The 137,588-nt window shown below is 48.7% G+C and overlaps 6 long non-coding RNA genes and 1 other non-coding gene across 7 annotated transcripts; 3 read left to right on the forward strand and 4 right to left on the reverse strand.

Moving 5' to 3' along the window:
• The first annotated feature begins 31,246 nt into the window (after positions 1-31,246).
• Gm51682 lies at positions 31,247-37,057 on the forward strand. Its single transcript, XR_003948179.1, has 2 exons — positions 31,247-31,549; positions 36,002-37,057. It is a non-coding gene; the product is annotated as a predicted gene, 51682 (long non-coding RNA).
• Positions 33,022-67,604, reverse strand: B930092H01Rik (RIKEN cDNA B930092H01 gene). The gene is made up of 5 exons (NR_045334.1): positions 67,563-67,604; positions 66,489-66,554; positions 59,734-59,807; positions 36,882-37,001; positions 33,022-35,397 (listed from the first exon to the last, which is right to left on the reverse strand). It is a non-coding gene; the product is annotated as an RIKEN cDNA B930092H01 gene (long non-coding RNA).
• Gm51681 lies at positions 57,324-59,244 on the forward strand. The gene is made up of 3 exons (XR_003948178.1): positions 57,324-57,516; positions 57,819-58,052; positions 58,232-59,244. It is a non-coding gene; the product is annotated as a predicted gene, 51681 (long non-coding RNA).
• An 18,475-nt stretch (positions 67,605-86,079) lies between the features above and the next one.
• Gm34264 lies at positions 86,080-102,408 on the reverse strand. The gene is made up of 3 exons (XR_379514.2): positions 102,298-102,408; positions 101,603-101,825; positions 86,080-86,102 (listed from the first exon to the last, which is right to left on the reverse strand). It is a non-coding gene; the product is annotated as a predicted gene, 34264 (long non-coding RNA).
• Positions 87,565-88,520, reverse strand: Gm51683. The gene is made up of 2 exons (XR_003948180.1): positions 88,431-88,520; positions 87,565-87,739 (listed from the first exon to the last, which is right to left on the reverse strand). It is a non-coding gene; the product is annotated as a predicted gene, 51683 (long non-coding RNA).
• On the reverse strand, positions 95,299-95,346 carry LOC115487266. Its single transcript, XR_003948451.1, has one exon. It is a non-coding gene; the product is annotated as a small nucleolar RNA SNORD56 (small nucleolar RNA).
• Positions 102,409-113,277: 10,869 nt separating the features above from the next.
• Positions 113,278-122,523, forward strand: Gm39349. Its single transcript, XR_870815.2, has 5 exons — positions 113,278-113,554; positions 115,643-115,744; positions 117,381-118,852; positions 121,114-121,228; positions 121,970-122,523. It is a non-coding gene; the product is annotated as a predicted gene, 39349 (long non-coding RNA).
• The last annotated feature ends 15,065 nt before the right edge of the window (positions 122,524-137,588 follow it).

Consider the following 137,588-nt stretch of genomic DNA (forward strand, 5'->3'; position numbering starts at 1 on the left):
ACTAAAAAACCAGGCCTCCTGCTACCTTGGGCTTTAAAGGTGGCAAGGTGAAGCATCAACAGACCTCAGGCTGTGCCTTTCTGGTGACAGTTGGCTGAGGTTGGGGATGAATTAGAACAACCATGACACCTCAGACTCAGAGACACAGTGCCTACAAGCCCCTTTTGGGAAGAGCACTGATCATAAGAGTCCAGACCAGCAGGAAATGGTTACCCCAAGACCTCACTACACAGCTCTGCTACGTGGCCATGGCAGCAGTAGTGATATTTACTGAGTACTTGCTGAATGTCAAGTGCTATCTAAGTACCTAGCTCTTGCAGTCCTTGAAAACACATTATGAATTTGGAGCTGGAGAAGGACAGTTGAATAGCTCACCTGGGACTACCCAGCTCAGAAAGGCAGAGCCATGACTTGAGTTCTGACTCCAGAGCCCTGAGCGGCTTTAGAACATGAATTCACAGTTGTTTCTCCCCCCCCCCCCCCCCCCCGCCTCTAAAAGATGAGCCCTAGGTAGACCAGAGTGCCAGGTTTGCGGTTAGTGGTTACGTTTGCCACTCTGTTTTGTTTCCTGTTAGCCATGGAACCCTGGGCTGTTTGTTAGCCTCTCTGACCTTCAGTTTTCTCACCTCCGAGAGAGGGCAATAAGGACAATCTGCAGGAAGTTTGTGTGGACAGTGAAGTTGTGGGGGCCTGGCAAGTGCTTGGGACGTAAAGGACTAGATTCAAGTCAAGCTTCCACTTCTGTGAGGGGCACTCTTGCTAGGCATCATATAGATCACCTACGCTGGGTCCCCCTGAAACCAACTTCTGATGTATTCGGGATAGGGACATTGGATATATTTGCCATCCTGAATACAAATATCTATTCGTGAGTCCCCAAAACCACACTTTTCCAGCCCTCTCTCCTCTGCCTTCCCAGTTCCCTAGAACAAAGGATCTAAGGCCTTGTCTAAATAGAACCCCAGCATGGCCCCATCTAGTGGTTGGATGGTCTATTCTCCCGAATGGTGATCTTGTGAGCAGGGGGTGTTAAGTCAGGCCAGTGCTACCACTTGAGAGACATTTGGCAATGCATAGACAGTTTTGGTTGTCAGAACTGAATGGGGAGAAAGGATGTTCTCCGGGCATTTGCTGGGTGGAAGCTAAGGACATTGTTGAGGATGCCGCAAGGGACAGTCTGACCCCACACAACAAGGAATCACCTGGATTCGGGATGGCAAGTCACCATGCTTGCAGAGCAAGCATGCTACTCCCTGAGTTGTCTCCTCAGTCCCTGTCTGTGCCTTCTTTGGCCAGCTTCTGTCCCTCTTTCTCTCCCTGAGCCTAGACCTCTCCATCCTCTGTGTGATCAAAGACCTGGGAAGCCCTGTAGTACCTAGCAGAGAGCCAGGCCTGGCAGGTTTACTGTGATGTCCTCAGTAGGTTTTGCTGAGAAGTGATGACATTTGTCAAGTGGGAGCCCAGGTCTGCAGGGAAAAGGGGGAGGGGAGGAGAGCTCCCTGCCACTGCCAGGCTGGCTGAATGGTCTTGACAAGCAGGAGGGGCTACTGAGAAGACCCATCGTCCTCTGCACTTTAAAAGGCCAGCGCCCCTCCCGGAATCTCTCCTTGGAGACCTGCTAAAATAATACATTTAGACCTGCCAGCCCCAATCGCTTCCGTCTGTCAGGCTCCCTGTAAATAGCACTTCTTAGCCGAGCCAGGGAAAATACGATTCCAAGCAGCATGGGGGCAATCATACATCAATCGAAGAAAAACATTTTCCCCTTCCTTTCCACCAGCCCCCATAATTGCATTTTAAAACCATTCCTGTGTTTCTGGGAGACACCACGGTACCTGTTGCTTTTTAACTCGGAGCCGAGAGGCGCGGCAGAATGAGGCTAAACACAGCAAAGTTATTTTGATTTATTTTCCAACGTTGGAATCGGGAGCTTGCTGCGGGATTCAGCTGCGGGAAGACGAGCTGATGAAAATGTATTTCTTCCTATCGTTACTCTTTTAAATAGATGGGAGTTTTATTCTTGCTTTTTTTTTTTTTTTTTTTGCCACTTTGCTGTGCTAGACTGAGCTTTATGACACCCTGGCATGCTGGCACCGGCTTCTGGGTGGCAGCATTAACTGTTCTGTCCTTTGGTTTGCTGCCTGGCCAGCAGCGTGCCCTTTGGTATCCCTGTTCACAAAGCGGACAGCTGAAGTCGGAAGGGGTAAGTGGCACCCATTCCCTCAGAAACTGGGTGGATGGCCCCCTTCTTGGTCCTGAGAGCCTCTGTATATTTTGATGGGGACCTTGGAGGCCATGCTCCCAATAGAGCTGCTTGCCAGCCCAGGCTCAAGGGTTGCCATGGAGACATTGTTCCGAACAAGTCTGTTCTAGTTCGCTTTCTGTTGCTGTGGTAAAACACTGACCCAAAGCAACTTGGGGGAGGAAAGGTTTTATTTGGTTTCCACTTCCAGGTCACAGTTCATCATCCAGGAAGAGGGCAGGAATCCCAAGCAGGAACCATGGAGCAGTGCTGCTGCTGATTGCTGGCTTGCTTTCTGTCTTGATCTCAGCTAGCTTTCTAATATAGCCCAGGCCCACCTGCCTACACGGTGCCCCCACCGAGGATACCCACCAGACATCAAATCACCATTGAAGATAACCTCTCACGGACACGGCCTCAGGCCAATCGGACACAAGCCTTCCATTGAGGTCCCTTCTTCCCAGGTGCCAACGTGTCAAATCAACAGTAAAGACTAGCCAGGACAGTAGGTAATGGCAGGTGTGTGCTGGACCCAAAGCTCTGGCTGCCAACTTTCCACTCATGCACGCTATGGCCCGGGAGCTCTGAGATACTAGAGTCAGAGGTCTAAAGTAGCAAGACAGGGTGTCAGGATGGCCCTGTAAGTACATCTGTCTCTTTTCGGTGTGACTTTCAGCCCTGATGATGCATAGGTCCCCGATGCCTGTAGCATTTCCTGCAGGGTATGAGGAGGAGTAGACAAGGTAACCCAGGGAATAGTTTACAACCGCGCTCAGATCTAAAGCACAGTAAAGTTAACATGGTTTACTGCTTATTCCCTCTGAGGCACAGAGAGGGCATGAACAATGGATAAGGACCAGGGGGTCCTGACTGCTAGTTAAGTGCCCTTTTCTTCGTACCATGTAACTAGACAAATTCTTACTTGTTCTGGTCCCAAACCCTAGAAGCACCCTCATCTCTGGTCTTCCACAAACATGCTGTAGCCCCCAAGCCTGGCTTATACAACACACAGGAGCTGTCTGGGCACCCGGGCTCTCTCTGGGCTTGCTCTCTGACGTTGGCTGCTATCACGGAGGACCATGGTTCTCACTGTTTACTTCTCTTTTTTTCTTCCTTTTTTCTTTTCTTTTCTTTTCTTTCTTTTTTTTTTTTGTTTTTTTTTTTTTTTGTTTGTTTGTTTTTTCAAGACAGGGTTTCTCTGTGTAGCCCTGGCTTTCCTGGAACTCACTTTGTAGACCAGGCTGGCCTGGAACTCAGAAATCTGCCTGCCTCTGCCTCCCGAGTGTTGGGATTAAAGGCGTGCGCCACCACGCCCAGCATCACTGTTTACTTCTTTGTTTCTATATGTCTATGTTCTTGCTAGTGTGGATGTGTGTGTGCCGGTGGAGGCCAGAGGTCCTCATTGTGTTTTCCTTGATGGTTCTTCACCTTAATTTTTTTGAGACAAGGGTTCTCATGGAACCTGGAGCTTGCTGATTCAGCCGGAGAGGTTAGCCAGTGAGATACAGGGATCCTCCTGGCTCTTCCCTCCCCAGTGCTGTGATTACACATCACTGCCACGCTCTAATGATGGGCTTTTTACCTGGGTGGTGCTGACGACCTAAACTTGGGTCCTCCCTCCTTCAAGGCAGGCCTTCACTGACTTCCCTTCATCCTTCCTGGATCTTGGCCTGGCCTCTCCTCAGATCTGTTTATACATTAGACAACAGAGAGGGGAAAGGCCACTCTGGGACAGCCAGTGACGGATGGAAACATCGAGAAGCTGCCTTCCCCCTTGGGACATAGATGCTGTGAACACACATACTTACAAGCATGCACACACACACACACACACACACACACACACACACAAGCACTCATGCACACACACCGTGCACACAGTGTCTGGACCTGTCAGCCTAGGCCCAAGCAGGCGGATGGCTGTCCATTTGGCATGGGTTTTGAGAGGCTTTGGGAATTCAATCTCAGATTTGGAAAGGACTCAGCTAAAGTATGAATATGGCTTCAGGGAAACAGTGCCCCCAAATCTCCTGGCACTAGGACCCCCTGCCAGCTATCCTCTCCCGATGACATTGTTCCCAGCCTCTCCGTCTCCTTATCTGCCAAATGCAGAAAATAATCCCACTGTGACAAAGTCCCAGGAGGACCAAACAGGATCCAGCACAGCAAACATTCAATTACCAGTCCCACAAACACAAGGGGTTGCTACACACACACACACACACACACACACACACACACACACACACATATATACACACACACACACAGAGCAGGATGAGCCTGGCCGTGGAAGAGAGACCAGGATGTGTCCCAGTGAGGAAGGATGTGTCAACAAGGATTGTGTTAGCCACACAGGTTTCAGAGCACAGTCGGAGGCCAGAATGTGCCACTGTCCTTAACAGCCACCTAGGGTGGGACTCACTGAATCATGTGATTGTCAACCTTGGTTGTCAGCTTGATTGGATCCAGGTTCTTCTAAGAAACGTACCTCTGATCAGAAACCAGCTCATGCTGGAGCATTTCCTGGACAGAGTAACCGAATAGGAAAAGACCTCTCTGTGCGGTAGGCAGAAACACCCCACTCCACTGTGGAGAAGCCAGAGATACACGAGGCCTGAGGGGAAGCGGCTGCTTTTTGCCTGGCTGCCTTCCTCCTTGCTTGTAAGTGCTTCTACTACATTGATGCCACGGCATCTGCCATCCTTCCTGACATCAGCATCAACTTCTCTGACCTTCATTCCAGTGTGGGCTAAAGAACCATGTCTCTCAGGAGTCCTCCAGGCCCTCAGTGGCAGACTGGGACAGCTAAGGCATCCGATGTTATAGACTGAGCAGTTACTGATTCTCGGCCTCTCCAGTGTGAGATCCCTGTTGCCGGACTGCCCTACCCACATTATGTGAGCCAGTTTAATGTGCTCCATTTGTGACATTTATTAATTCTCTCAATTCTCTGTCTTTAGAGAACCCTAAGTCTCATCCTTCTTCAGATGAGTCTCAGGGACCCAGGGAGGTTAAAGAACCAGCTGATAATCAGTCACCTAGCTGGGGACAAATGAACAAAAGAGCAGTCTCTTTCAGGATCCACCACCCACATGAGTTCAAGGCTCTTGGGCGCATGTAAATCAAGATGGAAATTGGCAGACATGAATCCATATAACTCACTGTGATACCTTAGGAAGTCCCAAGCCTGGTGAGACTAAGCCCCACTATCATGGCTGCCTCATGAGTTACTGGGGAAAGAGCTCCATCTTTAAACCGAGTCTACAACTACACACTGCCATCATAATTGTTACAGCAAGCCAATGGCAAGTGGTTCAGACATAATGTAAAACCCCTGTAATCACAGCTCTTCGAGGCTGAGGTAGAAGGATGGAGGGTTTGAGGGCTGGGCTGCAGAATCGGATCCTGTATTTTAAAGTAGGGTAAAGGTGACTTCAATGAAGGGCTGCATCTTGACCTACCCAGGACACAGGGGAGCCCTGGAGGTTATATCAGGATCTCAGGGTGGCCCTGTTAGGAGGCAGTGCCAGTCTCCTTTCCTGTTGTATTGACAGTGAGTCTCTTCCTCAGACTATGTGGCTGGGGCTCACAGCTTGAACCTGCTCTGTCCTAGGTGAAACTCTACAAACCTTCTTTAGCCTGTGTTGACCAGTGGGGGGAAGCTAGAAAAGCCACTAGGTAGCTGAGGAAAATTGAGGTTGTCACTGAAGCCCCTACTACCCTCTGAGGAAAGTGGCGTTCTGCTTAGATTAATCGGACCAGAGAAGGCATGGGACAGAGGTGACCATGTGCATCAGAGATGGCTGGAGTTAGTAAGATGTGAGGTAGGGAGAGGGAAGAGAGAGCTGGACCAGAAGGATGTCTGGTGATGATGGGTGTGAACAGTACAGACGCTGGACAGTGAGGAGCCACCTGCAGGCATTTGAATGAGCAGAAAGGAAGGGCAACTTCCTGCCCAAGTTGGCTGTTTTGCTGTCCTAGAAAGGGGATAGAGATGGAGGTCAGGCAGGCTCCCTCCACAGATGTGGCCCTGTGTCCTCCCCCCTCAGGAAAACTCCTGGATGTGGCTTGTGTGGTCTGTCTTTCAGCAGCAGATGAAAACTGCTTTAGGCAGCCCTTCCTGAGGTCACTGCCACAATGACCCAGAGGAGAGACACTATTGCAAATGAACTCAGTAGGAGTGGGTGAGAAGGCTCCATTTTCCAGGCTACAGAGTAGAGTCATAGGCAGGTGGGCAAAGACTTGGGGCAATTCTGGAATGTCAATGTGCAGCCCCCTCACCTGAACAGAGCAAAGATCTGTCCTCAGAGCCTGATTCTCATGGTGGCATGGCCTCCCATGTGCCACGTGACCTGGGCAAGTGACTTCCTCCTGAGCTGGATTTCCTCCCCAAAGACGAAAGAGTGCACACGACCTGGCTCATCGAGGCCACATGATATAGAAACCACGCCCAATCTACCTAGTTCCTCAGACATTTTTTTAAAGAGTCTGGTGTTGGCCAGGCTGATCTTGAGCTTGACATGGAACTTCGGATAGTCTTGAGCTTCGGATCCTCCTGCTTCCATCCTCCCTATTAAAGCTGGCTGGGTCCTTTCCTGGGACCCCACTGATCACCGTTACTGCTGTCCCGAGTGCTAGGATTGCAGGCTGAACCACTGTGCCTGCCAGGGCATCGTGCACAAGCAAGCCCTCTGCTCCATAAGCTATAGCCACAGCCCCTCCTCCTGCTTTGCAAATCTCTCTTGACCAAAGATGCCGAGCACAGACCCATACCAGACTCAGGCTGCTTAGTGGGCTCTTCTCTTACCCATGAGAGGTTCCAGGGAGTTCTGACAAGGGTTTGGAGGGTGGTGATCCCTCCTGAACCCCAACCCACCTTTTGGTACTTTGTGGCTGAGGTTGTGACCAAACACCACATTCATAACACCTCTCCTGTCTTCTGAGGAGAAAGAGCCAGGATGGCATCCATGTGACAGGAAGTGAAGAAAGTGACAGCCAGGATGGCATCCGAGTGACAGGAAGTGAAGAAAGAGAAAGAAGCCAGGCCTGGTTCTCCGTGCAGCCTGAGGAATGTCTCTCTCTAAGAAACTCAACTGCTCCTCTTTCCACTGGGTCTGAGCAGCCCCCTCCCCAGCCCCATATCCCATCTTAAACCACAGCCTGACCCTCTGAAGTGTACCTGTCTAGCTAGGAGCAGGTGCATCTACAAATCTGCCACACAGAGCCTTTCTGTTCTCCTGACTTCACAGGCAAAACCATTGACATTCAGAGTTGGGGTAGGACTTGCCTCTTGGCGCTCAGATGAGAACATCTTAGGATTGCAAGTCTGCTTGGCCTCTTCCAACTCCACCTACCAAACTGAATGTCTTTAAACCAGGCTGTGCCACCCAGCCACACCCAGCCAACAGGGAAATGTAGACAATCTGGCCAAATCTGAACCTACAGCTGCTGGCATAGCTGGAAACCTTCCTAAGCCTGTATCTGTGACCTCTACAAAGCTAGGGCCCCTCACCCTGGTGTGTCCCTGTACTGGGACCATTGATGATTAGTTACCGTGAATATGTGTGTTAAGCACAGAAAGTGCAGCATGCTGAACAAAAAGTGAGAAGGCATGAAGACAGGTAGTGAGGACCAAGGCTGGGGATGCACCTCAGCTGATGGAGCCCTTGCCTCAGATGCGTGAGGCCCTGGGCTTGGTGCCCAGCACCACGTAAACTGTGGAGTGATGGTGCACACCTTTAACCCTGTCTTGGAGACAAGTAGATCAAAAGTTCAAGGTCACCCCTGAGGACATAGGGAGTTTGAAGCTAGCCTGAACCATATAAGACCCTGTCTAAATCAACTGATCAGTTAATTAATCAATCTGTAAGTCAACCAATCAATTGGTCAGTCAGTCAGTACAAGCAAGCCTCTTTGCCTGTGCTGTCCTCACTGTCCACTCTAGGTGGACACTAGAGCACTGGGCACTCTAGGTGACTTTTAGAGGCATCACTCTTACCTGCCCACTCGGTGAAATTCTCCGGGCACTGTGCTGCTGTCTGTCTCATTTACAAATCATGGCAAGGGTGTCTGTGTCCACACACCTGTGAGAATATTCTTTTCCTCTCCCTTCACACAAATGGTAATGTGTCAAAAAACACAGTCACACAGCACATATCAAACGGTCCACATCTCCGACAGTTGTCTCCCGAAAGAATAGTGGAGCTTTAAATTTCCTGTCACCTGGAATCGTCAAAGCCATCCTAAGGTTGAACACAGTACATTCCTCACAAGTGTGTGACAATGCTAATGTGACTAAGCTGTCCCACCACCAGTCCTGTGTAATTACAGCACATGCAACTATGAACAGTCTCTAAGAATTAATAATAACAGCAATCTTATTGCCAACAAACAAATATATATATATATATATATATATATATATACACTTACATATATATATATAATCCATAGTTTTTATCATTGTTTCCATTTTTAATGGGGTAGGGAGCATGATGTACCATGGTATAGGTCTAGAGGACAACTTCTAGGAATCAGTTCTTTCTTCCTTTCCACCATGGGTGTCCCTGGGATGGAACCCAGGGCGCCAGGCTTAGCAGCAGACACCTTTTCTGGCTGAGCCAGTTTGCCAGCCCTTTTATAATTATTTTGAAATATCTTCCTACTTTAAAAAAATGCTTTTACAAAATAGTAAGTCACACTATGCCAGCAACAGCCTCACACATCCTGTTTTCTAGCGTCTCTTGATTGACTTGTGTGAGCACATTCTATGGTGTTTATACAATAGCTGTCTCATGATGCTGTTCTCCGAACACAGCCCCATCACTAAGCAACCCGTGGCTGCAGGACTTGCTGTTGCCTTATAGGACTGGATAGATGATGTTCTTTGTAAAAGAGAAACTGGCTTTTATTATTATTATTATTATTATTATTATTATTATTATTATTATTGAGTGTGTAAACAGATGCATGTGCACATATGTGGGGGTGTGTGTAGAAGCTGGAGGGAAACTTTGATGTCATTCTTCAAGCAGTGACCTTTTTGTTCTTTTTGCAAACAAGGTCTCTCCCTGGCCTCGAACTTACCAAGTAGGCTAGGCCGACGGTCCACAGAGGTCCAGGGACCTGTGTGGTTCCATCTCACCAGCACCAGAATCTTAAGCATGAGCCAACAATCACAGATTTTTGTTTTGGTTTTGTCATTTTGCATGAGGATTCTGGGAATTGAACTCAGCTCCCCGTGTTTGCAAGGCAAGCACTTTACCACACGGCTATCTTCCCAGCCCTTAAAATGATTTGAAACAACAATAATCTGTGTTTGGTATGGTCTTGTGAGTTCATTAGGCACTGCTGGGAAGGCTCCCACTCTGTGATGTCAGAGAGGTCCTCTGTGCAGGCCCCTTTGCTCATGGTTGTGTAGAATCCCATGGCAGGTACCCTGCTGGCGATTTATTCAGTCCCCTGCTGCGGCAAAAGGCAAGCTTTTGCTTACTTTCATAAATACCGCTGCTGGGAGCAGTGCCAAGCACACGTCCCCCATTTAGCTGTGTGACATGGTCCGACAGCAGGATGTGCTGGGCCTCAGGGAAGGGCACATGCAGCCTGAGCAGATGTTGCCCAGTGGCTCTCCCCAGAGGTGCCCCTGCCTCCCACTCCTGCCCACCCTCCTGCCAGCCAGCCGCTGTGCCCCACACCCTCAGCCCCAGAGTGCTGCCGTGCCTTTGATCTTTCTCAATCTGATGCTTGAAAGAGGGTCTCTTATTGAAGTTTTAATTTGCATTTCTTTTATGAGTAAGGCTGAGTAACTTTTCATAGGTTTGAGGGCCATTTATATACTCTTTCGAAAGCTGTCTTCCTATATCGGGCCCATTTTTTAATTGGCTTGTTGGCTTTTTCTTGTTGCTAGGCAAAAAGCCTGTACACTGAAGGAATGAATCCTGTCTCTGTGGCAGCAACGGCGGGTTTTCTTCTCCTCTGTCATGTGTTGTAATTTGGGTCACACATTCCTTTTGCACCCTTCTTTAAACTTCAAAGGCTCATGGCTGGGGAGAGACTCAGCGGGTAGGGCGCTCGCTGTGCAATTCTGGAGACCTGAGTTTGAATCCTCTGCACCCACATAAAAGCTAAGGGTGGCTGTGTACACCCGTAATTCCAGGGCTGGAGTCAGGGTTGGGGGAGCAGAGACAAGAGAATGGCTGGGATTTGCTGGCTGCCAGTCTAGCTCCAGGTCCAGTGAGAGATGGTGTCTCAAGAGATTAACGTTGGGAGTGACAGAGTGAGACATTAGACATCCTCCTCTGGTCTCAGTGCTTGTGCATGAGTGTGACACATGCACACACACACACAAACACACACACACACACACACACACACACACACACACACACACACTCACACACAAGTTCAAAATCTTTGGGGAAGAAAAATAAGACCCCGGAGGCTTTCCCAGTTGTTTCCTTCACTATAAATTTGGCAGGGTCTCTGTGGAGCTCAGAAATCCTTCTATTTCCCTCATCTGAGATTGGGGGGGGGGTCTATGAGAGATGAGACCCTGATGCTCCACAGTGATGAGAGAACATGGGGAGAGTGAGTTAGGACAGGAGCAGGGGCCAGGAAGAGGAAGTGATAGGTAAAGACAAACAAGCCAAAGCTCTGTGGCCATCAAGCACTGCTCATGCCTGGTGGTCCAGAGTGCCTACTAAGCTTCGAAGGACACTGAATAGCCATGCTGTGACAAGGGAAACCTATGTCCCATCTCAGCTAGAGTCTAGCAGATGTGGTGCCTCTGGCTTCCAGCAACCCCTGATCCATAAACCCCTGATCAGTCAGGTGGCTCAGGGAGGCTTCCTAGGATCTGGCCAGCACAACAACAGACCCAGACATCACCCCACATGTGAATGCAGTAGTGAGGGGCTCAAGAGACTAGGCAGAGGACACAGGCAAAAAGACAGCAGCAACAAGGGAACCAGGGACTCCAGGGTCTCTGTGCAATTGTTTTGCAATTGTGCCAGAATGGCCAAAGAGAAAGGCTAGTGAATAACAAGCTCTCATGTTCACAGAGTCTTCAGTGCCTGCAGCTCTGCACACACTTGGCCATCACCCTGTGCACATGCTCTGTTCTTTCTCCTCAGCAACTCCATGTGCGAGCACTAGTGCCCAGTAAAAAACCAGCATCATTCAGCGAAACGTCCAGCCCAAGTCCAGAGAGAGAACTCTCAGCAGAGGACGCCTGTCTCTGTCTTCCCTGCTTCTGTATTACTGAGCCTCCCATTCCAGGCTGGTCCTTCCTGCATCCTTACCTCACCTCTCGGCTTAGAGCTGGTCCCCAGTCTCCACTCAGCTATTTGTCATGTGAAGCCAAGAAAAGTCTGCTTTCCCAGAACCTCTGACGGGGGAGGCACAGCATCTCTCTGGACTGGAGCTGAAACCCCTGCTGCTAACTCCCAGAGGCCCCCTGGCCAATCTAGTCCATTCTAGCCAAGAAAGGAATGGGACTATAGAACATTTGTCACTCAGAGATACTCCACACTCTAAAAGTGGTGATGCCCCTTCCCTGGGAAGCTGATGGACCTCAATTGTACCCCTCACTGGGGCACTTCATTGTGGCTTCACTGTGAGATTTAGGACAGTGGACAAAAGGTAGGTCTCAATCAACTGTCACTTGGCCACCTAACAGCCACTAAAAACTATTTGATGAATGAATGAATGAATGAATGAATGAATGAATGAGAAAAACAAGAACTTAAGTACTTTGATACCAACCACATCTGAACTGCCAATATGCAAGATGACAGGGTTTACTGATGTCCTTTATCTTATAAAGCAAAGTAGTCCCCATGACAGATGCAACCGGGTGGCACTCTGAACAAGGTATTTATTTGCATTGCATGCCCAAGAAAGGAGGCTTGGCTTCAGGAGTGCTGAGCCTGCAGGTGGCTGTGCAAGAACAAGAGCAGCTTGGGCTCAGCTCTGTGCTCTGTCCAGTGCCTGTGCACAGCTTTTCCGTGACTGGAGTGAGCAGATGCCTCGGTAGAGCTGGTGGCTGGTGACTTATGCCCCAGAGCTAGCGTCTCCTTCCAGTTCAATTCTCTTTGGATGCCCTATGGGAGAAGGGCAGGTGAGAAGAGGAGGGTCCTGCTGGAGAGTGTAGCCAATAAGGAAGGCTTTTGAGCAACAAACTGGTTTCCTGGAACCTGGGTTCGTGCATCCACTCGGGTCACCCTCTGCATCTCTGTGATACATTCTCTCTCCAGCTTCAGTGAATCATCAGCCTGGCCAACAGGATTCAAGGGTCATCTTTTCTGGAAGCTATCTCTGGGAAAGGCCAGCCCTGACCAGTTTTCTTCTTGGAACACAAGAGCTGCCATCTGCCACCCTGTGTCTCTCCCTAGACACCAGTCACATCAGTAGCTGGTGACCTGTCCCCCACCCTGCTCAGCACTGAAGGCTCCCCCTGAGTCTCTTGGATTAATTTGAATTGACTGCGTTGAATTGAATTGACTTGAATCTAATTGAAGTGAATAGAACTGAATGGCAGATTACAGGCTCCATCAGAGCCTACAGACATACAGTTTTGAGGGCTGGTCCACCAAAGTGAAGGATGATTTTGAGCTCCTGTTTCCATTTTCTCCTCGAGGCAGTGGGTAACTGGGAAACTGGAGGGGATTAGCAGGGAGAGAGGGAGAGGAGAGACAAAGGGGCTCAAAGATGACTCCCAGCACCCCTTACCCTGCCTTGTCTTTTGATTTGAGTGTCCGAACTCCCCATTTCCTCATTCCTGGAGGCTCCACGGGAAGCTGTGTGAGCCCTTTCCTCAGCCTGAATGCAGTGTCAATGTGGGCGCTGGTCCATCCTGGCTGAGTGCTAGGTCAGGATGCTCTGAACCACAGAACAGTGTGACCTCTGCCTCCCCTTTTCCCTCCATGACCAATGCACCCGAAACTCTGTCAATCACACACACACACACACACACACACACACACACACACACACACCCTGTCAGCTCCTTTAGCTCAGCTCTGTCCCTGCCACCTGAGCCTGTCCTTTCCTGGTATAAGTACAGCGGCCTTCTAATTTCCCTCCACACACTCCCTGAGGCCCCTGGTGGTCTGTTCTCCACCTGCTGCCTGAACCATGGTGCTGGAATAAAGCAGGTCAGATCGTATTAGCAGCCGTGGCCTTACAAGCTAACAGTCATTTCTCATTACTTGGGAGTTGAAGGCCCAGGTCCCTAGTGCCAGATTAGTTTCTTCTGCCCTGACCAGAACATTTGCATGTGCTGGGTCCCAAATCTAGAGTAGTCTTTCTTCTCCCTTCCTACAGTCAACCCTTCTTCATCCTCCAGTCCATGCTCTGAACGTCAAGGAGACCTACCTTGACCTACCTGACTATACCAGCCTCATCCCTGTCCCCTTGTGCTGGCAAATAAAACACCTGCCATTCACGATGCCAGTCGAGCTAGAGTTACACATTTACTGGTGTGCCCATGACGTCCATAGACTGTAAGGTAGGAAGGGGTTCTGCTCTGATTCACTACCCTATTGTCAGGAATCAGCCCTGTGTCTAACACAGCAGGGGCTCAGTGAGGAAAGAATGAATGAATTCATAAATGAGAAAAGAATGAGTGGGTAAATGAAGGAGTGAATTCAAGCAAGCAGAGAGGCCCTAGATCCTAACCCATGTTCTGTCTCCAGCAGTCGGGGTCCCAGATGTAGTTAGACTGGTCTTCCTCTCTCTGAGACAGCATCCTCTCTCCCTCCCCTGGGTCCCTACCTTATAACTCACTGCTCTCATCCCCACATTCAATTAAATTCCACCACCCCTGGCAAAACTTAGCTTATGTTAAGGTCCAAGAAACAGACACCAAGAGAGGCTGGAAGGAGACGTCGAAGCTTCTCTTCAACTAAGACTCACAACCAGCTCAATTCCACATAGCCCAGAAGTTTCTGGTAGCTGGCTCTCAAACAATAAAACTATATATTCTGGATATATTTCCAGAAATAGAGCCTAGCCCCCTCACGGTATGTTGTGTGTGAGGGGGAGAGGGAGGGGGGATACTCAGTAACTTCCAAGCACACACGATGGGGTGGGTCCCCAGCTATGCACAGCCACAGCATGGACTAAGTGGCATCCCCAGGAACCCTCACTCACTCCAGGAGGGTCCATCATCCTAGCTTACAAAAGGGAATTTAAGAACTAACAAAGCCAGAGAAGGGAAGCCAGCTTGGAGGCAGCTTAAAGGAGAATCCTCTGCAGCCTCTGCAGCCTCTGCAGCCTCTGCAGCCTCTGCAGCCTCTGAGGCCCGCCCCTGTGATATCAAAGACAACAACCGGGTCAGTCCCCATGGTGACGCAAGAGACTAAGTCTCTTGCTTTAACCATCAGTTCATGAGTCCCCAGAGCCCCACAACAGTGCTGAGGGACACATTGGCACATGACCTGCTCAGTGACACAGTAGCCAGACCCCTTCTTTCCACCCCACAATAAGCAACGACACTGAGGACAAAGAGGGCAACAGACTTGCACTGGCAAATAAATAACCTATTAGGGGCAGGCGAGACCAGGAAGAGATCCTGCCTCAAATAACAGGCGGGTAGTGTTCATGGGGAATGACACTCAAGGTTTCCCTCTGTCCTACACATACATATATGTCCGTCTGCAAACGATACATATGCACTCACACCCACAGAGCATACACAATCCTGGTAGTTATTATTACTGTTTACATAGAACACGTGAGCCCTTTAAATGGTCCCCCTCCCAGAAAGCTGTGTGTTTTCTGAGCACTAGAGATAGCAGCAGGGTCTCTAGGTGAGGGCAAGGTGACTGTCCCCCCCCCCCCCACTCTAAGTGGCTCAGGAACAAACAGGAGCTAGGAGAAGCCTGCTGCCCCCACCCCCACCCCCACACTGTGGTATGAATCCATTTGGCCATCTTTTAAGATGAGGCCTAAGCAAGCTCAAGGCCAAAGCTGTCATGGTCTTGGATCTTGGGAGCAATGGGCAGCTCCTTTAGGCCCAGTGAAACGCCTGGTTTGCAATTGAATTGGCAGTGACTAACACGGCATAACAGCTACAGTAAAACAGATCATGGGAAATGTAATGGCCCATGGTCAGCAATCACTGAATTATTTATGTCATTCTTTCTTCTTCAGAGCTCTCTCCCTCTCATTCTTCCCCCAGCACTGCAGCCCTCGTCTGGCCGTCTGCAGACTGCTGAATAACAGAAGCACAAAGAGACCACCGAGACCCAAGAGCACAGAGACTGGAGGTTTCTGAGTAGCCATGGTGGAGGGGGTAGAGGTGGGGCTGATGGCTTCATTTTCTCGGCTGCCAAATTAAGGGCTCTCTCCGCTGAACTGACAACAACTTAAGCTTGCGTTGCTTTTCTGGTTCATTGAGGATCTCCACGTTCTTACGCCTGTCAGGTAAGAATGATGTGACCCTCCTTCCCAGGTTCCAGCAAATACACTGGGAGTTAAATTGTAAATAGCTGGAGCCAGAGCCAAAGCCAAAGCCAACAAAACAAAACAAAACACCCCACATGCATACACATGAGAACAACTTGCATTTCTGTAGTGTGGCCCTTCCCAGCATCCCTGACAGCATCAGGGAGAAAATGGAGGATACCACAGAGAAACGGGACTCGGTCTGTCCTGCAGTATACATTTTTGTCATGCACATGTCTCAGATGCAGCTGATACCCAGGAGTGTGGTTTTCCAAACCATAGGTCCTGCTGGCTGATAGACGAGTTTCCCACACACTACTTGGAATGGCTATGCAATGGTAGCCAGACCCAGAGATGCCCCAGGACTGGAAGTCATTCCCACACATCTCTGTGTCTCCTCAGGGACAGTTGCATTGTCTTGGCTCCTTACACAGTGCTCAGTCGCTGCAACTTTGACCCTCATTTCATAATTCAGAAACCTAAATCCCCCTCACACTTCCTCTTAGTAAGTTGCTTTCACTTCCTTTTCTTAAAAAAGCAATTTCATATACTTACCATAATTTTATTACTTATTAGAAATTTTAACATGTCCTTAAATACCAACATCATTATTATTGTTATATTACTACTATTGTTCTTTTTTTTTTAATTAATTAGCGACTTTAATTTTACGTGTATGCGTGCCTGAGCACGTGCACATTCATTGCTTGTCTGCAGGTGTCCACTGAGGCAGGAATAGGGCAATAGATGTCCTGGTTAAGGGCGACTGACTGTGAGGCTCTGGTGTTGGGGGCTGGGAATCAAATCCGAGCCTTGGAGAGAACAACAGCAAATACTCTTAACCACTGAGCCCTCTCACCAGCCCTTAATGTTTGCTTTTGTTAGTAGTCACTCTAACTGTAACGCTGTATGAATCCCTGGTTCTGTATCTCCATTACACACACACACACACACACACACACACACACACACACTTGCAATCCTCCCCTATCAGCTTCCCAAGTGCTATGACTTTAGGCATGTGCCACCATGCCTGGCTAGATCTATTACTCTATTATTATCTATAAATATGAAGTTTAGATGAATTTAAAGATTTGGGAGAGTTTATAGACCAATTGATTAAATAAATAAATAAATAAATAAATAAATAAATAAATAAATAAATAACCAGCCCCCGAAAATGAATGAAGAAAGGGTTTTATCGCCATAAAAACAAAAGCAGCTCAGAATGGCAGGCAAAAGGAACAAGAAGGTGATAAAAGGTTTTTAGAAAACTGGGACTATTGACACACACCTTGAATCCCAGCACTCAAAAGTCAGAGGCAGGTTGATCTCTGAGTTCCAGGCCAGCCAGGTCTACAGAGTTTCAGACAGCCAGGGCTACACAGAGAAACCCTGTCTTGAGAAAAAGAAAAGAAAAAAAAAAATTGAGAGAGTTTTTTTTTTTTAGAAATTAAATTTTTGTTGGCTAAAATGAAAAGCATCATAAAAGACCTGGAAGGGAAGGAAGGATCAGTCAAGTCGACGGGGTAGCTCAGAACACACATTAAATGTTGACGTGGTCTCCTGAAAGGGGGAAGACAAAAAAAAAAAAAAAAAAAAAAAAGATGAAGTAAATCTCAGAAATCCAGCGCCCAACTGACTGAGTACTGGCTGGGAAACCGAAGCCTTTGAAGAGGACTCATCACACAATAAAGAAATTTCCCCTGTGCTGAAGACAGGGAGGGATTTTCCAGTTAAAGGTGACTACCGTATTATCAAACTCTTTTGGTTTCATCTGACAGAAACCCAACTGCAAGGGTTCAAAGAAAGAAAGTAATACATTGGTTAATCCAGCTTTGGTTCAGAGACCAACCGTGGAAATCCCCTTTCCCTCCCTCTTCCCTTCCCTCCCTCCCTCTACACCTCCCTTCCTCCATCCCTCCCTCCCTCCCTTCCTCCCCCCTCTCTCTACACCTCCTTCCCTCCCTCCTTCCCTCCCTCCAACCCACCCTCCAGCCCTCCCTCCGTTCCACTCTTTCTGCCTCCTCTCCCTCTTTTCCTCTTCCCCTCTTCTCTCTCTCCACTCCTTCCCTCTCTCGCCCTAACTAGCCTGTCCTATCTCTCCAGGTTGGCTCCCCAGGCAGGCTCTCTGTTATGGTGGCTAAGAGTCTCTACCACTTCCAACTTCACCTCATCCTTGTACCTAGACTCCTCTGACTCCAGAAGAGGAAGAATATAGTCTTGTTTCTCGGCACTATGATCACTGCTCAAAGACGTTCTCTAATTGGCTTTGTTCTGGTCAGTGTTTCCCTCTCTGCACCTTCTCAGGCTGGAGAGATACAGCATTCAGATGGCTACCCTGGGGCAGGGAGAGAGAAAGGACTCCTTAACACCACAATGAGTGTGCTAGGGAAAGTTCCCCCAGTTCCCAAGGGAAAGGAAGGCAAGCTAAGGCAAAAAGCAATAGCTGCCTCCAGTTTTCTCTGAATTGAACAGGTGTAAAGCAAAGAAGACACACACTTAATGGACCAGGAAGATTCTTGGACTCTACCAAGCAGCGGGAAGTCTTAAAACTTCTCAAGGAAAAAAAATAAGGTAGCTAAAAAGAAAGCACAATCAAAGTAGCCTTTGGGACCTGGGGAGATGGCTCTGTCAGAAAGGTGCTGACTGGGCAAATGTTTGACCCTTAAAACCCACATTTAGAAAGCCGTGCATGACGATGTGTGCCTGTAATCCTAGCCCTGGAGAGAAGGAGATATGAGGATCATTGGGACTTACTGGTCAGCCACTCCAGCAAATCCGCAAACGCAGAGTTCATGAGAAATTCTCTTTTCAAAAAAAATAATAATAATGTACACAATGATTATGGAAGACATCTAACATTGACTTCTGCCCTCCACATGTGTAGACACCTATGTGCAGTCACACCAGTGTGAGCATCACTTTGGGTTTGTTGGTTAGTTTAGCTTGGTTTTTCAAAACAGGGTTTCTCAGTGTAACCCTGGCTGTCTTAGAACTGGCCCTGTAGACCAGGCTGTCCTTGAACTCAGAGATTCTCCTGCCTTTTCCTCCTAAGTGCTGGGATTAAAGGAATGCACCACCACTACCCTGTGAGCCTCTCTTACACACACACACACACACACACACACACACACACACACACACACACACACACACACATACACACACAGGTAGGAGGAACCAGCCACTGATTTCATACGCAGTAGAGCTTGCTGGAAGGCAGCACAGCAATGACTACAGTATTTGGAAGAGAAATCACTTAGAGTCTCATATTGAAGTTCAAGGGTCTATTCTCTTCACTGTGACTGGTTGTGTTGATTTCTATATTAATCACTATTGATTGCAAGTAGAAGGTTTTCTGATGAGAGTTGAGATATATTTAATCTATGGGTAAAATGGCAAGTAACTAGGAGTTGTTTTAATATAGAATAATGTCATTAAGGCCTTGACATATGGCCTATGACCTGTCTTGGGTTGATAATGGTGCCAGATATGGGTTGCATCTTATGAAACAGGACTTAAATCCAATCATAAAGTGATTGGTTACTCCCATACTGTTCATGCCACTATTACACTGGTGAGCATTTCTTACCAGGGCAGTTACTATTATAGCTCTCCCGGTTTACTACCAAGGAAGACTGATGTTTGTTTCTCTCCTCTGGTAGTGTTTAAAGCATCTTCTGGCACTACGAAAGCTAACCAGTGGAGATGAAACCTTCAAGTGAGTCCCAGGATAAGGGATGAGGGGCATGAATCTGAGGAGACTTGGGAGAAGGCGAAATATGATCAAAACACATTATGTGGAATACTCAAATAATCATTGTTAAAATGAGAAAATAATAAGTACAAGGGCCCAGTGAAGATGGTTTTAGAAATCCTGGGCCTCGGGGTTACTTCTTTCACATCTCTACCATGTTGGATATATTTCCTGAAAGAAATCCTTCAGGACATGTACTGACAGGATGAAAACCAACTCCAGAAAAGAGAAAGAATCAAAAACCTTTACAGTTAACCCAAAAGAACAATGAAAGGGAATACCAGGAGATGCTGTGCAGATGCCATAGTAGACAGTTAGCGCCAATTAAAGCAAGAGATCATAGGACCCAATAAAGGAGACATGGAGGAGAAAATAGGGACACCCAAAACCTTGTAAGAAGCTGGACTATAAAAGAAAACCATGAAAGTCCCTGAGCATCGAGGAAAGAGCAGGTCAGGAAGTCCCTGGAGAAACCCTGGGCACTCAAGGAAAGTCACTTTTAGGGGAGAAGATGGTTCAGAGGGTATAAGTACCCAGCACGAAACCTGACAACCTGAGTTTGATTCCTGGGAACCACACAGCAGAGGGACTCTCACAAGTTGTGGGAATCCAGATGCCTTCTCAGGCCACAGAGCCAATTCCTCGGCCTCAGGTAAAGTAGGAGAAAACAAAGGGGACTTGGAATTCCAACATCACTCTTGGGTTTTCATTGAGAACAGATGGAAAGTGCTTCCCCAGGCTAGCTCAGTTCCTTTTGAAAGTAATTGATACTCCAATATTGTTCCTGATGGATTATCCTGATAGTGGGTTTAGCTTGCCATAGCATTTTATTCAGGATATATACAGTCTATCCTTCTGCCTTATAAGTTCTGTATCTGAGTATTCAGCTAACCAAAATCCAAAATATTCAGAGTGGGGCTGGAGAGAAGGCTCAGCAGTTAAGAGTGTTGCTGTTCTTGCAGAGGGCTTGAGTCAAGTGTGGACCTGTAATCCCAGTATTGAGGAATGGAAGGAAGATGTCCAAAAGTCCAAGCCATCCCTTGCTACTACATAGCAAGGTTGAGGCTAGCCTGGGCTATATGAGACTATGTATATAGGAGGATATGTATAGACTGTATGTAAAGATAACATCGCTCTATATAAAGAACTTAAATATCCTTGGACTTTGGTATCCAAGGGAGTCTCAAAGCAAACTCTATGCAGATAACACAAAAGAAAGGCATGTGGATAAATTAGTCTCTTTATTTCTCTCGGGATAAGTTATATTTTGTTTTAATGTGAAATTACTGAGTCCTCCCTTAACAAACAACTACTTCAATACACACAACATAAAACATCATGACTTTAATGTCTTACTTCCTTCAAAGTTAAGAATAGAAACTGTACAAAGACTCTTATTTTGAAAAGGGAAATCCAGGTTTGCCTGTTCTTCATCTCCAACCTCAGTTTCTTGTTATTCTACTATTGTCCAGGGGGAGCTGAGTGCAGGCACCTTTGTCCCTAATTATCATCTCTAAACAATAGATTTTAAGAATAGTGACAGATGTACCTCTCTGTGATGTTTTTATGAATTTTCCCATTTTCTACCATAAACTCCATCATCCTTGCTGCAAGAATAAGGACAGAATAGAGGAAAATGAAGGCGTGGCTACCCACTCTGCTGTTGGCACCACTAGGACCTATGTGTTTTTTAAGTGAGAGGTTTATTTATTTATATTGTATGTGTATGGGTATCTCACCTGCGTGCGTGCCAGTGCCCCATGTATGTGCAGTGTTCTCTGCACAGATGATACCCTTGAACTGAAGTTACAGATGATTGGGCACCAAATGGGTACAAAAGCAAGTGTTATTAACCACTGATCCATCTCTCCAGCTCCTCTCTAGTGCGTATTTTATAATCAAAACATCAAAAGCTAAGTATTAGTCTTACCGTGGGTGTGAATTGGGAAACAGTAAGCATCAGTAGGAAACAGAGCACAGGAGCTGATGTTACAAGGATGAGGAAGGCACCATGTTTATTTATTTTCATTCTAGGTTGTACCTGTATGATGGTCATATAGTACTTCTATAATTTAGAACACTTGTATATGTACATGTATCCACATGTGTTTACATGTGTGTGTGTGTGTTGTGTATGTGGTATGTGTGTGTTGTGTTGTGGTGTGTGTGTGTATGTATGTGTGGTATGGTGTGTCTGTGTATGTGGCGTGTAGTATGTGTATGTATGTGGTATGTGTGTATATATGTGGTGAGTGGTGTGTGTATATATGTGTGGTGTGTGTTTATGTGGTATATATGTATACATGTGTAGTGTGTGTGTGTTTAGTCAAAATCAATGTAAGGTGTATTCCTCTATCATCCTCTAACTTATTTTTTGAGACAGGGTGTGCTGGCTAGTTTTATGTCAATCTGATACAAGCTAAAGTCACCTGAAGGAGGGACCCTCAATGAAGAAAATCTCTCCATAAGAGCAGCCTATAGGCAAGCTTGTAGGACATTTTATATATATATGGTTTTTTGAGACAGGGTTTCTCTGTGTAGCCCTGGCTGTCCTGGAACTCACTCTGTAGACCAGGTTGGCCTCAAACTCAGAAATCTGCCTGCCTCTGCCTCTAATATATATTTTTAAAACATATTTTTTCTATTTTTTGAGGTTACAATATAATTACATCATTTCCCTTCCCCTAAGCAAAAGAAACTTCTAGAAGGAGAAGCTAAGCCGTGGTAGAGAGAGAACATCTGGGATCAGGAAGATTTGGCAGAGTGAAACAATGGGAGAAAGACCCCAGTGTGGTTGGGGGGGGTGCACCTATGTATGTGACATAAAGTGGAATCGCTGTAGGCCTAAGTCAGGCATAGAGGCCGGAGACAGGGGAAGAGAGCCACCACCCAATCAGACAGGCAGTCAGCATTGGGAGCCAAGGATACAAGTCAAGGGGGTATCCATCTGGGTGGGGTTGCTCATGGTGCACTGTCTTTCAAGAGCTAAACAGGTGGTGCCTTCTCTGTCTTCTCGGCTTTCTAGGCCTTCTTGCCTCAGTTGAGGGTCTATGGCCATTCCTGGTTCATGGGCCAAACATCTTTATTGGTAGCCTTTTCTGTCAAGATGAAGGTACTCAACTATGTTCTAGACCTCCTCTTTGGAAAGCCTACAGATGTTTATAGCCAGTGTTCAAGTTCAAGCCCACTGCCCCTCCTTGCTCCCGGCTTTCAGCTCCCTTCTCAGTGTACATGGCCTCTGTCCACTCCACTGAACGAGCCAGAAAGCAGCTCCACCTTCCATATTTCCTCTCTCTGCCTCCCCATCAATCATCAGGGGCTACCCCTGGCTCAATGGCTCTTCCTTAGGCACAAGAACCTAGTTCCTCCCCTCCCACTGTCACCATAGCAGCCCAGTCTTCCTAATGGCCTTGGCACTGTCCCAACCCCATGTCTATGGCTGACCACATTCTCTCCAGTCTCCTCTCCCCACACACAAGTACAATAGTTCTGATATTCTCCTCGCAGTTCAAAGGCTTCTCCCCTTACTGCATTAACTAAGGACAGAGCTCCTATGATCAAGCCGGTCAGCCCTTCTGCCCTCTGCCCTCATCTCCATCATTTCCCAGCAGCCAGAAGTTCATCCACAGTAAATGTACATGAACTTTGCGGGTGCTCACTCATCTCCAATCTCACTATGGAACTGATCCCTTTGGCTGACAAAGTCACTCACTCCTCTCTTCTCATGACTTAACCAGCAGAGCACAGCATGCTTTTCTCAAGCAACAAGCTTCCTGCCCAGCTCCACTGTCTAACTTAGGGTTTCTGTTGCTGTGAACAGACACCATAGCCAAGGCAACTCTTATAAGGACAACTATTGTCCTTTATTTAATTTATTATTTTTAAATTAATTTATTATTAATTTTATTTATTTAATTGGTACTGGCTTACAGGCTCGGAGGTTCAGTCCATTATCATCAAGGCAGGAACATGGCAGCATCCAGGCAGACACGGTGCAGAAAGAGCTGAGAGTTCTACATCTTCATCTAAAGGCTGCTAGGAGAAGACTGGCTCCCACGTGGTTAGGAGGAGGGTCTCATTGCCCACCCCCACAGTGACACACTTCATCCAACAAGGCCACACCTACTCCCACCAAATTACAGGTAATAATGTCACTCCCTGGGCCAAACATATTCAAACCACCACATTCACCCATTGTATTGTTAAATGATTGCCTCCTTAGTTGCTCTTGATTTAGCCCTGGTCTTTTCTGAAAGACAGTCCTGGTTGGTCAAGGTGATTGAGAACTTACACTTGAGAGTTCTCCTTGGATAAGGCTCACAATGGCCTCCTCCTTACATACTACCTGAAGTCAGGAGTTTAGCTCCTACTCTAGTCCTCTCCAGCCCCTGGCACCTCCTGGAGAAGCCTTTTGTAAATCCTCCTCTCTGGATTACATCTGGGGCTCTCTCCCCCTCCCCACACCCCAGTCCTCTAACAGAACCACTTAATTACCACCAGGGAGACAGAAGTTCATTCACTCAGGGAACTCAGCTGAGAAACTGGGGCCTGGGATTAGAGTCTGTGTCACCTGATCCCGAGGCCTTTCCATTGAATCCCTGTCCCAGTTCCGCCTTTGATTCTCAGCTCTCTGCCTCTCCCGGCTTTTTTTCCAGCAACATGCCTCAGACTGGCTGAATCCTGAATGGCATTGCCTCCTTTGTCATCTGTACTGTATTGTGCAGTGTCACCTACCTTCAGCAGCTTGCTTCCCTGATGCTCCGGGATGAGAATGCCTTTAAGCCCCCATCAGTCTCTCTTCTCAGTGGCCTGTAATTCTGATTGCTTGTCTGTAAGTTCTTGAGACCCAACCCTTGGCCCACAGCTCAAGGGACTCTCAGGACATATGTATAAAATGCATGGATGAATAAATGCTGTAAATTCAGTGCCCCACCTCCATTTTCTTCCTAGTCAGCTGGACCTGCATGAAACAGTCCAGCAGATGCCCTGCTCTCTGGAAGTCAATCATGTATGAGTGACTCTGATAATTAGAGCCAGCCCCTTGCCTAAGACTTTCTAGCTCCCTGCCTTGAACCTCAGATGAACCAAACTCTATAAGAGTCTAGCAGTTTCTGTGTAGATTTTCATGTCTTTGTTCTTGCCATCATTTATCTACCCATCGAACACAGTCCACCCACCTGACCTCATCTATTCAGATCATCTATGTATTCACCCACCCATCCATCTGAGCACATGTCTCATCCAACAGACTTTTCTTGTATGCCAGGCTTTTTGTTCCTACCATCTCTGTGGCTCTCACATCCCCTGAAGAGTCCTCTGCAGCTGGCCAGAGAGTCATCCCTCTACCTCCCATCACTCCCAGAGAGGAAATGAAATATAGACTTCAAAGTCTTTACAAGGGGGATAGAACATAGCAAGAAGCCTACGATAACTATTATTGTAGAAGGGACTGAGTTGGTATTAAGCATGGTAGTGCAGGCCTGCCATCCCAGTACTTACTTAGAAGCCGAGCAGGATTGTGAGAATGGGGCCAGCCTGGCCTACAAAGCAAGGCCTTATCTCAACAAAATAAATAAATACATACATACATACACACACACACACACACACACACACACACACACACACACACATACATACATACATACATACATAAATGGTTTAAATTCCAAATCAAAATCAAACGAGACTCCTGAGTTTACTGAATGCTTTGTAAATGGCAGACACTTAATCGTCCTGAGTCAGGCTGGGCGACACGAAGGAAGATGGCCGTCTCTCAGAGCCGCACAAAGGGGCAAAAGTTTGTCTTTTTATCTTGTTCAGCAAAAAGATCAGAATTGTCAGAATAGAACTGGGGAGATGTAAAAGCAATTAATCAGGCCCCTGCCTCAGTGCTTAGCGCTCTTGCTCGACTTCTCTAGCTTAGCTTCCCCATCTTTCTTAGCTGAGAAGGCGAAGGAAGCAGCAGGTTTCTGAGACATTTTTTTGCTAATGGGCTGAAATATTACACCCATAATTATAGCCTAGCTGGGTTTTTTTTCTTCTTGCTCATTTTGTTTAGCATGGCAAACAGTGTATCTGATTACAGCCATTCATGTCTTCCTTAAGAAATGGGCTTTATCATACACGGCAGACGGGATCAGCCTACTCTGGGGAAATTGTCCAGGTTGAGGAAACCCTCTGCGGGCCTCTGAAGGGAAGTGGTGGGTGGCGGGGTGCTTCCTCTTAGTGTAGAGGAAGGCAGGCCAGGGAGGATGAAAGTGCAGCCTGTTCCCTTCTCTCCCTCCGCTGTCTCTGCTGACACAGGCCCTGTCCCCTTCTGCTCCTACCTCTGGCCCTTGTAAGATGTCCTCCTCTTTCTCTTCCCCTTGGAGCCTCACAATGGGAGTGTGGTGTGCTGGCTGACCCCACACGGCTTTACAAGATATCAAACATGGCAGAAACAGTTTGTGCCCGCACAGACTCTGTCTAGCTATAAAGACAAGGAATTATAATTACAATAAAATTAAGAAATTATAATTACAATAAAATTAAGATTATATAATTTCATGTCGTGATGTTACCGAACTTGAAGTCACAGTCTGTACCCCAAGGAGTCAGCTTCTGCCACCTCTCCTCAAGAAGAAATGAAACAAGTTAATAGAAAAGAATGCAGAAAAAAATGAGATTTGTTGAAATGTTCCCACTTTGGGAAGAGGAACAAAGAGCTCCAGAGTCTCACTCAAGTTTCAGTTGAGTGAAATGAGTCTGATGATCAACTGGAGGGCTACAGGTGTCTCTTCAGAATATATTCATTTCTGCCAGGCCAGTTACAATGACCTATGCATTAATAAGTAATAAGAATGAATAAACCAATAATAGCAGTAAGTATGAAATCACCTTTCCAACAAGGTTTATCCTGACCACCCTACTTAAAATTACACCCCCAGGCCTGGTATGGTGCCACACACGTTCTCATCTGGGAAGCGGAGGTAAGAGGATTAAGAGTTTGATGCCACCCAGACTGGAGCATTCTCCTAGCAGAGAGGGATTCTTCTCAAAACTAACTGACAAATATAAAGAGGGTACCCCCCATCAGTGATAATCACCCCCAAACTGCTGTATGGAAGCCATGTCACCTTGTAGAGTAGATATAATTTACTTAATGTATCCATTATCTGTCTCCTCCTCCCTGCTCCCTCCATAAAGAAGAAGAGTGTTGTCAGCGGCATTGGCTTTAGACACTGATATATCCTGTAGAGCAGCTAGGGGAACAGTTGACCTCCAAGGACTTGTGACAACATGGGAAAACATTTGAATGGTCACAACTGGAAGGACGTTGCCTGCAGCATCTGGTAAATAGAGGTCACTGATGCTGCTTGGCCTCCCACAATGCACTTCTCAGAACCATCCTTCCCAAATGCCCAAGGTCAGGACTCCCTGCAGTAGTGTGTGAGAGCATGTAGTAAGGGCTTCTAATTCACAAAGGTGACCTCAGAAAGCCCCTGTGAGAGGAGGGCCTGCTGTTGGAACTGGGTGCTGCTGTGGAATGCCACAGAAGGCAGTCTGACGTTATCCCATGTGATGTGGGAAAGCACGGGGTCAGATTTGAATGAGAACTTCTACTTTGAAGGAGCTCTGGTTCCCATTCAGGAAAACTTAGGGACTAGAGTGGAAGCAACATCCCTAGGAATGAGATGAGACAGTGGATCCTGCTGGAAACACAGTAGCTGAGCTGGGGACCAGAAAAACAAGGTGGGACATGGGCCAGCTGGGGGAGATGTCTGTAAGATAGAGTCACATAACTTGCCAGAGGATTTGGGGTTGAAATGGGATGACTCTCTGATTTGGAGAAGAAAAACAGGGAGGAAGGGAAAGAGGGAAGGGGGAAAGGAAATAAAGAAGTAACTAGGAACAGTCCATTGTTCCGTTTGGTGGTTAGTCTTGAATGCCAATGGTTGGAACTAGAATCACCATGGAAAGAAAAGGCCATCAGAGTGTTTCCAGAAAGGGTTAACTAAGTGTCTTAGCTACCCTTCTATTGCTGATAAGAGTCAACATAACCAAGGCAATTTAGAAAAGAAGGCATTTAATTGGGGCTGGCTTACAGTTTCAGAGGGTGAATCCTTGACCATTATGGCTGGGAGCATGACAGCAAGCAGGCAGGCATGTAGCTGGAGCAGTAGCTGATCAATCACATATGACCTACAAGCATAAAGCTGAGAGAACTCAATAAGATGGGTTGGGCTTTTGAGACGTCAAAGCCCACCCCTTCCCCTTCCATTGACACACCTCCTCCATCAAAGCCACCCATCCTTCCCAAGCACTTTCACCAACTGGTTATCAAGCATTCAAGCATACAAACCTATGGGGGCTGTTCTCATGCAAAACACTACACTGAGGAGCGAAGACCTAGCTTGGGCTTCGGGCCAGGAGAAAGGAACTGAGATCCAGCATCTCTCTCTGTCTCTCTCTGTCTCTCTCTGTCTCTCTCTCTCTGTCTCTCTCTCTCTGTCTCTCTCTCTCTGTCTCTCTCTGTCTCTCTCTCTGTCTCTCTCTCTCTGTCTGTCTCTCTGTCTGTCTCTCTGTCTCTCTCTCTCTGTCTCTCTCTCTCTGTCTCTCTCTCTCTGTCTGCCTCTCTCTCTGTCTCTCTCTCTCTCTCTCTGTCTCTCTCTGTCTCTCTCTGTCTCTCTCTCTCTCTGTCTCTCTCTCTGTCTCTCTCTCTGTCTCTCTCTGTCTGTCTCTCTGTCTGTCTCTCTGTCTCTCTCTCTCTGTCTCTCTCTCTGTCTCTCTCTCTCTCTGTCTCTCTCTCTGTCTCTCTCTGTCCCTCTCTGTCTCTCTCTCTCTCTCTGTCTCTCTCTCTGTCTCTCTCTCTGTCTCTCTCTCTCTGTCTGTCTCTCTCTCTCGTCTCTCTCTCGTCTCTCTCTCTCGTCGTCTCTCTCTCTCTGTCGTCTCTCTGTCTGTCTCTCTGTCTCTCTCTCTCGTCTCTCTCTCTCTGTCTCTCTCTCTCTGTCTCTCTCTCTGTCTCTCTCTCTGTCTGTCTCTCTCTCTCTGTCTGTCTCTCTCTCTCTGTCTGTCTCTCTGTCTGTCTCTCTGTCTGTCTCTCTGTCTGTCTCTCTGTCTCTCTCTCTCTGTCTCTCTCTCTCTGTCTCTCTCTGTCTGCCTCTCTCTCTGTCTCTCTCTCTCTGTCTCTCTCTGTCTGCCTCTCTCTCTGTCTCTCTCTCTCTGTCTGTCTCTCTCTCTCTCTGTGTCTCTCTCCTTCCTTACTGCTGATACAATGGAACCAGGCCACCTTATTCCCACCATGGCCTTTGGGCACTCTGGAATTGTGAGCCACCACGAAGCCTCCCTCCCTTAGGTTGCCTCTTGTCAGATCACAACAGTGAGGAGTGTGTGAGGCACACAAAGAGGATGATCTGGACTGCAGTGTAACCTCGGTCTACTGCTCTTTCCACATCACAATGGCGCCTTGCAGACCAGCTGGAATTCCACTTCTTTCATCCTCCAACAGTGTGAAAGACACGAGGACCTTCTGTGTAGAGTCTGTTGGGGGGGTATAATAGAAGAAACCTAGCCCTTCCTTCAGGAACTTAATCCCTAGGGCAGGAGACAATTCAGTAAACAAGCAGAACAGAAGATGAACTATAAACACCTCAACCGACACTAAAATAACACACTATAGAAAGCAGGAGCAAAGAGAGCTGAAGCCACTGGGATTATGTAATCTGACTGTGAGGGACTGATGGTCAAGAAGATATTTAGCAGACCCAAAGTTCTGAGACAGGAACTCATCTGATTCTGGAGATGGAGAAATTGCAGGTTCCCAGGGACCCTGGAAATATATGAATGGGACAAGTATCCACGAATCAAATGCATATGTGCCCCCATCCCTCAGTATACCTGAATTGTACCAAGGAAAAGACACCCAGCACAGTCTCCAAGAAAGAACTCAGCAGAGTACGTTCCTAGCATTCACAAAGGGTTGATTTCTATGATGCTCACTTACCCAAAGACGTGGATTCAGCTTTCAGTTGTGTTGGTGAGCATCTGTGATGGGAAACTTATGCTAAGGAGGTATGACCCTCCTGTCAATGCTGGTGACAACACTGACGACTGGTTCTACCTAAATGATGACATCCGTGGTGCATCTACAGATTCTGCCATCTGAAACAGTTAGAAGATAGTGATGAATTTCATGTGGCTGTAATGAAATATTCTCACAAGAGACTGGAGGGGTGGCTCAGTGGTTAAGAGCACTGACTGTTCTTGCAGAGGACATGGGTTCTGTTCCCAGCACCCAGGTCAAGCAACTCATAACAGACTGTGTCTCTCGCTCCTGGAGGATCTGATCTGATTCTTCTGGCCTCCATGGGTACTGCAGGCACATGGTACATATAGATAGGCATACATACACATACAAGGAAGTAAAAATGTTCAAGGAATTTAGAAATAGTATCCTGACAGAATCACCTTAAGGGAGAAAGTCTTTATTCCCTATGACAATTCCAGGTCACAGTCCAACATGGTGGGCATGTCACCACAGCAGAAACTTGAAGCTATATCCACCAGCAAGAGCAGAGGGCAGCAAACTAATAACACATGTGTTCTAGTACTCAGCTCTCTTTTTCCTTCTCATTCAGACTATGAAATGGCTCTGCCCACATTCAAGATGCATCTTCCCATCTCAACTAGAGTAAGAAAATCTCTCACAGACATGTCCATAGCCAATTCAATGGTCCAGTCCATTCTAGATTGCTTAACTTGACAGTTAAAGCCAACTGTTACTATGTTATTGGTGTGGACCAAATTCTAAGACTGCAAATTTGCTAGTGACAATTATGGTGTCAGAATTAGTAGTTACTGTCAAGAAAATGCTGTGGGTAGCACTGGTCTCCTGTCACTTGGTCTAGGAGCACACAGGCTCATTTCTGAGCTGTGCCCATCCCTAGAAACCCTAGAAACCCACTGCTCTCCTGATGGCAGTGACGATGACCAGACTGCTCACCATTAATGATGGTGTTCATATTTAAATAGCTTCAGTTCTAATGTTGTTGACACTGGTGATGCCAACATTAGCAATGGTGATGATATCTTAGTGTTTTGAAGATGCTACACTGTACAGGGAGATGAATCAGCTGATAACTGCCAAGCATGTGGACCTGAATTTAGAGCCCAGCATCTATATAAAAGCAGGTGTAGAGGCAAGGGTCTGTAGGACCAGTACTGGGGAAGTGGAGACACATGGATCCCTGTGGCCCATTGTATGGCCAACCAAGATGAATCAACACACTCTAGGTCTGTTAGAGAAACTGTCTAAAAAAAAAAAAGGCAGAAAGAATTAAGGAGGCACCTGATGTTGACCTCTGGCCTCCTTGTGCACACACACATGTGCACAAGCATCCACAACATACATGCACACACAGAGAGACAGAGACAGAGAGAGAAAGAACGAGACTCCATTGTGCATCTTGGTGACACCTTTGTAGATGAAAATAGTCATGCTCACACTAGGGACAGCTATCATCTGTGATTCAGTACTGATGATAAATAGCACTGTGATTGAAAGCCTTCTCTAGAAACAGATGTGAGTCTGAATCCAAAGCCAGGCACTGACTATGATGTGGCTTCCAAAAAGTTACTTAGCCGCTTTGAACCTCAGTTACCTCGTTTATTAAATGTGAACAATTGGAATGGCGCCAATCTCTTAGGATGGCAGAGAGAGGGTTAAATAACATCCAGCCCCAGAAACACTGGAATCCGCAGAACATACCGTGAAATTAACAGTGCGCTGATGGGGAGGGCAAGATGCTCTTGGAGATAACGGCGCTGATGATTCTCTTGATGATGCAATTAAAGACCGTTTATTAGCTATATGACCTCAGTGATTGTGATAAAGCTATTGATAGTGAGAGCCGTGATTACAATTATGATCAATGACAACAGTGTGGTAGAGTATTAAAAGTACATCAAACAGCAAGGGGCTCAATTTTCAGCCCTGCCTCCTCTATCCTCTGTAACCTTGGCCACATCACAGCGCTGAAGGCTAGAAGGCCACGTGGAACTTACCTAATCCACTTCCTCAATTGACAGATGAGGCAATTCTGGTCCAGAGAGATGAGGTAAGTGGCCAAACTCCCTAATCTGTCCCTTTTCCTCCTCAGTCTCTCAGATGGATTCTTGTGCTGTTCTTATGCTGTTCTCTCTCTCTCTCTCTCTCTCTCTCTCTCTCTCTCTCTCTCTGTGTGTGTGTGTGTGTGTGTGTGTGTGTGTGTGTGTGTGTATGCATGAGCACATATAGATGTGTGTATGTGTATGTGTGTGCCTATGCGTGTACAAGTGCGTGCACACATCTTCTGGGCATTTTCTCAGAACCAGATCGCTGATTTGCAAAGAGCCATTTTGTGGGAAGTCAGGCCCTGGGTGTTCTTCAGCAATCTTTCTCTTCTCCTCAGACAAGCCCGGGGTTAAGACTGGCTGCTGATTGGCTGTGGCCAGACAAGGAGTTGAAATGGGTAATATTTGCCTAGTTTTTAATGTCTGGTGTCTACAGTCTGCACGTCCATCATTCTATTATATTGATGACAGGCAGGCCCGAGCCACAGAGAAGAAACAAATTACCTAATAAATCACGGCCCCAGGATCTAAAGTGGACAGTGTTATTAGACTAAGGGAGAGAGGGATGCTAAGCGATAGGTAGGGCTGCCCATGAAAATGGTCCAAGCAGGGACTCATCTGTCTATTTCTCCATAAATAATTATACACCACTGATATGCATCTGAGACAGAACCATGATATGTTATTATTAACTAAACAGTGGGAGGGAGAGCGTGGCAGGCAGGAGAGGGAGAGAGTGCAGAGAAATGCAGCATCCTGCATGATACCCAGCATTGGCAATGACAGGTGGGGATGTGATGACCTAACTCTGAAATTTGAAGGTCTAGCACCCTCATTCTGGGAAGATTCAGGAAAAAAAAAACTTGAGAAGAATAAAGAAGGGAGGGTAGGACTAACACATGCTAGGTTCCTATGACACTCTAGAGCAAAGGTTTAGTTCAGTTATCCCTTGATCCACAAGGGCCATAAAATGAGAGGCCATATGCACAGCAGTTAGGAACACAAACTGGGAGCCTTACTCCCTGTCTTTTAAAATCCCAGGGTTATGCTGTTCCGGACAAGTTACTAAAGCACTCTGGGTCTCTACTTCCTACTCTGTAGACTGCATAAATCACGATGCACGTGTCCCTTCCAGTTGCAGCAAGGAGGGACAGGCAAAGCTCTTATCAGGGTGCCTGGAGCTGGCAAATTGATACATGATAGGCACAGGCTCAATACGCCAGCAGTCCTTTCTGAAAGTGGAAAGATCAAGGTGCCAGGGAAGGACCACGCCCAAGGGCATATAGGAAGAAAATAAAGTGATATTTAAATCTGTGTCAGAATAACTCTGAAATCCATTCCATCCCCTACCAAAGGGTGGGCAAAACCTAAATAATAAGAGGAACTGTCTTAGGCTTTGTGGACCAGTCCCTTTTGCATCCACATAGTTTATAGCTTGAAAGCAGCCACACAAGACATAGGAAAGAGCCAAGCCACCGTGTCTATAAAACTTTATTTGTAGATACAGGCAGCAGGCAGGATTTGATAGGAGTTTTCAAAGAAATCTACCCTAACACCTCTGACAGCTTGCCTAAATGACCTGATGCTCCAAAAGGCCATTTTCAAACACCTGGAACGTGTCACCCAGATGCCCCTGCAGACACAGTTCACAAAGGTCACTGCCTCTCTGGGCTTGGGAGCTCCTGCAGGTTAGATGGACTATGTGGGAGGAGCCTGGAGGAAGTTGTGTTCTCAGGCAGCAGAGCCAGGAAGCAGTCCCTGCCCCAGCAATCCTCTGTGGGCTTTGCCTAGAAACCCATGACAATCCTTTGTGGGCTATTAATAAGCAACTTGAGCCCACAATCACCCAGTGCTTAGCTTCCTGGCTTTAATTTCCATGGAGGCTGGAGAAACAGCTGCTAAGGAGTTTCCCTCCAGACAATAGCAGCAAACATCCCTCACCCCTGCAGACATCTCTAAGCAGCGGCTGGCTCTGCCCCATCTCCTTAAGCTCTCACACACTCAGACACAGGGGACCGCTCTATGCCTTTCGGAGTTGAAAGGGATGGGCACAGCTCAGAAATGAGCCTGTGTGCTCCTAGACCAAGGGACAGCAGCCCTGGGCTCACCACAGCCTATTCAAGAGAGCTTCTCTAGAAAGTTCTGGGGCGTGGTCTCCTGGTTTCTTACCACCCACAGCTCCCCCACCTCTTGACCTTCCTGACCCTTCTGTTCAGAGGTAACAACCAGCCCCCTCCCCCACGTGACTCCATCCTGCCTCCACACCGTGGCGCTCCTCCAGGAAGATAATGAGTACTTACTAGGTTTCATCATCAGAGCCCATATTTGCCAGGCAGATAATTTAGAACTTCAGCAGAGTGAAATTGCCTTTGGTTCAGCCTCAGTGACTGGAGGGCTCCTGGCTGTTAGGAAACCTCATCCTGCTGTGTTCCTTGCTGTGGGGACGGTACTGGGTTAGGGGGGTGGGAGACTTGTGTATTCAATTCGGCCCACTAATTAAAAAAAAAAAATCACAAAGAAAAACAAATAAACGTAATAGAAAACCTAAGCTGTAGTTTGATACTGAGTACCTATCTGCCTTGGTATCAGCAGACTGTGGGGTGAGTCCCACACTCACAGCTCCCCGCTAGCTATGAATGAACCTTGGGCAGGTTCACTCCTGTATGAATTTCCAACCCTTCCTGTCCCATGGGAGGACTTGGCTCCTTCTCAGTCTTCCTACCTGCATAGCCTGAGTCCTTGAAAGCCTGAAGATGAGCACTTGGACAATCAGACAAGGAGGGACAGAGATGAGCTTAGTCAGTCAAGTATTTGCCTTGCATGTAGTGACCAGGGCCATGAAAAGGCCAGGTGTGGTGGTGAGCACTTCACAATCCCAGCACTGGAGAGGCAGAGACAGTCAGAACTCTCTGCCTGGCCAGCAGTTCAACAGACAGGTCCCATATCAGTAAAAGGTAGCCAGGCACGGTGGTGGCACTGGCCTTTAGTCCCAGCACTCAGGAGGCAGAGGTGGGCAGAGCTCTGAGTCTGAGGCCAGCCTGGTCTGCAGAGTGAGTAGCGGAACAGCCAGGGCTACCCAGACAAACTTACCCCCCCAAATGACAATAAGATAAAATAAACAAACAAATTAAGCTTGGTAGGTGCACATACATACCTGAACAGCTACACATGCACACACAAAACTCAACAAGATAATAAAATTGTTTGTGGTTTAATAAATTGAATATAGAGTTTGCTATCCATCGGAAATGGGTTCAAATTCTGTTTCCCCACAAGTCCTTTTGTTATGTGTTCTGTGGTCAGACATGGGCCTTTGGAGGGGGTGTGAGGACTGAAAACAGATGTCTTGCCCTACAAAGCCTTCAAGTGGCCCTTCAATCGTAACACAGAAGTCAAGAGCAAGAACCTGGTTTGCTAGGATCCAGAGTCAGGAGCCTTGAACTGGAGTCAAAGAAATGGCATTACCAAGTGGGTCCTGTCTGTTCTTCAATCCCCTCCCCCGCCATCCATCAAATTCCTGGGCATCCATGATAAGACAGGCCCTTGACCAAGAGCCTGGGAAACAGCTGTGGCTGTGTTCTTGCCCTTAGACAGGCAAGAAACGAGTCTAACCAGTATTGTTGACACCAGAAAAAAAGTCTGTTCCAAGACAGTGGGGCCCAGAAGAGGGAGGGGCTGTGTGGTGGGGTTGGAGAGAGGCCACTGAGTAATACACATGGCTTCAGCAGCGGTGGGCACTCGGCTTCTGGTCCCCGCACTTGTGCCTCAGCATCTGTCCATGCAAGCTCGACTCTCCCGACAGCACAGCTGACTTCCCCAGAGGGTGATGTCAACTCACATTAGCAAAGATGACCTAAGATGTTAATAGGGAAGATATATGTAAGGGGCATTCTAAGAACAACAACCACCAGGCAGACTGGAGAAACAGACTTCTAGGTGGTCACCCCATATCCAACATGGCCACACTCACTATTCCCACACTTCACCAGGCAGAGCCCAAGCTCTGGGTATCTCTTTTCCCAACCACCACAGCATTCCTATTCCACAAATATGTCACTGGAACAAATGACATAGATCAAATATAAATCCTGTTCTGCGACTGGGGGGACACCCCTACCCTGCAAGAATATGAGGACCCCACCTGAGCTCATCATCCTTGTGAGGGGGGAGATGAGAGTCCAGGTTTCCTGTCTCCATATACACTGCTTCCAGGGCCCCCTCCATCCCAGGTCAGGCCTCCTTCTCTTGCCTGCAATGAATTGCGTCGTGTGTAATTGATAAATTATGCAAAAGGGTGCCTGGCAGTTTTCTGAAATGTTGGATAGCTCCGAGGCAGCCCCCGGGGACACAGCCTAATTTCATGGAAACCTCACACTCTGTCTGGCCTGTTTTGTGTAAGTCAGATTGATCTAACAAGACTCTGGAGAGTTGACGTGACTTCTAATTTCATTCTCTAGGTGAGCTGAATGAGATATCACGGTGAAGAGAATGTGTCTGGGGGAGACGGTTCCAGCGGTGGGAGAAATGTCTGCTGTCTGCCTGATGCATCATCCCCGGCCGGCCGGATTCTCTGCTTCACAAGCCAGCCTTCTCCTCATTGGAGGAGGGGCAGCATGTTGGAGGAAAGAGTAGGCAAATAAACCAGAGGCCTCAGAACGGGGGAGGTATGACTGGACCCAGGGATGCTGGCTGTCTTTTCCGTGGGATCACTCTAGTATGCCTAGGGTTGGCAATACTGATCTCAAAATTTCAAGCTTAGCTGAGCTCCTCGCTTCAAGTCTCTCTGGCTGAGCTAAGATGGCCAGAACATAGGGGAACTTAGGTAGATGTTAAGTCCAAAGAAAGAAAGGGTATTGCCCAGGTCAGAAACCAGGGTCAGATCCAGTCATCCTCCCATAGTCACAGGGCTTGTTGTAGCTCACTAGGGTTCACGGGAAGTGTGCTCAAGACTTTCTGCTAAGCACCTTCTGTATACTAGACTCCATAATGCTCATAACTACCCTGAGAGATACATATGACAATCTTGGGGAAAAGAACCTAAATCTACACCACTGTTCTGTGACTGTGGCTCTGTGGCTAGGATTCAAACTCAGGGCTCTCTGATACGAAAGCCTGAGACTGATTTTCAGAACGTGTAGCAGGAGGGGAGGGGATAGTAGTCTCTGTCGTTTCATAGCATGCCCATCAGATGTCTGCTTGACCACACCTCTTACATGCATGGAACTGAATGGCTTCATTTTTAAAGATGTACTGTAGTGTGCGAGCTGGGGAGATAGTTCAGTCAGCAACAGGTCTGCCTTACATCAAGAGGACATGAATTTGATCCTCAGAACCTACCTAAAAACAACCAAGTATGGTAATCCCCAAACTGGAAAGACAGAGACATGTAGCTATTTGAGGATTACTGACCAACCAGTAGCCTAGGCTTCTTGATGAATTGCAGGCCAGTGAGAAATCCTGTTGCAAAAACAAAGAGAAGAAAGAAGAAAATTAAAAGAAATCGTGTCTGAGGACTTGAAGTGGTCTTCTGACCTCCCCATCTCCGTTCACATGCTCACACGGGTGTGTATACACTCCCCCACACACATACACACGTGCACCCACACCCACCCACCACCACACAGACACAACAAGCCAGAGAGGCTGAAAGCATTCTGGCCTGAGAGTCAGAAGAACTGAGCCCAGGCTAATTTGGATAATGCTCTCAAAACACTCTCCTATTCCAACAAGGGCAGCTTTGCCTGCCAAATCTAAGAAAGGCCATCCCACCTACTCCCCGGGCTTGTCTGAAGACTCAAGCAATGGACAGGAGCCATGTAGACTAATCACAAACTCAATAAGAATAATAATGGTGTGCGTGTGTTGGGCACTTACTGAATAGCTAGCCCGAGCTGCTCTGAGCATGCTCAGACTAAGAACCAGGCTTCCTGTTGGGCTCTGTCTTGTGGAAGCTGAAGCCCAGTGTTGCCCACCCTGTCCTCTCAATGCTTTGATCAAGAATTAAGAAGCCTAGACAGATGCTGATGGTGCATCCCTTTAATCACAGCACTCAGGAGGCAGAGGTAGGTGGGTTCGAGGCCAGCCTGGTCTATAGAGCAAATTCCAGGACAGCCAGGGCTACAAAGAGAAAAACCTGTCTTGAAAAACCAAAAGGAGGAGGAGCAGAAGAAGAAGCAAGTAGCCTAATAAATAACAGTCGCTTCTGCCAGCCTCAAGTCCATGATGCAGCTGGTGAGAGCCCAGTAGGAAGATGTGGAGAGGTAAATGTCTGCTTTGTGGCCAGATTGGATGGAGGTCATGGTTTAGAGTGGAGGTTACTTTGGGGTTTCTAAGTTTTGAGGGGTTTCTCTTGAATACGCCCCTCAAAACTTAGTCCCATGTCCTGAACAGCTAAGAGGACCAGACCATAGAGTACACAAAGATCGGAATATCCCTCTCCCTGTAGACAAGTGGGCAGAGCTGGGGACCAGGGCCAGAAAGGACAGATGGATACAGACAGTCCCCCTCCCAGATTCCATGCTACCACCTTCATTCTAAGGGACTCATCTCCAAGGAAACTGTGGCTTGGGAACAGCAGTGAAGAGGGCCACCCATTATGGTTTGTCCTAGACAGATCTTTAGCTTAGCTCTCAAAGTCTCACAACCCAGGAAAGCCCAGCACCAGCAGAAAAGGGATGCTTGCTCTTCCCAGGTAGCCCCTAACAGTCTAAGAGTCTAGATTCATCCACTGGAACCTTATCCATGGAGGTCTAGATGATGCTGGGTCCGGGCATCTCTAGTTTGATGAACCTGTGCTTCCCAGTGCTACCCTCAGAAATGCTTGTAGAATCCCTCTGTAGAGGGATTTTAATGCAGCAACGGAGCTACTCTGCCTGGAATAGAGACATGCCTTGGCACACACCTTTAATCTTTCTAGCTAGAATACAGACACACCCTTGGCACTCTCCTTTAATCCCAATCAATGAAGATAAAGTTAGTTTATAGAAAGAAGCACCATGTTTGGAAGTAATGTCCAGTTGAGAGGCCAACAAAGTGAGAAATGAGAGAAAGATTTGACAGATTACGATATGCCCAACTCTCACAAGAACAAAAAGAAAAGAAAGGTCACAGCAGTGCAGAGAGAGAAAAGGAGAGAGGGCAGTTTTACCAGGAGACTTGTACAAAGACAGGTGGCAAAGAGAGAGAGAACATGCTAGACACAGGTGAAGACAGAATAAGCCAGAAAATGAGAAGGAGCCAAAAGATCAGAACATATTGCCAAAGTTAGTATGACATCAGGCAGAGCGATTCAGACAGAAGCTGAGAGAAGCCAGTTTGAATCAGTCAGCTTGGAGAGGAGTTTTGAGCCAGATCAGCTGAGTTGACCAGTCAGCCAATGTTCAGGAGGAGCTAGAAATAAAAGGTGAGCTTACTCGGCAGTAATTCTCAGAGGCTGAAAACATTCTAGGCCTAGATAAGATTGAACGGAGGCTACAAGATTCTGGGACTAAGACCAGGTTGGCAGACAGAGGCAGTAAGCCTCTGAGACAACAATAACATCAGGCAAATAAAAGTCACTTTTGTATCCCTCCAGCTCCAGACCTACCCAGCTATCACCTTGGAAGCCACTGTCCTAGAACAGCTGCATACAACACTAGCCTGGCCAGGCTGAGCAGCCCACTATGTGTCTTGAACAGGAGCCAATCTTCCATCCATCACAATGGCAACAATCCAAATGTCCTCTACCTAGGCCAAAGGTGACATCTTTTACTTCCTAACCAGGCGTGGCAGACAATCCTGACAGGTACATCATTAGCATTTGTCAACTTGACAAAGACCTTGAAGAATGACCTAGAAGGAGGGACCCTCAGCTGGGAAACTGTCTTCAGATTTTCCTGTGGACACGCCTATGGGGTATTTTCTTGCTTAAAGAGTGATGTGGGAAGCCCCAGCCTACTTACTGTAGATAGTTTCACCCCTGGGCAAATGGCCCTGGTTGACTAAGAAAGCAAACTGAGCAAGCGCGTAAGCAGTGTTCCTCCTTGATCTCTGCTTCAATTCCTGCCTCCAGTTTCCTACCTTGAGTTCCTGCCTTGGGTTCCCTGACAGATTCGCTGTGACCTATGAGCCAAGCAAACCCTTCTGTCCCCAGGTTCCTTTAGGTTATGTGGTTATCACAACAATGGAGAGGCAAACTATGACAGCAGGGTTCATCTTTCTGCCTGTACAGAGAGCAAAGGGGGCTTCCCACAGTGTCACAGTTGGTAGGGTCCTTGGTGACTCTCCCTATGACTCAAGGTGGATACCTGGGAGGACAAGAAGCAACTTGGCAGGATAACTGATCAGGAAAACTACTCCCTCTCTGCTCTCTGGCCCAGTGCTGCCCTGAGCCTCTCTTCCCCTACCTCAAAAAGGAGGCTGGTCCTGCCTGAACAGCATTCAGGAAAGCTGTCAGATATTCCCCAGGACCATGATGGCTTCTCTTGACAGTGACTCTAGGCCAGTCATGCCTTAGCACACACCTTTGATCCCTCTGGCTAGAATACTGATATACCCTTGGTGATCACCTTTAATCCCAATCAATGAAGATAAAGTTAGTTTATAGAAGGAAGCACCTTATTTGAAAGTGTTGTCCAGTTGAGAGGCCAACAAAGTGAGTAATCAGAGAAAGATTTGACAGATTAGGATATGCCCAACTCTCACAAGAACAGAGAGAAAAGAAAGGCCACTTCAAACTGTCACAGCCCAGGTGCCCTGGTTTAACCTCCAACTAGGCCTAACAGCTCTCAGGTCAGGGCTCAGCTCATGACCGTGAGAGCCAAGGTTTTGAGTGTGTGAAGCTCCAGCTTTGCTTTGTGTTACAGGTTTGGTTTGGTTTTACAGCTTTTATGGTTTTGCAGGTCACCTTCTGTATGTAGACATCTGGGGGCTCCAGCATAATAAGACCCCCCATGCCAAGAGGAGAAATAAACCCAGTAGATGTCAGTCACCTGGGAAGGCCTGAAAGGTGTTGATGGTATCTATTGTGGGGTTGCTGCCTGCAGGCCCTAGAATCTGAGAGACTCATCTACTAATTGTAAACAGCCTAGGGGAGAGGGTCCTAGAATAGAGCCATCAGGAAAAAAAAATCATTCAACCAACTGTCTGTGAAGGGTTGGGTCTCAATAGAGTGGGGAAGAGATATGAGCCCCCAGGGAGAAATGTTTCCATTGTCAGGGACAGGGGACAAGAAAGAAGCCCAGGCTGGACACTTTCCATGGAAAGCCCGGTGTCAACAACCTCGAAAGGGATCCTACTGAGGGGAGCTTCATTAGACCCTGAGCTGTCCAGGCAGAGGGGAGAGGAGCCGTTCATGCCTGCTTCAACCCAGTCTCTGTCTCTAAGGAGAAAGGCTGGGTGGGGGTGAAGGAAGTTGAGAACATGAACCCATCTGGCAGGGATGCAGGAGGGCAGAGAGCAGCAGTCCGGGTACACGGAGCCAAGCATGAATGTTTATTAAATCTGGGTCATAGGACAAGGTCATCGTGATATTTTCTGCTGCCCTACAGACAATTCATTTATTGTCTGTAGACTTTATAGTCTAAAATAAAACCTAATTCAATCCTTGAAGCAGCAATAAGGGGAACCAAGATGGGGTGGAAGTGGGAGTCAGGTCACATGGGGTCAAGCTGGTGCTCCACCTCAGACCTGTCTGACCCCCAACACTGGCTTCCTCTTGCCTATAGCAAGACAATCACCAGAATCCAAGTCACAATAACCCAAGGCCGTTAGGAAACTGGGCTGTGCTGAGGCAATGGGCTGGGATCACAGCTCAGATGGCTGGGCCATCTCCTGCTGAGTCGGCAGGAGGGCTCCGCTTTAGCAAACAGAAGACAGAGGACCTCTTGGAAGGAGCAATAACGGTAGATGCCTCCTAGTTAGGAAACATGGATGGCAGGGCAGGGCCAGAGAGCCCTGAGCAGGCTCCACAAGAAGTCTGCTCAGCTCTTTGGGAGTCCAATGTCTACCACACCTCTCCCACCACCTACCAAAACAGGCCTTTGAAACCCTTCCTGCTCTGCCCCACCCACCTCCGCTTTTACATATATTTGCATATTTGGCTCTTCATCTAGAATCCCCTGAGAGCAAACACTAAAGAGCATCCATTGTCTACCATCAAAGAAGTCCCTACAGGCCTCCTCTTCTCCTTCCCTGGCCCTGGGCCTGCCTTCTTTCTCAGTCCTGTGATCTTTGGTGTCCACGTCTTCTCTGCATATCTTATGCTCTCCTCTGCAATTCTTCACCATTCCCTCCCCTTCCCCCTCCCCCACCACTAAGCTACATTCTCAGCCCCTTCCCCTGTGACTGTGACTTCTGTTTTAACTGCTGGCTGAGTCTAACTCTCATCCTTGGGTCATGCCCATGAAACAACCTGCATTTCAGACCTGCCTGTCCTCCACTGACCAGCACCCCAGCAATCTTCAGTAAGGCAACTTCACAGCAAGGCTCAACAGATGAAGTACTTTAAGGCCACCCAAGTCAGCATCCCACACAGACCCATTTCACCTTTTCAAGAGGTATTGGCAGGTGAATGGCCCCATTGAATGCTAGCCTAGGTGGTCTCTGACTCATCTCCCCCCATCTGACTTGGCTTGGGGTGGGGGAGGGGTGAGGAGTAGAAGATATCTGCCTGGGACTGTAGTCACTCAGGACAGGTTACACCTGAATGGGTTTAGGGAAAGTCCAAAGGTCCACATGATGGGTGGCTGGGGCGGGGGGCTACCTGCTGAGACTGCCCTAAGTGATCTTCAAACAGGAGACAATGTCAGCTGAACATCCATCCGGTGGCCACTCTGTTCCACATGGGAAAAGCTCACAGCTGCTGTCTGTGGGAAAGAAGCACAAAGGCAGTTTCTGCTGCTTTCCCAGGAGGGTATGGTTTGGGCAGAGCCCAGGAGATGTCAGGACCACCCAGCACATGTGCTCTGCGCAAAAACTGGTTTAGATTCTTCTTTAATGATGTGATAATCTGAGAGAGACCCAAAGGAGGCCTGTTCTAAAACCAAATCCCCAGTACAAGTCTGTCCATGCTGAGTTATCAGACTCCAGGCCCCTCCTTGCCATTCACAGTCACACTGGGCTCTTAGGATTGGCTGACTACAGTCAGGAGTATTGGTTCCCTAGAGGACTGCTGTGGTTTGGGGTGGGGGTGGGGGAGAACCCTTTTCACAAGCAAGAGAATAGCCATGTGCATTATTATACTTGGTCCTGGTGAAGAGCCTAGACCTCTCATATGATGGCAAAAACCAAGGTGCATGCCCTCGATCAAGAAACTTGCCCAAAGCCAGGCAGTGGTGGCACACACCTTAACCCTAGCCCTCAGGAGGCAGAGGCAGGCAGATCTCTGTTAGTTCAAGTCCAGCCTGATCTACATAGAGAGTTCAAGGCCAGCCAAGACTTCATAGAAAGACCCTGTCTCAAAAAAACCAAAAGAACAAATCCAAATAAGCAAACAAGAGACAAATAAATAAAAGGGAAGAAAGAAATTTGCCTGTAGCAATTTTCTGAGGTCAGACCACACAAGCATAGGTCAGAACAAGCCCAGGTCTGCACTGCCAGCCTTCAACGCTGCACACAGCTCCCTTTTACCCCAGGACGCACTTGAGAAATATTTACTTATTGACTCATTGATAGACTCCACCCACAAGTTCTTCCAAGATCATCTCTTGGGTTGGCAGTCTGCTCTCCCAAATGCCAACTGTATGAACAATATATTGATCATTCCCTGCAATAATTTGTCATCTGGCGATTGCTACTTGGGAAATGCCAGTCTCCCAGAAGGAAGATGACAAGAATTCAGGCTGTTCGAATATTTTTGTTTTAAGGGAGTGGGAGTTTTGAAGCGCCCTGTTACAGCTTGTGTCTCTTCCCCTGCTGCTGGGCATGAAGGGAAAGGGACCACCATGCCAGATTCTGGGAGCTGATGAGGGGCCCTGGGACTCTGAGTTGGCTGCTGGACTCTTTCCCTCCCTCCCCAGCCCTGGAGCCAGCTGGCTGACAGGCATTGAATTGGTATCTCAGGATAGATGCCTGTCAAGTGGTCTTCATGTTGTGACAGTAGGCAACTATGATTTATTTCAAAAGGAATTTGCAATAAACTTAAGCTGAAGGAGGGGGAAAGAAGATCAGACAATTTAGAATTAAAAAAAAAGAAAAAAGAAAGAAAAACCACTTGAAGGAATTTGGCTGATTGACTTTTTACTGGGAGACAGAGAAGAGCATATTTCGAGGGAAGAAGCACACACATCCACAGAGGCCCTAGAAATCAGCAGTGAGGTCCACAGGTTGCTGCTCTTCCAGCCGACCCAAGGTCAGTTTCCAGCACCTACATGGCAGCTCACAATTGTCTGTAACTCAAGTTCCAGGCAACCCAACACCCTCACCCAGACATACACGCAGGCAAAACACCAATGCATATAAAATAAAAACAAAAGATTATTTAACAGCAGCAACAAAAGATCCTTGGGTTAGAGCAGAGGTAAATCAGCCCTGCTTCATTCCAGTGCATGCCCACCCCAGGTCTCTCTCTGCTCACTTCTGCATGGCCGGTCCTAATACTTCATCCAGCAGATGAGTTCCTGCTTTCCTGAACCCCCGCCTCCCCACCCTCCCTCTCATAAACAACTGTAATGCTACATGGGGAATGAACGCCTCACTCGAACCTAGTTGTTTGCCCCGACGGCAAATGGAGCGGGATTCTCCTTTAGACAGTGTACTTAGAAGGACTGGGGGTGCAGCCAGTTGGTGGAGTATGTAATTAGGATGCATGAAGCCTTGGGTTAGACCCTTAGCATCATTGAAATGGGTGTGGCTGCAGACAACTACAGTCCAATGTTTGGGAGGCAGAGGGAGGAGATCAGAGGTTCAAAGTCACCCTGGGCTCCATAGTGAGTTCAAGTTCAACTTGGGCTATGTCAGACCCTGTCCCCTGTCTCAAAACTGAATGAATGAATGAATGAATGAATGAACGGACAAACAAATAAACAAATGGAACCAAGAGGATCAGGGATTCAAAGTCATCCTGGGCTCCATAGTGAGTTCAAGTTCAACCTAAGGCTATGTGACATCCTGCCTCAAAAATAAATGAATAAATAAATGGAAGCAGCTATTCAAGGCTCAGACTCATTCTGTCTCATTAGTAATGATAGGCACAAAACAAGGTGAGGGGAAGAACCTTTGAAGGCAGCAAAAATGGCATCCAAGAGGCCTGGCTTAGACCTGGCTGTGTTCTTTCTAAACACTATGGCTGCTAACAAGTCCGTGTCTCTGCCTCTGTAAAATGAGGAACATCCTCACCGCTGGGACTGGAAGGGTTGAAAGACATATGGCTGAGGCTGGAGTCTGGTGTCTACTTCATGGGAAGCCCTCGGTGAAGAGAAAGAATGGTCCTTGCTTGGCACCGGGTGCCAGGGCTGCCCTCCTGAATCTCACGCCATGCCTGTCTATCTGTCGCCGTTTCATTCCCTATCCCTGATCCCCAGTTTCCAACCACTTACAAAGGAAGGTCCCTCGTGCCTTCCATCTGTAGATGATCTGTATGTGGTGTGTGTGTGTGTGTGTGTGTGTGTGTGTGTGTGTGTGTGTGTGTGAATATTTCTCTGTTTATTTAGGCCTGAGAAATACAAAGTATTGAGAGTCAGTATTTACTGTGAATGCTGGTGGCCAAAGTTCAAATCCTCACCTCCTCCCTACCAGCCAGGTGACTCTGAGCAGATTAACCTTTCTTCACTTTAGCTGGCCTGTCTGCAGATAAGGAAATCATACCTAACAGCTTCTAGGAACCTAGGGGGACCCTGCAGTTCACCTCTAGTTAATGTCAAAATCAATGGAGCAGAGATTCCCCTTGTAATCAACCTTGTAACCAGATAATTTCCAGAAATGTCTCTTTCTCAAAAATGTCTTTCTTCATCTCCTAATCTTCTGGTCAACTGCCCAGTTGCCCTATCTCCCTCTTCAAAAGGACAGTTGTAGAAGGTAATTCAGCCCAAATGCTGACAAGAAAGACGTCCCCAGCATCTAGGAGCTGGGGGTGTAGTTACTTCTGTGAGCCCGTTAGTCACACTCTGTCACTGGACAGCCATCTTCCCTTCACTACCTCCATCTAGCCACTCCCTGCTGAGGAAACCTCCACAGAGATGAGCAGGGAGGGACAGGTGGTGCAGGCCTGGCTTCTGAGAACTCCCAGTCTCCTGTCTGCCAGCTTCTGCCCAGGAGCCAGTGGTGTGACTGGGTCAGAGGCTGGGAGCCTGGAGATTGCAGAGTCCATCTGTGAGCTTCTGTTCAAGCAAGCCCTCGGGCCCAGAAACCAGATGTGTTATCGGCTGAGAACAGGACAGACAGCCATCCCTGATCAAGCAGACCAAGAGGTTCCTCTTCGGTGACATTTTGATCTGTTCAACTTCTCAGTGGGTTGGAGGGTATCTACCATGTTGAGCATAATCCTCTTTGCTTTATCTACTAGCTCACATGTTAATCCCTTCCAGAACCTTCCTCTTAGAAACACCCAGCTCTCTGGGTATCTCTAAGTTCAGTCAAGGTGGCATACAAAGCCAGTCTCTGAGTTTCATCCAGGTTGTAGGTCAGATCTACACCTGAGCCTAGAACATCCTCTGCCCCTTCCTCTTCAGGAAGGTGCAGACTCCCTTACAGCCCTTGCTATGTTCCGGGAAGGGAAGTGTGTCTGGTCCAGACACACACACTCTGGGAGTCTGGAAATGTCTTTCTAGCAAACCCTCCCACCTCCTCCTAGCCCCCACCCCATCTCCTCTCCCACTTCACAGGAGGCCCTCCTCCCGCCATTGCAACCCTCTGGTAAGCACCCTGCCTGGGGGCTGGGAGCAGGGCGCTTGGGAACAGTGGCTGGCGACACAAAGGAGGATGAGTTTATGCCAGCTCTGAGGATCAAAGCTGAGTCCATTGAGCATCTGACCATAGATGGGGAGAACCCAAGAAAAGTCCTGTGTGTTTAGGCACTGGAGCCTCAAAGGGAGGCAACGGGAGCCTCAAAGGGAGGCAAGAAACGCTGAGTGGATATGTCCCTTTCCTCATGGCAGTGATAAAAAAATCAAAAAAAAAAAAAGACAAGAAGCAGCTTAAGGAATGAAGGGTTTATTCTGGTTCACCATTGAGAGGCTACCGTCCTCCAGGCAGGGAAGGCAGAGAGGCCATCTTTAGTCAAGAGTGGAGAGTGTGTTGCTTACACACACACACACACACACACACCTCCTCACCCCCACCTCTAGCCAGTCCAACCTTCCTCACTCCCCACCATGGTGACTGACCCAGCCTGTCATTGGAAGGTAGTAAGGAATTACCTTCCCAAGAGGGAGTTGAGAGCTGCCCACCACCCCAGACCTGACACAGCATGCAGGGTGCATGCAGCCCCTCTGGGCCAGGCAGGACCCTAACCGTCGTATTTCCCAGGTCCCCCTGTGATTTCATCATTCTCACCCATATCTGTCCCCGCCCCCACTGGCAGAATCAACTTTGAATAACTGTGTGGACTTTTTTTCCCCCCTGTGGAAGAAGACTTATCTGAGTTTCAATTATTTAATGGCCTGGGATTATTTTGAAATAAACAAAACCAGCCATGACAAAGAAGCAGAGAGTGACAAGGGATGGATGCTTGTGTGCATCTCTGCTTTCTTTTTAGTTAGCCTTGGACTGGAGCCCTTGGAGTGGCGCAGCCAATGGTTAGGGTGGGTCTCTCCACCTCAATTAGCCTAATCCAGAGAATCCCTCACAGATGTGCTCAGAGATTAGCTCTCATGATGATTGTACAGTCTGTCAAATTAACAGTGGAGATCAGCCATCTGCACTAAGGCTTGTAGAGATCATGGCTCGCCACATCAGCAGGCAGCTGGGGATCAGTCACCCCTGGATCTAAAAAGACCTCCCCTGGGCTAAATGCAAACTTCCTCTTTTTCTTACTATTATTCCCCAAACAATACAGGGTAGCAGCTCCCAGCGTCGCATTTATATGGCATTAGACACTATCAAACTTCAAATCTGTAAGTGGGAGAGCATGTGCACAGGTTATCTGCAAGTGCTGGATGTTTGAAACTAGAGCATCCACAGATTTTGGTACTCAGACTTGGAAAGGGGTCTGGACCAATTTCCCCATTGCCGTTGTTAAGGCTTCTATTGCTATGAAACCACACAAAAACAAACAAAAACCATAACAACCAGAAACAACTTGAGGAGGAAAGGATTTATTTCATCTTACACTTTCAGCTAATGGTTCATTAATAAAAGAAGTCGGGGCAGGAACCTGGAGGCAGGAACTGAAGCAGAAGCCATGAAGGAGTGCAGCTTGCCGGCTTGCTCAGCCTCTAGCCTGGGGTGACATTGCTCATAGTAAGCCAGGCCTTCCCACATCTATCAGGAAGATACACCACAGGCTTGTCCGCAGGCCAACTTAGTGGGAGCGTTTTTTTTTCAGGGGAGATTCCCTCTTCCCAGATGATTCAGGCTTGTGTCACATCAACATGGAACTAGGCAGCACGTTACAGACACCAAAGGGCAACCATACTAACAGGAAAGCAAACTCGAAGACAAAGGAACTCAGAGAGACACAGCACTCACCAGGCCAGAGAGAACCGACCGTGTATGGCACAAGAATGCAGTTCATTTACGAGGTCTCCATATTTTGTCTGTTTCCTACCCTGACTCTAGCTCAGGGCCTTCCTGGCCAATGCCTTTGACCCCCATCAAACTTTATCTTATTATCATTGTCCTATTTATTTATTTATTTATTTATTTATTTATTTATTTAGTGAGAGGTCTGTTTGTCATGCTGTTGTTGGTGTGAAGACCAGAACACAACATTTGGGAGTCATCTCTTTCCTTCTACCACAACCCACAAACATTGACGTTAAAAACTAGCTGAATTTCTAGCTGGTGAGATGACTTGGGGGGAAACACCTGAGCTCTGGCGAAGAAGCCCACTGTGAGTTTTTTTAATTGATATTGATTCTCAATCTCCAAGGCCTACCTTCATAGTGGAAGAAGATAACAGACGCTGGTAAGCAGTCCTTTTTCCTCCACATGTGGATGTACATACATACACACACACACATTCACATTTACATACACTCACACTTATAACACTAATAATAATGACGATAATAATAAATGTAATCTTATAAATTAAAATCTTCAACTTCTATACATGGCATCAATAATCAAGAACGGGCTTATGGAGAAGTACCAGGAGCCAGCCTGTAGACAGGAGAGTGTGGGATACTGAGCTAAACATCTGAGAGGAACAACTGAGTGAGGGAAGACTGATTTTGACTCATGTTCAAAGGTCCCAGCTGGTGGTGACCTAGCGCACACACTTAAACCACCTTTTGAGTGGAATCCAAGGTTGCTGCTACTGTTCACATCGGGACTTTGTGGTGTGTAGGAATATAAGTTTCAGGTCCAGGGCACATGCAGCCCTCTGTACCAGCAGTGAGATGGGGCCATCAGACTCCCGGTGAGTACCTAGGATCAGTATCCATAGTAAGAGTGTGGAGACCACTACCCACCTCTGGGCAAAGACAGTGAGGAAGAGAGAGGAGCCCAAGAGCAAAGAGGTCTGGAGGCAGTTACAGAAGGAAACCAGGAAATCTTTCTGTAACAAAATACTGGTGGTCTTCAGTGATGGATGAAGCTGGAGAGAGGAACAAAGAGCTCTCTTAAAGAGCTGAAGGGAGACAGAGATTTGTAGAGCTACCATATAAACAAATGATGGGTGGAAATCTCAGCTTTAATAAGGACACAGACTATTGCAGGAGGGATTCTGCCAGCTGGGCCTATCTTAAAAACAGGAGTGCTCAGCCGGCCATGTGGGAGGACAGAGCAGCAGAAAGGGCAGCTCTGCAAGTCAAATAGTTGGGTGGGTGGGTGGGTGGGTATGTGGATAGGTAAGAGAGCAGATGGATGGAACGATGGGTGGATAGATGAGTGGATGAATGGGTAGGTGGATGGATGGATGGGTGGGTGCATGGATGGGTAGATGAATGGGTGGATAGATAGATGGGTGAGTAGATGGGTGGACGAATGGGTAGGTATGTGGATGAGTGGAAGGATGGTGGATGGATGGATGGATGGATAAGTGGATGGATAAGTGGATGGATAGTGGATGGGTGGATGAATGGAAGGATAGGTAGATGGGTGGGTGGATGAGTGGGTAAGTGGGTGGGATTAATGGGTGTATGGATGAACGGAAGGGTGGATGGATGGATTGGATGGATGGATGGATGGATGGTGAGTGGAAGGATGAATGGAAGGATGGGTGGATGGATGGGTGGATAGATGGGTGGGTAGATGAATGGATGTATAGTGGATGAGTGGATGGGTGGATAGATAGATGGGTGAATAGATGGATAGATGAGTGGGCAGGTGGCTGGGATTAATGGGTGTGTGGATGAATGGAAGGATAAGTGGGTGGGTGGATGCGTGCATGCATAGTGGATGGGTGGATTAATGGAATGATAGGTGGAGAGATGGATGCATGGACAGTTATACAAATGTATAAAGAACTGGTTAAACAAGAGAGAAGAAATGAGTAGAGAGGGGATTGTGAATAGATGTAGGTGAGGAGAAACAGCTGAATGCCTTCAGCCCTGCCCTGCAGTGCAGAAACTCTAATCACATGAGGATATGGGTGAGTGAGGCCTGGCTGCTGGATTTCACAGGCCTCTACGAGAGTGGCATAAGGTCACCAGATTTCTATTTTGGCTGCTTAAGAACATTGCCATCACAACCTTTGTCTGTTTAAAAACACAAAACAAAATGTGACAGAATAAAGGCTAGCTCTTCCCAAATACAGGCCATTAATCCTAGTTCCCATGTGTGTAGTATTGGGCTTTTTTTTTCCATTGCTACAATATACCTGGGGTGGGGGAGGGGAGTAATATACACAGAGAAGAAGTATACTTAGGAAGTACAACCAGCATGATGAGGGTTCTGTCCCGGGCTTCCCTGGCTATATCATCATGGCAAAGGGTGTCATGGCGAGAGTGCATGCAAGACAGAGAGCCTGAGTGGCAAATCAGAAAGCTAAGGAGTGGAGTGGGTGGTCCTGTTCTTTTTCTAAGAATGTCCTCTCTAGAGAACTAACTCCATGAGGATGCCATTAGACCCTTTCCAGGACCTAATAACCTAATAAATTACCTCTGGAGGCCCCGCTTCTTGAAGGTTCCATCACCTTCCAACATTACTACTCTGAGGAACAAACTTCCGTAAGCGGAATCATTGGACCACTCAAAACCTTGTGGGTAGAGACATATTTGAAATGTGTGTTGCCTTTATATTAAGAATCCATAGATTTGGCGGGGCAGTGGTGAGGCACACCTTTAATCCCAGCACTTGGGAGGTAGAGGCAGGTGGATTTCTGAGTTCAAGGCCAACGTGGTCTACAGAGTGAGTTCCAGGACAGCCAGAGCTACACAGAGAAACCCTGTCTTGAAGAACAAAAAAAAGAAGAAGAAGAAGAAAAAAAAAACTGTTGAAAAAAAGAATCCATAGACTTGAGGACAGTAGTTTAAAATAGCATGAGAAATACATACATAAAACAAAACCTAGTTCTATTAAGTAAAGAAGAACAATATATCACATAAAATGTCAGTGAGTGAAGCATGGGTGTTTAGGTATAGTGAAGACCAGAGGAAGTGATGCTCACAGGACTGCCTACCGCAGAGCTGTCCATCAGCATACAAGAAGTCGTCCAGGCTGCCCTTAAACTCACTTATATCACAGCCTGAACTCCAACTTGAGATCCTCTAGCACCTAGCCTCTGCTTCCCAAGTGCTAGAATTATAGGCACGAGCCATCATGCCTAGTCTTATTCACTTGAAGAGATCGGTCTGTGTCCAGGACAACATTATTTAACTAATCAGAGCACACACGGGCAGCCTCTTTGCCTCATGGATCAACAACCGCAGGCGCAGGCAGCAGAGCTGGGGTGGGAAGTGCAAAAGAACACTCTCCTAGTCAGCCTCTGATTCACACTGGGGTGAGAAGGGCATCGAGAAAGTGCCACCAGATCCCTCCTACTGGTGAATGATGTCTCTGCAGTCTATCTCCAGAAAAGCTGTAATTCAAGGCCCGGAACAACCTGTGATTTACATGCTGGGTTGGTGTAAAAGATATTGTGCAGAGCCTTCTGAGTGTGCTCTGTGTGTTTGTATAAATCTCGCTACTCAAAATATCTCCCACAGTTGACTGACAGCCCGTGTAATTTAGCAGAAGGCTAAAAATTAAAATCCTCAAGCCTGCTGAGGGAGCGTAAGAATGCAGTAACACTGAGCGCCGCCCCTCGCCCGGGCCCAAGCTCGGCAGATGCCAGGGCTGTTCATTTTGGAGACGAAACAAAATATTTGTATTTAGATTTATTAAAGTCATTATTCCGCCATTTGTTCCAATGTGCTTTATTAAAACCGGATCTCGTGTCTGTTTTGAAAGTATTACCTGATTTACATAAGCCAGTCCCAGCCCTAATTACGGCTTCCTTTGGTGTCTTTTCATTCCGAGGGAGGCTCACGCTCCCCCTCCTGGCTTTTTTTTTTTTTTTTTTTTTTTTTTTTTTTTTGTCGCCTGCCTTCATGGCCCATATGTCTGCCTTGAGATAGCAAGAATCCGAGCCTATAAATAGATGGCTGAGAACAGCTCCGCTGCCAGTTATCTGTCCACACATCAACATTACCATAATTGCAACAGGCAATGTGTAATCTTTCTAATCACACGTTCCAGACGGAAAACTGGATCGAGTTTCATAAATTGTATAATTTGAGGCTTTCCTGAGCTAACCGCTGGGCAGGCGGGCTGCTGTGGGTCATCCAGGACTTGGAAGTGCCACCCCTCTAAACCTGGTCAGGCTGTCCCAAGGTGGCATGGTGACACACACCTGAGGCAGTCACTTGGGCGCTGAGAAAAGTAGTGCCACCCTCTCTGAGTCACAGTCCCACCCCCCTCCCAGCCAGGCAGTTTCACTTTTCTCTTTCATTCCTTTGGGGGAAACACTGTAAGTGTTTTCAGGATACAGATGAAGACACCAAGAGAGGTGAGACTCGTCTTCAGGGGTGCACCAGCCAGTCGCAGAGACTTAAACACAGATCCCAGACTCAGTACCTCCCCCCCCCCCCATGCCCTGAGCTACAGATTATATCTGCAGCCTGGCGCCAGGGAGGTCCCAGTGAATTCCGTATTTTCGTCCTTTCAATGGCTTTCATAAATCTCATTCTTACTTAATTTTGAAGCCCAAACAGACCTGCTTCTCCAACAAGCCACTGCGCTATCTTGAGTCACAGGGCTTGCAAAGTGGAGCTCTGGGATTCCAGGCTGGGCTGAGTCCAAGGCCTGTGTTCGGGCCTTCAGGACCTGCACTGTCAGGGTCTTCTCTCCTGGGGATCCCTCTCCTCTTTGTTTGCTTTGCCAGCCTCTCAGAAGGATGCTAATTGGGTCCTGTCAGCAGGCAGCAGGCAGAGCCCAGGGAAAGGTGATGAGGGAGGAGGGACAGCCTTCTGCCAGGCTCCCAGACCACTGCTCAGCTTTCCCAGGGCCTGGTGGGGACTCCAGGAAATTGCCTCTGAGTGTCCTACTTCCCTAGAGAGCTGCTGCGGGAGAGCTCCCTTTGTTTTGCATTGCGCGAAACCTCCGGCAATGCTATTCATACTGCAGGTCCCTGGAGTGGCTGATGACACCCTGATATATAGACTGGTCCCCAAGGACCCAGCGTGCTCTCTGGCACTGTGCTCTCCAGCCGCGCCTAGTAATTGGCCAGCCTTGCAAAGTTCCAGCTGTCTATTAACTGCTTTAAATTGAACACTAATCAGATGATGGTGCGGTTACCAGCAAGGTCCCTCAGGCTTCCCTCAGAAGGAACCATCTAATCTATATCCCTTAATTTTTCCAGATTGAGGAAACTGACAGTCAGAGAGGAAGGGAATGGACGACCTACTGTGGTCGTAACCAATCCTAGGTCGTTTTCCATGGTCTGTTGATCTGTGTGTGTGTGTGTGTGTGTGTGTGTGTGTGTGTGTGTGTGCACATGCCCGTGTACCACTGTGAGGTTCTTGACTGGCAACAGATTCTAGAGTCACTCTGGAGACACACCTCTGGACATGTCAGTGAAGAAGGAGTGTTTAGACTGAGTTAATTGAAGGAGGAAGACCCCACGCTAGGTTGGGCAGCACCATCCCATGGGTTGCTGTGCCTGCCTGCCTGATGGAAAGCAGGCTGGGCATCAGCATTCACCCCTTCTCCTTCCTGACCATGGATGCCATCTGACTGGCTAGCTCAAGGCTCTCCTGCCATGACCTCCCCATCATGATGGACTCTACCCCAAAACTGTAACTCAAAATAAACCCCTCCACCTTACAGTTGTTTTTATTTGGTCTTTCCTGTTCTCTCTCTCTCTCTCTCTCTCTCCCTCCCCCCCTCCCTCTCCCTCTCCTTCTCTCTCTCTCTCCCTGCAGCAAAGAGAGAGGTACCAATATGCACTCTGGGAGCTTCTTGGTGTGATGTATGATATAAACTCTACCTGCTTTCTAGATAAGAGACTGGAGACCAGGACTTCTCTCCTTAGACCTGTCCCCAACACATCATAAAGTAATCCACCTGGCTGCTTTCTGGGCCTTGTTTTTGTTGTTGGCGGTGAGACGAGAACAATTAAGAAAACATCCCATAAGGTTGACTTGTAGGCAAGCCTGTGGAGCATTTCCTTAATTAGTGATTGATTGAGAGGACCCAGTGCATTGTGGGAGGTGATCCTAGGTGTCTGGGAAAGCAGGCTGAGGCAGCATGGACAATCAGCCAGTGAGCAGAATTCCAGCTTCCACCCCTGCCCTGACATCTCTCCGTGAGGCACTGAGTATGTAACTGTAAGCTGAATTAAACTCTTTCCTCCCGAGCTGTTTTTTTGGTTATGGTATTTTATCACAGCAATAGAAACCTAAGTAAGGCAGCCAGCTCAGGCCTCGAGAGGCAGGTCATCATCACCATCACCATCATCATCATCATCGGAGCATGGCTTGGTCCAGGGAGATGGAGACGCAGCTGCTCACACCTCCTAGACTTGGACTCTCAGCACCAAAGACAGTCCCAGAAGTTTCTAGATTGAGGAGAAGCAGACCTTCCAGCTGACCACAGCCTAGGGCATTTCCTGTGAGCAAACAGAACCAGTACCATTCATTTTGCAGTGCAGTAGCCAAAGGGTTGCCCCAGCAACACCTGGAGCTCGCTTGCTCTACACACCCCTGGGCTCTAAGCATGACTGCTGAATTGCCGCTCAGGGAGGGGGTGGGATCTTTGAATTCCGGCTTTGGGAGTCATTTGGGTTTCCGAATGGCAGCCAGGTCTGACCTCGGCCTGAAGGGGCTTCCTGGATGACGCATCCTGAAGGTTTTTGACCAAAGTGTGAATATACAGCCTAGATACAGCCTTTTTTTTCCTGATCATGCTAGGGGGAAAAAAAAGGAGATCTCGAACGTGCTCCCAGCCGCACAGCCGCCTGCCCTCCAGGCTCCTGGGGCTCCTTCCTCCATCCAGACCTGACCCATTCTTGCTTTGTAAGCTTTGAAGCTCCAGGCCTAACCTGCTCCCAGTGCCAGGAATGTGGCTCCACACCCACTTTGCCCTAGGGGCTCCACACAGACTCTTTCATAGCTGACCAGACCATCTGACTTAATTCAGACGCATCCCCTTGTGATCTCTCTCAGCCTCCACCACACCTGCATAGAATCTACCCTTGGCGCCTGATGCTCAGCTGGCAGTACATATGGCTCCCCTGCCAGACCTGAGTGTGTTTAGAGCACCCACAGCTCCCACAATGCATTGCATACAGCGGGATTGCGCTCTCTCTCTCTCTCTCTCTCTCTCTCTCTCTCTGTGTGTGTGTGTGTGTGTGTGTGTGTGTGTGTGTGTGTGTGTGTTGTGTGTGTATCTTGTGTAGCTATGTGTTGTGTGTCTACGTGTCTGGGTGTGTGAATGCTCTGACCCACTCACTCATGCGTCATCAAGGACTGGGTCTGTGACAGTCTATGAGGAAGATACATCGTCAACTCACAATCAGGAAGGGTTCCTGCTTACCCCTTCACCCTTTTCTCTGAGGTTGTGGAAGGCTAGCCTGGAGCTGATCTCTTAAGCAGGACCAGGAAGACCTGACTCAGCTCTCCTCCCCTTCATTCCCCTGATACACCCACCCAGACCAGCCTCTGGCCAAGACTGTCCTGTCAGCACGACACACATCAGGTCTGCATATGACTATCAGTCATGCTCAGCCTAGCTAGCTCAGCTAGGCAGCTATCTACAGTGACCCAGATTGTAGGCAGAAGAGTTGTCCAGGGCTGTTCTGTGAACAAGGGCATGGGCTGCCCCCTCTGTGAGGACCCTGGGAGCCTGCCTCCTACATCCAGCCTCTGATAGGCACCACACAAGGAACACTGTCCAGCACTGTAACTTCGGAAGCAGGACCTGTGGGTTCAGAGTCCCAACCCCCTACCCAACAAGCTATGCTCACATCCCTGGAGCTTCAATGTTTCAGAGGCCTCCTTGGTCATGTGGGGACCAGGCCTTGCCTGCCTAAACACAGTACATCAATCAGTGCCCCAGATGACCTATTCTACACCCAAAATACAAATTTAAAACTGGGGATCCCCTGAGTTTCCCCCATCCTTAACCCCTTGAGGGAGACTCTCTTCGTTTGCTCCCTGCTGCCCCAGACTCAGGGATCTTGCCCATGTTCCTACCTCTGCCAATCACCCTGTTCCCCTTAACCATGTCACATACAGCTCAAACTTGGCAGGGAAAGAGAGCAACTAGGAAGGATTACATTTATGTAATGATGTGTCATAGGAAATTAAAAGATAATGAGAATCAGAAGTCCTGGGAGACTTTGATCCCTTTCCTGGCCTCTCTAAGAAAAGCCTTGGGTTCTCTCCACAGCTGCACCAATGACACCGGAGATTGTTCCAGACCCACAAAGACCTGTCATCGGCTTACAAGTAGAAAAGGCTCTAGGCTCCCCTTTCCCTGAGCGTGGTGTGTGTGTGGAGGTGGTGGGAGGAGCTTAAGTGGGTTTGACTACAGGTCTCCTTCCTTAATTTCAGATCTGTAGCTTGTTCAGTGAACTGTCTCCAAGGGCTCCCGGGGTGTTAATTGGGTATGGTGTTTGCCCCCTAATCATGGAACATCCCCAGAACTGATCAGCTAGCTCTGTGATCAGGGCATAGGCTCCTCCCTCTGTGGCTCTCGGGAAGCCTGACTCTCACAGCCAGCCTCTGACAGGCACCACACAGGAAAACTGTCCTGGCCCTGTGACCTAGGAAGCAGGCTCTGTGAATTCAGTGTCCCACCTCACAAGCCCACAAGTTCATGTGCCGATGAGATGAGGCCTCACATGCCTGAACATGGATACGAGCATGACCCGTTCTACATCCAAATTAAAAAATTACAGACTATGAGTCTCTGACCAAATTTTCTGCAGATTCTACTTACACATGAAGGTTCTGCTTTGATTAGCCAATGAGGAGGTAGCTATGTGACCCCATGTGTCTGAAGGACCACTTTGTCCTGTCTACTCAGAACTCGGTAGAGCATCCTCAACAGAGAACGTGAAAAGCACCCTACGGTAGAAGGTGCTAGAAGGTAAGGCACCCTGTATGAATTGGAAGGCTCAGGAGACTTGTTTGGCCAGCACCCCAACCAGAGCCCAGAGTGGTATCTTGTTACATCTCTGAGCCAGACTCAGGCATCCCGGAATGTGGGCAGTGTGAGCAGTAGGTTCCTTGTTGCTACTTGTCTCTGCTGAGATGGCCACAGGGTTAGCTGCTTCTCCAATTGCACAAGACTAGGGCAGGTGGCCCGGAGCTCCTGGGGCCAGCCTTACCTTCAGGATCATTCCTCCCTTTGCCCACAGCCTGAGGCCAGGTCAGAAGGTGACTCCAGCTCCTCCCTGGAGAGTAATTGGGTGAGTGCTGGTCTTCCTGGAGGGCTCATAGCAAGCATCAGCTGATAAAGAGGGGGAGAATGGCTAGGTTGCAAGGTGGGGCCATTCTGCTTTGCTTTCCTGGTGGGTACAGGGAAAGGTGTGGAGCAAGCACCTTGACTTGTGTGCAGGGAATCATAGCATGTGCCTGGCTCTGCGCTAAGAGTTTTCCTATACCACCTTGCTTTGATCCTCACATAGCAGAGAACAAAGATGAAGACTAAGGAGATGATAGCACCGTTTGTCTCAAGTTAGACTGCATGCTTGTCTTTTTACAAATCCAGGGCTCTGATCTTAAATTGAACACCCTGCCTGTCCATGGGGCTGTCTAGCTAGTCTCAACTCCTCAAGAGCAGGCACTGAGCTCACCTCTACTCTGTCAAACGAGGAGCCACCAAACCTACCCTGGCCAATTCAAAGAGCCTGGCTAATTCTGGGGCATCCTGAAGCCATGGGACCTGGCTAGGATCACCTTCCTGCCTTACATCCCTCAGCAATGATAGCATCCAGCTGGACCAGTGAGTCAGTCCCTTCATTCTCCTGTATCTGGGAGGGTAGGCCTCTCCTGCTGTCGGTTTGGCTCCATCAGCCTGCGTGGGGGTTGCCCTGGCAGCCAGGCTGCCATCAGCCAGGCCCTGGGGCTTGGCAGTCTTCCTAAACTCTCACACCGGGTTTGTCCTTTTCCTTAACCCACCAGCCTCTTCTCTGGGATCAGAGAACCACTTCTAGATTCCTCTGGCCACTTCAACCATGTCCTGGACCAGGCTGTGGTGGCTTCTGGTACATCGAGTGCATGGCCTCTGTCCTGGCCTCCGCAGAAGTCTCCCAGAGCACACAGCCAGGCACAGAGCCTACTTCCCAGAGCACACAGCCAGGCTCAAAGGCCAACCTGCTGTTTTAGAGCCAGCCTGAAACATATGAGGAGAAGGGATTGGGCCCAACCGAGCAGCAGAGAGGGAAGTGGATCTTGGCTGGACCTTCAGGTGGGATGTGTGGGAGGGTAATCTACAGTTGGACTGGACTGTGCAGGTAGGTGCAGGACCATCTGCTGAGTGCCAAGGCAAACATCACCCCACATGCTAGGGTGGCCTTCACCTTAGAGGGAGAAGATGGAGTAGCAGCCTGTGTTCCGGCAAGGTGGCCAACTTTCAGGTCCTGTTGCTCATCTACAAGATGGACTTAATAAAGCCAGACTTGTTCTATGCAGTCTCTGCAGCCATTTCCACAGAGGGCTTGGCCAAAGGCCTGCGTGCCAGCATGCTGCCAACAGAGACATTTCTTTACACCCCGTGTGTTGCCCAACAAGACCTGAGCCATCTTCTGTTGGTTCCTTTCCATGTTCTTCATCCTTGGATGAGGAAGAACCTAGAGGCGTTTTGCACAAGGCATGCCTTGCCCTGAAGTGGAGCACCTCACAGAGCACAAAGCAAGCATTGTGGCCTCCTATAGACCCGCCCCTCCACACACTTGATCCTGTGAAAAGCCTGTGATCCCAAATGGGAATTGCAGTCTTGCTGATATCACGTCAGGACTTCAGTAGTTCTCTCTGGGAATCAAGGATGCACTAGCCACTGAGGGTGGCACTTGGGCCACCCTCAAAGTCCCTACCCAAAAAGGTCCATGGGAGAAAGAGAAAGGGATAAGAAAATGGCCTCTAGCTCAGACAGATGGCCAAAAGGCTGTGTGTGCTGCATCGTTTACCTGTGGTATCTTTTTTTTTGGGGGGGGGGGTGGTTCGAGACAGGGTTTCTCTGTGTAGCCCTGACTGTCCTGGAACTCTGTAGACCAGGCTGGCCACGAACTCAGAAATTCACCTGCCTCTGCCTCCCAAGTGCTGGGATTAAAGGTGTGTGCCACCATGCCTGGCTACCTGTGATACCTTATTTGTGGGAGTTATCAGTGCTACTCACTCTTGGGGCTCAAAAGGATGAGCAGAAGTTTTCAGGAGAGACAGGATCTGGAGGCCCTAGGCTCTAGCAGGAAGAATATACCTGGGCTGGCCTGGGCTGGCCTGGGGCAATGTCTCTAGGGAACGCAGGTGTTCTGAAGAGCCTAGAGGCACAGGTGTGTGAGGCCCACATGGAACCCTGAGACACGGTCAAGAGACATGCGGGCACCCTATGGCCCACATCTCTGCCTTCAAGGAACTGGTTGGATGAGACAAGACTCACCCCTAACATATTTAAAGAGCACTTTTACCTGAAGTTCTCCAATTGTGGGCGTGACATGAAGTCTGATTTCACTCTCCTCCTTGGGTGGTGCTACGGGCTCTTCTGCAAATGAAAGATATGCACATAATTTCACATTCCATATCCAAAGGCAAGGTCACCCCCCTTCACCTCCCCTACATGCGGCCTATCCCCATTGAAGAATCTTTTTTTTTTTTAAGTTTATTTATTTCCTTTTGTGAAGAAGGCTTGCCTGGATGCTGTGGAGCATGTGTACTGAGACCTGTGGTGACAATGAGAGTCCTTCCCCTATGTTTCAGCATTTGAAACTCTGGGTCCCCAGTTAGTGAAGCTGTTTGGAAAGGCTTCTGAGGCATGGCCTCGCTGGAGAAAATGCATCACTGAATTGAAGAATTCACATTCTCATCTCGAGTTTGGTTCCTGCCCTTCTGCTTCGGGCTCAAGGTTAAAGCTGTGCTTGCTCAGGGTCCTGCTCCAGCCTCCTAGCCTGCCACTGATTGCCACATTTCCCTACCATGGTGGACTCTTACCCCTGGAAGAGTAAGACAAAATAAACTCTCGCATAAGTTGCTTCTGGTCCTGGTGTTGTTTTATTGCAACAGCAACATACAGGCAACTAAATTCATGATCAAGAACAACGTACCAAGCTGGTGGTTTTCTCCTTCCACCATGTGGGGCCTAGGGATCAAACTCCTCCTCCTCCCCACCCCCATCTCCATCCCCGTCCCCCTCATCAGCAGCAGCAGCAGCAGCAACAGCAGCATTGCCCCTACCTGCTGAGTCATCTTGAAGCCCTAAAGAACCTCTTTTTTTCTTTCACTTTGTTTTTCAAGACAAGGATTTTCTGTGTAGTCACTGTCCTGGAATTCACTCTGTAGATTGGTCTGGCCTCCAGTCAGAAATGCATCTACCTCTGCCTCTCGAGTGCTGAAATTAAAGACTAGTGAACCCTTGTTGTGGGGCCAACTCCTATATTTTGCCAATGAGGACTTGAGATACAAAGAATACGGTTTTGGGGCTGCTGAGATGGCTTAGTGATTAAGAGCACTGGCTACTCTTACAAAGGACCTGACTTGGATTCCTGGCATGCACAGAAAGGCTCACAACCATCTATAACTCCAGTTCCAGGGGATCTGATGCCCTCTCCTGTCCTTTGCTGGCACCAGGCACACAGGTTGTGCACAAATATCCATGCGGCCCAAAACCCATATACATAAATTATAAACTTTTATAAAAGAGTGTGACTTTGCATTAGTGACCAGTGAGTCATGGAAGAGCAGCCTCGACTCTTGCATTCTACCCAAAGGTTCCCCCATAGACACCTGTTGCTGCCACCTACTAATATATGTTCCCGCCCAGCTTCAGCTCCTTGTGACCTACCTCAGGATAGACGGGCTAGCCTGAGCTCTCCGACCTCTCACCCATTGCTCATTCCTGAGCTATGATTCCTCTTGTTGGAAAACTTCCCACATATTTTTCCTTAAGTCCTGCTGTGACTGACCCACAGCACATGCCCCACCTCTGTGCAAAGCTCCAAGCACTCATTCACCCTTGCCACACACAGGTACCAGCCTGGTCTAGGACTCTCTCTTCTAGCTGTCATGATCACCAAGTGTGCATGTGGTGTACAGGGATACATGCAAGCATAACACTCAGACATGCCGGGCGGTGGTGGCGCACACCTTTAATCCCAGCACTTGGGAGGCAGAGGCAGGCAGATTTCTGAGTTCGAGGCCAGCCTGGTCTACAGAGTGAGTTCCAGGACAGCCAGGGCTACACAGAGAAACCCTGTCTCAAAAAACAAACAAACAAACAAAAACAAAAACAAAACCCCACCCATACATAAAATAATCTATAAAATAAGAATAATACTTAGGAATACATTTAACCAAAGAGGTTAAAGATCTATACATTGAAAACTGTAAGACATTGGTGAATAAAATTGAAGAAGAAAAATATAACAAATAAACGAAGATACCCCATGTTCATGGATTGGAAGAATTAATATCCTTAAAATATCCACACTACCCAAATCTATAGTCAATGTTGTCCCTTTCAAAATTCCAATGACAACTTTTACAAAAATAGGGGGGAAAGTCCTAAAATTCATATAGAACCACAAAGACTCCACTCAAAGCAGTTTTGAGAACAAAGCTGCTACAAGCATCATAGTAACTTGACTCAAACTATACTACAAAGCTACAGTAATCAAAACAACACGACACTGTCACAATAACCGTTGCAGAGACCAATGTGCAGAATGCCCAGAAACAAATCCATGCTTTTCAAAAATAAAATATAAAACCAATTGCTTTTTATGAAAGGTGCCCCGAATAATGACTAGAAAGAGCAGCCTTTCCATAAATGACAGTCACACAGAGAAGAATGCGCATAGGTCTTTATCTCATAACACACACAATCATTTGAGATTGGTTAGAAAGATGTAAACCCACTAGGAAAATCCACCCTTTCACACACTGGGTTTTAGAACAGGGAATGAAGACCCAGGAAGCAAAAGCAAACATGGGATTGTCCCAAATTTAAAGGTTCTACACAGCAGGGAAGCAACTAATGCAATGTGGGTGTAGCCCACAGACTGATATTTGCAAATTGCATATGTGAAAAGGAGCTAATACCCAAAACTTATAAGGAGCTTAAGTAACTCAAGTATAAGAAAACAAATAACCAGTTAAAAATGAACAAAGGGGTGCCAAAGGGATGGTTCAGTGGTTAAGTGGCTGCTCTTCCAGAGGACCTGGGCTCAATTCCTAGTACCTACATGGCAACTCAACAACTTCTGTAACTTCTGTTCCAGGGGAAGCGACACTGTCATACAGACGTACATTCAGGCAAAACACCAATGTACATTTTTTTAAATGGCCAAAGGATCTGAATCAACACTGCTCAAAAGGAGGCAAACAAATGCCCAATGGGGAGATTTAAAACAAACAGCAAACGTACTTTAGCAAGGCGGCTCATTGGTAAAGGCTTGTGTGGCCAAGCCGGATGACCCAAGTTCGGTCTATGTGACCCACATAGTGTGTAGCAAGTAAGTTGTCCTCCGACCTCCACACACTTAAATAACTTAAAAAAGCATAATTTAAAAATGCTCAGAATCACTAAAACCTTGAGGAAAAACTGTCCCACACCTGTTAGGACGGCTGCTAACAGAAAGATCAAAGATGGAAGAGAGGGTAGAAAATGGCTCGGAAAGTTAGTGTAGAGCTGAGATCTGAGGCAGAGAGACCACCTGTGGGTGGACAACCGCAGGAAATGGAATCTGTATATGAAAGAGGCCTCCGTGCTGTTTACTGCAGCCACCTCCAAGATAAGAAGTCAGCTAAAGCATCCATCAACAGACCAACAGGTGAAGGAAATGCTGACTGCGACGCACAGTGGGTGGGCTAGGGAGTGAGCTCAGCCACGGGTGCTTGCCCTGAACCCATAGATAAAAAGCAAGGTGTGGTGGTGTGGGCCTGTAATCCCAGGGCTTCGGACAGACCGAGGCAGAGACTGGCAGATCACTGGGGCTCTCTGGCCCCCTAGCTCCAGGCCAGCGAGAGCGCCCGTCTTAAAATGAAAGTGCGCAGAACCGGAAGAACAATATTTGAGGAGGCATCCTCTGGCTTTCATAAAAAGTGTACACACACATATGCACGCACACATGCACACATGTACACATACATAGACACAGAGAGAGGGAGAGAGAGAGAGAGAGGGGGGGGGGGAGCTGATGCTCTCCTTATCCATCCTCCTTGACCCATTGTCATAGCCAAAAAAAATATTTTGGAAGAAAACCAGCAGAGAGGTGAGCCACCTCTCTGGCCTTGAGAATCCACGTCCAGCTCTCGTGTGGTGTACGAAGCTCCCCAGACCACGGCCAGTGCCTTCTGCCCAAACCACCTCCTCCTGCCACATGCCACACCCATTCTTGGCCCCAGCTGGGCAAACACACAGCATTCCCAACTGCCCTTAGACCCAGAGGACTAAGATGTGCTCAGACCAGCTTCCTGCCCTTTAACCTCAAGGCCTGCTGGTGGACTTGTTTTTAAATTCCATTCCCTCCACAGGAATGTTCTCCAGAGGCCAAGCCTCCTTCCCACCTCTGGACTTTTGGAAACACAAGGGATTCACTGTAGACGGCTTCCATGGCAGGCTCCTCGTACAAACATAGTATTTAAGTCATATGCGCTTCTAGGGTCTGAAATTAAAGTCGGGGCCAAGGGGAAATACAGGTCTCCTGGAGAAGCAATGCAAGGGCTGGTGGAACACACACGCGATCACACGTGCACGCACGTGCACACACAGATGAACAGATAGTTTAGCCATGAGGCCCAACCTACACAGATATGCAAGGTCTTCATCAGCCCAGAGACAGAGAATAATAAAAGCCACCGACTGTGCTGGCCACCAGGCAAGCTGAGACCAGGTTGTGCCCTACTCCTTAGCTGTGTTTTGCTTAATGGTGGAGGTCACACACAGATGCAGCCCTAAAGGACCTGGTTTCTGACTCTTGTAATTAGATTTTCAGTTGTCTAGAACAATCCTTTCTGGGATATGTCTGCAATTTGTTGGATCGGATAACAGACGGCTTCAAAGTTCAAAAGGGACCAAACTTTGTAAGTCACTTCAGAGAACCCCTGTATATGCTGGGCCAGCAATGTGGATGGGTGATGACAGAGCCTTATAGTCAGCTACCTGGAGGGGGCATTCCACAGTTCTTGACTCCCCCCCTACCCTCCTCCCCTTGTCTCACTTCTACAAGGGATTCTCACAGCCCTGACTTCCCCAGGCAGGAGCAAGTGACGGAATGTGTGTGAAGCATGGAGCGCATACTATGTGTTTCCTTAAGATAGCTTGCGATGGAGCCTTGGCTCAGCAGGTAAAGCTGCTTACCGCCAAGCTGGAGGAGCTGAGTTCAGTCCTAGGGAGCCACATGATGCAGGGAGAGAACTGAACCCTGCAAGCTGTCCTTAAACCTCCACACCTGCCTCGGTATACATATGCGCATGCACACACATACACTAAAAAATAAATAAATAAATAAACAAACAAACAAACAAATAAATAAATGTAATACTTAAAAAAAAAAGATTGGCTAGAGTGGTAGTTGCTAAAAGAGACAGCCATGAGCAAAACAGCTGGATGGTTAGTCAATACACATCGAAAATAATTCCTACAGAATTATTTTCTGAGCTATGCAGGCAAGCACAGCTGCAGTCAGAGAAGAGATACAAGGGCTTGCTCTGTTGGAGGACCAAAGACATCACATTCTACCCTCACGGCCTGTAAATGTGGTATCACCTAGAGAAAGGCCTGCTACAAATATAATTAAGAGGAGGCCTGGAGGCAGGATGATCCAGGATTATCAGGGTGAGTGTGAAGCTAAAGTGGCCACAAGTATGCAGACAGAGGGAGGCTGGATAAGCAGACACCAGCAGAGGAGCCGATGTGAAGAGAGATGGAGAGAGATCTGAAGGTACTGGTGCTGAAGATGAAGTGACAAGGCCACAAACCAAGGGTCACCTGCATCCACCTGGATGTGGAAGAGGCAAGGAATGAATTGTCACCTGGAGAGAGCTTTGCAAAGCCACCTTGGTCTTAGCCCAGGGACACTGATGTTGGCTTTGTGACCTCTAAAAACTGTAGAGAAGGTAGATTTCCGTGCTTTAAAACTACCACGTTCATAGAGCTTGTTATAGCAATCACAAAAGACCCAGGCAGGTCCCTGGAGGCTAGCCCATTTTAATATGGCTCAGAGACACCAAAAGACACACAGTGTTCTAGAGTTTTGGCCAAGGCCACACCCAAGTCTTCAGGCCCCTGTACCACACTGTGTTTCTTCCTTGTCATGCTGAGACCCAGAGAGACCAAGATGGGGATGATCCCAGTTCCCATGGAAACCTACAGCTCCCCTGGAGTGGTCATCACTGCCCCCAGGCTGGATGGTCTCCTGTCAACTGGGTCCCATGCTAGGTTCTATGGGAAAGAGTTGGTGAATAGACAATCAATTGGATTAGGCCAGGGAGTGGCAGGAAGCATCAGGCCATCCCGTGAGTGTGTGTGTGTGTGTGTGTGTGTGTGTGTATGTGTGTGTTTATTAAGGCCAGAGGTTAAGTTTGAATGTCACTCCTTATAAGCCAAGCTGCCTAGCCAGTTGGCCCCATGGTCAGCCTATCTCTGCCTCCCTAACCCTGGGCTTACAAGTGTATTTATTTTCTAGGGGTTCTGGGGATCAAACTCATGCTCTTTTGCACAAGGCCTCATGCTGAAATGTGGTTGTTGCTGTGGAGGTATTAGAAGGTGAGCCTTAAGACAGGGGTGAGTGGTCAAAAAGAGATGAATGTCTTTCTCCCTGGACCGGACTCATTTTCCAGAAAGCCAGCCGTTGCAAGCAAGTCTGCTTCATTGGTTCTGTCCCTTCTACAGGTGTCTGCTCACAACCACCACATGGCTCAGCTGCACGTGGCTGCCCAGTTCTGAGCTTCCAGCTTCCAGGATTATAACTTAAGTAAACGTTTTTCTTTATAAATTCTCCAGTCTCAGATAGTCTGTTACAGCAACATCTAGATAACTGCGACACCCTTGTCTTGCTCTGAAATGAAGTGCAGGCTGCTCCAGAGAGGCAAAAGCAGCCAGGGCAGGAATTCAAAGACACAAGAGTTGCAGGTTGCCCACCTGCTACACATGTGAGCAGGGTGTTTCTGGATGGCATGTGGAACACGTGACTCTTCCACCCTCTGAGCCACCTCACTTGCCTCCTACCTTCTGTTTTGAGAAGCAGTCACTTGTCCAGAGGCCAAAGGCAGCACTGATCTCTTTGTTACAGCCCTGTTAAAAGAGGAGCCAGGTGTGAGTGCGCACACCTTTAATCCCAGCCCTTGGGAGGCAGAGCTGGTGGATTTCTGAGTTGGAAGCTAGCCTGGACTATAGAGTGAATTCCAGGACAGCCAGACTGCATAAAGAGACCCTGTCTCCAAAAAAAAAAAAAAAATGCCATTAAAATATAAGATTTAAATAACTTTAATTATAAAACCACCGTTTTTGCATCTTTTACAGAGAAGATTAAGAGACAGAAACTTCTTTTTTTTTTTTTTTACACATGTCATTTGCTGTCTCTCCCACCAAAGCTGGGGACGTGGTTCAGTTAGTAGAGTTCTCGCCTTTTATCCATGAGTCCTTGGGTTCAATCCCCAGGACTACATAAACCAGTCATGATAGCACATGCCTGTAATTCAGTCTTTGAGGAAGAGGAGGAGGCAGGAGGATTAGAAGTTCAGGCTGATTCCATTCTCAGCTACTCAGAAGTTTGAGGCCAGCCTGGGGGGAGGGGAGCACTTAGCCACACTCCCAGCAGGCAGCTCAGGGTAGTCTGTGGAACAGTCCTGAGCACTGCAGGAAACCCAGGCCTTTCTGACCTCCCTGGCTACAGCCACACCTGCTCCATTGAATGCCCACATGGCCACCTGTTCCCGCTGACATCCCCCCCTCAGCTACGGCTGCTCCACCGGCCCTTTGTCCCAGATTTTCCTTCTACATGAGGCCTTTAATCTTTGCAGGGTTTTTTTTCCTCCCTTAACATCCCTGATTCTCTTGTGAAATGCAAATTAATTAGCGTCTAATTACTCACTCATCCCTGAGTCTGTAGCCTTCTCTGTCAGGTTTCTGTTGAACATCTCTCTCATCAGCCGAGAACACAGCCCATTAGGAACAATGTAGTTTAGGAGAGGCAGGCGGCCCCTCCCCCTGCCTCTCAGGCTTTGTCAGAAACCATTTAAGCAGAAGGTTCCAGAAGCACACCCATTCCGACTAGAGGGGGTGACCCCACCTACCACTCACTTCAGTCACCAGCATCATTTCAGGGAACCGATTGTGGATTGTGCCTGGGGCTGCCCTAGGCCAAAATAGGAAAGCCAGGCTCTCGCCTCAGGGAGGCTGCCCATTGGGGAGCCAAGATCTCAGTGTGTGAAACTGCCTGTGCCCTCCCTGCCAGCTGGGGAGGAAATGTGGAGCATGCCCAGGGACACAGTGTAGTCTTTCGACCCAGACGGCTGAGTTTTAGTTTAGGAGGAGGTGGCGGCCAGCCTTGGCCCACAGTCTTCCTGAAGCCAATCTAAAGACAGAACATGGGGTTAACTCACCAACTCTCTGGAAGACCTACAGTCTGGGTCCCTCAGAAGAGGATGGGCTCAGCATGGGAGACTGAACCCAATAGGGGTTTTGCTGGGTATGGGTGGCTTGATGTGTGAATATGTGTGCATGTGTGTGAGTGAGTACATGTGAATATGTATGTATACATGTCCTCTGTGGAAGCCAGAGGTCATTGCACAGGAACCCCTCTACCTTGTTCTTTGGATCAAGATCTCTCACTAGTCTTGAACTTGCAAACTCTGCTAGGCTGTTCCAAGGATCTTCTCTCCATCTTCCCGGCACTGAGATTAAAGATGTGTAACACCATAGTTGCCTTTACCAGGGTGCTGGGGATCGAACCCAGGTCCTCATACTTTCACAGCCAACACTCCTGCCCTGAACCTCTCTGAGTGAGTACTGTTCTTAACCTCTGGTGACTGTTGCTCTCTTTCTTGGAAGGTGCTTTGAAACTGTATAAGCTGGGCCTGTTGAGAACACCTAGCCCCAAACCTCCACACTTCTGATGAGTATGGAGAGATGGCTAGGATTCAGAGGAAGGGGACCTCCTGGGAAAAAACACCCCTCCCAAATTCTGCCTTGAAGGGACTGCCACCCATACCTGTCCCCTCCTACCATCTCACTGGGACCCATGCAAGGAGTAGCTCATAGAGTTCTGTTGGCCTCAGGTTGTCTGGCTCTCCTCTGCCTTAGAACAACAGGTCAAAGCCTGACCAGGGGTTAGATGTCCTGATTCCCAGTTCATTGCTTTCCTAAGATGCCAAGCAGTTCCCCTGAAGCTGAGGGAAAGCGGCAGACCTGGCTGCTCTTGGCCGATGGAGAGCAACTCTGCCTCCACACTCTCTGCCTCCAGTGGTCTAGCATCCAGGTCATTGGACCAGCATCCATAAACTGATGGAGAGGAATGATTCTGGGGGGGGGGGGGGGGGGAACAGACACATTCCTGGGAGAAAGTCCCCGTCTCTGTAGCTGAGAACTGAGGAAGAACACTTCAGTGGCTGAGGCGGGAGACAAGCCAAGTGGGAAGCAAAGGCTTCAATAGCCAGAGTGGGCCCTGGGAATGATATTCAGCGCTGCAGCAGAGGGTAGGGACTGTGGCCTAGCTGGCCCTCGGCCATGTGCTCCAGGGATTGCTCCTGGACCTCCCTAAGCTGGGAAAAACCCAGCTAGTATTTCTCAAGGTGGCCCTTGAGTCATAGCCCTGCGCTGCCAGGTCAGCCCTGGGAGAAAACACCTTTCCCATACTTGGCCCAGACCCTGGCTTGAGGGGACTGCTACTCACACCTGTCCCCTCCTATCACTTCACTGGGACCTGGGCAGGAAGTAGTTCCTATAGTTCTGTTGGCTTCAGGACATCTAGTTCTCTTCTGCCTCACAGACAGGTCACCAGGTCACCCTGCTTGGCTGAGGCTCCTCTGGTGCTCAAGTCACTTAGCAAGCACCGGCTCTATCCCCTGAGCCCTGTAGTTCCCTCCAGAAGCCCGAATACAACCCCATTTCTCACTTACACCCCACGCACATACACACACCCATCACCCAGAGCATCACTGAAGTTCATCTGAGAAGCACCCCGCCACTGGTCAGGGTACTGACAGATTTCGATGGGCCTGATGGTCAGGACCTTTGCAAGCAACAGAGCCTCGGAAACACGGGTTCAATGTGGGCTACACTGGCTGGCAAGAGGTCACTCTTCAACAGAGTGCTGAAGGGTTGGCAGAGGTATTTCACTTGTGAGCCCTAGGAGGCCTTGCTATGAAGCATGTGGCATCTGAGCTGGTCCTGGAAGATGGGATAAGGTAGAAAATCCAGGCTCAGAACATCTTGAGAGCATGACATAAAGCAAGGCGGTCCAAGACTAGCATACCAGAAAGAAACCATTATTGACTATAATCGTGGGAGCCTGGGATAGGAGTGTTAACTCACTTTCCACTGTTTATTTAGCTTACAATTCTCACTCTTCTTAAAAAAGTCCAGACCTACCTGCCTAAGGATCGTGCCGCCCACAGTGGACTGAGGCCTCCTACGTCAATTAACCACTAAGAAAATGCCCTACTGACATGCCCACAGGCCAATCTGATGGAGGCAAATTCTCAACTGAGGTTCCCTCCTCCCCAGGTGACTCTAGTGTGTGTCAAGTTGACAGGAACTAACCAGCACAGCGGGTGTAAGGACAGCTGCTCAGAGATAAGTGAGAAGACACCCGCCTGTAGCCAGCAGAGGACAGAGGACCTGGGCAACAAGCTAGGAGGGATACATCCAAGGAACGGATTACTGGGGACAGTCCAAAGTCAGCATGAAAGAACACATGTACCTATGGTAGTCTGGGGACTGGAAGGACAACTGAGAACAAAGGCTGAGGTTGGCTCTGCACTCTGGATCCAGGCTTTGCATGACTGGGCATTCTGTTCCCTTAGAGAGGTCCAGTGTGAGGACTCAAGAGAGAGGGATCAAGGTTGCTGACATAGTCATGATGGAGGCTGGGGGGTGGGGAGCATAGATGAACGGCCAGAAGCTGCTGGAGAAGGCGAGCCCTAGGCTGGGCGTGCAGAGTGTGCCTACCTCATCCTAATCCGAATACTTCCTACAGCCGTTGTCTGAGAACCTCTGGCTTCTATACAAGTGCTCTGGCTTCCGCTCGGCACCCTCTCCCAACTCCCTACACTGGGAGATGGCACTCCTCCCAGGGAGTTTACAACTTAATAACTAACCATGTGACTGGGTCCATGAGGGACCAAGGCCAGGAACTCCTCACCATCCCAAAGCATCCCAAACACTGATCTCACAGCCATCATGCTCTCCGTAGACCCTCCTAACACACCCACTCCTCTCCATCACACCCACCAGCACCATTCCTGCTGCAGGCTTTGGGCAAAGAAGTCATCCATTAGTGTGTGTAGCCCCAGACCAGCCCCACCCAGCTGCTGCCATCCATGTGTACAGGTTGCTGCTCTGCATCTTTGTCTAGGCCAAGCTCTCTTAGCTTCCTCCTCCCGTCCCCATCCCCACCCCTGCCACCTCCCCAGCTCAAAGGCTGCCCTCTTTATCTCTATGGCCTCTGTCCACAGCATTGTCACCAACCCAGCTTTTTCTATTTCTCCCTCAGAAGAAGAGAACTCTGAGCCTGATTTGAGGGAACTGCTGAAGCTACCACCAGTCTGATTGGTATTACCTGATTGACGTTACCACCCCCCCGTTGTCCCCCCACCCAGCCCCGCCCCACCCCCACTAGAACTCCAGACCAGCCGTAGCATGCATGGGAGTTGAACCAAAAAGCGCTCTGGGGAAGAAAGCCACACTTCCAATCCCCTCTGTGGCCTTGCCTTCTTCTTGTTTCTTTTGCTCTATCCTGCCTCTGGGAGCCAATCTGGGGAAGGAGGAGGAGGAGAAAACCATGATGGGGAGATGGAAAATATTCCTGGTATTGTTCTGAGGCCGCAGCCTGTGGCTGTGGAGGGGGGGGGGGATGGGGAGGAGAGGTTAACAAGATTAAAAAAGCCATAATGAGGCCACAGCACAAACCCTGCAATTATGCTCCCAAATTTAATCAAAACAGCTTCCCGCACTGGGCCTGTAATGTATCTAACAGGCCCCGTTGGGTTCTGCTTCCCGGGCCCAGCACTGAGATGGGACAGAGCCCTGGAGTCTTGTTGTAGAGGAGGTAGAGGGTTGGCCTAGCCTGGCACCTCCCCCTACCCCAGCCCATCCAGGTAAGCTCTTGCAGACTTTCTAGCTGGGTGCCAGCTCCCTTTCCTCCTGTTCCCCAGACTCCACCCTGTCCCTGTGGCACAGTCACCAGCTAGGGGTGTTCCCTGGCTCTCAGAGAACCCCCAGGGCTAGCTCTTCGCCCAGTTTTACCCAGAAGCTTACCCACTGCACGGACTGCTGGGAGGCTGGGAAGTTTGCTTCCTTTGTTTGTCTGGGCCCCGGCTTGAATTTAGGGCCTTCTGCATGTTTCTCAACCCAACTAGAGGAACAAATGGCACAGCCAGTCCCCAATTGGCAAACCTGACTGAGGTCAGACTACAACTCCATCAACAAACTGAATGAGTCTCTACCTCAAGTTCTTCTCGGTCTGGCCAAGCTGATTGGCATTGTACCATTTCCATTAAACAACAACAACAACAACAATGTGCTTATTTATTTTGGAGGCTGGAACTGGACATGTCACATCATGTGTGTGGAGGTCAGAGGTCAAGAGGACGACCCGTGGGAATCAGTTCTCTCCTTCCATTATGTGGGCCCTGGGGAATCGAACTCTGGTCATCAGACTTGGCAACATGTACGCTTCCCCACTGAGCCACCTTCCTGGATCACCATTTCTTACAACAAAAAAATTGAGAAAGCATGGATTTTGTGACAGAGCCTGTGTTCTCTTTGGGGACCTGCTCGATGTGGGAAGTCATGTAAAATCCACGGGCTCCAGGTGGCCGGAGATCGACCTGGAGGTTAAAAGCAATAGGGACGTTTAAAGTCCAGTGGGTGCGTGGTCCTGCTGGGGCGGACGGTGGGGGAACACTACAGAAATGAAGAGCTTTTATAGTGAGAAAATAAAAGTAACAAGGTCCAGAGAGTCACACAAACGTGTTCAAGACGACACAGCAGGGCTAACACCGGGGCTAAGTTAGAGCCCTGAACTTTTGGCCCCGATCCCAGAGCTCAAACCCCTTTTCATGGCAGAGAAGCTAGGAGTTTAGGGTTGACAAGGTTCAGAGTGCTCGGAGACATTCACTGTCACCATGTGTCCTTCTGGGGAAGCCAGATTCCTGTCTGTAAAGTGGCTATCACGAGCCACTCCTGTCTTAGACAGTCCTTCACAGCCTAGGAGCCTCTCCTAGAGGAAGCAAGGGTGACTCTGGGCTCCTACCAGGGACCCTGCCCCTCCCACAACTCCCTCCCCAGAACTGAGACCCAGATCCAGCGAGACCAGAACCTTGTTAAGCACACATCTGTTCAGGAAGCTCCTGCTCTGTCCCCTCTTCCCTCTCCACTCTTCTCTGCCTCAGGCCCTCTGGTAATTCCATGAGGAACCAGTGCACAAATAGCTTGCCGAAAGCAAAGCAATGCACACCACCTGGGCTTGGCACTGGCAAGCCAGGGACAGTGGGAAGAAGCTGGAGATAACTTTAAAAGATACGGGCATGATGGGCTTCATGTGTGGCTGCCAGGGCAAGGCAGGCTCCAGGATGTTGGCCAACCCCTATCTCCAAAAATATTTACACTACTGTTCATAACAGTAGCAAAATTACAGTTACGAAGTAGCAATGAAAATAATTGCATGGTTGGGGGTCACCACAACATGACACAATATGAGGCACTGTATTAAAGGGTCGCAGCACTGGGAAGACTGGAAACCGCTGGTCAAAGTCTCAGCATTTCTGGACTCTCAGAAGCAACACCAAGAACTGAATGTGATTCTTGTCAGCCAGGGCCTGGCCATTCCCACATTCAAAAACCAGCTCAAGGAGATTTCACACACTTAGACCTGTCCCACCTGGGCAGGCAACGAATCTTGGCTAAAGGGCCTCCTCATGCCTGGCCTCAAGGACTTTGGAGCAGGAGGTAGCTGTGGCAGAAAAGAGAGCAAGACCTACCTTGAGGGCCTGAAGTCAGGTCAGAAATCAACTTCCAGCTGTGTGGCCATGGGCTAGTGACTCAACCTCTCTGTTTACAGAGCTGAGAATACCAACCAGCTGTCCAACTCTGAGGGTGGTTTTGAAAACTCAAGAAACCGGTTAAGGGTGATAGTGCACACCTTTAATCCCAGCACTGGGGAGGCAGAGGCAAGCAGATCTCCATAAAATCAGGGCCATCTTAGTCTACACAGCAAGTACTAGTCCAGCCAGGCACTTGTGACTCTGTCTTAAAAAAAAAAAAAAGCAGGCGATTTCCTTTGACAAAGTGGTTTGTAGTTGTTCTTAAGAGGATTAAGCAAGCACTTATTTCCCTGGGACACAAGGTAGACAGCCCCGAGTGCTACTGGAGAGGTGGAGATAAGGTACTAGGGGCGGGGCGTGGGGGTGGGTGGGTGGGTGGGGCAGCTAGGAGAGGGAGCAGCTGGGGGAGGGGATTCCCAGGAGAGTACAAAATGGTAACAGCAGAGACACGTGGACTTCCGGGTAGGACTGTGTGTGTGTGTGTGTGTGTGTGTGTGTGAGAGAGAGAGAGAGAGAGAGAGAGAGAGAGAGAGAATGTGTGAGAGAGAGAGAGAGAGACAGAGAGAGAGAGAAAGATCAAGCTCTCTGTATATATGTATGTATATAAGTGGTGGATGGGGTGGGGTGTATACTGTGTGGTTTGTGTTTATGTGTGATATATGTGGTGTCTGTATGTGGATAAATGGCGTGTGTGTTATGTGTGTACCATATCAGGGCTGATTGGTGACTGTTTGGGGGTTGCCAACTTCCCAGTAAGGAAAAGTCCTAGCAAGGGACAGCTCTAGCCAGGAAGAGGTTAGGCCCCGGGGAAGAGAAACAGGAGGAATGCATTCTGCCAGGCCCAGTAAGGGACAAGCACAGAGATCCCCTTCCACACCAGGTGGTCCAACCCGGTCCGACCCGGTCCGACCCGGTCCGACCCAGTCACTCCCGGCTATGGTGTAGACAGGTGAGGACAGCCACACCTAACTGCTGAACCTCATTACCACCCCCACGTTATTAAAGAATGGAGGGCTTGAAGATGAACACCTGTGGAGGCCACCAAAGTGTGGGCCAGAGACTAGGATGGGGCCAGCAACACCAGGCCAGAACCTGGCATTTCTGCTTCGATCAGGACAACTAAGCCTCTGGGCTACCTGTTGCCAGGATCACAACTCTCCTAATGACCACACTTCCTTTTTTTCGCCTCTCTGTAGATTCTTTTGTGACTTCTGACTGGGAGGGGTGCTCCAACATGAGATGCCCATGTCTTCCCTAGAACACTGGCCTGGCCACACAAAAACCATCGGAGCTTCTGTGACCAGCTGGTCTGTGTCTCTGGGAGCTAGCCCCCTTACCATCCTGGGCCTCTCTTTCCTCAGCTATGACAGCAAAAGGCTCTCTGGTACCCCAGGCTCTTGAACTGGTGAGGTGTGGTAAGGGGCGTCGGTCTACCTGGAGGTGTCCTGCTCCTGGCTGGCCAGTATATTGTTAAGTCTAGAAAACAAAAGGTCAGACGCAACTCCTGACTCTGTCATTTATTAATTCTCCCACCCAGAAGCCAATCAGCGGCCCAGTAGCCGAGTTGGGACTCCTTGCTGGGACTGTCAACCCCATGAACCTGAGCAAGGGACACCCCTGCCTGGAGTCGGCAGGCAACAGGAACTGAACACCAACAACGCAGAAGTCTTGGGTTTGGCCCAGGGATTTTCCTCCTCAGAATTCTCTTTCAAAATCTCCCTCCCAGGCATGGCCTCGGGGAGGTGAGGGGGCCTAGAAGTACATCTGTCATGGGCCAAAGAAACCATGCCTTTAAGAAGAAACCCAAACAAGGAATTTGGGCTCAGGCTTTGTCTCTGCAGACACTTTCCCCTGTGATCATGGGCAGGCCATTTTATGCAGAAGGTCTCAGTGTTTTCACCTGTAGAGGGTTTGTTTTTTGGTTTGGTTGGTTTGGCCAATTCCTGCCTCTTTGACTATGGAAAGACTGCAATGAATGTTTCTGGAGGTAAGAGGGTGGCTTGGTGGTAAACTACCTGACTGCCAATGTGAGACCCAAGTTCAAATCTCCACCACCTAAATAAAAGCTGAGTGTGGTCACTAGTACTAGGAAATCAGGGGGACTCGATGGAGCTCAGGGAGCTGATAAGCCTGACCAAATCAGTGAGCTCTCAGCTCGTGAAAGACACTGTCTCATTCCAAAGGAAAAGGAGCACGGGGGAGAGTAAGGGCTCAGCGGGTAAAAGGGCTTGCTATGGAAGCCCTGTGGCCTGCAAATCCTGCAAATCTCTCTCTCTCTCTCTCTCTCTCTCTCTCTCTCTCTCTCTCTCTCTCTCACACACACACACACACACACACACATAATAAATATTAAAAGATAACCAAGTGAAGAGTCACAAGGGCATCCAGTGTCTCACACATGTGCATATATCACACATACACACAGTCATTATACAGAAGCATTCCTGGCCTGGCTCGCTCTGGTTTCTACCCAGAGACACACATGTGACAAATATCCCTGCTCAAAGAGAAGGAAAAGGGGAAAGGAGGGTTTGTTAAGCACCGACCACCTTCTAGGTACTAGGCACGAAGCTAAGGAATTTGCCCCACGTGTAGTTTTTTGTTTTTTTTCAATTGCCCTGTGAGGACAGAAGAGCCCATGAGGCTCTGGAGCATCGAGATGCTTCCCGTGCCAGTAAAAATAAAAGCCAGTCAGTCAACAGGTGGTGATGGAGTCAGAGGCAGGTGATGAGTTCGAGGCCAGCCTAGTCTGCAGACTGTGCTCCAGGACAGCCAGGGCTCAGCAGAGAAACCCTGTCTTGAAAAAAAGAAAAAAGAAAGAAAAGAAAAGAAAAGAAAAGAAAAGAAAAGAAAAGAGAAAAAAGAAAAGAGAAAAAAGAAAAGAAGAAAAGGAAAAGAAAAGAAAAGAAAGGAAAGGGAGGGGAGGGGAGAGGGGAGGGGAGGGGAGAGGGGAGGGGAGGGGAGGGGAGGGGAGGGGAGGGGAGGGGAGGGGAGGAGAGGAGAGGAGAGGAGAGGAGAGGAGAGGAGAGGAGAGGAGAGGAAAGAAAAGAGTCTGTCCATCTCCAAAGTGTGGATCCTTTTTCTCTGGAATGCTGCTCATACTTGGGGAGCAGAACTCAGCTTGCCAGCTGGGGTGAGCACCCCGGGAAGGCACGTGGTAGTGTATGCGTGAGGGGTGGTCACCAGGGCCTCAGATAAGGAATAACAAAGCTGATCACATGACCTTAGCATTCGGTCACCAGTGGGAGGATCTTGGGAGCACAAAAGCTTCCCAGAGGAGGGGTTATTTGATTTGGGTGATGAGGAGAAGAAAGTTCTTCTGTTTTTTGTTTTGTTTTGTTTTCAGATACAGAAAACGAGGTCCTTTGGAACAAAGAGTATTTATTGGAAGGCAGACAGAAATCAGGCAGCCCTCTAGGGTGCTGCAGATAGGTGTCCATTACAAAGAGGCAGTCAGGAGATGTGAATAAGTCACACTGTAGTATCTGAGCGATTTACCAGCCGAATCATCCGGAGCAAGCCGTTTCACCTTTCAGAGCCTCCGGTATCTACAATGTCCAGTGCACAGGGCTGCTGGGTTCAGAAGAGGTAAAACAGAAGGAACCCAAAACAATGTTAGCCTTGAATCCTTGTGACTCCATGAGCTGAGCTGGGTATCAAAAATGGATCTGAAGATCTGAGAGGCAAGAAACCTGCCAAAGGGCACACAGTCGGTAATGGTAGATCCAGGATTCAAATGCAAGCAGTTGTATGCCTTATCTTGCCTTTTCTATCACCTATTCAACACACACACACACACACACACACTCATAAATAAAATATGAACAAAGCAAACCCACGTGGATGGAATTCAATCTTGGGAAATCTGTTCATGGAAAATGTGACATCAAAATGTTATAGGAGAAATACGATAAGATTAGCTCTTTTAATATTATATGTTACATTTAGTGTGTGTGTGTGTGTGTATGTGTGTATCTGTCTTGTTTTCATGCATGTGTGTATATGTACACATTTCATGGCACACGCGGAAGGCAGAAGACAACTTGCGGAAGTGGGTTCTCTTCTTCCTCCATGTAAGGTCCACTCATATCATCAGACAGAAAGCATCCTCACCCACTGATCCACTTTATAGAACCTAAATAATTACTGATTTGGTGGGGAGGGGGGTGTTCAGAGAGGAAGATACCTTCCAGATGTTTACTTTTCATTGAGCTGAGTGTTATTACTTCTAAAATAGGTTTCCTATTTGTCTGAAGAATTATTGTTATCTTTTTGAACTGTAATATTGTTGTGTAGCCCAGCTTGGCCTGGAACTCACAATCCTCTTTCCTTACAGCTTTCCAAGCACTGGTATTAAAGGCCTGCATTACTGTGCTCAGCTCTCTTGAACAATCTTTCAGGTAGGCTATACTTCATGATTCCTCTGTCTTCTTGTATCAGCTGTGACTCACAGAATAAGGCTCAGTTCATCTGAGACTATTCTCTCTGATTTTGATAGTGTACTTAACTGTGTCACCAGTGTGTAACTTTAAAAAGTCCAAGTAGGGGAACAGGACAGAGGTGATGATTCAGTTGACAGAGTACTTGTACAACTTTGTGGGTCTGAGTTCAGATTCCTTACAAAAAGGTAGGATGGTGACATATGTCTGCAATCTCAGAGCTGAGCAGGCAGGTCCTTGGGCCTTGCTGGCCAGCCAGTCTAGCCAATCACTGGTTAGTGAGAGACCCTATCCCAAGAAATAAGGTAGAGAAAAACCGAGGAAGACAATTATCATTGTCCTCTGGCCCCTGATATGTATCTACATACACACACAAATAAAAGTGGGTAGATGGGAATTTATTTTATTTCTAGTTCACTTAGTTTCTTTTATTTATGAGATTTAAAAAAAAAGATGTATTTATTTTATGTATACGAACACACTGTAGACTTTTGCTCTCTTCACCAGAAAAGGGCATCAGATCCCATTACAGATGGTTGTGAGCCACCGTGTTGTTGCTGGGAATTGAATTCAAGACCTCTGGAAGAGCAGCCAGTGCTCTGAACCGCTGAGCCATCTCTCCAGCTCTATTTATGAGATCTTTATGTAACATTAGGTTCTTTATTTTTTAAAAAATTATACTGGGTCATCAAGACAGTTGTGGGTTAATCTACTAAGTCTTCACATGAGCACACGCCCCATTGCCAGTAAATAAATGTCTTGTTTAAAAAGAATACAACATCCAGGATGGTTTGTGTTGCTGGTTGTTTTGTTTTGTTTTTTTGTAGTGATGTTCAAACCTTCTGGATGCAGAGCAAGTGTTCTACTTTTGGAACCAAAGGTAGGACAAGTGTCCCAGTAGTGAGAGCCAGAAAGGTGTGATGACCTTGCCCCTGACTGTGTGAGGTGGAAATTTCTGGTTTCTCTGAGACTCAGTTGTGTCATGTGATGTTTTCCTGGAAACTGTCTTATGTGAGGATGTTTTGCTGAGAACAGACACGTGGTGTTTTTCTGGAAGCTGCCTGGAAGAATGGCATGTGATGCTTTGCTAGAGTGGATGCTCAAGAAGACACATGACGCTTGGAAAGGGGATAAGAATAACCTAGCAGACAGTGGGTGATGCTATGGCCTTGGTTCATTCGCCTTGCTACTTTTTGCTGGTCTTTGTTGGGCTTTGCTGACGCTGGTCTTCGAGGGCAATGCTGTAGCATTGGTTCACCTTGCCTTCTTTGCTGACCATCACTTATCATGACTTTGTAGAGAGAAACACACTTCTTGTAATATTCTGGCAGCTTCTTGCCACTTTTGTTGACTTGGGCCAATTGGCAGAGCCTTGCAATTTCTTCCGTATCAAACTGCCATTGCTGATTCATGAATAATGTTTGTGAGTGGATCGAACTATCGATATGGATTTGTGGGATCTGACTGTTGATATCCTGACAACAAAGGTTGGAATCACCCAAGAGAACTATTTCTAAACACGTCTCCATGCCCTTTCGCCCTAGTAACCTTTCCTTTCCACTGCCTCTGGTGGGTGGTGGGCTAGAAGGGAGGTTAAAGCATTTAAGAATCCTCGAGTCACCACAAAGAAGAGGAAAATCAGAGCTATCCAGACTTGAAGAAATACACGATATGGCATGTCACAGAAAACTGAATTGTATGGTGATGTTTGATGCCCAAATTAATGTGTAAGCTCAATAATTTTAAAGGTAACCATGGAATGGCCTTAGTCACATTACTCCAAATTCACTCTGGAAAAACGAAGAAAAACTATCGAAGAGGAGTCAGGAAATTAAGTGTAATGATATGGTTCTGGACGCGATGATTCACACCTATAATCCTCACAGCTTGGGCTGAGGCAGGGGGTTGCCTGGGGTTTACAGCCAGCCTGGGTTACATGGGGAAGATTGTCTCCAGCGAGGAAGAAAAGGAGGAAGAGGGGAGGAGAATGTCAATGTACAGCCGGGGATGTAATGTAACTCACTGACACCATGTTTAAGGCTCTGCGTTCAACACTTAGGATTTCAAACTAGCAATGACTACAACGAGGACAACGATGGTGAGGATGGCAAGGATTGTGCTGATGATGACCGAGGACAACAACGATAAGTTATGATAGCCATAAAGCTGTAGGGCCACAGCATCCGAGTTCTGAGACAGACGGACAAGGAAAGGAAAGGGCACAGCACTAGGCAGAAGGCAGAGCTGAGCTAACATGTGCCTAGGCCGGACACGTGAGGTCCGTGGGCGACGAGGTGGCCCTGCACAGCTGTCTGGAAAGGAGCATTACTGATTAACCGGTGCTGGGGCAATTGGTGAGCTATTTTGAAAATTAAATAAATTCAGCTCTTCTCATGACACTTGGTGCCAAAATAAATTACAGGGGATGAAAGAGCTGAACATAAAAGGCAAAGCCATAAAAATCTGGAAGAAAACAAAGGTAAATATTTACCAGTTCCTATAATGGGGTGGGAAAAATCTCCAGAGCATTAAACTACACGAGACTGAGAGAGAAGAGGAACAAGCGCAGGGAACCAGGGGAAGCTGGAGCCTTCTCTTCTCCCGGAAGCATCAGCAAGAGAGTGAAGAGCTGCTGGCAAACCTGGAGACATTGTTGCTAACACAGAAGGATTGGTCTCAAATGTATTCAATCCCATGCTAAAACAAGGAGAGGGGGTGGGGCTCAACAGGACACACACTAAAACTGAGAGAACGCAACTAATAGCCTTCAAAGGGCAGGTAATTAAAAGAGCACCATAAACGATGTTGCTTTTAATTGTGTGTCGGTGTGTGTGTCTGTACTTGTGAGTGCAGGTCCTGGAGAAGGCCAGAAGAGGGGACAGATCCCTTGAAGCTGGCATGGAGGCTGGGAACCAAACTCATGTCCTCTGCAAGAACAGTGTGTGTTCTAAACCACTGAGCCATCTTTCCAGCCCCGACAAATCATTTTAAAGTCATGCCTAAGCAATTCAACTGACAAAACCCTTTGAAACTGTTGCTTTCTGCAGACAGAGGTAAGGGTTCCACGGGCATTAGAAAGTGATTTGGTGCTGTCTTTTAAGAACCCCCAAAGAAAGGACTGGAAGAGATGGATCAGGGGGACGAAGAGTTTACTGAGTAATGGCAAGACTTGTGTTTGGATCCCCAGCACCCACATAGAAAGCCAGGCAAGGCAGGCTATGACAGGATATGCCTGTAAGTTCAGCAATGGGGCAGTGAGGACAGAAGGGTCCCTGAGACACCCTGTCTGAAGTAAACAGTGTGTAGAAGTAGCTTAAGAGTTCTCCATTTGGATCCTGAAGGTAGTAGGAAGAGAGAGGACAGCAACTGGACCTGGCTTGGGCTTCTGAAACCCCAAAGCCTACCCCCAGTGACACTTCCTCCAACAAGGCTACACTTCCTAATAGTGCCACTCCCTGAGCCGAGCATATACAAACCATACTACCGAGCATTCAAGTCTATGAGCTTAGGGAGGCTATTCTTATTCTAACCACCACAAGAGTGATCCAGAAAGACATCTGACATTGATGTTGTGCCTACCCCACCCCCCAACACCCCCCAGCACGCATGCACATGGATACACAACACACACACACACACACACACACACAGAGACAAACACACAAACCCAAAAATGTTCCTTTGACTCAGCAAACCACCTCCTAGGACTCTAATGCTAGGAAATAGTCAGGATTTGGGGTAAAAATGTGTGTCCATACAACTATGTTAAGAGAGCCATGACAGCAAATTCTGATAGCAACAATGTTATGGTTTATATATATGCTCGGCCCAGGGAGTGGCACTATTGGGAGGTGTGGCCTTGTTGGAGTAGGTGTGTCACTATGGCGAGGGCTTTAAGACCCCCATCCTAGCTGCTTGGAAGCCAGTATTCTGCTAGCAGTCTTCAGATGAAGATGTAGAACTCTCAGCTACTCTAGCACCATGCCTGCCTAGATGCTGCCATGTTCCCACCTTTATGATAATGGACTGAACCTCTGAACCTGTAAGCTAGCCCTAATTAAATGTTGTCTTTATAAGAGTTGCCTTGGTCATGGTGTCTGTTCACAGCAGTAAAACTCTAACTAAGACAAACAACATATTACCAAATGACCTACAGTGTAGTCTCACAATGGCTACCATCTAAAACTGTTTTGTTTTGATACAGTCTTGCTCATTGACCCAGGCTGACCTCAAACTCATAATCTTACTGCCTCCATTTCCCATGAGGTAAGACTTCGTTTGGGTATCACCACATATAGCTATGCATCCTTCAAAAATGTTTGCCAGGTTGGAGAGATGGCTCAGCAGTTAAATGCACTGGCTGCTCTTCCAGAGGATCCAAGTTCAGTTCCCAGCAACCACTAGGCAGCTCATGACCATCTGTAACTTCAGTTCCAGGGGATCTGATGTCCTCTCTGACCTCCAAGAGCACGGTGTGCCTGAGACACACAGACAAATCACCCATTCACATGAATAATCATTTTTAAAGTTTTAAATAATGTTTGCCAAGAACTTAAAGATCCCTAAAAAGGAAACACACCAGAGTATTTGCTGGGAAAATGCACTTCATATACAGTAGGGTCTGTATTCTCTACTATTTAGACATATCAGATACCTTAGAGATTATGGATAATTTTAAGTATCAATACTAGAAATGTGTGTTTTTCTGCTTTACTTTTAAAATTGTAAAGATACTATTTTAATGTTTCTTTCAAGATTTGTTTTTATTTATGGAAGCACGTGCCCGTGAAGGCCTGAAGGGGCCATGAGTTCCCTTGGAGTAACAGACATTTGTGAGCCACGTATGGTGTGTGCTGAGATCTGAAATCTGACCCCTGATAGAACAATAGTAAATACAATTAACTGCCGAGCCGGCTCCCTAGCTCTGGTGTTTGTTTGTTTGTTTAAAGCATGTAAGATTTGCACCAAGGCCTGAACTGAAATCACATGGTGACAGATAAGGCACTTTGACAAGACTGAAGTCCACTGTGGCTTGTGTTAATTTACTAGACAACTCCTGGTGACATGCAAGTGTCTAGAGAATCCCTTCTGAGCTGTCACTCCCACACAATCAGTCATGCACGTGGATCAGAAACCACCAATGGCACTGAGAGCACAGCAGACCTCACTGGTGGCTCCTCCGGTTTCCCTGCTCTAGGCATGGAGCAAGATTTCCCTAACCAATAATGAGCTCCTGTTTTAGTAAGAGAGTGTCAGACAGAGAGAGAGGGAGAGAGAGAGGTGAGTGATGTTGACCGCTGACCTCCATACACACAGGAGACTAAAGACAGTTCCCAGTGGTGGAGCACCTGCATAGCCTTTAGGGTTCCCTGAGTTCATCACTGCAAAACACGCGAACAAGCAAATGAATCTTGTGGACGGTATACCACTTTAAATCCAGGACTGGCTGGGTTGTAGCTCGTCAGCAGGGAGCTCTCAATATCCCCTTCTCCCAACTGTGAGTGCTTCTCTAGAACTGATAGGTGGTGGGCCTAAGGTAAGCCTAGCTTGTCTCCCTGAAGCCTCATCTGGGTGAACCTGGAGCAAATGTCAAGCCTATGGGTGGCACATACTCATGCTGGCTCTCCCAAGCCTTAGAGTCTTGAGATGGGTAGGAGAAGCGGCCAGCCAGGCCTGGCCTGAGCCCCAGCTGCCCTGGGCTTCCATCCACGCTGCCTCACCATGCCCTTTCCAGACACATCAGGTCCCTCCTCCTCCTTGGCAGGCATGCCCATTAGTTCATAGTGAGGACTCTTTCTTAATTGCCTTGGGACTTCCCCCTGACTAACTGGGGGAAAAGTTGGCATCCTGTCCATCATACCAGCAAAACCAATCTGAGAGCAGAAGCATGGAGTGCTGGCGAGACTGGAGATGCTGGCACATTTAGTTGGAACGATTATGTCTTTAAAAAGGCAGTTGTGCAATCTATAAAGTTTGCAGCAGGGACTCTAGTGCCCTTGGCTTCTGCTTCTGAGATATGCAAACTGCGTGTTTTCTTTAACCGTCCTCTTCCCCATGGCTCTGCCTAAGATACGAATAACCTTTTCCTCTTTTCTCTTGCTCTTGCCCACTAACTCCTGGAACCACTCGCTGTTCTTGTCCAAGCTACCTTTGAAGGAAGATTAACCCACTGGCAGGGTTAATCTTCACTTTGAGGTCTACAGACTTAGCTCTCTTGGCAGAGTACTTGCCCAGCATGTGCAAAGCCCAGGGTTCAATCCCCAGCACTGCATAAACTGGTTGTGGTGATCTGCACCACTCCTAGCAAGTGGGAGCTGGAAGCAGGCGGATCAGAGAAGTTCAAGGTTTGAGAGTAGCCTAGGATACTGCTTCAGTCTCTCAGATATCCAGGATGACAGACCAGCACCACCACGCTAGGTAGGCTGTTCACATCTCTATCCTAAACCCAGGGAGATGGATTCCAGGAAGGAAGATATCTGAAAGGGGGATTCTAAGACCCATTGCCTGAGATGAGCTGCAGATCAAAGGGCCTAGCGTCTGATGAGCTCTGCTGCACGCCAACTGCTGGCTCTTGTAGGAGGGAGTGTTATCTTCAGGCCACCACAGCCATTCCTATCCACATCGTGTAGATAAGTAGACAGAGGCTCAGAGATTAACTCAGAGGCCCAGGACCCCACAGACAGAAAGTGGCAGTAGCCTGGCAGACATGCCCCCCACTGCCCCCCTCTTCTGCGGAAAGACCAAGCCCAGTGTTGAGCAGGCAGAACCTGGCTACAGGATGTGTTGTTTGGCCCAACTGAGGCTTCTTTAAAATTTGGAAATTTTTTTTTACAGAAGTTCAGGAGAAGGGAAATTAGAAATCTGGCAAAAGAATGTTCTTGTTCCTCATGGCAAGAGTGACCTGGAACTGTGTGGGGGCTGAGACCTTTGAGCAAGCCTGGCCAGCTGTCCCGTTCCAAGTCTGTGACTGGCCTGCATGGCTCCTGTATATTGTTATCTCCTGGACTCCTAAGACTGTGCATGCCTCTGTCCCCTGGCCTGGGGACTAGCTCTGACTCGATATCTCATTGAAGGGGACAGCTAGACTATGCAGACCCTGGAGGCCTCTGACTCCATGAAACCCCTACATGCTCTGTCCCTCTTCTTTTCTCTACTGTCTCTCCCCTTCCTTCTGTCCCTGGTCTGCCCGCTCCCAGCTTGGCTTCTAGCACACTCACGCATATAAGCATGCACATACACCACACAGTACAGTGGTCTCTCTGCAGGCCTATGGACTTGGGTGTGTCTCTGTCTTTGCATCACACACACACACACACACACACACACACACACACACACACACACCCAGAGAGAGAGAGGGAGAGAGAGAGAGAGGGAGAGAGGGAGAGAGAGAGAGAGAGAGAGCAGTGTACTCTACCAGAGAGCAGGGATGTACTATCTCTCAACACTATCATAAGGGCACTCTGCCTCTGGGGTCCAGGTGGAAGCAGAGGAGTCTGGGAAGGGGCACATGAGTGGAGGAGATGTTGTTTCTCACCCCACACAGAACACTCCAAGCCAGCCTACACCTCCCTGAGGTATCAGATGTGATGTATGAGGTGTGTAGAGACCCTGCAGCGCCAGCCAAGTGCCTGGACTAGTAATCTCTTCCCTTTCACACCACGAGGGCCTGGGATTTATTAACTGGGAGTGCTCAGGGGAGTCATGAGCTGCTGGTGAACCAGCTGAGGCTCCTAGCGTGAGCTGCTGCTGCAGAGGCCAGGCGGATGCCCGGCAGGAACCTTCAGTCCTTAGGTGGCTGGTTCTCTGAGACCCTCAGGCTTGATTTCAGGAAAGCATGGGGAACAAAGCCGACTTCTCCCAAGTAGGGGCCCCGGGCAGAGCCCCCAGCCTGCCGCTTGGCTCTGAATGCTGTCCTTGCCCCTCTGAGGGACTTTTAGCCAGTCTGCAGCTTAGCTTCTCAATTAGGCCAATAGATGCCCTTGTGAACCTCAGAAGGGGAGGTCGGGGGTCCTCAAAGGAAAGAGAAAAGTTGTGGGAGTTCTTAGGCCTGAGATTGCATGGGGCTCACCTGTGATGCTTCACAGACACACATATTCTCTCACCAGAGGCCATGGGGAGCCAGCTGGATGGGCAGCCTGGAATTACACATAGGGAGAGAGTGGAAGGCATCATGACTTTCTAATAAAATGTATGGAATAAAGTCTCTCTCTCTCTCCCCTCCACCTCTCTCCCACTTCCCCTCGTGTGTGTGTGTGTGTGTGTGTGTGTGAGAGAGAGAGAGAGAGAGCGATAGAGAGAGAGAGAGAGCACACACGTGCGAGTGTGCCCTCCACCTTCTTTTTTGAGACATGGTCCCACTGAACCTGAAGCCAGCATATTAGTTAGACTGGCTGTCCCCACCCCCCAGCCCCACCCCAGGGAGCCTCCTGCCTGTGTCTCCTCAGTAAGGAGTGCAAATGAGTTAGTCTCAGCCAAAGCCAGGCACATGCAAAGAACTCCTGTGTGACTAACGGGCAAGCTGTGGAAGAGGCTCTGGTATGAAGGCACCCACCTCAGCCGTGAAGTGAGGCTGTACTACCCACAATGCTCGGTACACAACACGTGGATCCCAAGCATTACGGAAGTAAATGTAGTCTCTCAGAAAGCAGTAAGAGCAGGTTCGCTTTTTGTATTTCAAGCCTAGCCCCCACCTCCAACATCCCCCCTCCAGAAACTGAGCGTGCTTTTGGACGGTAGTTAAATACACTGTCCATGGCGGAAAGCTGTTTGGTTCACTTCGTAGACCCAGATGATTGTTCTGGAAAGACTGGCGTTTTCCCACTGGTCTGTTGGTTTATGGGTATGCCTTTAGTCATCAGTTCATGGAGAGCCACTTCCAGGAAAGGGTTCAGCTTCCATTCAGGTATTTGATTCTGGTTTTAAAGGTTAACTCGGTGCCCTGTTATCAACATTCTCTGCCTTTTCTTTATTCAGCCCTGTTTTTCTTATTGTTCAAGGTAAGGGAGCTGGAATTTACGAGCTGCGACAAAACACACCATATATAACACATCCTGCAAACATGTTATTGTAGAAACTTATTTGATCTGAGCAGAAATAGTAACCCCTGCCCTGCCAATGGCTCATGGGAAAATGGTTCCATGGCTGATGTAAAGGGGCGCCTGAGCGGTTTTCCTTAGCAATATATTCCAAGGAATGAATGCTGTATGGCATATATGTCTGTGTGCACGTATGTTTGCGGGTGAGTGTGCCCATGTATGCTTATATAAAGGACAAAAGAGAGAACCTTGCATGTCTTCCTCAATGGCTTTACATTTTGAGGCAGGGCTTTCGCTGAGCCTAGAGCTCACTGGTGGGCATGGCTAGCTGCGGGCTGCACAGGGAGCCTGGCATCTCCACCTCCTCCTAGGACCAGTGCTAGGATTACAAATGGGCACGGCTCTGCCCAGATTTTACCAGGATGCTGGGGATCCAAACCCAGGACCTCACGCTTGCCTGGCAAACACTTTACCCAGCGAGCTGTCTGTCTCTCTAGCCCCTGGGAGAATATCTCTTAAAGAAAATGAAATCAGTTTGGCCATCAAATAAAACATCAGTCTGTACGAGTTGGGCTTGGGGAAATGGCAGGCCCGTTTATTGCTTTGCGACTCTCAGGGTCTCCTCTAAGTGGGACTATGTTCTGAGAACCTTCTCTCCCTGTTCGTCCACAGCCAGCTCAGACCTTCACAGCAGACTGACACATGCAGATGTCTGCAATCCAGAGTGAGTCCAGGAACTAAGATTTAAAAAGAGAGCTTGATTACACGGGCTCCCCCATAGAGCTTCCTCTTTGGATGGCCACAAATAAATATACTGTCCACTATGTCCCAGGCGGGTTATGGCTTCAGAAGAAGTGGCCAATCCGGAGGCCACAGGTTGCCTGTGTGCTTGACTTCGGTGTGTGCTTGGAATTCTCACTACCTGGGAAGAGTGACCTTCCTTAGGAGAGAAGGGCCCCGGGATCACTCCCTCTGCTCATTTGCTGTGTGAGCATGGGCCACTTACTAACCCTCTCTGTAACCTACTTCCCTCTGTAAAGCAAGGAGACTGGGTGGATAATTCTTTCAGGGCTCTGTCTTCACGGGCTCTGGTCTAAGGCAAAACGTTTTCTGGAAAAAGCAGAAAAGTGAATTGGTAGGACATTGATGGTGTCTCTGTCCCAGCTATTCAATACTGAGCGTGGGGCATGCTCAGCCGGGTGCCTCTGTCCCTGTGAGAATACACAAACAAGCAGCAAACTGGTCACCCACTCCCCAGACTCAGAAATGAAAGAGTCAGCCTGAGAGAGTCAGCCAGGAGTGAGGAGTGGGGAGGCGCTTGTCCAAAGGGAACCTGAGCAAAGGGGGTGTTTCAGGGCTCCAGAGCCCTGCTGGCTGCCTGCGCCCACCCAACCCAGAATACAGCCTTTCTTTCTCCCAGACAGATACCTCTGTCCTCGACTCTAAAGAGCTTCTCATAGTCTTGCCACCTCACAGCTGACGAAGAGAGACATCTGCTTTCTCCTCTATACTCCAGAGCAGACTGGGTAAACTCCCAGATGTGCACGGTGGAGTGAGAGGATCAATACTGCAGAGCCTAGCGAGCCTCACCTAAGCTTGTGGGTGTCTGGGGCACTGTGTAGGGTGTTTCCTAACCTAATGGCTTCCAGGGAAGCCTGAAGGTGGGTGGGTGGGGCTTCAGAGAGGCCAGTAGGAGGCTGCTTGGTGTTACAATCATCATGGACAGGAGCTGGCTGTCCAGGGACCTGCACTAAAGAAGCTATGAGAACTGGTCCCAGCCAGAATTGATTGCTGGGGTTGGCCCTGGTGCAGGAACAGAGAACAGGGGACATGGGTCACTTATTTGTCACCCTGGCTCTACCTCACCAGCTTTGACCTCACCTCTTTTGCTGCACTTAGTGCGAGTGAACAAAGTTCACCGAAAATCTTTCCTTTCTGTTTGAGAAGATACAGGCCCAGAGAGGTCAAGGGATTAGCCTGAAGTCACACAGCGAGAGCATTCTGCGGTTGGCGGTTTTCCCGAGTTTCTGTGTTTTCTGAAACGTAGGGGAGTCTGGACAGGTCAGAATTCGGGGTTTTCTGCTGTCTCCAACTTAACATTCCAGGGCTTTCTGCTCTGGCTCAGGTCTCAGGCAGGGCATCCTCAAACCAGTACAAGAGGAAGCCTCCTCTTTGTGTGTTTGGATTCAGATAAGGGCATTTTCAGGCTCCTTGAGATCAAGATGGCAGCCAGCCAGTGCTATTTCCACCCAAAGATCAATCAAGGCTGTCCCTGGTCTCAGGCACAGGGCGGCTGGCGCTCACAAACAGAGCCAGGGGGATCTATAGCCAGGCAGTGCTGATTACCACCAGCTCCTGGAGCCAGCAGGCTTGGAGCACCCTTTCAGAGGCAGAGACGTGACACAAATCTTCCCACTGCTGGGCCAACGCTTCCTTATGTGTCTGCCGGGGGTGACACTCAGGCAAGGTCTGCACCCAGGGCCCAGCCATTAAGAAATTCATTAATCAGAATCGTGTTTACAGCCCTCTGGCAAGCAATCGTAATTCACTGGCTCAAGCTAGACCTGGGGCCTTCCTGCAAACTGCTGTGACATTTGGTAAAAATATCAGCTGGGGCCAGAGCCAGGCGGGAGGTGTGTGTGCGATCCACGCTGACTTGTGAAACGCAGGCGCAGCGTGGGTCATAGGCACTGGAGAAGGTTGTGGGGACAGGCTGTCACTGGCTCCCAGTGTCATCTTGAACACGTCACTACCCTGTCATCTCGCATCTGTATTGGGGAGGATCTGGGATAAGTGAGATGGTTAAAATCTGTCAGCCCACTGATTTGTCCCGTGTGGTCTGTGGTCTGAGGAAGATTGGCAAGCATAGTGTAAAGGGGGGAAAAAAAAGAGTTCCTTGCCAACCTTTGAAAACTGTAGGATTCACATGAAAATCCAGATTTCCTGTTGAGCTGAGGGAGTTTTCCTGCAGAGCAGTGTTGGCCTGGAGCTGACTAAGCTCCCAGCATCCACAGATGGGCCTGGTGTTAACTCTGGCAAACTGTAGCTCATGGGCAGCTCGTGTAGGCCAATTTTAATGCTGGTCTTCAGTAGTGGGCATGGGCCAGGGCTCCATAGAAGGCAGAGTAGGTTGTGCACTATACAAGGCACTTAGGTTTGGGGTCAAACAGGGACGGAATTGCTACAATCTGTCTGGCTTGCTGAGGGAGCTCTATTCTACCAAGGATGGGGTGGGTGTTTTGTTTTGTTTTTTCCAGGGGGTCATCCAAAGCTGGCATTGGTCCTGTCTGGGCCACAGAGTTCCCACAGATTGCATTCCATAGAAGATGAGGGCAGGACTTCCCCAGGGTTACACACAGACGGTTGAGGAAGGCAGCGCTCAGCTGCAGGCAAGTGTAGGCCTGTCCTGAGCCATCACCTCATTAGTAAACAATGGCCTGAGCCCACTAATCCCAAAGGCCCTCCCAGTTTTACAGGATGCAAATCTACAGCTGTGCCACTGCCTGAGAGCAACGTGGAGGGGGGCCAGCCTGTACCTATGCTCTGGAACAAGGTTGGGACTCCTGGGCAGGAGCTACAGCTAGGGCCCAGAAAAATACAGGTCTTCTATTCCACGTGTGTGTGTGTGTGTGTGTGTGTGTGTGTGTGTGTGTGTGTAAAACAGATGTCAACAATTGGGTGTCATTCTCCAGGAACCTTCTGTGTTCCTTTTGAAATGGGGTCTTTCCTTGGAACCTGGAGCTTGCCATTTGTCTAGAGCAGCTGCCCAGCATTCTCCTGGAATCCTGACCCCACCAGGCTTTTTTGCCTTGACTTCAGGGGCTGTGTGCACTCGAGTGCATGCACCTGATTCCTGTGTCCCGGGCTGCCGTAATTATCGATTTCGTTCATACTAGTCCCTGAACCCTGCTCATTCTGTTTCCTGTGTTTCCTCAGACAGAAAGGAAAGGTCTTTAGTGGACTACGTCCACTCTACACTAGTACAGGAGGAGAGATGAGGTCAAAGCTTAAGGGATCTAGGGTGGCAGATACATGACACATGTCCCCTGCTCTCTGTTCCAGCACCAAGATCAACTTATGTGATCCTGAGCAGCCCGGGTCAATTACGACCACTGTGTGTGAGGAGATGAATGTTCACTCCATGCACTGGAGCATTTGTCTTCTTGGCTTTAGTCTGTGTAGCAGCTTGCATCATAGAAAGAGCACTGAACCAGGAGTCTGGAGACTGGGTGGTTAGCTGGCCAAAGACCCTCATCCCCTGCTTCACGGGAGCTCTCTTTCAGTTCAGGGTTCATAGGCTAGTGTGAGCAAAAGCTGTGCATTATGCCAGCTTGGGGCATCCAGATGTCAGATGCTCTGCACTTTGTACAACCTCTTTCTTGGTCATAATAGCCCCTGACTAGCAGGGATCAATACTGTCCATCTTGCAGAAGACACTGAAGTACATACGGTTGAGGTTAAAGGCTCACATTCAGGACTTAGCATCCAGGCTGGAATTAATCCTGGCCATCTAGTGAGAGATCGTGTATGCTCCCCTCCCCCAGTCACCTGCTGCCTGGACCCACTGTGACTCGAGGCACATGGTGGGAAGGCTATTGTACAGGTCTTTTTTTTTTTTTTTTCAGCCAGAACCTCAAAAGGCTGCAGGATTTCTGCCCTAGCCCTTTTAGAATGCTCCGCCAGGGATGCCCATGTGTGATGCGAGAACACCTGGAAGAGATACAGGCACTCAGTGGACAGCCAGTGTCAGGCCTTTGGTGGGCATTCCCATCCAAAGGAATGCAGCTTTCGGGGGAGTCCCATGAGATGAACATGAACAACATTGGCTGTTCATTAACAAAACTGTAAAAAACAAGACCCTAGGGTTTTGAGTTGCTTGTTCCACAGCAATGCTGGCTGATACACAAGCTCCTACCAAAGCTATATTCGGAATATTACTGATGTATTTCACAGATAGCTCTACAGAGGAGAGGGAACAGGGCAGGGCTGTTTGTGGAGCCATACACTCTCAGACATTACCCTCTGTGTCCCCCAGCAGATGGTGGTCACAGAATGTCTGCATCATTGAATATATATACCCTAGCACTATGCCTGCCACTGAGTGCTCACTAATGTTCTCCCTCGGGAAGTTTCCAGGCTTCTGGATAGACCATGTCATTTGCCCAACAAGGGTTCCTCTTACATTTACACAGATAAGAGTATATGGGTGTCAGCAGTCCCGGGAGCTGTGCAGGAATATTTGGGCACCCAGATCCTCAGGATTTATGTCATATGCATAATTAGATGGTGGCCCTGGGAGACAGTTGCTACTGACTCTATTTTTCTCAGATGAAGAGACTAAAGCACAAAGAAAGAACCGAGCTGCCTTTCCGATTCCTGGTCGGGGCCTTGGCCTTTGGGCCTGCTGGGCCTTTCTTTTCATTTAGAGTTTAACAGCTCCTATCCCACCTGAAGCCTGGCCACCAGCCTCAAAAGCTAGTCCCACTCTGAGAAACTCACAGGGAGGAGGCTCCAGGGTCCCACAGAAGATGGGCCTGCTTCCCTTCTTAGATGAGCTCAGTCCTCAGTCTTTGGCTCCTGCTCCTGTCCCCTCCTCCCAACCCCTCCCCCATTCCCAGCCAACCCCTCCCCCTTAATATCTCTATGAGGACGACTTAGTTGCTTTCCTTGTACTATGATAAAATACCCCCTAAAAGGCTCCTTATAGGTTTCTTAAGGGTTTCCCACATCATAGTGGGAAAGTGAGAGCCACAGGAGCTTGAGCCAGTCATGGTGCAGTCAAAGAGCAGAGGCAAAGGCACTCAGCAGGGCAGCTACCCTTCTCTATTTAAACCGTTGCACATATCCTGCCTAGGGAATGGTCCCACCCACAGTGGACCAGTCTTCTCCCACTTCAGTTAGTAATTAAGAGCCACCCTTGTTGGCCTTTAGTCCACAGGCCTTTAATCTCAGCACTCAGAGACTGGAGGATCTCTGTGAGGCCAGCCTGGTCTACAGAGCTAGCATGATATCTAAAGCTACACAATGAAACGCTACCTGGAAAAACAAAACCAACCAACCAACCAATCTACCAACCAGCCCTATCTCCACCCCCAGGCGTGCCCAGAGGCCCATCTTCCAAGTGATTCCAGAACCTCCAAGTTGATAATTAACATCAGCATCACAATGACCCTTCCTCCTTCTTTTCTTTCTCTGTGGAACTGAGACCACACAGAGCAAAGAGACCTACAGGGGCTGAGTGTCTGGTACAATATAAGCATAGCCCTCCATGTAGCTGTCCCTGAGTTGTCACCCTGGAGTCACAACTGAAGAAATCAGGGCCCCAAGTGGTTAAGTCCCTTTCTCAAGAAGACACATTTAGCAGCTGTCGGAGCTGGGATTTGAACGCAGACCCTCTGACTTCAGAGCCTTGGCTGTTTCCACTCCGCCACCTGGCATCTCCCAGAGGAAACCGGAGAGCCCAGCATGGAAACTCCAGGGTGGAAAAACTGCAGTAATGAAGGGAGAGAGTGAGCCAGAGCCTGGCCCCCAGGGGGTTGCTTCCTCATCAGTCGGAGCCCCAGGAGGAGCTGGGGAGAGATTTTCCCAGTATCCTCTGCAGCTAATTACCAGCTTCACTTTTTCCTTTCCCTCTTTGAATGTTTCCAACACTCGCATCATCTGGGGCTTGGGATCCAGCCCACAGGGCAGGGCTTCGTGTCAGTCAGGGCAAGGGTTGGGAAGCTGGGGTTGAGCCAGCCTGGATGGCACACTGTCCTTGGGCTGCCTGGGCGTCTGCTCAGCAGGGCAGGGAACAGAATGCCATCAATGTCACATGCGGCTGCATCTGTGATTTTCAACCAAGGTAGTTTGAATGAATAACTTGAGTGCTTCCTGGTACTCATTACATACCTGCTGTGATTCACGGGCCTCTCACGGCCCTGGGACAATTGATACTGCTGATTATTGGTGGCCTTACTAGAAGGCTTGCAGACTCACCACCTATTGTTTGAGTCTGCCACCCCAAGAAGGCTCTCAGGGGTCCCCCACCCTCACAGCAATCTCAACCCTCAGAATTGTAATCCATCCCCAAGGGGAAAGTGATTTCCCCATTTGGAAAGCTGATGAAAACCCAGGTCTCACTGAGCCCTGAGCTAGTCCCTTTGCACACAGTACTCTTCTCCATATGAAGAAAGCTAAGGCCCCTGGAGGCAAGGAGGGATCTTGCCGCCCAGACAGCAGCAGCTGCGACACTTCCACAGGACCTCCCTAACCACCGCAGAACCTTCATGTTGATTCTCCTTCCTACTCCCCAAGCCCCAGGGTGTTTGCAGACTTCTCAGTGTTCCACAGTCAGGCCTGTAGACCTTTCTGTCAGACCTATGCTTCTCTCCTTCCACAGGCCTTGCTTTACCACACTGGAATCTCCTCCATTCCACTGCCTTCCTTCCTCAGGCAAAGTTCTTGGTCCAGGATCAGTTCACCACTCTGGGATGATCACTGGTGCCCAGCTTTGGAGCCTAATCCTTGAAGAGAAGTGGGCAGCCCCTGTAGATCTAGAGGGCAGCAGCTCACATTTGCACATGCTCATTGAGTAGCTCCCACCCAGCTACCACTCCATGGCCTCCACAGTGGGCCTTTGCAGAGACCTATCTATATAGAAAGGAATATCTCCAGAAATGGAGACCATGATTATGCTCATGGTTGTGAATAAGGAGAATGGGTTTCTAAGACACCCTTAATTCAAGGGTATCCAAGACCTGTCTGGACAGCATAGGGACAGGCCTCTGGAGACAGGGAGAGAGGGAGAGGGGGAAGAGAAGGAGAGGGGGAAGAGAAGGAGAGGGGGAAGAGAAGGAGAAGAGAAGAGAAGGAGAAGAGAGGAGAGGAGAAAAGAGGAAGAGAAGAGAAGAGAAGAGAAGAGAAGAGGAGAGGAGAGGAGAGGAGAAGAGAAGAGAAGAGAAGAGAAGAGAAGAGAAGAGAAGAGAAGAGAAGAGAAGAGAAGAGAAGAGAAGAGAAGAGAAGAGAGAAGGGGGAAAGGGGTCTGGGAACATAGTTCTGTTGTAGAGTGATACACAGCACTCTCAAAGCTTGATCCACAATAGTCCATAAACTAGATATGACAATGTATGTCTATAATCTCAGTACTATAAAACTAGGAAGATTAGATGTTCAAACTCATTCCTGGTTGCATAGTGACTTGGAAGCTAGCCTAGGTTATGTGAGGACGTGTGTGTGTGTGTGTGTGTGTGTGTGGGTGGGTGGGGGAGAGCAGGGCATTGATTCTGTTTATCTTTTTTTTTCCTTTTTCCTGCTTTCACTCAGACCCAAAGTGTCAACACTCACTAGGTGAACTCTGTTGTAATTCTGTTTATCTATCCCCTGTCCTCTATCTCTTTCCCTGAATTAAAGGCTGCATGGCCAGTGAGAACTGGGTCTGATCTGGAAACAGCTCTGCCAAGAGCTAGCACAGGTAATGAAGGCAGGCAAAGGCTGAGATCATGGGTAGAGAAGGGCTTAGGAATGCCACAGGGTCCTCACGGCCTCCTCTCTTCCAGACCGTCAAGGTGCCTCCCTCCAGCAAGCCTCCTGGGTTGGACAGCATTAGAAAGAGGGCTGATGGGAACTTCCTTCCACCCATTAGGTGTGGGATGAAGATGAGAGGCGGAGGACCCTGAGGCTCGGTCCAGGACAGCCTCAATCTCTGTCCTCTCAGCTCCAGAGCTCACTGTTGTGAACCACACCCTGCCTTGCTGAGATCTGCATGTCTCTGGTGCTGCTTGGAGGAGCCTCACACCGAGGCAGAGCAGAACCAAGAGAGGGCAGGGACGGTGCCAGGAGGAAGCCCTGAGCATGTGTCAGTACTGAGCCAAGACACGAGGTTATTTTTAGAGGCAGCCTGGTGGGGTAGCCGTCTGTTCTGTTGTGCTCTGACAGGGAGATGCCCTCAGGAGGAGAGGAGAACGTCATGGTCTAACCCTTAGATTCTCTGGGCCTCCTCCGAGTCTGACAGAGCTGGCTTCCTCCAGGGAGCCAACCTGCTGACGGTTCCTTAGCCTCAGTTTTGTGAGCACAGAAGCAGGGTGGAAGGAGAGAGTCACTGAGTGTCTTGAGCAGCCTCTGTGCATCAGGTGTCTTACATACATCACTCACGTAATTAATTCTCCCAGAACCCAGAGAGGCGGGCCTTGATCCTTCCCGTTTTACAGGGTAGAACACTAACCCTTGGAGAGCGTATGTAACTACCCAGGATCACCCAGCTTGTGAACGGTAGTGTCAGATCTTTAACCCAAATCCCTCCCTCCTTTCACTCATGCTGATTCATGAAAACGCGTCATCCGCGTCATCCCCAGCCTACAGGAAGACCCTGAAGCCTCTGGTCTGGCCACAGCTCCTCCTTCATTCCTGTGATGTTTGAGCCCAACCTTCCCCTGAGCCTTGCAGACTCCTTGAATGAGTCAGCTCTGGCTCCAGGCGACCACTGAGGACAATGGACATTTACTGTCTTACTGTAAATCAGGTCCTAGGCTCTGTTCAACCCGACAATTAACCCATGAAATAGTGGAAAGGCAGCCACGCACACTGGGGGCTCCCAGTATGTTCTGTCCTCTGTGCTCCAGGCTGCACCCCTATTCTTCCGCATTCTTTCAGCTCCCAAGGCCAACGCTTATGACCCCACGGATAAGGAAAGCAGGGACGGGGAAGACACCTGGCCTAGGACCCCTAGCCCACTTGTGTGTCTACGTAAACTTCTCTTCCTTTCTTCCTTCCTTCCCTAGTGTGTTTGAGTCATACTTTCCTGGCCTCAGGAGTGCTGAGGGTCTAGGAGGCCTTAGAGATCCTCCCAAACACAGCACCTTCAGCCCCTGACTTACAGGCCTTGAGTCCTTTAACTTTATTGCTTGGAATGGAGAGGATGGGAAGGTCTACCGACTGCACACTTCCAAACATGGAGTGCGGCTTCTTTACTGTACACTTGTCTGCTCCAGCTTTCTACAGAGGTCCCCTGCCCTGAGCTGGGAAGTCCAGAAGGCAGGACCAGGGTAGGGTGTGTGTGTTCTCCTGGTACCTGTATCTCTCTGGGAGCCAGGTCATTGGCTGGAGTTCACACCCAGGGAAAGGTTAAGAGACTCAACTACATAAAAGGCAAATGTACTTTGGAAAATACAGGAATCCAATCTTTCATCAGAAGCCAAGGTCAAGGGAAGGCCTATGGATTGGAGAAAACAGAGAGCAGGTCATAGAGGAAGAACTTGGATGGGAGCCCAGAGCCCAGGGCCTTGTCCCTCTGACCACCTGGACTACGGTGGCTGAGGTTGAGGTCCACTTCTCCGAGGCTCACTCCGTATGAGGGAAGGGTTCCGCAAGCATCCTCTTAGTTCTTCAAAGTAGTAGATAAAGGCCAGCCCTCCTCCGGGCTGTCACAGGGGCCCTAATAAGGCAGCCCGTGTAAGAACCCACGAGGAGGGGCAGAGTGTCTCCAGTATGTGTATACAGTCAGACACTGTGCATTGAAGTCCTTTAGACTCACCAGCTCCTGTCTTCCCAACCCTCAGCACAACTGGATGAATGCCTGCTTTCTGAGAGACACTGCAGGTTTTGGTTTGTTTTTTGTTTTTTGTTTTTTTAGAAGAAGGGAAAAAAAAACTCAGAGAGGAAAAATTGCAATAAGAAAGAGAGAGATTACAGAAGGAAGAAAACAGACTAATGGAGATGGATTCACAATAAGGTTTTCTCCATAGTAATTCCAATAATTAAAATGTCTACGGGCCCAAGCTACAAAGAATGGAACAGCATGTTCCCACCCCCCCCCCAGGGTACATTACGTCATCACCCACTGTGATTACATCATCCTCAATGGCAAACCAGTAATAAGTCCCATGCTTCCCAATTAATCAGCCCCACTATTTCTGATTCAAGTCATGAAAGTATGTTGGGAGGAGGGGGGGCTCCACCTAGGTTTGTGGTTCTATCTTTGTAGGTTGGGAAATGGGTCGCAGACTCACCCACTTAGCTAGGGAGAGGGGCCTGAGAAGCTCTGAAAACAGTTTGGGTAATAATAGGGCCTCTTTTTACTCCACTTCCCAGGGAGGGATGGCCTTGGTGACTGGTGCCTATTGACAGCCCAGACCTGGGAGGAAAGGCAGCCCAGACAGGGTTCCAGACAAGGATCCTGGGGCCCAGGAACCACCCCAGCAGCAGCCAAGGAAAAGCGATCCCTCTGCAGCCAAGCTGGCCGTCCCTTTCTCCTCAGGGAGCCGTGATTAAGCTGGACCCTTACAGAGCAGTGAAGGATGGAAATGAGCGAGGAGGGGATGAGCAGCAGACAGGGAGGGAGGGGCCTCTCTCGCCTGGAGAGGAGACAGTGCCTATTTAGGCTAGACCAGGGCAGGCTCTGCCCAGCTACAGCCTCTTAGCACTTTAATCAAATGCCTTGCGGATGGGTTAGCCCAATGTCAAAAATCCAATCGGATACATTTATTGGCCTGACAACCAATTTTCTGCGATGTATCATCAGGGACTGATGGTCCGTTCCCTGGCGGCAAAGGAGTCGGCGATAATGGAGCTAGGAGAGCGACTGTGCCCTCAATATTGTCTCAGGCAGTCATGGGAGGGGTGGGGGAGGAAAGGAGGCTGAGCCCAGAGAGCAGATAGGTGGGCAGATGGAAAGATAGAAGGAGCTAGATTTGAACCTCCAACGGGCAGGCGCTTTACAGTCTATGTGACCTGGGGCACTGCCACCTTCTTGCCTCTGACTCCCTCCCTAGCATCCTTGTCAGCCTTTCCGGGAGACTTGGAAAGGGCTGTTGATGCAAGCCATGGGTCTCAGCCCTGCTCACCCCACCCCACCCCGACCCCTGCAAGCTCAGGCTCTTGTTACCTAGAAGATTCTGAATTCCTTTTTTTTTTTTTTTCAAAGCTTGCCTGCTTGTTTTGCTTCTCCTTTGGCAGTCAGCTCACACCACCCCTCCGCAGCAGAACAAACAGGTCCAACACCCTTGCTCTAGTAACATGATTTCTCAGCTGGCTCTTCCATCACTTTGCCTGGCCCTGTGGCCAAGGTTGGCACTAACAACAGGACTTAGCCAAAGATCACCATAAGCACACCTGTGGCTCAACAAAGGTGTGTGTACTGGGGGTGGGGGTGGGGCAGCAGGGTGGGGGTGAGGATACCTGTCACCCAAAAAAGTACTTTGTGGTGGGTAACAGAGGGGTGTCTCAATGGGGGGGGGACTAAGCTTCCCCCTACCCTACGAGCATCTTGCAAGGACAAGATTTAAGGAAGCGGAGGGTGGTGCTCATGGGAGGGTGGTCCTGAATCTTATCCAGGAGGAAGGATCCATCAAGGCCAGGACTTTGATCTGAAAGGAAGCTGTGGACCCTGATACCAACCAGGATATTGGGATTGGGTGGCGATCTACAGAGTGACCATTTTCCCTTATTGTCTGAGTTCTGACATGATCACTGAGCCATCTTGCTTGTGGCCTTGCCTGACAGTTCTGTTCTAAAAGACTCTTTTCAGGAGATCCTACAGCTGGCTGACAGAACCTGGCCAGCTCCTGTTGTCCAGAGCTGTCTGTGTCCTCCAGAACAGGGGTGAAGGAGGACAACTGGCAACTGTACCCTTACCTGCCCAAAAGGTTGCAGCATGCAGGGAAGGTTTGTGGAATTTGTGCAGCTGAGACCAGCGGCACAGGGGTGGGGGTGGGGTGCAGCTGGAGGTCAGGAGCGGATCTGGCATGCCAAGTAATCATATAAGATAACAGAGTGACTGCTCTCTTCGAGGTAAAAGTGCGGGCTCTGGGAAGGATTAGCCTTATCTCCAGCTCCTTCCACCATGGACGCTGGCCTGGAGCTTCACAAGCTGTTCAAAATCTTAAAGCCTCAAGAGACAGTAAGAGAAAGGACTCAGACCACAGCAGAAGCCAGAAGCCCAACCCAGGCAGGCTGGCTAGCAGGACTGCTATTTATCCTGAGGACGGCCCTGACCTTTCCCCAACAGGGACAGATGCAGAGAGGCTGGCTACATCCTTCCCTTTAAAACAAGAAATGGAAGCATTACTCACAAAGCCCAGCCATTTATCATGGTCTGGGGACATTAATTTGACAGTGTGTCATTTTCCATTTGGTTCGGGCTCGGTGGAGGCTGCCCTCGAAACACCTTCAATTAAATGCAGCTAATAGCACAGAGCTATTTTGAGCAAGGAGGGCCTCTGCCTCCCCCCAGGGCTGTGGCATGTGTGTGCTGGGGGATGAGGGTACTGCTGGGAAGTCTGATTCAGGGTGATCCAGGGATGGATGGCTCTTGGGCTCGGTGTGCAGACAGAGTGCACACAGGGTGGACAGAATGAAAAGGTGCCCCCTTTGTCTTTTGGATGTCCCCACAAACAGGCAGCACTGTGGCCCTGGACATAGGAAGAAGATGGACTAGTAGTCTCTTGCCCAGCATGGAGAAAAGTACAGGATTTAGAGCCTTGGATGCTTGCAATTGGATCTAGCTGCTCGGCCTCCCAAGGTGTGACCTTAGGTCCTAGAACTGCTCTGGGCCTCAGTTTCTCTTGTAAACTGGAGACAAGACTTCCCCCTCAGAGCTGTTTGATGGTTTCTATAACTTTGTAAACACACACCAGAGATGCATTCATTCATAGGGGACAGCTCTGAATAGCTTCACTTACATTCTGAATTTTAAAAATGAGGGAAAGACCATGACATCCTGAACACCCGGTCTCCTCCTTCATTGGAACTCAGGAAGGGCAGAGTGGTTCAGCGTGAGCCATGAGCTCCAGAGGTAGAATCTAGATTGCAGTCCCAGCTTGACCACCTCTGTGGTCTGGAGCCATCCACTTAACTTCTCTGTACCTCAGTGCCCTGGCCTGGGAGATAGAGATCAGCCTGCCAACGCTCCCTGGCAACGGTGATTGGATGAGAGGCTATGAATGGACGTCAGCAGCAAGTCTGCCTGTTCATCACCGCTGCCTGCCGTTCTTTTCCTCACCCTTAGCCCTGGGCCTAGAGGACATTGCTGATGTCACTAATTACCTCATTTCAGACACGTACTCGGCATTAAGTGTGGAGGACTGTGTTCTATCCTCATGGTGTTAGATGGCTGGTGGCATTAGACTCTGGGTCCCTATGAGATCTGTTGTTCCTATTTTAAAAAATGACTGTAAAGGGGCTGGAGGTGTGGCTCAGTTGGTAGAGAGTTTGCCTAGCATACATGAGATCCTGGGTCCTCTCCCCAGTACCACATAAGCCAGATGTCGTAGTGTGTGCCTGTAATCCCAATACTCAGAGGTAGTGGCAGGAGGAACAGAAGTTCAAGAATATCCTCAGTTATATAGTAAGTTTGAGGCTCCTCTAGGGTACTTGAGACCCTGTTACAAACAAACAAACAAACAAACAAACAAACAAACAAACAAACAATGGCAGGGTGGGCCTGATGGCATAGGCCTATTATCCCAACTACTAGGTAGGTTGAATCGAAAGTACAATAAGCTCAAGCCCTACCTGGGCCATCAACAGAGATAGACAACAGCCAGACCGGGCACCTTTTTGAAATCCTGTCTCGAAAACTAAATAAGGACCTGGGACAGGACGTAGTTCTGTGGTAGAGCACTTACCTCTGTGGGGCCAGGTTCACACTCTTGAGTATGGAGGAGGAAAATTGTTGGCAATTCCACGTGTTCACAATCACACCTTCTGCTGTACGGAGAAGGTCCTTGGGGCTCAGCGTGCTATGCTCAAGGCTCAAAGGTAGAGTCAAGCTGTCTGGAGACAGGTAGCATCAAAGCGTGTCCCTTCAGTTTGTGGAATACAGAGGCCTGTGAGAAGAAGCCCCAGGCTCTGGGTGGGAAAAAAAAGGTGATACAGGAGCCCTATTTCCACACGCCCATCCATTCCCAACTTAAACCTCTTGGTTCCACAAAGCCATGGTCAGGTAGGGGTCTAAAAGACCTCATAAGAATCAAAACAATACTTTATGCACGGAGAGGGCCACCCAAAGGTCAAGCCATTGGGCTCTTGGGGATTCTCCATTAGTGTGTCAATGCTCAGTTAGAGCTTCTCACAGGAAGGCCTCTCACAACCAAAGGCACTCGGAGCCCCAATTTACAGCTCACCCAGCAGCGCTTCCTGCTAAGTGCCTTATCGATTCCTCCAGAGCACTGGGCTGGAGGTAAGCCACTGCTCACCCTGCCCTGCCTCTGACACACTGTTTGTAACAAGCAAGATGCTTTGAGTACCAGTCACACTCCAGACCTGTCTGACTCAGAGATTTCCTTAACTAGGCAGCACCAGTACCCTGGACTCTACCAACCTGAATGGGCTTTTCTGTGACCCTAGCCTTGCTCCGGCTCCTTTCTTTCTCTGTGCCCCGTCTCTCTGTCTGCAAAATGGAACCCTGTGAAGAAGGAAGCTGGAGTCAAGCATGCTGGTACAAGCCTGTAATCCTAGGGACTCCGGAGGCTGAGATAAGAAGGCAGTGAGTTCAAGGCCAGCCTAGTCAGTGGTAGAGAACTTGCTTAACACATTCCAGGCCCTGGGTTCAATCCCCAGTACTGGCTGGGTATGAGGTGGGTTACCATGATATATACCTGTGGCTCAAATCATTGATGCAATTCAGGAAGCAGAAGCAGGAGGATTTCAAGTTCCAGGCTAGGCTTCAATACATAGCAAGAACTTGTCCCAGTTCAATGGACACAAAGGGATGGGAGGGGATAGACAAGGGAAAGCAGGAGATAAGGAAGGGTAGGGAGGAAGGGGATCACATTCTTTTCTTCCTTCAGTATTCTTTTTCTCACTGGTTGAGACAATCATATACAGACATTTCTTAGCAAGAATGGACACCTTTGGGCTGGAGAGATGGCTCAGTGGTTAAGAACACTGACTGCTCTTCCAGAGGTCCTGAGTTCAATTCCCAGTAACCACATGATGGCTCACAACCATCTGTAATCCCACATGTGTCCTGCCCTCTTCTGGTGTGTCTGAAGTCAGCAATAGTGTACTCACATACATAAAATAAATAAATCTTAAAAAAAAAAAAAGGACACCGTTGTCAGCTTCCCTGGATTCTCTAGCACATGGTTGCCAGGGCTGAGCACAGGAGATCTGAATTTTAAACACATAGCCACCAAAAACTAACTTGGTTTCTCGAGACAATGTTTCTGTCTCTTCCCCACAGGTGTGAACGTTTCTAGATGGCAGCCTGGCAGGATGTGTCAGGGTTTTACAAAGGTTCATATCCTTCCTAGCCATCCCAAGGCAAGGATGCAAATACACATGTGCACAGGTGTTTCTTGCTGGGGGAAAATAAAGCCAAATACATGCAGAGCCACAAGGGACTTGCTGGCTAAGTAACCATCCCTTGTCTTCTTGATGAGATATAAAATATTATATCGCAATAAAGAAGGAAGTCCATAAATCTCACAGTTTCATGGGAAAGGAGAGGTTTTAACAGTAGGAAAAAGAAATCACCGTTCCAATCTGGTGAAACATAGTCGACCAAATGCATCCTGCCCTTCTCTCGCTAGCAGCACTCCTTTAAGTTAGCAATGAAGGAAGAAGAAGAGTAAAAGGCAGAGTCTGAACTGGTTTGTGACATCAGTGGACAAAAGACCTCAACAACTACCTGGGCTCTGGAAAGCAGAGGGGTGAGGGCTCAGAACTCAACAGAGAGGGGGAAGCTACAAGCCACAGCCCTCCCAGGGGAGAGACCAAGGAGAAGCATGCATTTGTCTTAGGAATTCCGGAGAGACTCTTAGCTTGAAAACCTTAACCTGCAAAACTCCACAGCTGAGGGGAGCTGAAGGTGGTGAAAAGTCCCCAGATGGGGCAGCTCCCCTCTCAGGATTCTCCTACCTCCACAGCAGCGACGCCATGGTGTCTGACTTCATTTGGAACTATGGAAATAGAAGACAAGGGCATTACGCTTTCAACACATGACAGGAATATCATTTCCAACCAAAATCTGTACTTAACCCGATCGTAAGTCAAGCGTGAATATGGAATAGGTGCCTTTAAGACCAGCAAGGAATCCCATGGACTTTTTCTTAGAAGTTAGCATGTGCCTCAGACAAACAAGAGCATAAACAAAGAAATGGGAACCCGGTGGACCCAGGAGTGAGACCTCTAGGGCAGCTGGTAGCATTTCAGAAGACTGGGATGGAGCGGGCCCAAAGCACTGGACAATTAGGGATCTGTCTTGAGGCAGGCAAGCACCAGGGGTAGCTTGGCAACCTGTCATTCTGCTTGCACCGGGCTATGGCATCCTCTCCTCTAATACTGTACCAGCAACTCAGCTCCTTCATCGCCACACTACACAGACCACCCATTCCTTTCAAACACTGTTCCTAGCAACCTCAGAAACCCACCTATGTCAGTCTATGACCCTCTCTAACAACTATCAGCCTTGGACAGTTTCTGATTCTCTGGTAAATCCTGGTCTAAGAGTAGGAGGACCAGTCTAGCCTGAACTGGTTTAGGGTACACGTATGGTAAGGTTAAACTGTGTCCTCAAGTGAACTTCTAAGAGAGAGTCTTTTATTTGCCATCTTATGCTTGTATATAACTGGGTATGCAGAGGAATAAAATCTGATGCATGATGGGAAAGCTTATTTGATTGAATCAATCAATCAAAACATAACATTGTCCTCATCCCACCCCTAGTAGCCAAACGCCTTCTCTTCAGCTACATAAAGGAGAAGCCCACACAGTAATCCGAGGGCGTAAACACTTCCCTTCCATGTGGCTTGCAAAATATTCTGACCCGTTCTATAGTTTTGCTTTGAGTCAAAGGTCCTCGCTATGTGGGCAATCAGTGTGAGCCTTCACTTCAACTCCTTGAGTAAAGGGCCGAGAACCTGAAAACACCCGGCCCACACCCTGATTACCAGTAACAGCCGCAGAAGTACAACCGAGGGATGAGGTGGGGGAGGCTTGGAGGCAAAATTTGAATATTATCCAGGGTGTTGCTTTAGACATTTAGAAAGCAATATTGGTAGACATTTCGTGCGGGTCTTAGAGCAGAGAAAACTGAGCAGATGACAGAGGCGAAGAGATGTCATATCAAGGAAAACCAAACTGATCATGACTTCCCAGAGGGAACAGAATCTTAGTCGAGGGGTACCGGTGTTGTCACAGCCATGGTAATGTAAACACAGTCCAAGACTGTAACAGACAGCACCAGGTGGGAGCTTCTGAGCAGGGACAGTAGTGAAGTCCTCAGTGACCAAAGCAAGAGGTCAATAGGTCATGGGGGCAGCCTCACAGCAGGGCCTTTAGAAGCATAGAAACATGAATGGGAGACGGCACCTGGGGTCAGACCCAGTCCCTCACCACACAATGCCTGCAACTGGACAGCAGTGGCACACACCCTTGGTCCCAGCACTTGGCCAGGCCTGAGGCAGGCCGATCTGTGAGTTCCAGGCCAGCCTGATCTACAGAGGGAGTTTCAGGATAGCCAAGGCTACACAAATAAACCCTGTCCCAAAAAACAGGGAGAGGGGTGGAGAGAAGAGAAGAGAAGAGGAGAGGAGAGGAGAGGAGAGGAGAGGAGAGGAGAGGAGAGGAGAGGAGAGGAGAGGAGAGAAGAGAAGAGAAGAGAAGAGAAGAGAAGAGAAGAGAAGAGAAGAGAAGAGAAGAGAAGAGAAGAGAAGAGAAGAGAAGAAGAGAATCTGGCCTATAGACAGGCTCAGTAGGTAAAGGCACTTGCTAGTAAATCTGATGTCTGAGTTCCATCCCTGGGACCTACCCAAATGGTCCTCTAACCTCAACAGTGTTGCACTGTATGTGCACTTGTAGGCGCTCACACACACACACACACACACACACACACACACACACACACACACTATACAAAAGGAAAGAAACGTAGAACAAAGAATTGGCTCTATGACTGAGGCCGAGGCTAAGGCCTGTGAAACTGCTTTCCTGGGAGAGTAATGGAGGGGTGTGCACTCGGAAGCAGGGGCCGGCTAGTTTGCATCCCAAGCCATTTAGATTTATTTATATTACTTTGAGAATGGTAAGAATTAATTTCCAATTTTCTCCAGCTCCATTGTAAATGTCAGCTCCCTGTGTGGCTTATGAAGCCAGGCTGACCCAGCTCCACATTTCAGCCCAGCGTAACTGCTAAGGCTCAGTACATTACTGAGTTCTCGAAGAGGGCTGCGGCTTCCTGTTTGCCCCCAACCTGATTCTTTCACTTTCCTGTTCCTTGCTCTGATCCATATTTCTGGTCACTGACTTTCTGTGGTTTTAGAGACACTCTTGCTTTGAGTCAGCATTTCAGTCTTGGTTTTCTCTCTCTCTTCTCTCCTGGGTTCCCATTGCCCAGGATCAGGGGTTCTCACCCAGCCCCAGGCTCCTTGGCTGCCATCTTTACACTGCCTCTGCCCGTCAGCCCGCTGTTGGTTGGAGCGAAGGTGATTGTCACACCCAAGCACAGCAACTCCAATCTTTGGGAAATGTGTAATTGAGTTTGAGAGTCAGGCAGCCAAACAGGCTGTTTTCTCAGACCTGGGGAAATGTAAATGAAGGCACTGTGGGCTGGAAGTGTTCCAGGTATATGGGCACGAAGGGCAGACAGTCAAACAGTCATCTGGAAAGACAGCTCAGAGGAGAGACTTATTCAATCAGCAGGGAAGCTGGCTGGAGAGGCAGGGTTAAGGAGACAGGCCAAGGGAGGCAGTGGTTACTAATGGATCTTCATAGGGCCTTGAGTTCCATGAGTTTGTGTTTCACTGGGCCAAAGCTCCTTTCATGATAAAGTTAACTTGAACTAATTTCTGTTACTTATGACCCTAAGAATCTTAAGTGAGAAGCAACTCAACTCCTCTCCCTACCCTCAGCCTGGGTGAGGCAGTGTTAAGTAGACAGTGACATCTCTGAGTCTCTAGTCTCCCATTCCACTCCCCCAGTGACACCAGGTCCTCTGAGCTGCTGTGAAGGCTGTGGCTCACTGGGGTGAGAGGAAAACAGGCTCCCTACCTCCCACTGCCCTGCTAAGGCCAGGGATAAAGTACAGAACCAACGGACTCTTAAGCAAAGATGGGGAAGATGAGGGTGGACTCCCCCACCACCACAGCTGCTCAGGGGCCAGCACTTCTCCAGCTTCTTCCCTTCTTGTCTGGATCAGCCTAACTTCCTGTTGCATGACACCTAAGAGCTCCAGGGTGAAGGAATCAAAGCAGACTGTATGTGCATGTGTTGCACGTAGCTCCAGCAGTTTTCACCGTCATACTTCATTTTTTGAGAACTGTGGGAACAGTGACGTTCTCAGTAGCAGTAGTTGGAGAGTCCTACTAGGCTTGGCAGGCAATGGTCACTTTGGAAAGTCTCTAAATGACTGATGGCCACTGGACAGACACAGTACCAGAGAGGTGGAAAGAACTTGAAACACGGGGTCTGCAGATCTGTGGGACCTGAATGCAGGGGCTGGCTTCTTGTGTGCTGTAGGAATGTGTTTCAGTGGTTGTCACTAGGCTACCCAGACTGGGAAGCAAGCTGGGACTCGGCTGCAGGAAGACTATGTAGTTTGTTTTTCTCCAGTTTTGTCTAAGAATTCCATCTCCTCCTGTTTTCACACTGTCATCTCTGTAACAATGTCTGTGCCCTCTCAAGCCCAGATTCCCTTCAGTCCCCTCTCTTAGATAACCACGTATCACAACTTCTTTTCTATCACTGTGATAAACACTCTGACCAAAGGTAACTTGGGAGCGAAAGGGTTTACTTGGCTTATACTAACAGGTCCCAATCCATCACTGAGGGGCCCTGGACTCAAGCAGAAACCATGGAGGGATTCTGCTCACTGGCTTGCTTGCGGACCTATCTATAGTCAGCTACCTTCCTTTGACAGCCATGTCATCTTGCCTAAGGATCGTGCCACCCAAAGTGGGCGAGGCTCTCCTACATCAATTGATGCTCGAGACAGTTCCTCACAGGCCAACCTGATCTCTGCAATTCCTCAACCCAGACTTTCATTTCAGATGACTCTAGTCTGTCTGTCTCAAGTCAACAAATAGTGCTAACTAGGCCACCAAGTTAACTTAGTATATACCCTTTTGTGGGTCCACTCCTAAATAGACTTTAATAAGAAATGGAAAAACAGATCATAGTGTTATTCAAAATATGGATCATGCTACACACATTTTCCTGCATCTTGCTGTTCTCTGTCAACATTATTTCCCCATCCTCAGTTAACTTGTACTGATTCTTTTCAATGGGTTTATGCACTATCATGTATTCAACAGTCTCCTAACAAAGGTACCACTGTGCTCTGTGTGTGTGTGTGTGAGTGAGTGTGTGCATGCGTGCACACACAGACACACACACACAGACACACACACAAGCACCACTTAAATAATGCTGCAATAAACATCCCTGTCCTTATGTTTATACCTGATGGGGTTTTTATTTCCATGGGCTAGATTCCCAGGAGTGAGATTGAGAGGCTGAAGGGTGTACGTACTTTTATTTTATTATTTTTATTTCAGGAGCTGTTGCCAGGGTGCTTCCGACAAACATTAGATCTCTTTTCATTTCCCCTGCACTGTGAGAGGGTATGCTTTCCCTCCATCCCCTAAGAGTAGCAGGGAATACTTAAAACATTAAGAGCAGTAGCCTTGGGATACGGCGACCGCGGAGGGCTTTCTCCCCTGTATATCCTCTAATACTGTTTTTCAATGTTTCTCCCTTTAATAACGGGGAAGCTGCAATGCGTCTGTTTTAACCATCCTTACCCTCACCCTCCTCTTCCATGCAGCACCCCTACCAGAGTCCCAGCAGCCCTCGGCTCCATCACGGCTTCATTAGCTCATTTTAGCATGTGACCGACCCCCCAAAAAAACTTGAGGAGAATGCTGTCTTCCTGACGTTGGTTCACAGAGGTCACCTGTGTGGAAGGTGCGTGGCACTGCAACAGGCAAACTTCTGGAGCTACTCTGCAGAGGAAATCCGTGCCTCTCCCAAGTCATGAACCTGGGAAATGAGCTCAGCCAGCACCGTGACTGTGCCCAGCACAAAGCTGTAAGGAGCTAAGAGCTTAATATTCAGAAATGCTTAGGAGATGCCTAGCTCGCGGCCAGATGACCTGATCTGTGACATTCATGTCACTCTCGTGCTGTCCCCCTGAGGTGCTCTCCCAGGCATGCTGAGAATATACAACAGCCTGAGGTAGGCCTCCACTGTGCTGCACTGCACCGCACAATGACTGTCCCTGTTCTTTCAGGATCTTGCAGCTAGGGAAGGGGATGTGTCTACTTCTCTAGTGCTGGCCTGCTTGGCAGCCTGCTCTCAGCAGGTCCTGCATTTGGTGCTTGTGTTAACTCACTAGGTCACCATTTTGAAAGTCTTGAGCACGGACCCCATCCCATGTATCACTGGATCTGTCCTGTCCTACGAGGAACCCAAAGTCTCATGTATCCCATGTTGGCCTTGAACTGGCTGTGTAACCAAGGATGACCTTCGAACCCCTGATCCACCTATCTTCAGCTCCCATGTACTGGGAATACAGACACACACTCTCACACCTGGTTTAGAAGTGCTGGGGGCTGAATAAAGGGCTTCGTGCAGGCTGGGCAAGCACTGTCCCACCTGAGCTCTTTCTCCAGTCCTGTAAGCTTGTGTTTAAACGGAGTCATCCAAACAGCCAGGGATGCTGTTCCACCTGCTAAGTGCTCAGGGCCTTAACAGGAAGAAAACTACAGAGACTGAAGAATATACCAAGGACCATCCCTGGACTATGCTGCGGCCACTTCTGGCCTTGGCTAGAGTCAAACTCTGTGCTTGGTGTGCAGTGCTGAGCAAGTTGCCATAAACCAGAAGCCAGCCAAATGCAGCAGTCTAGGGGTCGCTCTGAGATTTCCACTGTAGGCCTGGGGTTGAGATGAGAGTCACTGGAGTCATCACCTGGCTTGGAGCTGAGCTTAGGCATGACAGCCTCCGCCTCTGTATTGTGTGAAACGCCTGTTTTCCGGAATCCTGTGGACCCTCTAGCCCTGTTTTTAGTGTTCTCAAGTTGGCCTTACTGGGGTTGCACACCTAAGGACTCTCAAGTGGGTCCTCCTGTGTAATGAGGCCTTCCCTTAGCTGAGAGAAGGTATCCTTTCTAGAAGCAGGAGTCTGACTAGGACAGGAAGGTCACAGAGCTTTGGAGTGATGACAGGCAGTATTAGCAACTCCAAGCTTCACAGAAGTCCCCTGCTGTGACATTCTGCCCATTTCTCTCTCTCTCCCATTCTGGGCCACACTTAGGCCTCACTTCTCAGCCTGGTCTTTCTCTTTTCTCCATTACCCCCTCTGCCCTCAACTGTCTTCTCTCCAACATGGGATTGGGCCTGGGGCCTGGGGCCTGGGGCATGGGAGATGGGGGACTTGGCATTGGACTAGCAGCTGCCACTCTGCCTTGAGTTTGCAGAAAGTGTGGGGATCCTGAGTGACTGCCAATATTTCAAAAGCCCTGCTCAGAATCACACACGGGCCTAAACTTAGACTCTAGGGAAGGCATGGTGAACTCTGAGGGCTGAGATGTAGGTGAGACCCAAGTCACACAGCCAGTTCAATTTCTTTTACCAGGGCGTTCATGCTGGTTAAGAATAATGAAGGGGGCTGGGCTGTGTCTCGGTGGATGGAATATGAGGATGCCCCAGGTTCAATCCCTAGCACTGCATGAGACCAGGGCAAATGGTGCACACCTGTCATCTCAGTCCTTGGGAGGTAGGACAGGAGTTCAAAGTCATCCTCAGCTACATAGGGAGTTCGAGGCCAGACTGGAATACAGGACACTCTTGTTCTCGAAAGAGGGAGTGCCTCTGATAAACAGGTTGGGACTAACTCAACCAGAGTAGTCTTGCTCAAAAACTCACAGTCAATGGCCTGGAGTCCATCTGACATCTGTCCCGCCTCCACTACTGCCCTGCCCCGCCCCGCCCCCTGCATTCCTCCAGGGTTGGTCTTCTGCCCTGAATGAATTTAACCTAAAATTTACGTTTGTAGGATGTTTCCTGTAAGCCCCTCCTAAAAGTTATCTGGGCTTTCCAGCGGCTGTCCCTCCCTACTCCTCCCCCAGGGTCGTCCTGAGGACAGGGGGTTTACCAGCTAAGGGGGAGCAGGGATGTCACATCCCCAGTATCAACGAAATTTATGAGTCACGGGTACCGCCAGACCTGGCTTTCATTCGCCTTCACTCCCCACTTCCTTTCTCTGTATTAATTTCTCCCAACAGCCCAGTTATCTTCCCCCTTGGAGCCCTGCCCACCCTCACTCTCCCTCCCGACACAGCCCTATCTCTAACAGGCAAAAGCACTCAGCGCTGTGATTGCAAAGAGCTGGCTCACTCCAGCACTCACAAGTAACATGCTGTGGCTAATCAAATGTCAAAACAACCTCCTAGGTGATTTAGAGGAGCCTGGTGACAGGAAGACATTGACCACCAAGCCACCAAGAACAGACCACATTTGGTTGGCAGAAAGCAGGGATGCCAGTTTCCATCAAGGTGGGCTCCCCACCCCACCCCACCCCCAGCGAGCTTGGCTGGTTGTTCCTGGGATTAACTGCTCCGCGGTTGGCTTGTGGGCCCTCGGTTTTTTTTTTTTAATGTCCTCTTTTCCTTTGAAGGCAAGAAGATGCTCTGGGCCAAAGGTCAGTGGGGTAATGGTTGAATTTTTTTTCCCTCAGTGACAAAATGTTGCAAGGACTCTGATTCATAGCAACAACCTCGTGGTGAGGGGGAGAGAAGACACTTGTGCCTTGGACTTGGGCAAGTCGAAGCCACTCTGGACTTGTTTCCTCTCCTGGAATACGAGTGAACTGGGTTAAATGGTGCCGAGGTCCTTGAAGCGGTAGGGGCAGAACACTTCTATGCCTGCTACTTCATTTGATGTTCATGGTAACCCCAGCATGGAGCCAGGAGAGGGGTAATTATCTCTAGTTTATAGCACCGAAATGAACGGATCTGGGGCGCCTTCATCTCCACCCAGGAGCTCTGTTCCAGCCAGGAATTCGTAGCCCTCCCTGCCTACCTCAAGGTCTGCTGAGAGGGAAGTAAAAGCCTCCCCCAGCTCATATCACAAAGCAGTCCATCCTCCTGGCTCACAAAGAGAGGTGTCCCACTGTCCTGTTGTCATGGGTCCTGCAGGGGCAGGGCACAGAAAAAGAGACTCTGGCGAGACTTGGGCACACTGGAGTTAGCACGTGCTACCGTCTGCCTTTTGCCTTGAGGAATGGTCACTGTGGTTCTCTGTGCTGCTGTGTATGATGGAGTCCTTCTAGTCCATGGGACTTAGCTCTCACAGCAGCCTAGGCTATCCCAAAGTCCCTTGAGTTCCCCAGAAGTGCCACTCACTACTCCATCTAACCTCAGGCCTGCGAGCAAGTGGTTCTCTGTCTTCAGCCTATACCCACCCTGGGGTCACAACAAACAGCTGGCAGGGCCTGCCTGGTACAAGGCTGCTGTGTCCACTCCTTACTTGGCACACGCTGAGTCTTCTAGGCATGGCTCTGCAGAAGCAAGTACTTCCATGCCCTAGCCCAGGCCCCGGGATCCAACAGAGCCTTTGTATGCTCTCACATGGTGACCAATGGGCTACAGAGCCATCTTCCCCTTCGCTCACAGCTCCTTGGAGGCAGAGGCTACATCCTATTTCTCTCTGCAGCTCCCAATGGACTCCAGCTTCCTGACCATAAAGAGAGAGGTGTAGGAAAGGAGCAAGCTGTAACCAGGAATGCCCGGCCTTTCACACTATTAAACTAGGTTGCTATCTACAAAGTTCATGTCCCAGACCATGCAATTGAGCTACAAGCAGGGAAAATATCCTATTTAAGTTCATGAGTTTGTGTTGGACTTCATTCAAAACTATCCCTGCCTAGGTGCTGGTCCCAGGGTGGGCTGTGTTGAAACCCAGTTCTATCCCTTACTAAGCCTTCCTGAGCCTCAGTCTTCCCATCCAGTAAACAGGGACAACAGTATGACCGATTGATATTATCCTGATTAGAGAGAGCAGTACAGCTCATCCCAGGCAGAGCTGGAGCTGAAGACATGGGGGGGGGGGTAGGGAGGCAGGGGAATTCCCTGGAGATTGCTGCGAGCACCAAGAAAGCCCCGAGGTATCCAGAGTTTGTAGTTCGGCCCAGGGGGAGCTAGCAGCTCCTTCTCCCACTCCCTCTTCCAATCCCAGTTGGTCGGAAAACCCCTTTGTCAGGATGGCCAGACGGCTGGGCTGTTTTCTTTTCCCTTGTTGACACAGGGAAGACCTGGCTACCCGCAGAGCCTGGTTGGGCCTCCCTCTCTTTGAAGTGCAAACACTGAGCTGTGTGTTTTGGGCCCCTCTGAAGGGCCGTTCCTGGAGAAAGACCAGGTTTTGAAATACTTCACCCCTTGTTTGCTCTTGAAACCTTGTTGGTGCCCAGGTTTCTCAAGGCCTGTGTTCCAGTGTTCCAGGAGGCTCTGTGTGGGGGACACATTCAGGCCCCAGCTGGGACGTACCACCCTCTCCTCCCTGACTGGACGGACCTGTGAGAGCCATCCAGGGCCCTGTACCCAGAAGTCCAGGCCTAGCATGGAGAAACCATGAACACAGGTATGAAGCAAACCAGAAGCCTGGGGGTAGCTCATTCAGGCCAGCAAGCAGGGCCCGATGGGGTGGCAAATCTATTCCTCCATGGGAATTGGGGAGTTTGATCTGCTCCCCTAAGAGGATGGGGCACAATTTAGATGTCATCTGCACCTGGAACTTTACAACCCCGCATATTCCAAGTCTCCTTAAGTAGGCTGGACCACAGCGAGGAAAGCTTGTTCACAGCCTGCACCAGTGAGCAACCTTAGATGAAGAGGCTTTGAGGGAGAGCTTGCTGAGAGCTTGAAGGGGCTGAGTTTCCAGGGAGGCTGGGACAAAGGCATCAAAGTAAGACAGGTTTAGGGCCTGGTTTGGCCATATAGGAAGTGGAGAAGGAGAGATGACAGAGCTGCCTACGAGAGGACTATAGAAGGGACTCCAACTGGCCTTGTATGTCACAGGAGCTCAGCCAGAAGTCACTTCTGAAAGAATAAATCCTGATGGCGTCCCAGTGCTAGGGACCCACCCCCAAAGGAGAGCTGAGAGATCTGCTTCAGACCTGATTCATGAATAGAGAGGCCTCGGGAGTACTATGTGTTTTAGTTAGCTTTCTGTTGCTGTGATAAAACACCATGACCAAAAGCAACTTGAGGAGGAAAGGGTTTATTTCATCTTAAGGCTTGTAGTCCATCATCCAGGGAAGTCAGGCCAGGTGCTGATGCAGAGGCCATGGAGGAATACTGCTTACTGGCTTGCTTCCTAGGGCTGTGTTCTTACACAACTCAGGAAGGACCTCCTGCCCAGGTGTGGCACCACCTACAATGGGCTGGGCCCTCCCACATCAATCATTAATCATGAAAATAGCCCACAGATTTGCCCACAGGCCAATCTTATGCAGGCATTTTCTCAGTTAAGAGTCCCTCTTCCAGGATATATCTAGGTTTGTGTCAAGTTGACAAAAACCCAACGAGCACACTGGGCGGAATTACCAACTTTTTAGAGCTTTTGCCCCAAGCTCAAGCACCTTCCTCCCAGAAAGGGTACCTTTTTTGCTGAAAGATGACTCGTTCAATAAAGTATTTGTCGTATGAGCATTAGGACCTGAGTTCAATTTCCATACCTCATAATAATAATAATAATAATAATAATAATAATAATAAAACAACTTTTTAAAATTTGTAATCCGAGAGTTGGAGAGGAGGGGCAGGTGGAGCCCTGGAGTGCATTGGCCAGCTATCTAGCTGAAAACCCTGGACTCCCCAGCTCCAGGCAGACCAGAACCTCTGGTTCAGAACTGTGAGACACGAGGTGGGGGGATGGGGAGATGGCCTGCTGAGTAAGAGGACCTGTTGAGCAAGCATGAAGACAAAGTCTCAATCCCTGGCTCCCACCTAAAAAGCCAGTATGACCAACTGCATGGCTGGAACCCTCGCAGTAGGGAGTAGAAGAGACGGGGTGATTGCTGGGCTTGTGGGTTCATAGCCCAGCTCCACGTTCCACTAGAGACCCTGTCTCAGAGGGATAAGGCTGGCTGAGGGTGTGAGAGGACACCTGACATCTTGCCCTGGCCTGTACACATGCACATCGGCATGTGTATCCAGATCCCCAGACACCAGGATGGTGAGGTGGGGTAGAGGCAGGCACGTAGTCTGCAGGGGGAGATACTGCCAGGACCTGACTGGGAGGCAGGAAGCACAGATATCCAAAGCCAGGAGAGATCCTGACTCAGATGGAGCCATTTGCTAGGGTTGTCAGACAGCAGAGCTTGCTGATGAAGACAGCTAAAGAGCTCAGCTCAGCTGCTACCTAGCTAAGAGAATGGGCCAGCTCAGCTGCTACCTAGCTAAGAGAATGGGCCAGCTCCTGCTATGCTGAGGCTCACTTCCCCCATCTAAAAATCAGTTCTAAGATTACCAGAAAATCACAGGGATTAAGGATCCAGGACACCTGGGCCAATGAGCACTTGGATGCTGTGTTAGATGGTGTATGTTCCTGCTTGTGTATACGTGTGTCTGTTCATGTATGTGCAGGTTCACATGCACGTGTATGAATATATAAAAGACAGGACATTGCTTAGTTGAATCAAGTACCTTGTTGCTTTCCTTTTTTCAGACAAGATTCCCTGTTGGCCTGGAGACTTCCCTCTAGGCTAGGCTAGGCTGGCCAGCAAGTGCCAGGAATCTCCTTGTCTCCACATCAGAGCTGAGATTGCAGGTGTGTGACACCACCCCTGGCTCTATGGGGGGAGGGAAGGGGAGAGCCAGCAGAGGTCAGATGGCAGAAAGTGCTTCACACCCCACCCGGCCCCCAAGCTGGAGTTACAGGTGGTTGTGAGCCACTCACCATGGGAGCTGGGAAAAGAAACAGCAGGCACTGGGAGATCTCTCTAGCCCCTTATACCTTGGCTTTTTATATGAGTTCTACAGATCAGACTCAGGTCCTCATGCATCTGAGGTAAGTACTGTGCAGATGAAGCCACCAGCCCAGGCCCCTAGAACTTACTGGAAGAAAACACTACTCCTCAAACTTGTCTGCAGGCTGGCATCATCAGGGGAATGGTGGTAAACCCTCGGGCCTTAGTCTGCCACCCAGAGACTTGGGCTTAAATGGCCTGAGGTTAGCATAGGCATCAAGAGCCTCAGAGCTCTCAAGATGGTTTGAATGTGCAGCGTGGGCCGAGAACCATCCTCCTTGAAGCCATTGTAACTCAACCCAACCCAGAAACAGATGTGGAGGGTCCAGCCCAAGTTGTTGAGAAGCTGCCAAACCGCTGTCTGGGTGCCCAGGGTCTGGAGGCAGAGCTACATGCTTAGGAGAGCCTTCTGTCAACGTGGTTAATGTCTTTTAAGCTTTGGCTCTTGGGGGAATAAAGTTCAATTATCTGGAAAACTCACTAATGTGGAACCCCTCATTCCCTAATGACACCAGCTAAATGAGGCGTTACCTTTCTATAGATTCTCAAATTGGAGTCTTTGTGACTCTATGCGGGTGCACACACACACACACACACACACACACACACACACACGCACACACGCTCACACATACATATCCAAAAGCTTGTATTTGAAGTACACCCCGTGGCGCCTCAGGCTGCTGGGGCCTGGTGCAAGCTTGCCTAAGGGCAAAGCCCCTTGGTACAGTGGGAAGATTTTTACTTCCAATCAAAGTGACATATCCAGTCAGTGTTGCCTCAGCTCCATGGGGCCCTGTAGCTCATTTGCAATGAAACAGCAAGTACCCTTCTCTTCCACAATTAGTAAGCGTGCCCAGCGTGCCACCCCGGGGTAGTCTGCCTCATCTCTCATCCCGAAAACGTCACAGATCCTTGGAGCATCACATATTTTTAAAATATATAAAGAATAAGCTCTGGGGTTAAAGTGTCTCTCGGGTGGAAGAGTGTTTGTTGTGTAGCATGTCTGAGCCCTGAGTTGGAATTACAGATGTTCACTGCACGGACTGACTACTGGTGCATGTCTGTAACTCCAGCACTAGGGAGGAGAAGACAGGACGCTCAGAAGTTCATCCTCGGGTATATAGTGAGTTCCAGGTCAACCTGAGCTACATGAGGTCCTGTCTTGAAAGGAAAGGGAAAAGAGAAAAAGTAGAATAGAAAGATGTTTCATTTGCCATTTTTTTTCCTCGTTCGGTGTGGGGATGGAAGGAACAAGAGGTGCTTTATTTTCAAGTTTCATTTTCTTCTTAGGGACCCCAAATAGGCAAACCCAGAGCTGGAACATTTTATCAGTGGATTTTCCCGACTTACATAAGGAAGCGTGAAAAGAAGGGGTCTTGACCCAGGGTGTTGCCACTACCATTGCCAAACAGGCACTTGTCTGTTTACTTACAGCCTGGCTCCCCACTGGAAAGGAAGTCCCCAGAAGAGACAGTGTCCTATTTGTCTACTTCCCAGGACCACAAGCGAGTGTGCAGCCAGCAAACATGTGGAATGAAATTGATCTGGGAACTCTGGGAACTGTGGTCTGGGTCTGAGTCCTACGATGCACTCAACACCTGCCATTGTACTTTTTCTTTACATGGGACCGTCTGCTTCATCACCCACTCTGAAAAGTGTGTGAACTCTCTAGGCATCTGTGTGTGTGTGTGTGTGTGTGTGTGTGTGTGTGTGTGTGTAAAAGATAAACTTGGAGCTGATGCTATAGATGTTGGTATAGTATTGAACCTTGAGTTCCAACCCTTGTACCATGTAAACTAGGCACAATAGTACATGCCTATCACTCCAACATCACGGGGTTTGTGGGTAAGGGCGTACGGAGATAGGAGAGTCCGGTGAGCATGTTGTGGGGGAGAGTATGTACATGTGTGTACTGGTGCTTTTGCATATGTTTCTGCACATGTATAGAGGCCAGATGTCAACATCAAGTCTTACTTGATCACTCACTCCCATATTTTTTAAACACGTTTTCAAATGTTTTGTGTATGTGTACACATACATACGCACATATGTTTGATTTTACTCATTCTTTAAATTAAAAGTGTTTCAACTTAGCATTTAAGGTCTTAGATATCATGACACTTTTGACCAAAGCATGTTTGTGTGATTCTTCCTCATTGACCTAACTCCTTCTACCCTTCATCCTCCACGTGAATCTGCCTGCCCACCTCTCTGTTCCTCTTTCATGTCCCATATGCCATTTTTCTCCCCCTTGGATGTCTTTTGTCATCACTGGAAAGGATAGCATTAAACAGAGTGACCCAAATTCAGAAAGACAAAACACACACACACAGACCACATTCTCTCTCATGTGGAACTTCACCTGTAAAGTCTTTATAAACAGGTACAAAGCCTACAGGAACTTGGGAGGAGCTCAAAGGAGGGTAGAAATGTACACTGGTTGACAGTTTTTGTTTATTCTGTTTTTTTGTTTTCTTTTAAACAGTACTTCTTACACTTGACAGGCCCTCTGAGTCAGGTGGTATACGTCACAAACACCCAGATGCTGTGACTGGGGACCCTGAAGTAACGTGGCTGGGGTAAAGCCCGGGATCAACAGTTTCCAGAAGGTGTCTAAGGCACAGTCAGGACTGAACTTGCTCCTCTGTGAAGCAGGTGCTGGGACGGACCCAGGCTGCTCAGAGCTGACCTGTGGGTGGTATGACATGAGCCACATTGAGAGTGTCCTGAAAATCTGCGACACTCCTCAGGGTACAAATGTGCCTTCCTCTAGGCCAGCCATCTGTGAACTGAGACCAGCATGCTGCTCAATTCAGCCTTGGTCTCCAGTTAGGCTGCAAGGCTGGGACAGGCCATGTGGAGGCCGGCTAACTTCCCAGCCCGGGGGCAAGAACTTACCATCTAAGGTCAGTGTCTTAACCTGCAAAGAGTCCTTTCTGGGACAGGCTTTGAGGGCTTTGGATTTCTAGGTTGTAAATGTATCCCCCTGACTCTCCACCCCTGGTCTTTGTACTCTTCTACCCCGGATGCCCTTTCCTGCCTACAGCAGACCTGAAACACCAGCCCAGCTTGGAGGGGCCACAAAGGCTATAAAACTTGGCATCAGCCCCACCCCTCCACATCACACAGAGGGGAGGGGGAGAGGAGAGGGTAAGGGGGTGGGGGAGTAGGCAAGGGGAGGGGAGGAGAAGAGAGGAGAGGACAAAACAGGACTGGACAGCCCAGGAGAGATGATCTGATCTCACTGAAGAGAATCTTGAAGCAAAATCAGAAAAGACCAATCAGGTATAGAGGCCTACACCTGTAAACCCAGCATTCAGGAGTCTGAAGCAGACGGACACAGCAAGAGCCTTCACCTTAAAAAGGAGTCTAAAACATAGCCAGGACTGTAAAGACCATAGCAGGGATGGATGACAAATTAAATAAAACACAGTTCAGAATTGTCAGGTGGATGGGCCAACCACATACGCCCCCCCCCCCACACACACACATTGACAGCCCTGAGGCTGGGGTGGTCTTTGCAAAGAGGTGGCATGGTGGTATGGACAGGTAGAAAGATGTGACCACTTGCTCAGTGGCAAGTTCATAGTCCTCTCTTACGGAGAACACTGGGCTTTGTGTTAGATTGTTCCCCAGAGGTCTCTCCATGCCGGTTTGTGATACTTCTCCAGGTTTCTGTGTTTCCTGCTGAACCCCCTGAGACTTCGATATTGCAGAGATTCAGTCTCCATGGAGAGCATCTATGACTCCTGCCTAGTCCAGCCCAAGTGTCTACTCCTTCTGTCCTCCACCCCAAACCTTCAACTTTGCTTAACAACTGTTTTCTGTTGCTCTGGCTGGGCAGTAGAGGAGGAGTTGGTTGGTTAGTTTCAAGTCCTTCACAGTACTTACTACCATGGAGGGGAATGAAAGCTGGCCTTGCTTTTAGGGGAGTGTGTGATAAACTGTGGTGAATGGCAGTAATCAAGGCTCGCCCCCAAAGCCAGCTGACAGCTAAAGCCCCAGGGACCAGGTCTCACTCAGTCTGCCGATACACTGATTCCCAGAGCTTCTGACTTTGGGCCTTGGCAGGGTCCCCACTTGAGCATGCAATTTGACTTCTGTGTAGCATTAGGGGAAATCTCTGCAGCTAGGAAAAGCAAGGGCCAGACTGTCCAAAGGCTGAACACTGGTCAGGGAAAGCAATCATGAACCCCTCACTATTCTAGTACTAGGAGCTAATGAGGTTCAAGGCCTCATGATGTGATCAGAGGCAGAGCCCTTTCATGGTAATTTGGTCCTGAGGATGGAACCCAGCCCTAAAGGTGGCACTTTATATATATTTATGCTCTTCCCTGAGGTTGACATGCAAACATCCTTCCTCCTCCCCACTGGCTCTGGGATGTAAGATGTGTGTTTACAAAGCAACAGGAGGTCTCAAAAGGCCACCACGAGACATAGCGCCACTCACATGGGACCCTGCTCAGAGTCAGAGACTAAGAGGGCTTATTAATGTGGACCAACACTGAAAGTCCAAGGGAGCACTGGGGAGATGGCTTCATGGGTAGGAGGGCTTGCTCTGCAGTCACAAGGACCCAAGTTCAAATCACCAACACACAAAAAAGCTGGGCATGGATGTCTATACCTCTAACCCCAGTATGGGGGATGGGGGAGAGTCAGACAGATCCTAAGAGCTCACTGGCTAGCTGAAATGACAAGCTTTCAGTTAAATGAGAGACCCTGTATCAAAGCAAAATATCAGACAGTGATAAAGACAAACATCTGCACATGCGCATGCCTATATACTCAAACCTCTCTCTCTCTCTCTCTCTCTCTCTCTCTCTCTCTCTCTCTCTCTCTCTTAGACACACACACACACACACACACACACACACACTGGAAAGAGAAACCTCCTAGGTATACTGTCAAAAAGCACCACACTGGAAAATGGTCTTCAGGCCTCAGGGCTAGACCTATGCAGGGGGCTGTCTTTGTCTTTAATAGCGTGACCAAGTCATGAGGTCTCTCTTACCCAACCTTCCCTGGAGACAAAAATCGCCTGGCCTGGTGTGTGGGCGGGGTCATCGGGCCTGGTGTGTGGGCGGGGTCATCGGGCCTGGTGTGGGGGCAGGTGGGAAAGCAAGTCTTTTTAAAGATGTATGTGATCTCTCTCTCCTTCCTGGAATAGCATTTTACATTATTCATCACTATACCACAGCTGAGCAGACCTGGCAGACAGATAACACAGAGGGTGAACTCAGCCACCACGGAAAGAGCAGGACGGCAGACACTCTGGGCCTGAGGTAGCATCTCCTCCAGTGTTTGTTTTCAAGTCATTAAATACTTAACAGAGAGGGAGAGCCAGTGTTCCAAACCACTGCCGAGGAAGCGTCCATCAGAAGTGAAGAGAGAGCCAGACTGAAATTGTAGCGTTCCTTTCTGAGGGCAAGATCATGTCCACTGAAAGATAACTTTGAGGACTCTGCCTGACAGGAAGCCATGCAGACGAGGCATGCACTTAGATTCCAGACGCTTGGCAACCTGGCCCTCAGCTAGGTATCACTCTTCTTGTCTTTCATGTAAGGAGCCCAGTGTGGGGTTGGCAAGATGGCTCAGCAGGTAAAGGTGCTTGCTGCTGCCAAAGCTATTAAACCTAAGTTCAATTCCTGGAACCTACATGGTACATGGAGAAAACTGACTCCCAGAGGTTGTACTCTGACCTACACACACACACACACACACACACACACACACACACACACACATTCTCTCTGAATGATGATGAAGATGATACCCAGTGAGTGTTCTCAGACCCCCTGAAGCACTTGCTCCTGAAGGCTAGGATTAGATTCCAAAAGGTGAAGGCATTATGGAAGAAGTGCCCCTGACTGCCCACCACTCCACACCTTGCTGACGGATCACCTTTCCGTTCGCTCCTTTCATAACGTTCCCTGGCAGAGACCCAGTTCTCACTGGTGTGGTGGCAGTGGGCCCTGGGCCAGACAGTGGATTGCATGCTCACTGACTACTTCCTCTCTTCTGAGCCCTACTTCACTTACGTCATGATCACCACAGTCCCCAGGTGACACCTGCATCTTCAGGAGCCTCACTACTGAAGAACATGAAGGCCGGGAACAGCCTGAGCCACCTGTCCACGTTACCTGAATAACAAGTGCTGGAGCTACCTGTGAGCACAGCCAGCTGGATTCCAGGGCCTTCAGGCTTGGCCTCAGGGAGGACCGCTGGGCCTTATTCCAAGTACAGATGGCGCTTCAGCCATCTTGGGCTCCTGGACCCCACTCTAAAGACGAGAGGGGGGAAACCTGGTGTCAGCTTTTTCTGGTTCCTGATTCTGGTGTTCCTGAAGCTAGACTTAACTGCCCCTTCAAAATGCAACAGAGGCCAGATTTGGGCCAGGTCTTCTGCAGAGTCACTTTGGCACTTAATTGCTTATTATTTAATTGCTTTATTGGGTAGTAAAAAATAAAGTGATCTACTGCAAAGTTATTAGCAAATTCCCGTTTTAAGGGAATAATTACTGAATTCTCCCTGTCTGGGTTGAGTAATTCCCTCCAAGATGCTCAGGGACACTAAACATCTTCGCCAGGGCTGCTCACAGCTCTGTAATATGCAAATAAAGTAACTCTGTAATTACCAATAAAATGCTTACTGAAGTGACAAATTTTACTCAGCAGTGAATTGAGTGTGGGGGGGTGGCGTCATTTGTTTTTAAGGCTCCTTTAACCTTGTTAGCTGGCACTTGTCTTCGAGCTGTTTCATGGTCATTTAAAAAGACAAGGAAGCCCACGGAGGGGGGGGACGGGGTGGGGGGGAGCATAGATAGGGAAAGGCCCTCCTGGGAGCCCTCTCTTCCCACCAGCCCTGCCCTGCCTTGTCCTGTGGGGCCACTGTGGATGCACAGGGCAGGCTAGCCAAAAGGTTTCTGTGTGGACCAAGCACAAGTTTCAGGGCTGATCCTTCCAGATGGACCAAAAGAGACCCATGCCTTGCATCTTTGAGGCAACAACACTGAGCCCAGTTGCTTGGCCCCCCTCACCTTTCAGTAGAAGTGTTTAATCAATGCTACCTCATTCCCAGAGCTATTCAGATCCTCCCAAGGCTTGGGTTTGGTTTTGGGGTTTGGTTGCTATGATAAATACCCTGATGAAGGCAACTTACTGGAGAGAAGACTGACTAAGCTCAATCATGTGGAGGTTGAGGGTCCCAGCAGTCAGAGCTCGAGGCACCTCATGACGTTGTATTCACAGTCAAGAAGCAGTTATGGGATGCTTACATTCCACTCCATCTCTCTTTTTATTCAGTCCAGGGGCCATCCAGCCCATGATATACGGTGTGGCCTACATTCAGGGTGGAACCTCCCATCTCAGTTCACCCACATAAGGAAAAACCCTTACAGTCATGCCCAAAGGCCTTTCTGGTCTACACAATCTCTCACTGAGACTCCCTTTCCAGGTAATTCCAAATCTTGTCATGGCAACGATCAACACTAACCATGCTTTGGTCAGCATGGGCTGGATAAAACAAGTCCAGACCTCTGTGGTAAGTCATCAAATTGGATTTCTTGCTCACTAGTATTCTATGTGTATCCTAGGTCGGGAGGCACTTGGCGAAAGTTGGGGAAAACAGCCACCTCTTCAAGCACTGCTGGCCTGTCACCATGCAGGAAGAAACAGGAAGCACTCGTCACCCTAGAATGATGGCCACTTCCTCTCACACATCATTGTCTGGAACTGTTCCCATGGCTCCACCTAAGCACATTGGGTCAAGAAGTGAAATTCCACCCAGTGCCCAGAAGGAGAAGCAGGAGTGTAGTGCAGTTGCTACCACAGCATGGGCTTTAAAAGGAGAATGAAAACCCGCAAGACAGCTCAGTGGGTGAAAGAGCTTGGCGGGGCCAGCCCGGTGACATCTGTTCAAGCTCTGGAACTCAAAAAAGGCGGAAGGAGAGAACCAACCCCAAAAAGTTGTTTTCTGTCCTCCACACACTGTCCCTACACACACACACACACACACACACACACACCTTTAAAGCTGAGTAGGAATGAAATCCTTTGCTGGGGCGTGGTGAGGGGACTGGGAATGTGCACATTCAGCAAGTTCCGCACAGCACATGGTACTGGATGCTCAATGCATGCCTAGTGACAAACATCCAGGTAGCTCCAAATGCTCTCTCTGCCCCCTTTTTCTCTTTTCCTTCCACACTTACTCTCTGGGTCCCTACTGATTGTGGTGAGAAGAGAAAGCCTTCATAGAATGGATGATGATCGGACCCAGTATATGAGAAGAGGTGACTCGAAAGGAGGGAAGGTGTGGACAAAGGCTGGGAAGACCATGTGCATAGTCAGCAATGCAGGGACAAATGTCACAGCAGAAGGTCACTCACGGATACTACCTACCTTCAGTAGAGGGCTATCCTCAGCACAAGAGAGAAAGAGCTGCATTCTGAAGTCAGTGCGCCAATCAGGAAGATTCCTTGATATGCCTGCCCATAACCCTGAACTGCGAAAATTTTCCTTGGGAAATGAGTCAGAGTTGGGTGAACAGAAACTTAGTTCTGAGCACTGGGAGATGGCTTGGTGGATAAGAGTGTCTAATGTTCACACATGAGATCCTAAGTTCAAATCCCCAGGACCTATGTGGAAGCCAAGTGACCCTCTTGTAACTCTAGCACTGAGGAGAGTGGAAACCAGGGATTCCCAACTAGCACAACCCTCAACTGGGAGCTCCAGCCTCAGTGAGACCCTGTCTCAAGGGGACAAGGCAGACAATAGCAGGTCAGAGCACCTGATGCCCTCTGCCGCTAACTAATTCATGTGAACAGTCATGTGCCACCACTACCCTCAGCCTTAAGACAAAGGTGAGAGAGACAGAAACTTTTATGTGAGACCTAGCTCTCTGCTGAGGCCTACACCTCCTGACTGAAGTCCCGAGTCCCCTCCAAAGTCCTAGGACATTCTCCCCAAAGCACAGAGCCTAACCTTCTCTTTCCCTTCTGTTGCCAGAGGCTGCATTTCTGGGTGACCACATTTGCCCCCGGGATAAGTCTTTTCCCTTCTATTTGCATTAGTAACTGCTCAAAGTCCCACGAGGCCCTGGAGCCCAGCCAGCCACATCCTCTCACACTGGACCAATTGTTTGTGGCAAATGCCTTGCTTTTGAACTCTGGACCTCTGAGAGGAAACAGTTTCAATAGGAATAACTCGGAACTCTCCCAGGCCCTGCCATCTGGGCGTCTGGAATGGAGCTTCCAGGATATATGGCTCTTTTGAAGGAAGCCCATTCAATGGATGATTGTACTCTCATTTAATATGCCTGGGAGTGGTCTTGTATACTGGCCAGTGGAGGGTTTTTTTTTTTTTTTTTCATTCAACACTTACTGATCTCTTACTGTGACTGAGATACTGAGATGGATATGGGGGGGAAAGCAGGGACCTTATTTCCTTACTATTTACTTATTTACTTGGTCGGTAGGTCATTTCACAAGCACCCACGCTGGTCATGAACTCACTAGGTAGTCAAGGATAAACCAGAACTTCTTTCCTCCTGTCTGCACGTCTGGAGTGCTGGGATTACAGATGTGTGCCCCACATTTTATTTAATTCCTGCTTTTGGTGGGTTTGGACAAAGAGCATGAAGTATTAAATTCTATTTCATGGGGTCATGGGGCTGAAGAGATAGCTCAGCAACTGAAGAACACTTATTCCCTTTGTAGAGAACCCAAGTTCAATTCCCAACACCCACATAGTGGTTCATAAACTTCTGTGACTCCAGTGCCAGGGGACCCAAAGCCCTCTTCTAACCTCCTCAGGAACCAGTCACACACACATGGTGCACACACATCCATGCAGGTGAAATACCCATAAAATAAGATAAATAAATGTAAAAATATTTTTAAAGTTATTGTTCTATAACTTCCTTGGTGCACTGCGTAGGGCAAAAGATGAGTTTCTGGCTCTGAAATGTAGAAGGTTCCAGAATGTTAAGGAATGACTGTCAAGGATGGGAGATATTTCTCAGGTCTCCTCTTTGGGTCCCATAGCAACCTACGACAGAGGCTGATAAAGCCCATTGCCTAAGCCCCTCCCCACAGTGATCAAGGACCTGAACACTCATCCCACGTCCCTTGACTCGGGTCACTGGACAGCTCCTGACCTCTCAGGCCACCATGGATACCACACAAGCAACCTTGCTCAATCCTCCCAGAACTGTGCTGAGCTTCCCTCATTTGTCTTCGAGTGTGTGGCGTGTAGGAGATGGGGACCCATTTCTGGGAGACTCAAAAGCCAGGCCTGCCTGGGATCTCCATCTGCCTTGATTTTCTGGCTCAATAAAAGAGACTGGGCAGACAGAAGTGACCTCCCTTGGCAATGTGCAGATAAATGATAGTTCATGTTGGCCTTGGGGTTAAGGGTTGGGACAGTCGGGGAAGCACAGGAGCCAATCTCTACTCTTGAACCCATTCCCACCCAACTGGTCTCTCTCAATCATCAAGTTTCCTCCACCCCACCCCAAATTATTCACAGCCATCCACCCTAAACCCCAAGAGGAGTGCTAGTCACTTTCTTGACCTTGGTCCAATCAGATCTTAGACATCACTTTATAGAAGAAGCAGTAGGCTAAGCAGTAGGCCTATCCAAGCTGTGTCGAATAACCACACACATCACAGGATAGCTAAGAAGGTGACTCAATACAAGGTCATGACATTGCTTAAAATATGAGGGTTTCTTTTAAAAGACACATTTTCTTTTATAAGTTGATTGCACTGCCATAAAGCCTGAACTTTGCAGATGCAACACCATTGCCATGTCAAAGGACGGGGCATCTCTAGATTGGATTCTTCCTCAATCATCTTGGAATCTGACCTCCTGCCCCAAGCTATCTTACCCTCCTACTAGGAAAGAAGGAGCCCAGGGAGTCCGGGTCCATAAAGAGAAGGTGCCAGAATCCAAGGCTCCAAGCCTTCCCCCTCTGACTTTTGCTCAGTCTTGTATCCTGAGGGGAAGTCCCTGGCATCCCTTGGGTGCCCCTCCTAACCTAAGAGCACTTATCTCTATCAAGGGGCAGGCTGGGGGTGGGGTGGGGGTGGAGAGGCTAATGAACAGTCTGCCAAGGGCTTTGAAGATGAAAAGCAGCCTTCAAGTGTAGCCTATTATCCCTCAACATCACTGGAGATAATGAGATCCTGGCTCCTAGAATCAGGTAGAAAGGAGAAGCGTGAGGGCAGGGGAGAAGGTGGAGGGAGGGTGCTCTCTCCTTCACCTTCCCTGGCAAACCCACAGGCTGAAAGCATATGACCTGAGTGTGACCTGGGTCCCTGGTGCACTCACCAACCAGCAGCCTGAGTTTCTACAAGATGGAGGCCCAGTGTCTACAGGGTCCTGAGGAAAGAGGAGGAATGGGAAGGGGTCAGTTGGGGTCTAGGCCTCTTTGACTCCACAATATCTCTAGCATTGCGCCCAGAGCCTGGCACCAATGCAAGTGACCTAGGAGTGTCTGGAGACAGAGAAGCTGCCTCTGGTCTGATTTTCTTGGGTTCTAGGACTTTGGCACAAATAGCAAGGATGATCCCTCTGGAACCTCAAGAGTTTCCAAAAACCATATCTCTATCTCTGTTTTACACACACACATACACACACACATATACACATTCACACATGTATACACACATACAAATATATAAACAAATACACACATCACACATTCACACACACACGCACACGCACACGCATACATAGTACACACACCCAAAGCCCTGCACAAGGTTGGGTAGGGCAGCTGGAGCTCTGACAGAAGTCAACCTCTTCTGTCCCACCCCCACTGGTACCTCCAGGATCAATCTCATTTGCCTCTGGACTTTCAGTGCCAGCCAGCCACTGGGGCAAAGTCATATTAGATGCAAACTCAACAGTCTTGAAATTAACTGGTAATGATATTAGATTAAGGGGACCTTGGCAAAGTCCTGTCAAAGCTTAACACAGAGGCTGGGCATTGAGTTCATTTGGCAGAATTCCTGGCTAGCATGCAGGAAGCTCTGGGTTCTGTCCACAGTACTGTATAAACTGGGTGTGGTATCACAGCACCCAGAAGGCAGAGGCAGGAGGATTAAAAGTTCAAGGTCACCCTCAGCTCCATAGTGAGCACAGTGCCAGCCTGGGCTAATGAGATCTGGTCCAAAACAACAACCAGGCCTAACACTTGATTCCATCTTTGCTGCTGGGACAAGCTGGTTTGTGGGTTGCAACTCCCAGGGGCTTTGCTAAGAACACAGAGCTGGGCTCGGAGGGCTGCTGAGAGAGAGGAAGGATGTGTAGCAGCTGCAGCCCCTAAGAGACTGGCAAGGATTGCAAGCTGGCAAGGCTGAACACGGAAATCAATTGTCCCTGTGGGGAGGATGTAGGAAGAAGGTAGAGCCCCAAACAGCAGAGAGAAAGGGCTGGGAAAGAGTTCTCCAGGAGAGTGCTTCTCTCACCTTTCCTGCCATAGGCCCCTTCCTGCCTCTCTCTACACCCTTTCTCTCTCTCCCTCTCCCCCACTCCTATGTGTGTGTGTGTGTGTGTGTGTGTGTGTGTGTGTGTATGCTTGTACAAGCATGTGCACACATCCAAGCAGGTGTGAGTGGAGGCCAGAGGTCATGGTTAGTTGTCTTCCTCTGTCATTCTCTGCTTTGTTTTTTGTTTTCTTTTGGTTTTTGTTTCCTTCCTTCCTTCCTTCCTTCCTTCCTTCCTTCCTTCCTTCCTTCCTTCTTCCTTTTTCTCCTTATTTCCTTCTTTCTCTCCCCCAACCCCCCCCCCGACAGTTTCTCTGTGTGGCCCTGGCTGTTCTGGAACTCACTCTGTAGACCAGGCTGGCCTCCTTGAACTCAGAAATCTGCCTGCCTCTGCCTCCCGAGTGCTGGGATGCAAGGCTTGTGCCACCACTGCCCGACCTTCTTCTTCTTTTCTTTTCTTCTTTTTTTGAGACAGGATTTCTGTCTTGGTTAGGGTTTCTATTGCTGTGATAAACACCTTGACCTGAAGAAGCTTGGCGAGGAAGGCATTTCTTTCAATCACACTTCCAGATCACCCTCCTTGAAGGAAAATGGAGCAGGAACTCAAGGCAATGGAAATGATGGAAAGGAAATCATGCCTAGGCTACAGAGGAGCTGCTGGCTTCCTCAGACTTGCTTGGCCTGCTTTCTTATACCATCTAGGACCAATAGCCCAATGGTGGCACTATATTCCAGAGTGATCTGCCCCCCCCCCCCACATCAATCATTAATCAAGAAAATGCACCACAGACTTGTCCACAGGGCATAGCCTATTGGGACATTTTCTCAACTGAGAGTCCCTCTTCCCACATCCTGCATCACGTTGGCGTAAAATGAGGCTGGAGAGATGATAACTCAGAGGTTAAGAGCACTGACTGCTCTTTCAGATGTCCTGAGTGTGATTCTCAGCAACCACATGGTAGCTTACAACCATCTGTAATGAGATCTGATGCCCTCTTCTGGTGTGTCTGAAGACAGCTATAGTGTACTCATATACATAAAAATAAGTAAATAGAGCTAAGAAACAAACAAACAAACAAACAAACAAACAAAAACAACAACGAGGAAGCCAACCAGGATAGTCTCTTACCAGAGCTGGCCAGACTGAAGCCCTCTGAACCCCCAGGAACCTTCTAGCCCCACCCCCCGCCCACTGTTAAGATTACCTTAAACTGGGGTGTGGTGGCGCAGGCCTTTAATCCCAGCACTTGGGAGGCAGAGGTAGGCAGATTTCTGAGTTCCAGGCCAGCCTGGTCTACAGAGAAACCCTGTCTCGAAAAAACCAAACCAAACCAAACCAAACCAAACCAAAGATTACTGCCTTAACCAGATTTCTATTGTAGATGTTGGGGATCTGAACTTAGGTCCTCATCAGCTCTCGAGTCACCACCACAGACTCCATACTCTACTCAGCTCAGAAGTGTGACATGCACTATCCATTCATGTTGGCCTGAAACAGGCAGGTGTGACCAGATCTGGGAGGTAGAGTGTGTCCTTCAGGAAGCCCCACTGGAGCTGAGGTGGAACTAAAGAGAAAAATGTGTTCCCAGCAGAAGACTACCTGCCTGTATGGAGGTCTACTGGAAAACCACTTCCAGTAGACTCTGGATGGGTGAGTGAGTGGGGGCATCTGCCCGTGACTGGTGTGATGCCCTCTCCAGTCTATCACTTGGCTGTAGTAAGCACCACTGAGCAAACAAAAGGACGAGTATTGGATTTGAGTCACAACACAGAACATCAGAGCTGCTGGCATGGGTGGGCCCTGTAAGTCTTTGGAGGCCATGAGCTTTTCAGTGAGCAAGTAGCATGTGTAGGTAGTGGCCTCAGGTCTCTGCTTCTTCCATAGCTGTCTTTAGTTTCTTCCCTGTTGCTGTGATAAAACCACGGACAAGCACAAGTTAGAGGAGAAGTGATAGTGCTGGCTCACAGTTCTAGGTCACAGTCCACTGTGGAGGGTGTCAAGTCAGCAGGAACTTGAAGAGAACGAAGGCCCACACGACGGCCCTTAGTCTGCTCTCTCTACTCTTAAACAGTTCAGAGCCCAGCCTGTGAAAGGCTGCTGCCCACACTCAGGGTGGACCATCCCACCTCATGGAATCATTAAGATAATCCCTCATAGGCATGGCCACAGGCCAGCCTAATCTAAACAGCTCTTCATTAAGTCTCTCTTCCCAAGTGATTCTGGGCTGTGACATGTTGGCAATTAAAGCTGATAGCCTGCTGCACTCAGAGCTTTGCAAAGTCACATCCCTGAGCAGAGTGCCTGGTGTTAAGTAACTGGGAAAGAATGGATGATGAGTTGGAGCCTCATAAGAACTGCTGGTGGCTTTTTTGTTTTGTTTTGTTTTTATTTCTGTTTTTGTTTTTTTTTTTAGACAGGATTTTACTGTGTAGCCCTGGCTGTCCTGGAACATACTCTGTAGACCAGGCTGGCCTCGAACTCAGAAATTAACCTGCCTCTGCCTCCCAAGTGCTGGGATTAAAGGTGTGTGCCACCACGACCGGCTTTTTTTTTTTTTTTTTTTTTTTTGAGACATTATCTCATGTAGCCCAAGTTAGCCTCAAGCTCAGTACACTGCTGTGATACTCAGGTTTTACACCACCTCTCCATAGCTCAGTGCCATTGGAACTATAGAGGACCCAAGTAATACCTTTGCAAGATCCTTAACATCTAACACACTGAAATCCCCAGAAAGGTCTGCCTCAGTAGTGAAGAAGCCTGCATCAAATGCAGCTGCAAGGGAATCAAGCTTGGAACAAGTGTAGCTGCAAGAGAGTCCTCCATAAAGGCCAAGGCCACTGAGTAAAACAGGGACAATGAAGCCTTCATGATCTGCCCTCTTCCTGGATGTGGATCTGTGAAGTTTATCTATTCTGGCTTCCCCAAGTTGCTTCTTTCTATTAATTCTGTCTCAGAAACAAAAAGTTTAATAAATTTTAGTTTTTCATAGATCTCTTTAGGTTTGTAGAAAAACTGAGTTAGGTTCCCTGAGGTGGTTCAGTGGGTAAGGGCTCTTGCTGCACAAGCCTGGCAACTTGAGTTCAGGAGAGGAATAACACCACAGGGATGTCCTCTGACCTCTGAAATAGTGCTGTGGAATAAAAACCCCCTTTAGTAATACATTTAAAAAACTGTTTATCTTATGTGTGAGTTTTTTGCTTGAATCTCTGTATGTGTACCATATGCATGCTTGGTGCTTATAGAGGTCAGAAGAGGGTGTTTGATCCTTTGAAACTGAAGTTAGGGATGGTTATGAGCCACCATGTTGGTGCTAGGTCTCAAAGCCAGGTCCTCTGTGAAAGGAGGTCTACGACCCTGAGCCAACTCTCCATCTCCTTTAATTTAAAGCTAAACTGAGTAGAAGATTTGGAGGATACCCTGAGACTCCCCCACACCCCTTATCTCATTATCAACACTTCTTAGAGATGGCGTCCTTGCTTCAGTCCATCAGTCAACACTGACACACCATTATCATCCGAGCCCATGATCTACACAGGAGTTATACATTCTCTGACTCCTTTTGGAAATACTTTTATGGGTTTGACAAATGTGTGGCACATCGTATTATTTGACAAGCATATGACATACATTGGTACCTTACTATATGGTAGAGACAGCTGTCACAAACTCACACAGGGCAGGTTTATTACACTAACATATCCCCCATGCTCTACCCCACCCCTACTCTTCCTTTGCACTGGCAATCACCATTCACCATTTTGCCTTTTTCCGTCACTGTGTGTGCCCTTTCAGTTTGGCAGCCACTTTCAGTAATTTGCATTTCGGTTTCTTGCCTGTCTTTTCAGGGCTGAGAGGTATATATCCTTTACATGCCTGAATAGTATTCCGTGAGCTGTATGTACCACAGCATGGTCATTTGCATCTTGAAGAACATCTATCCTGTTTGTTTCCAAGGTTGGGAAGTTCTAAGTAAATGAAAAAGAAAGTCACTAGGCATATCTGGATACAGATTTCTAGAAGAACGCAAGCGGTCAACTCCTTTGGGTGATTGTATTATGCTGTTGCTTGGTTTTGTTTCTGTGATGGAGAGAGTGGAGCCTGGGTCTCACACACACTAGGCAAGCCCTCGTTACTGAGCTACATCTCAGCCCTATCTGGCTGCTCTTTGTAGGATAACTCTCACCATCTCCCAGTCTCACCGAAGAGTTCTTGGGAGGCAAAGGCTGTGTCTTGCCCTTCTATATCTCCAAGATTTACATGCAATAGGTCCTTAATAAACATCTGCCAACATGGAAGATGCAAATAGATGCCAGAGTTTTCAAGGCACCTCAGATTTCCTGTCATTTTGTTCCTCACAACAAAGGTGATTTAATACAAACATGGTCAGGTAAAGATTGAAAATGCTGAATAAAGCCTTCTGTGTTAAAACATGTCACTGACAGGCTGACTCGAAAGTGCCAGATGGGAGTCTGGCTATTTGGTTGCTGGGTGCCAAGCCTCTGTGACCTTAGTTGTTTCCATATGGGGCTCTGGTTCCCTCCTATACAATTAAGCACGGGGGTTGGACCAGCACACTTCCAAGTCCCGTCAAGGGGGAGACATCCTAGGATCTTGAGCCAAGGAACCCCCTCCACTGCCCTCTTGGGTAGACAGAGGCAGAGGAAGAAATTGGGTTAGTCGAAGGTTAGGATTCTGTTGGTTGAGGGCTCATTTGATGAATCAGTCCTGTACCCAGCCCTGGACAGGAAGAAAGAATGTAGGAGCCCTCCCCCACCCTGTGGGGATGCTGTTTTTGTTCATGTTTCTTTCATGTTCCTAGCCCATCCATTTTAGCATATTAATCCTATAATATCCTTTGAACTTACTGAGGGCCAGGCTGGACTCTGTGTCCCTAATGGATTCACACCTACCGGCTCCCCCTCTCTCTTTCTCTGTGCTCCTGTGTGTGTGTGTGTGTGTGTGTGTGTGTGTGTGTGTGTGGTGTACGCCCAGATATCTAGAGTATCATTACTTAGGGACCGTTCACCTTGTTTTTTTTTGGACAGGATCTCACTAGGACTTGGGGCCTACTGATTAGGGTAGACTGGCCAATAAACTATAGAGACTCTCCTTTCTCTACTTCTCCAGTGTTAGGATTTCAGGTGTGTGTCACCCACATCTGGTGTTTTACATGTGTGCAGCTATCACCAGTTTACACAGCATGCGCTTTAGTGACTGAGCTAACGCCTCAGTCCTGCGTTGATTTATTGCTACCTTGGCTTACATGTTTTAGTGAGTGCAATACCCCCTGCACCCAGGGCTGCTTCAGAGCTCCAGTAGTGAACAAGGTAGAGGCACTGGTCTTGTGGGATTGACCCTCCAGGGCACAGGACAGACAGCTAATTGGAGGGAGCTCTAGGGTTCATCAGAAATGAAGTCACAGGGTGTTAGACTGAGTAAGAGTGAGGAGAGTCAGGTGAGGGAGACAGAGTGAGGCAGATTTCTGTCTTCAATGAGTGACCAGAGTAGGCCCTACTCAGAGCTGAGGTGTCCATGGGAATGAAGTGGAAGTGGGAGGAAGTGAGGGCGTATACATTAGCTCAGTGTGGTTGCGGATAGAACCTTAAAAATTGGGATGAACCAGTACAAAGATCTGTAGGGAGAGCTATGTCCAGTACACAGGGATGAGCCAATCATGGGGGCAGAGGACACCAAGACAGGTCCAAAGGGCCTGCCGGACCACATAAGGACTTGAACTTTTCTCCGATAGATTCGGGAAGCCAGTGCAGAGATTGGAGTAGCTCAGAGGCATGATGCCCACAACCTCTGTGAGTAGCAGACTAAGAATGGTGGCCGGGAAGACACAGGGGGATGTTATCCCATGGACCTGACGCGGCTGCTCCTGGACACTCAATGTAATCTTGACCTGGAAGATACCTAAGCCCTATGGCCAGGGCAGCCTCAGGGGACACCAAGGAAGTGACCAGAAAGCAGACAGAGCTGAACGATGGCACTCAGCTTGCCTTCTCTTCTGTCCTCAGCCCAGGTCCGCAGCCATGGAATAGTGATGCCCTCAGTTAGCATGAGTCTCTTTTCTCAGGGTAACCAAGTCTAGTACGTGCCTCGCAGACATGGCCAGAGGTTTGTCTTCTTGCTGATTCTGGATCCCCGTAAGTTGACAATCAGTATAAACGTTTACCCATGGTTACTTCCTAGAGGAGAGACCTACAGATGCCCAGCTGCGTGAGGGGTGAGGGTAGGACGCGGTGAGTGGGGTCGTCCCATGCCAACAAGGACACTTGGGTAGTACAGAAGAGAAGTGGGGACTGTACAGAAGAGAAGGGTCTTGACACAGAAGGGGAAAATGGTCTCCCCGCCGAGCAGGGTCCAGGTGGAAGGCCAGGGATGTGAAAAGACCTGGCTGGTGGCTACAGGGAGCTGTAGAAGGTTTTCCAGCAGGAAAGTGGAAGTGCCTACTTTGCTCAGAGGTCACCCTGGCTGATAGAGCAGTACCCAGAGGGATGGCTCGGCTGGAGACAGGCTGAGGCTTGAGCCTGCTGAACTCTGCAGATTCCAGCCCCCCACCCCCATCCATTTCTGCTCAGAGAAAGGCAGCTAGGAGTGGGAAGCTACTGAGGGTGGGAGCTTGGGCCCGGCTGAGCCAGCTGGCTGCCTACTCCCCTCCCCCAAGCTTACAGCCCTTGGGAGACCCCCAGACTTGTTTGTTTTCCCTATAAAGGGGGGAGGGAGTCCTGCCCTTTGTGGGATTTCTGCTTGGGATGGGGAGGAGATGTCTCCGTGGGCTGTGCCTGGATTTCCAGCTATTGACACAGACTCTGACAATGAAAGCAAAGGCCAAGAGAGGCAGAGACAAGGTGGCTGATTAAAATGTTCTTCCAGGGGGTTGCTCAGCCCTGCCTGGTAAGGCTGGCTGGAAAACCCGAGCTGGAGTTTTTTTCCGGACCTGGGGGCGGGGCACTGCGACACAGGTGGTGCCTCAAACACTCTTGGGTAGTTTTGTATCCCACCCCAACTCCTGAAAGCCCTGCTTTCATTTTGCTCCTCCATAGAAACCAAAGTCACACATAGAGACACAACTCTGAAGTGCAGTTTCTGTTTCTAAAATGGGGGTACCACTTGTTGGGGTTTTAGAGCAGGTCCCCCAGAAAAGACTTAAGGTAGAGAGCAGGGCTGCCAGGCAAACAAGATCACACAGTCAAATCAGAATGTTATAAATAAATGGGTGTGTTTGTTTCTTAGTTTAGTACGAATTTGTCTCAGGCAATATTTGAGATACTGTTGCGCTAAATAACTGCTAATCATTGTTTAAAGGAATTCTGATCAAACTAGAGGCCCTGCATTTTGATTTGCTAAACCTGGCCAAAGCCATGTATAGAAGGTTTCGTGTACCATTTTGGAAAGCTGGATTGGTGAAGTCACACAGAGGCAGGCCTCCCACTGGGAGCTCTGTAGGCTTTCTGAGTTGCTCTAACCAAGGAGAGGTCTATGTACACCCTGACCTGGAGTCCCTGGGCGCTTGCTGGCTTTCTTGAGCCAGGGACAAGAGCTTTGAAGAGGCAGCTGTCTTCTCTGAAGGCTGTCCCTGGGGTCTCTGGTCTTGTGGTGCTGCAAAGCAACATGCCTGCAACCTTGGCACTTATGCCCTAAGGTCTCCCATGAGGTGGTTGTACAAATATGTTCAAGCCCAATCCTGACACCCACCCAGTTGTTTTTTAACTGTGTGAACAGGTGCCAAGTTGCTAAGCCAATGGCAGACCAGGGCTAAGGTATATGCATCTGAGAGCTCTCAGCTCCTTTTGGGGAGCCCTTTCTAATTGTGTATGTTGACATTTCATCTATGAGTTCAGAATTCCCAGTCTCCATGTGTTGATGAGCCCATGGGTCAGTCCTCACCAGCCTGTAGCCCTGTGCTTCTGGCAATACTATCACGAGGTCTTTGAGACCTGTGTGTGTGTGTGTGTGTGTGTGTGTTGTACACGTTTGTGCACAGATGTGCCCCTCCCAAGTGAATTAAATGTACTTTTTAGAATAGAGAAAGATGATATATTCTCAATGGACCAAGCCAGGCTGAAGGCATCTTGGTAAAGAACATGCTAGAAGAAGCAAAACTGTATGAGGCCAGGTCAGGCACTGGGTCCAGAAACCAAGTCCATTCCTCTTGTTTGAAACAGACCATGCTAATAGAAGGCTAGAAGACAGGTGTGGTCTCCAGAAACTGATCTTAAAATGGCAGAGAGCCCATCCGTCAAAGCAGGAGAAGGGTACCACTATTATTTTAACTGTAGTAAAAAATACGTAGGACATAAAATCTGCCCCTGTTAAATGTACAAAGAATAGTATTAAGTATACACAATCACACAGCTAATTTTTAGACTTCTTCATCCTGCCAAGCTGAAACTGTAGCCCTAAGCAACCCCCTCCTGTGTCCCTCCCCAGCATGGCAGCCAGCATCCCCCTTTTTCTTTCTTTGAGCCTATTCCTTTAGTAGCTCATTAAAGCCGATTCATAAAACATTTGTCTATGACTGCCTTCCCCTCTGTGTCAGCCTCTCAAGATTCATCCACACTGTAGTGCATGCCTGGATTTCCTGCGTTTTAACGGCTGGATGCTCTCTCCTTGTATATACGTGTCCCATCCTCTTCATCAGGTCGCTTTCTGGCTTACACTTAGCTTCTTCTCACCTCTTGCTAATGCTGAGCGATGCTGCAATAGCCCACGCAGTTGTGCAACTCTCTCTTTCACATTCTGTTTTTCAATTCTTTTGGGTATATACAAAAGAAGTGGGACGGCCCTGTCCCATGGTCATTCTATTTTTAACATCCTGAGGAACCGCCACATTGACCTCATGGCACTTACACAACCCCACATTCCCACCAACAGCACACAAGGGTCTCTGCACAGCCGCATTGACACTTGCTATTTTCTGTTAGACCTTAAAGTTTGTTTATTTATTTGTTTGTTTGTGTGTGTCTGTCTGTGTCTGGGTGTGTGTGTCTGTCTGTCTGTCTCTGTGTGTGTGTATGACAGACAGAAGCAGCACACATTTGTAAGCCAACGGGCAATGCTGCAGAATCAATTCCCTCCTGTTCCTGTGGCTTTCAGGAACCTAAGTCAGGTCTCAGGCATGTTACACCAATTACCTTTGCACTCTGAG

This window comes from Mus musculus, chromosome 9 (assembly GCF_000001635.26).
Source record: "Mus musculus strain C57BL/6J chromosome 9, GRCm38.p6 C57BL/6J".
NCBI lineage: Eukaryota > Metazoa > Chordata > Mammalia > Rodentia > Muridae > Mus > Mus musculus.